The sequence below is a fragment of the Moschus berezovskii genome, chromosome X (assembly GCF_049115385.1).
Source record: "Moschus berezovskii isolate FMDL1 chromosome X, NW_MosBer_1.0, whole genome shotgun sequence".
In the NCBI taxonomy this organism is placed as follows: domain Eukaryota; kingdom Metazoa; phylum Chordata; class Mammalia; order Artiodactyla; family Moschidae; genus Moschus; species Moschus berezovskii.
In genome coordinates, this window is record NC_142488.1 from 103,115,699 (window position 1) to 103,259,877 (window position 144,179).

The 144,179-nt window shown below is 41.8% G+C and overlaps 1 protein-coding gene across 9 annotated transcripts; it reads right to left on the reverse strand.

The window, feature by feature from the left end:
• Nucleotides 1-35,017: 35,017 nt before the first annotated feature.
• On the reverse strand, nucleotides 35,018-101,675 carry AMOT (angiomotin). Of its 9 annotated transcripts, XM_055438029.2 has the most exons (15): nucleotides 100,801-101,675; nucleotides 100,141-100,208; nucleotides 92,625-92,700; nucleotides 85,318-85,466; nucleotides 82,770-83,703; nucleotides 74,985-75,483; nucleotides 70,135-70,279; nucleotides 69,136-69,228; nucleotides 66,208-66,353; nucleotides 51,911-52,060; nucleotides 50,980-51,170; nucleotides 42,354-42,476; nucleotides 41,207-41,439; nucleotides 39,372-40,082; nucleotides 35,018-38,774 (listed from the first exon to the last, which is right to left on the reverse strand). In XM_055438029.2, the coding sequence occupies exons 5-15, from the start codon at nucleotides 83,639-83,641 to the stop codon at nucleotides 38,677-38,679; spliced, it is 3,261 nt and encodes a 1,086-aa protein (XP_055294004.1). In that variant the 5' UTR covers nucleotides 83,642-83,703; nucleotides 85,318-85,466; nucleotides 92,625-92,700; nucleotides 100,141-100,208; nucleotides 100,801-101,675; the 3' UTR covers nucleotides 35,018-38,676. The 9 variants fall into 9 exon arrangements, with proteins under 9 accessions (XP_055294004.1, XP_055294007.1, XP_055294003.1 ...); XM_055438032.2 differs by lacking the exon at nucleotides 100,141-100,208 and having other exon boundaries at nucleotides 100,919-101,675; XM_055438028.2 differs by lacking the exon at nucleotides 100,141-100,208.
• Between the last annotated feature and the right edge of the window lie 42,504 nt (nucleotides 101,676-144,179).

The window sequence follows — 144,179 nt, forward strand, 5'->3', positions numbered from 1 at the left end:
GTTAATTTATGTGCTACCTGCTTCGAAGAGTCGTCACACTTAAATAAAATAAAATACAAATAAAAAAACAATGAGTTCACATTGGCCAAACAAATAATTAAGAATGTAAGACATTGAGGCTTGAAGTTACTTTCTTCAAGATGAAGAACTAAGCACTTATGAAATGAAAAAAAAAAAATAGAGGTTAGCTGGCTTTGATCAGATGAACTTCAGATGCCCTTCTAGTTTATAGATGAGTGTTCCTGAAGATGGGAAAAAACTTTAAGACTCAAAAACGTTAAATGCCAACAGTAAGATGACAGACTTGGAGGCAGCCAGGAATTTAGGGACTGAAAATCATGTGTCCTACTGCAAGACCTGTAGGACTGTATCAGTTCCTCAGATGTAACCTCATATTTCAAGTACTTGTGAAGTCACAAGTACTTGAAAATGTGAGATTTGAAAATAGCCTGAAGCAAAGCTAGGAATGAAAGCTCACCACAGAGTTGTGAATTTTGAGGGAGGCCAGGATTTCTAACCAGCTAGCTCCTGTGGTTCAAAGTCTGGGAGCTGTTGCAGCTTCCATTTCTCCAAAATCCCCCACCCAGTCCTGGCTCTGAGGAGATTTCCAATCCCCCTGTGAGCACTATTTCATCGAAACCAAGTATTGACATTTCCTCTCAACTTTGTGCAACACTCGAAATTCCTTCCAGATAAACAACAGGATAGTAGCCAACAAGGAGCCCCAAAAGAGGTGAGATAAGACCGTGAGATTTGACTGATAAAGTTGAGTTTCTGAAGGCTACTCATACCCCACAGTGACCAGGCAGCAGCTGGAAGACTTCTGTCTTCCAGCTTCACTGCCACCATCCTAGGGTCTTCCAGGGCTCTTCTGGTGCCCACAACCTTGGAACACCACTCTCCCTTTCCCTACCTCCTGTCCCCTTCCTCATGGTGTGTCATGAAGGTCCCAGACTCTCAGGCTGGGCTTTCTGAGGGCAACTAAAAGTACTCTGGAGCAGGCAGCAAGGAGAGGATCAGTACACACATTTCACATACAAGTCTTGCTCGTTCTCCACAGAGAGGGGCCACCCACAAAACCTGTGTTCTCTTTAAGAGTCTGGACATGTTCTGGCTAAATCACATTTACTCTTCTAAATGACCTTCTTGCCCCCCATAGCCTTCCCTAGGGTTTCAGCTTCCAGTTTGGAAGGGGAGAATATGATGGTGAAGAATTCAGGCTCTGGAGCCATGCTGTCTAGCCTCATATCCAGCTCTACTACTGCTTGCTAACTGAACAGTGTGGCCTGATGCCAATTACCCAATGTTTCTGGGCCTCGTTCCTTCTCAGTAGAAAGTATAGTAGAGTTACTATGGAGATAGTAACTATCGCCCTGAACTCTTGGTGTTAAAAGAATTCAATGAGTTAACACAAGTAAAGCACTTAGAACATTGCCTGGCTCATAGTTGCTGCTGCTGCTAAGTCACTTCAGTCGTGTCCGACTCTGTGTGACCCCATAGACGGAAGCCCACCAGGCTCCTCTGTCCCTGGGATTCTCCAGGAAAGAACACTGGAGTGGGTTGCCATTTCCTTCTCCAATGTGTGAAAGTGAAAGTGAAGTCGCTCAGTCGTGCCCGACCCTTAGCGACCCCATGGACTGCAGCCTACCAGGCTCCTCCATCCATGGGATTTTCTAGGCAATAGTACTGGAGTGGCTTGCCATTGCCTTCTCCGGGCTCATAGTTAGCACTCATCAAAATGTTAGCTATTATTCTCTACCTATTCTGGGAGGCAAAGAATCCTCTTGTGTATCCATAGCACAAATAGATACCATACCTGCTGCTTTCAAGGCCAATATATGCATCATATAGAGCAGGGGTCCCCAACAACCCCCGTTCCCACCCAGGCCACACAGCAGGAAGTGAGCAGCAAGAGAACAAATGAAGCTTCAACTATATTTACAGCTATTCTCCCTCACTTGCATTACCACCTGAGCTTGGCCTCCTGTCAGGATCAGTGGCAGCATTAGATTCTCATAGGAGTGTGAACCCGACCATGAACTGCACATGCGAGGGATCTAGGTTGAGTGCTCCTAATGAGAATCATCCCGAAATCATCCTCACTCCCCAATCCATGGAAAAGTGTCTTCCACAAAACCAGTCCCAAAACCAGTGTCAAAAATGTTGGCAACCACTGATATAGTGCAATGTGTGATGGCCTTAACTTGGGTCTGTGCATTGCCCCTCCACATTAATAACCCTAGATGGGACTTACTGAGCACTTACTAGATTTCAGGCCCTGCCCTAGACACTTCACATAACATTATCTGGATGCTGTTGTTGTGCTCACCTACCCCATCCAAGCACAGACAGGTGAAATAACTATGTAATATAAAATATAAGTGAGATTTGTGCAAAGGGTGATTGTCACAGGCCGGGGCAACAAAGGAATGCTCTATGGAGGAGACAGAACTCTGATTTTGGATCACAGATCCCGAGATCATTCAAATAAGCAAAGGGGACGAAGAGGGGGAAATCCAAGTAGAGGAGATCAATGAAATGGAAGGTGGACATGACCATGGCGTGTATAAAGGGAAAAGACTGTTCGGACTGGTCCAGAAGCCAGTGATGGACAAAGACAGGAACTCAGGCTGAGAGCATTAGCCTTCACACCTCACAGATTGAGTACCTGAGCCTTGGTCCTGGAACAGCCACCAGAATCCAGAAGCAGCAATCTTTTGCTTTTCTTCCCTCATCTATACACTTCAGATGATCAGGCTTTCTAAGTCATCCCTCTGGGCTTCCCCTGCCATGGGATCCATGGCCACATGAGTGTTCAAGGCCAAAATCTCTCCTTCTCGGCAGCTCCACTGAGATTTAGCAAGATGTGTAGGCCAGGTTAGGAGATTCAGCCTTGGGAAGTCAGAGCTAAAGTGGATCTATTCCCTACCTTAGGATCCCAAAGCAATTCAAATCTATGCCAGAACATTACCCTACCCCTATCCCTGTCATTTAAATTTTTTGTTTCACTGCTGACCATGGTAGGGAGAACCTTTAAGAAAAAAAATAGTTGTTTTTATTACAAAACCTTGTGAATCAGTCATGTCAGACTGTTGGTAGAATCAGGAGACAGGAAGGAGAGTTGGATTTCTAAGGAAGGAGATACAGCCAGAACAACTTTTTCCAGTCCAGGAAGGGTTAATGGCAGCACAGTGTTTTATATTGCAAGCAAAATGCCAATGAAAAGAGAAGCTTCTCCCCTCCCTCCCTCTCTTCCTTTCTTTCTTCCTTCCCTTCCTTCACCTTTAAAACAGAGGACATTGCAAACTGGAAGAAAAGAGAGTGTCCACCTTATTATCGGTCCCCAACCCTGCCCTCCCCCACCCCCAACACTTGACAGTTAGAGGCCCATTTTCTTGGAGTGTTGGATCTCATCTTGATGAGGACAGGCAGTGTGTGAGAATTCTATCTTCTCCCTTGAGCCTGAAATGCATGCCCAGATGTTGCTATGGTAACTTGCTGATACTCAGGCTCCCATCTACACAAGCATGATGCTTCTCTAGTGACCACCAGTTCCCTAGCTTTTATTTTGGTTTCACCTTCTCTGGATATAAATAACATGTTGGAGTCTTAGCAGATAACAGGCTAGTCTAGGAAACATATGTACCACCAGCAAACACAAAGGGAAGAAAAGTAAGCTAAAATTGGTCTGTAAGGTGGAAGACCTTATGTGAAACTCTGCATTAGTGGTCTGTGTAACTTAGCAAGATGTTTCAGCTTTCAAGACCCCCTCATTGTCCCTTCCTAGTATACAAGGTGGGGGAGTGGGCTAGCTGATATCCAAAGGCTTTTCTCTCCCCCCAAATGATTCTGTGCATATCTTTTAATACGCACAGAAAGGTCAGTGGTAACTGTTTCTAGAACATCAGCTAGCATCCTGAGAATTTTAAAAAGAGGCTATTTAATGAAAGGTCTGTGAAAGGAGTGGGAGAAGGGAAGTAAGTGGTGGGTTGGGGACAACTGAGAGTAGGAGACAGATTATAACTTTTTACTCTCCAGTTTGGTGGAAGAACACTCAGAGTCAAATATAAGTGGGAAATGGAGCCAGCCCTTCACTCCTCTGTCCTTTTTACCTTCTGGGTAGGTAGTATCTATCACTTAACTCAATCTCCCAGATTTCTAGATTGCACGAACTCAGTCTCATAAACTTTCTAGATCTCACAAACTTTCTTGCCTTTATGTAGTTCACTTTCCCCATCTGAATTCCCTACCATCTCTGCCAACCAAGTTCTGTGTGTGTGTTAGTCACTCAGTCGTATCCGACTTTTTGCAAACCCATGGACTGTAGCCTGCCAGGCGCCTCCGTCCATGGGGATTCCCCAGATTACTGGAGTGGGTAACCAATCCCTTCTCCAGGGCATCTTCCCAACTAAGGAACTGAACCCAGGTCTCCCACATTTTAGGGAGATTCTTTACCATCTGGGCCACCAGGGAAGCCCAACCAAATCCTACATAAACACAAAGTCTTAAGCTCCTGAGATGTCACCTCTTAATTCTTATCATAGACTGCTCCTTCATTTTAGCGACCCTTTTATAATTTTAAATACACTCTCTTTTAAAATTTCATTACTTTCATATTGATTTTAAATATGGAGAGATGCAAAGAAGAAAACAGGAATGAGCTGTAATCTGTGTTAAATTTTTTTAACGGCAACCCACTCCAGTGTTCTTGCCTGGAGAATCCCAGGGGCAGCGGAGCCTGGTGGGCTGCCATCTATGGGGTAACATAGAGTCAGACACGACTGAAGAGACTTAGCAGCAGCAGCAGTACCCATATAAAGGTCAGAAAATTCAAACTATGGAAAGGTTTTACCAAATGAAAAGCAAAATTCTCTCCCAAGCTGCCCTGGTCTCTTTCCCCAAGATCACTATAAAATATTCCAATGACATCCTCCATAAAAAAAGGAAAGAAACATATACCAACATTTGTTGTTGCTCAAATGCTGTCATGTCTGACTCTTTGCAACCCCATGAACTGCAGTATACTAGGCTTCCCATACAGCATACATATGTATATCTATATTACAGAGCATAATCCTTTATCCTAAACCCTGGAGGCCAGAAATATGTTGGAATTCAAAAATTTTAAGATTTTTTCACATAGTAAAATAGTACTTGTGACATTTAGCACATCACTCCCACAGTAGGGTTGTGGAGATCAAAGACCTAGATTAGACAGGTTCAATATTAAACACATTAAAGCTTGTCACACTATTTTGAGATAAATGAAGATCACAAACAGCCACATGTCAGTTAGTATCAGGTTCTATCCCAAACGAATTTGTGCGAAGTTTTGGGGTATGGTAGGGAATGTTCTGGAATGCAAAAGTAGGAAGTCAAGAAACACCTGGAGTAACTGGCAAATTTGGCCTTGGAGCACGGAATGAAGCAGGGCAAAGGCTAATAGAGTTTTGTCAAGAAAATGCACTGGTCATAGCAAACACCCTCTTCCAACAACACAAGAGAAGACTGTACACATGGACATCACCAGATGGTCAACACCGAAATCAGATTGATTATATTCTTTGCAACCAAAGATGGAGAAGCTGTATACAGTTAGCAAAAACAAGATCAGGAGCTGACTGTGGCTCAGATCATGAACTCCTTATTGCGAAATTCAGACTTAAATTGAAGAAAGTAGGGAAAACCACTAGACCATTCAGATATGACCTCAATCAAATCCCTTATGATTATACAGTGGAAGTGAGAAATAGATTTAAGGGACTAGATCTGATTGATAGAGTGCCTGATGAACTCTGGACGGAGGTTCGTGACATTGTACAGGAGACAGGGACCAAGACCATCCCCATGGAAAAGAAATGCAGAAGAGCGAAATGGCTGTCTGAGGAGGCCTTACAAATAGCTGTGAAAAGAAGAGAGGCGAAAAGCAAAGGAGAAAAGGAAAGATATAAGCATCTGAATGCAGAGTTCCAAAGAATAGCAAGGAGAGATAAGAAAGTCTTCCTTAGTGATCAATGCAAAGAAATAGAGGAAAACAACAGAATAGGAAAAACAAGAGACCTCTTCAAGAAAATTAGAGATTCCAAGGGAACATTTCATGCAAAGATGGGCTCGATAAAGGACAGAAATGGTATGGACCTAACAGAAGCAGAAGATATTAAGAAGAGGTGGCAGGAATACACAGAAGAACTGTACAAAAAAGATCTTCACGACCAAGATAGTCACGATAACGTGATCACTGACCTAGAGCCAGACATCTTGGAATGTGAAGTCAAGTGGGCCTTAGAAAGCATCACTACTAGCAAAGCTAGTGGAGGTGATGGAATTCCAGTTGAGCTATTTCAAGTCTTGAAAGATGATGCTGTGAAAGTGCTGCACTCAATATGCCAGCAGATTTGGAAAACTCAGCGCTGGCCACAGGACTGGAAGAGGTCAGTCTTCATTCCAATCCCAAAGAAAGGCAATGCCAAAGAATGCTCCAACTACTGCACAATTGCACTCATTTCACAAGCTAGTAAAGTCATGCTCAAAATTCTCCAAGGCAGGCTTCAGCAGTATGTAAACCGTGAACTCCCAGATGTTCAAGCAGGTTTTAGAAAAGGCAGAGGCACCAGAGATCAAATTGCCAACATCCGCTGGATCATGGAGAAATCAAGAGAGTTCCAGAAAAACATCTATTTCTGCTTCATTGACTATGCCAAATCCTTTGACTGTGTGGATCACAACAAACTGTGGAACATTCTGAAAGAGATGGGAATACCAGACCACCTGACCTGCCTCTTGAGAAACCTGTATGCAGGTCAGGAAGCAACAGTCAGAACTGTACACGGAACAACAAACTGGTTCCAAATAGGAAAAGGAGTACGTCAAGGCTGTATATTGTTACCCTGCTTATTTAACTTATATGCAGAGTACGTTATGAGGAACACTGGGCTGGAAGAAGCACAAGCTGGAATCAAGATTGCTGGGAGAAATATCAATAACCTCAGATATGCAGATGACACCACCCATATGGCAGAAAGTGAAGAGGAACTCAAAAGCCTCTTGATGAAAGTGAAAGAGGAGAGTGAAAAGGTTGGCTTGAAGCTCAACATTCAGAAAACAAAGATCATGGCATCTGGTCCCATCACTTCATGGGAAATAGATGGGGTAACAGTGGAAACAGTGCCAGACTTTATATTTTTGGGCTCCAAAATCACTGCAGATGCTGATTGCAGCCATGAAATTAGAAGACGCTTACTCCTTGGAAGGAAAGTTAGGACCAAGCTAGATAATATATTAAAAAGCAGCGACATTACTTTGCCAACCAAGGTCCATCTTGTCAAGGCTATGGTTTTTCCCGTGGTCATGTATGGATGTGAGAGTTGGACTGTGAAGAAAGCTGATCGCCGAAGAATTGATGCTTTTGAACTGTGGTGATGGAGAAGACTCTTGAGAGTCCCTTGGACTGCGAGGAGATCCAACCAGTCCATTCTAAAGGAGATCAATACTGCGTGTTCATTGGAAGGATTTATGCTAAAGCTGAAAGTCCTATACTTTGGCCACCTCATGCGACGAGTTGACTCACTTGAAAAGAGTCTGATGCTAGGAGGGATTGGGGGTAGGAGGAGACGGGCACGGCAGAGAATGATATGGCTGGATGGCATCACCAACTCAATGGACATGAGTGTGAGTGAACTCCGGGAGTTGGTGATGGACAGGGAGGCCTGGCGTGCTGTGGTTCATGGGGGTCGCAAAGAGTCGGACACGACTGAGCGACTGAACTGAACTGAACTGAATCCTATTCACGAGTGCTCCACCCTCATGACTTTATCACTCCCCAAGGGCTTCACTTCCTAATACCATCACGTGGGGTGGGGTAGGATTTCAACATATGAACTTTAAAATATATATATTTATTTATTTGACTGTATCAGGTATTAGTTGTGGCACTCAGGTTTTTGTTTTGTTTTGTTTTTTTCGTGTTTTTTTTTGTTTTAATTTTATTTATTTATTTATTTTTTTGCATTACAATAGTTTAATATGAACAATCAGAACTAATTAACAGTATAACAATATTTTACAACTGAAATAATTAAAATAAACTATAAAATTACTACATAAAACAGGTCTGATCTAGCTTATTTACTTTCTATAATCTCTTCAGTGCTGCAAAACCATTTATTTCTTTTTTTTTTCATGTTTTAATAAACACTTCGTCTTTTTGTATTGCTTTTTTTTTCATCACAATAACAGAAATATAACATCATATATCACTGTAAAACACATTTCCACATAAATGCTGATAAGCACAAAATATTTTTCATCATTTACATTTTAACTGTAATAATATATGGCAGAATTAAAGCTGCATCCATCATGTGTCTAACTCACCTTGCTGTAATGAATTTTTAAATGTAATGGTTTCTGTCGCAAAGTAAAATCGTACATAATGTCTAGTGACACAGTACGCTGGTGGATGGGTGGATTTGGAAAATGGAAATGCAACTTCATTTTTAATTAGATTTATAAACTTCACCACCTCTACCTCCAGCCAGCTTCCCAACCCTCCCTCCCACCACCATTATTTATTTATTTATTTTTTTTTTTAAAATGAGGCTTTTAATTAATGTTTGACAGAGCTGATTCAGGTTGAATAGACTAAATTTCTTTAAACAAACTTACTTATACTCCAGAGTCCTTTAAAAACTTAATAGCATTTATACATTGAAGGTATTTGATTTTCTTGTAACTAGCACTTCAAATGCAACAAGCATTTGAAGCAACAAGCATTTGACCCAACAAGTAAAACTTTCTACAGTTCATAACTTTTATAAATAAAATAAATTAAATGTACAGTGAATAAGTTCTCTGAAATATTTCAATATTTCTGCAGGTTCAGTAACATCGTAAAATACATTTCAACTAAAATTCACAAATCTAAAAACCTGTTAGGCATTTTTAGGCGTTTTAAGTTGGAAATGAAGACCAATGTTACATCGTAATATGCCAATTACAAATAGTACTTCAAATAGCAAATACTACAGTTTGTCCCAAACTTTAAAAACTATTCATGAACTCAACACTGAACTATTGATGGCTATGAGAATTGTTTCCTAGCCTTTTTGAAAATTGCAACCCATTTACGTTTAAGGTAATTATTGATAACTACGATCCCGTAGCCATTTTCTTTATTACTTTGGGTTCAAGTTTATACACTCTTTCTGTGTTTCCTGTCTAGAGAAGATCCTTTAGCATTTGTTGGAGAGCTGGTTTGGTGATGCTGAATTCCCTCAGCTTTTGCTTGTCTATAAAGCTTTTGATTTCTCCTTCATATTTGAATGAGATCCTTGCTGGGTATAATAATCTGGGCTGTAGGGTATTTTCTTTCATCACTTTAAGTATGTCTTGCCACTCCCTTCTGGCCTGAAGAGTTTCTGTTGAAAGATCAGCTGTTATCCTTATGGGAATCCCCTTATGTGTCATTTGCTGCTTTTCCCTTGCTGCTTTTAATATTTGTTCTTTGTGTTTGATCTTTGTTAATTTGATTAATATGTGTCTTGGAGTATTTCGCCTTGGGTTTATCCTGTTGGGGACTCTCTGGGTTTCTTGGACTTGGGTGATTATTTCTTTCCCCATTTTAGGGAAGTTTTCAACTATTATCTCCTCAAGTATTCTCTCATGGTCTTTCTTTTTGTCTTCTTCTTCTGGGACTCCTATGATTCGAATGTTGGAGCGTTTAACATTGTCCCAGAGGTCTCTAATATTGTCCTCATTTCTTTTAATTCGTTTTTCTTTTTTCCTCTCTGTTTCATTTATTTCTACAATTTTATCTTCTAGTTCGCTAATCCTGTCTTCTGCCTCTGTTATTCTATTGTTTGTTCCCTCCAGAGTGTTTCTGATCTCATCTATTGCATTATTCATTGTATATTGACTCTTTTTTATTTCTTCTAAGTCCTTATTAAATCTTTCTTCCATCTTCTCAATCCTTTTCTCCAGGTTATTTATCTGTAACTCCATTTTGCTTTCAAGATTTTGAATCATTTTCACCATCAAAATTTGAAATTCTTTATCAGGTAGATTCCCTATATCTTCTTCTTTTGTTTGTGTTGGTGGGCAATTATCTTGTTCCTTTACTTGCTGGGTATTTCTCTGCCTCTTCATCTTGCTTATATTGCTTTGCTTGGGGTGGCCTTTCCCTCTTCTTGCAGTTTGTGGAGTTCTCTTTATTATGTAGTTTCTTCGCTGTGTGTGGGGTTGGACGGGTGACTTGTCCGGGTTCCCTGGTTAGGGAGGCATGTGTCAGTGTTCTGGTGGGTGGAGCTTGATTTCTTCTCTTTCCTTTAGAAGACAATGGCTGCTTTTCTGGGAGCCTGATGTCCTCTGCCAATATTCAGAAGTTGTTTTGTGGACTTTACTCCGCATTCAAATGTTCTTTTGATGAATTTGTGGGGAAGAAAGTGGTCTCGCCGTCTTATCCCTCCGCCATCTTGTTCCTTCCTCCCCAGAACACTGGATTCTTATATTCCACTTGATCGTGGAGTACCTCTTCCCAGCTGCTCCAGCAAGGCGCAGCCGCTGTACCTTACCTTGGACGAGGGGTATCTCCTCAAGGCCGCCCCTCCTGCTTTGAATGTGGATCAGCTCCTCTCGGCCCTCCGGTGCCCAAGCAGCCACCGCCTCCTGGACGTGGTACAGCTCCTCTCGGCCACCGCCCTAACCCTGGGTGCGGGGCAGCTCCTCTCAGCCACGATTCTGCACGTGGTCGGTTGCGCCGGGAGCCGGGCGTCTCTCGCGTCTGCGCCGCCGGGAGCCGGGCGTCTCTCGCGTCTGCGCCGCCGGGAGCCGGGCGTCTCTCGCGTCTCACTCAGGTTCTTTAGTTGTGGCATCTGGGATCTAGTTCCTTGAACAGGGATGGAACCTGGGGTCCTCACATTAGGTGCACCGAGTTTTAGCTGCTGGACCACTAGGGAAGTCCCAACATATGAATTTTGTAGGGATGCACATGTTTACTCTACATTGGGAAGGACTCATTTTCATCTCCACATGGAAGTATAGGGACATTTCTTCGTACTTGCTCGTACTTTCCTTCACTTGATATCCTAGAGAATTCTCTCAAGATCCCCAGGATGCTTTGCTAGCCATATAGTATGCTCTGTCATATAACTATTTTATAAGCTCCAGCCCAGGTTGAATCATGCCTTCCTGAGAAAGCCTTTTCCTCCCCATCCCTGGCTCCACACATACCTACTCTTCAGACTCATTCTAGTTTAAATTAGTCAGGTTGACTACTTAATCATTTTAACAGCTTTTTCATTCTTTGTATATTTTTCATAAGGGTTGGCTGGCATCTCTCTCTCTCTCTCTCTCTCTCTCAGATGCTTGTCCATTTGAAGTCCCCTAAGACCTAGGGAAGGGCTTCCCAGGTGGCATGAGTGATGAAGAACCTGCCTGCAATGCAGGAGACAAGAGATGCAAGTTCAATCCCTAGGTTGTGAAGATCCCCTGAGGGAGTGTATGGCAACCCACTCCAGTATTTTTGCCTGGAGAATCCCATGGACAGAGGGGCCTGGTGGGCTACAGTCCATGGAGTCGCAAAAAAGTTGGATGTGACTGAAGCGACTTAGCACAAACACACAAGCCCTGGAGAAAAGTCATGCCATTGATCAGGAGGAGGAAAGCCAACCATGTTAACAAGAGAATATGCCCAATTTGAGTCATTGTCTGCCACCAGCTTTCTTCTTCCTGAGTGGTTTCAGATGGATATCTCTTTCTGGGTTCTTTATGCTTGCCTTACTTTGGGGACTTCATAGAGTGGAGGCTATTTATAAAGCCAGGTCCAAGTAATATCCCACCTATATCCATCCAAAATTATGTCCCCAAGCCAGTCTTGTCTTTCTTATGGCCATAACCATATTTTCCCAGCTGATTTGCATGATTACATGTTCTGACTGGTGGAAGGGGACCTCTGATCCACATGCTACCTATCATGTTAAACATTGATTCCTTAGGGCTGGCAGACTACAGCAGTTAAGTCTAATCTGCTAAAGCAGCCTGTTTTTGTGTGGCCTGTAAACTATGAATTTTTAAAAATATTTCCTAATGTTTTAAAAATAACAATAATATTTCATAACCATAAAAATTATATGACATTCCAATTTTAGAGTCCATATATAAAATTTTATTGGAACAAAACCATACCCATTAGTTTACATGAATGCTTTTGCACTATGGTGGCAGAGTTGGGTAATTGATACAGGGACTGCATGTCTTGCAAAGCCTAAAATATTTACTATCTGTCCCTGTAGAGAAACATTTGCCACCCCTTGCTGTAGTGCATTCCCATCTATTAATTGCTAGTGTTATCCCCAAATTCTATACCTGGCAAGTGCCAGGCTATTGAGATAAAAGAATAAACTTGCCTGGACATCAAGCAATAGAGAAGGTTGAGAGCACACTGTCTATGTCAAGGTGACAACCAGGCTTGCAATCATTTATTTTGCAGACTAAGCTTTGCCAAAGTTTTTAAGTTTTCAAGAGAAGACAGAAAATCCAGATTTTTATGTGAACTCTCCTGGTTTATGTTGGCAAACACTGTTTAGGTCAAATCTATCCTATCTGCCAGCTACCAGCTTACAATGACTCCTTCTAGAACTTCTAACATGCAAGTTCAGGTTGTAAAAGTCAGAGCCCCACATTCCACCATCCTTGCAAACCAAGGATGCAGGCAAAGGACAAGTGAGCTCATGGTGATAGCCTGCTCCACTGCACACGCTGCAGGACTCGAGGGTGAGGACTAGAAATGAAAATAAGGAGAGAAGTCCAGCACGTCTTCTACTGCCTTATTTATGTGACCTGTGGTGGCGTTAAACATCGGCGACCATTCTCTTCTTGGAACTCCCCACACTTCCTCCTCCACTGCTAGCCTATTTTACTGTTTCTTTCTCTGGCTCCTCTTCTCTCATCCATTTTCTCTCTCTCATTAAACTGGGGTCCTCTCTCTCCTATCTCCACTCTTTTAGGCATCTGGGTCATAGAATCTGCCCTTGACTCTGTTGTTCTTGTAGCATCCTTCTGCTGCTAAGTCACTTCAGTCGTGTCCGACTCTGTGTGACCCCATAGATGGAAGCCCACCAGGCTCCCCTGTCCCTGGGATTCTCCAGGCAAGAACACTGGAGTGGGTTGCCATTTCCTTCTCCAGGGATAGGTTCTAGAAGGGGTTGAATTTTTTTCTTTCTTCTTTTTTTGCATTTGTGTGCATGCTCAGTCATGTCCAACTATTTGCAACCTCATGGATGGTAGCCCACCAGGCTCCTCTGTCCATGGGATTCTTCAGGCAAGAACACTGGAGTGGGTTGTCATTTCCTCCTCCAGGGGGTCTTCTTGACCCAGGGATTGAAGCTGCATCTCTTATGTCTCCTATATTTGCAGGCAGATTCTTGACCACTAAGCCACCTGGGGATCCCAGAAGGAGTTGGAAGCCCTAGTTAAACCTCTGACCTAAGCTATGTCATTCAACCCAACTTTCCTAGAGAACCAAGCAGTGAATTTTAAGCCTTTTTATTAAAGTGATGTTTTGTTTCCCATTTGGCTACTGTTCTTGCAGATCTTTCCCTGGGAAATCTAATGAGGATAAAGTCTAATTGGCAACAAAGGAATTTCAACATTTGCAGGTACTATAGACATATGCCATTTAAATATGAACAACATTTCACCCCAATTCCTAACAGAAACCTTCTCTCTTCATTCCTTTCTTTCTCTTAGTCTGTTCTATCCCAGGTTCCATGATGAACCTTTTATCTTATGCCCACCCTGGGCATGCTGCTGTGACCTCAGAGTCTTTCTTGCTCCTTTTCCGTTCACACTCTGTGCACTCTTCCTACACAATCTCAACCACTCCTGTGGCCTTAAATACAGCATCCAGGCTGATGAATCAAAACATCTTTATCTTTAGTCTAGATTTTTCTCCTGAGCTTTAGACTCATATATTCATCATCACTTTAGCAAGGATACCCCAAAGGTACCTCAAATCAACATGTCCCAAGTTAGATCTATTATCTCTACTCCTTCCCTTCAAACCTCCTTCTCTTTCTATAGAGAAGAAGGTAGAAGAATAGGGGTGCCTTACTGCATTGCACCGCTGTTCCCTAAGACACTCAGACCAAAAACCTGGGACTTATCTCAGATTCCTCCCTCTATACCTCTCCCACATGTTCAATCACTCCCTCATGCCTGTGAACGTCACCTCCTAATTATCTCTGAAACCCACCCCTCTTCTTCATTCATATTTCTAGTATTTGCCCTAGTTCTGGCACTTATTACTCATCAACAAAGAAAAAAAAATTAACTATGGGAACAATCTGCTTCAAGTCTAACCCTTTCAATCCATCCACCAGGCTGCTGCCACAGCTGTTTTTCTAAATTGCACAGCAGGTCCTGTCCCTTTCCTGCTTTAAAACCTCTAACTCTGTAGAAAGTCAAGTCTAAATCCCTGTGTATGGCATGTAAGACTCCCTATAAGTGACTTCTGCTTTGGACCTGTGTGTGTGCTCAGTTGTGTCTGACTCTTTGCAACCTCATGTCCACCAGGCTCTTCTGTCCATGGGATTTCCCAGGCAAGAGTAGTGGATTGGGTTGCCTTTTCCTACTCCAGGGAATCTTCCCGACCCAGGGATCGAACCAGCATCTCCTGCAACTACTGCATTGGAGGCGGATTCTTTACCACTGAGCCACCTGTGAAGCCCTCTGCTTTGGACACTATTCTTCAAATATGCCCTGCCCTGGAACTTCCCTGGTTTTCCAGTGGTTAAGAATCCACATGCCAGAGCAGGGAATATGAGTTCAATCTCTGGTCTGGAGGATTCCACATGCTGCAGAGCAACTAATCCCCTGTGCCACAACTACTGAGCCCATGCACTGCAACTACTGAAACTCACATGCCTAGAGCCCATGCTCCACAACAAGAGAAGCCACCCCAATGAGAAGCCCATGCACCACAACTAGAGAGTAGTCCCCACTTGCCACAACTGGAGAAAGCCCGTGCACAGCGACAAAGACTCAGTGTGGTTGTAACTAGCTAAATAAATAAAAAGTTAAAAAACATTATGTCCTGCCTTAGTTGTTTTGAGCACCTTTCATTCCTCAATTCCAAATGCATCATGCTATTTGGTTGGCCAAAAAGTTCATTCAAGTTTTTCTGTGAGATGTTATGGAAAAGCCTGAACAAACTTACAGAAAAGCTCAGATGAACTTTTTTGGCCAACCCGATATTTCTGACCTTCATGCCTTTGCTTAGAACGCCCTACTCCATACTCCCCACCTCAACAAATCCTACAGCACAGCTTGTCAGAGCTTTGAAGGTGACAGGCTAGTTAACATCTGATAGACATACATACTGAGATGGCTGGTGGTGACTTCTTGTCAAAAAATATTTGTGCTTGCCATGTGACAGGCATTCTTCAAAGGATTTTCTTGTATTAGCACAGATAATCTTCATGAAGGCTCTATGAGATAGGTACTACTGTCATCATCATTTTCTAAATGAGTCTAAATCAACAGTTACAATGGGTCATAGGTGGTAGAGATACAAACCCAGGTCTTCTGGCTCCAGAGTGTGTACTCTTAACCACAGCTCTCTTGTTATCATTGCCTTAATTATGTCACAGCTTTTGGGAAGGCTGCGTGGGCTCTTCAGTCAGAGTTTGTTGAAGCTCTGCCACTTACTAGGTATTTGACCTTGAACAAGTGAATTAACCTCTCTGATTCTCAGCTTCCTGTTTGTAAAATAAGAATAATTCTTGTAAAGATTAAATGAGGTAAGTAATAGGTGCTAGTGTACAGTGGTACAGAACTTGATCCATGTTCTGTTCTGTTCTGTTCCGTCGCTCAGTCGTGTCCGACTCTGTGACCCCGTGGACTGTAGCCTACCAGGCTTCTCCGTCCATGGGATTCTCCAGGCAAGAATACTGGAGTGGATTACCGTTTCCTTCTCCAGGGGATCTTCCCGACCCAGGGATCAAACCCGGGTCTCCCGCATTGGAGGCAGACGCTTTTAACCTCTGAGCCACCAGGGAAGCCCTGATCCATATTAAGTCTTTAATAAATATTACCATTGTTGATTGTTCTAGTCAATAAAAACAATGACTCCAGTGGTGGAGAGTTCAGATAGCAAAGGGAAGGCTATATAGAAAAGTAAAGAAAAGACCTTTGAATTCTAGCTCTCCCTCTTGAGAACTGAGTGATCTTAGGCAAGTTACAAAGTCTTTCTGTCTCAGTTTTTTCATCTATTAGATACAGTAATAATAGTCTATTTCTTAAGATTATTTTGAGTATGAAATGAGTTAATAGATGTAAAACTTTTAGAAAATTGCCTCCATGACTGTTGGGTTATGACAACAAATATGTTTCCTTGAGGCCCTTGTCTCTTCTTCCCATGTATATGGACCACCAAATATGCAACTTTGTTTTGGTAACATCTGTGCCAGACGGCTACTGCTTTTTTTTTTTTTAATCATTCAGTTCAGTTCAGTTGCTCAGTCGTGTCCGACTCTGCGACTCCATGAATCACAGCACGCCAGGCCTCCTTGTCCATCAGCAACTCCCAGAGTTCACTCAAACTCATGTCCATCGAGTAGGTGATGCTATCCAGCCATCTCATTCTCTGTCATCCCCTTCTCCTGCTCCCAATCCCTCCCAGCATCAGAGTCTTTTCCAGTGAGTCATTAGTGTCCTTAAAGGAAGTGGCTTAACTTCTTCAATATATCCCCAAAGCCAGTATAGTTTCTGGAGCATGGTCTGATGAATGAATGAATGGGTCTGAATCAAAACATGAATAAATAAACAGAAGAATGAAAAATAGGAAAAAAAAGAAAAATAGGGTTGAAGTTCTGGGGCTGATATAATATCATCAGGTATGACCAATTTTTCTGACCAAACAGTAGAATGGAAAATTCCTTCCTGCCCAGTCTGGGGACTTATTAAATATTTAATAAATGGCACTTAAATAGCAATATGCAAATGGCATATTCCATTTCATTTAACTCAGTGTACTGCTTCATAGTCCTTCATCTGAACACAAACACGACATATCATTCATTTCGCTTTACTCAGCCAGCATCAGCATGAAATAGCTGCCTTTTTTCAAATCATGGGAGCCGGAGGGTCTGCAACTGATCTAGCTGAAGAAAGCTGAATTGCCTTTTGTGGTTATGTCCACCTCTTAATTTTGAAGGCCCTCTAAGGCAAGGATTTTCTATCCTGACTGTGTATCAGGGTAACTTCAGAATTGATTATATATGTAGCTGCCCATGTACCCTAAAAGAAATATTTAATCATGTCCTCTGGGAACAGATGTCCAGGGCCTTGCACTTTTAAAAATTCGTACAAATTAAGTAGTGCTTTAAAGACAGTCGAGTTTGGCCAGTAGATGTCACTGAATCCTTCCTAGGCTCTATCACTCACCTGTCTTGTTGTCTTAACCTTTACAAACTTACTTGGAAAACTGTCTATAGCAAGTAGCTCAGACCGTACCCCAAAAGCATCCATAGCTGAGGTCACATGGACCGTAAGAGAGAACAAGGGGTCTGTCATATACAGCATCTGGAAACCAAATGTTTTCCTGGTCAGCTTGGTGAAGCAAGCCTGGTGAAGCCTGCACAGGAAGCAGTCTCCAAGCCTGTGGTTTTTCATTCCATCTTGATGCACTGATGGCTAAAGTGATATAGTCTGAAGGAGCCACTGTTTCTTTGCATGCCTGGGAAAAAATAGATCCCTGAAACAGCACAGAATCAGAAGCAGCAACTTCATTTTCTTTTCAAATGGAAGAAAAAAAAAACATGTAATTTCTAAACCCACTTCAATTTTTAATTTTTCTAGTTCTGAAGAAACTGGGTGGAAGTGGTGAAGTGCAGCAAAAGAAGGTTCAGAAACAACCCCATCTGCTACAGAAGGCCTCTACAGAACTTGACCACTAAAAAAAGGAACAGACCGTGGCTGGCTTCAACAACTCAGCCTCTCGTGGTTCAGTCGAGCCAGTCGTACCACAGAAGGATCCAGGGATTTGCTCAGAAATGTGGCTTTAGTTTAAAACACAAACGACCCCCTGCTGGAAAACAGTTGTAGAGCTCCTTGTCTGGGAAGGCAGGCACCACTCATTCACACACCGTGCACTGCTGCTCCCTAAGTTTCAGGGCCTTGGATCAGGGTGGGATTTCCTCTTGATTTGTAGTCCTTTCCTTCACAGCCACCATGTGTTCATCTGCATGTGCCTGTAGTGTGCTGGCAAGTGTCTTAGTCTGCATGGGCTGCCATAACAAACACCATAGACTGCATGGCCTCAGCAACAGACGTTTATTTTCCCACAGTTCTCGAGGCTGGGAAGTTCAAGATTAAGGTTCAGCAGGGTTTAGCTTTTGGTGAGAGCTCTCTTCCTGGCCTGCAGACAGCCCTCTTCTCACTGGGTGCTCACATGGCCTTTTCCTCAGTGCTCGCCCATGGGTAAAAAACATTTCTGCCTCTCTTCCTCTTTTTATAAAGCCACACACTTTATGAGACTACAATCCCATTCTTATGACCTTATTCAACTAGAATTACTTTCTAAAAGCCCTATCACCAAATATTGGGAGTTAGAGTTTTAACATAGAAATTTGGGGGTGGAATGGGGGACACGATTTAGTCCATAGCAAGAAGGCAGTGTAAGAAAACTGAAAACAGATACTTCGACCTCCTGCAAGCAGCTTCTGGAAAGGTCTGCCAGGAAAGAAAAGCACATATCAGATGAGGGAAAGAGCCCATACTCAACTGCCACTGAGTCAGTCTGCATTCCCCAAATTCCACCCTCCACCCCTAACACCACCCTGTTGCCATCTCTAATAGCCAGCTGTATACACTCTGTGAGGGAGTATCTGCTTTAACTCAGTTTTCAACAGGTATACCATTTATACCTCTGAGGCTCAATTTTCTTCCCTCTAAGCAGCAGTCCCCAACCTTTTATGGCACCAGGGACTGGTTTCATGGAAGACAATTTTTCCATGGACCAGAAGAGGGTTTCAGAGTGATTCAAGTGTATTACATTTATTGTGCAGTTTATTTCTCTTATTATTATATAGCTCCACCTCAGACCATCAGGCATTAGATCCCAGAGGTTGGGGACCCCTGCTCTAAGAAGAAATTGGATGAACTTGGTACCACTTATCAGCATGATGAGAAAAATGAATATTGATTAGGTATCACAAGCACAGAGACATGAAATGTTTGCAAAATTATAATCATAATTGCATTCGGACTAAGCACATTCTAGTACATTACCTCATTGGACCAAAGTAAGTCAGGAGTTGTTATTCCTATTTGACAGATGAGGAAACAAATACAAATGAGCTATGACAGTGCCAAGATCACAAACCAAGTTACTGTTGAAATCAATACTGTAGGCTAAAAGAATGTAAGCAGTCATTGATAAATTAACAGGGCCACACTAGCCCCTTGGGCATGAGAAGTTATATAGACAACACCACACAATTTAGCACTCAGTTTCTTTCCTGTTGTTTCATATTTCATTTATCTGGTCTTCTTGAATTATTAATTTCACAAAATCAGAGACCTAGGTTTGTATATTATTGAATTGCCTGTAAGGCTTTGCCTAGGACTAGACCAAGAGGGTGAACTCACTGAAAATACTTAAATGTTGGTATAGCACTTTACAGTTTGCCAAGGGCTCTTGCATAGATTATTTTATTTCATCTCATGACAATTACCAGAATATCATTTTAGGAAAGGTCATTTTGTCTTTTCATTCTCATGATGCTTATTTTAATGCTTTTGTTTTGGGAAATATTCACTGAGAACTTATCATTATTTTATCATGAATAACTAACACTAATTGAATACCTACTATGTAACAGGCATTGAACCAGGCACTGAGACTAAAATGCTGAGAATACAAAAAGTAAATCGTGTGTGTCCCCACCCTGAAGGAGTCTTGTGAATAAATAAATGATGGAGTTTATAACAATGTAGAGATAATCTCAGGTGAAAAGCAAAGGGTCTCAGCCACACATATACATGTATCCATTCTCCCCCAAAGCAACTTATCTCATTCTGTTTTCTAGATAGTTCTGATAGAGAGCTTTTCTTCACCTTGTATATTCTTTGCTTCCACTCCTTGCTCTTAGATGTAGTACTGGGTCGACATAATATAAAATTTCTTTTCACTTGACATCCCTTCAAATATTTGAAGGCAACTGTTATCATCAGTCACTCTCTCCTAAGCTTCCCTGTATCTGACTCTGCCTACCCTGGCTCCCCCAGAGCTGGGCCCACAATTTACCCCAAAGGACTCAGCCCTTTCCTTGTGTCCAGAGCAAGGGAGGCTTGAGGTCAGAAGCACTCAGGTGGCCAACCTGAGCCTCCTCCATTCCAAATTCCAATCCTTGAGGCTCTGCATTAGGGCACACGCATTTTGTTAGTTTTTGAACCACAGACTCTTCCCCACCTGTACCCTTGTTTGTAAAGCAAGAGATGAACCTGCAACTCCAGCATGTTAATTAGAGGAGAGGAGGAACTAAGGAGGAGAGGAAAGGTTGCAGATAAAATAGGGGATTTCATGGGTGGAACAAAGTGCTCAAGGAGATAAGGGTGAAGTCCAGAACAAAGGTGGAGACGATGTGTGCATGCGTGCTCAGTGGTGTCCGACTCTGCAACCCCATGGACTATAGCCCTCCAGGCTCCTCTGTCCATGGGATTCTCCAGGCAAGAATACTGGAGTGAGTTGCCATTTCCTTCTCCAGGGGATCTTCCTGACCCAGGGATTGAACCCAGGTCTCCTGCATTGCCAGGCAGGTTCTTTACCACTAGCTTCACCTGGGAAGTCCAAGGAGATGATGGGATAGATCTTAATCTGGAAGAAGTATGCCATATCCTCAAAGACTTAAGGAAACTAGTGAGTTGAATGGAGCTTTTGGTAAACTTGCTGTTGGAGAGGGCTGGAAGTTGAAATTGCTCCTGAGGCTGATTTTGAGCTGGTTGAAGCCAACATGAGGGCTTCCCAGGTGCCTCAATGGTAAAGAATATCTGCAATGCAGGAGATGAGGGTTCCATCCCTAGGTCAGAAAGATCCCCTGGAGAAGGAAATGGCAACCCACTCCAGTATATTTGCCGGGACAATCTCATGGACAGGGTAGCCTGGCGGGCTACAGTCCATGTGGTCTCAAAGAGTCAGACACAATTTAGCGACTACGCACACATGCACACACACAGCGCCAACATGACGATACTCCTTGTTGAAGCGCTTTTTGAATGAGAAAGAGTAGTGCTCTACCTATTGTTATATATTTTCTTCTAGTTTTGCCAAGATATAATTGACATATAACACTGTATAAGTTTAAGGTGTACACCATGATGATTTGACTTATACACATCATGAAATGATTACTACAATAGGTTTAGTGAACATCCATTGTTTCGTATAGATACAACATTATCTTTATCATGTTGCAGGACACATCCCTATACCTATTACTATGTATTTTTAATAATACCCTTAGGTTCCCAGTTGAAAGCTCAGATTTCACACTGAAGTAGGAATTAAGTCTGTGAGGGAGGGAGGCAGTTAATTGTAGGCTGTGGGAGAAGAGAGCCATGGGCAGAATAATTCCTGAGGTGAATAGGTAACTGGCTGAGGGCAAAAATAGAAGTTCTCAGCTGGAATTCGAGCCTCTAGGTATATAGTAGCATCAATTTTCTTATCTCTCTTCAGCAGTCACAACAGCTCAGATACATGAATGGAAAATGCAGCTGTATTCATTCATTTATCAAAAAACATTTAGTAAGAACCTACTTTATGTCAGGTACTATTCTAGGCTCTGAAGATATAATAATGAACAAAAATAGGATCACTTACAGTATCAATATGTCTGTGTATGTCAGTATTTTCCCTTTCACTTGCTAGAAATTATGCAAGAACAATGAGGAGAATGGAAAAATGCCCTCCAAACTCCACTATCTACTAAGACAGATATAATCACCAGATTCCAAATTGCAGCTGCTAAAAGTATTTGAGATAGGGGCCAAATGGAAAGAAGGCATGGGAAATGAAGAAGCATTGAGAGTGTATAAAGAACACATAGATCTTAGGAAGCTTAAGAAAAAATATACTTCCTGAAGTTGACTGGTACATTCTGAAGTATAAAAGCTAATTCCCTGGTTTGCAGCAACAGACCCAAAAAGTGGGATGAGTAGAGCAGGGGCAGATACCCACGTAGACTAGGTTTGATTCAGAGAAGCCAACAAAATGGGACTGGACAAAGAACCTCACAGAGGAGCTATATTTGCTGTAAGACAGTGGTCCCCAACTTTTTCAGCACCAGGGACCAGTTTCCTGGAAGACAATTTCCACACACCAGGGAGGGGGCAGGGAGCGATTGTTTCAGGATGATTCAAGCGCGTTACATTTGTTGTGTACTTTATTTCTATTATTATGATTATACTGTGGTATATAATGAAATAATTATACAACTCACCATAATACAGTCCCAGTGGCACTAGTGGTAAAGAACCCGTCTGCCAATGCAGGAAATGTAAGAGATTTGGACTCCATCTCTGGGTTGGGAAGATCCCCTAGAGGAGGGCATGGCAACCCACTCCAGTATTTCTTGCCTGGATAATCCCATGAACAGAGGAGCTTGGTGGGCTACGGCCCATGGGGTCACAAAGAGTCTGACATAACTTAGTGACTGAACATGCACACACATGCATAAGAGGAGCCTGGTGGGCTACTGTCCATGGGGTCACAAAGAGTTGGATGTGACTGAAACAGCCTGGTACCATAATGCAGAATCTGTGGGAGCCCTGAGCTTGTTTCCTGCAAACAGACAGTCCCATCTAGGGATGACAGAGGGCAATGGGGAGTGGCTGTAAACACAGATGAAGCTTTGCTCACTTGCCCACTGTTCACCTCTTGCTGTGCAGCCTAGTTCCTAACAGGTCATGGATCAGTACCAGTCCATCGCCAGGAACCTGCTGTAAGATACCTATCTGTTTACCTGCAAGGGATAGAGCTCTGGGAGAGTGAAATGTGGAGGGCTACCCTGGCCCATTTTCCAACACTGCAATCTCCTGCAAATAACTGAGACTGAATAATCCAAATCATTCAAGGATGTCTAATAAAAAAGGAATTGACACAGTATTGATAAAAGTATGCTACCTTTTAAAAGGTAGAAATGTGCAACAAAGACAAAATGCCATAAACAGTTTTATCACTTAGTAGATAAACATTTTTGCCAAAATTTCCTCCAACTACTTAAAAAATAATGAGGTAACCAACTCTTTGAATGAAGAATACAAAGCAGAGATGAATAAATTCCAGAAGAGATAGTGATATAACAAGAAAGTGAAACTAGCAGAACTCAGGAGACGTGATCAGATTATGGATATATTTTGAAGATGGAACTGATGGGATTCATTGATGAGTTAGATGGGGAATATGAATTGCGTGAGCCCATTCCAATGACCTCAGAGAGTTTCTAGCAATGGGTTCATATCGTAGTGTGTTTCTATATTTGCAGGAGACAAATAGGAAACAAATATATAATAGGAGAGCTTAACCTATTAGTTAACTTTGGTTAAAGACTGCTATGATCATTAACTTTATGTGCCAACTTGGCTAATGTGGTCAGTTGTTTGGTCAAACACCAATCTAGAAGTTGCTGTGAAGATATTTTTAGATGTGATTAACATTGAAATAAGTAGACTTTGTTTCAAACAGATTACCCTTCATAATATGGGTAGTTCTTATCAATCAGTTGAAGGCCTTAAGAGCAAAGACTGAGGTTTTGCAGAGTAAAAGCAGTTCTGTCCGAATATTTCAAAATTGATAACTTCTCAGTATCTATCTTTCTCTCTCTGTCTCCTTCCCTCCCTCTCCTCCCTCTCTTATATTTTGCTTTTCTGGAGAACCCAGGATAGTATAACTGCTAGCTTGATTCCACTCTCATTTCCCTCCCTTACACTTTCTCTCATGTTTGATATCCAGCAAAGGGAAGTTCTGTGGCAGATATACTTAGTTTGTGTTCAGTGACATATTTATGTGGTTTGCAGTCAGTCCTGTGTACAGATAAATCATTGCTAAAACATTCTGGTAAAGGAATGACTTCCAGAAATTCCTCCACTATTCATTCTGCTGAGCTATCCAGCATGGTAATACAAAGGGGCAAAGCCAGAGGTCTTATCACTGTATGAAAGTGTCTTATGATACTTGGCACTGAAAGTGTGTGGGTACTGAAGTAATGTTTGCAATGTATGGATTCACAAGCTAATCTGAGGAAATTTTCTTCAGTCCCCTGATGTGCAAAATGGTAAGCAGGGCATTCAGTTCTCACTAATGCCTGAGAACAGAGGCATTAATGTTCTGTTAAAAATGTACTCAGTAATACAGTGTATACAAGTATGCACACTACTTTTATTTATTCTATGATGGGATTTGCATAAAACCCAGTTATCAGAATTCTTATGTGTATAGCACACAAACCTGAATCAGTTCTACAAGCATCAGTTCTGCTTCAAGTGTGTGAAGTTGTGTGCTTTAGCATTCCAACTATCAATCATAATGCTACATATTGATCAACCATGCTAGTGGAAAAAGTAAATTATCTTCCTATTCTCTAGATAAGAAATGTTATTACAAAACCACTGTCATATGAAGAAGCCAACAAAAATATGAAGCCAAGCGTGTAGGGGAAAAAATATTATAGATGTGTCAGACAGTTAATTCATAAAAATAATATACTGTATTGTTTTTCTTTTCTATTGTTATGTATATGGTATTTGTCAGCTTGTAAAACTTAGTAGTTGTGATTTCTCATTCTAAATAATTATATTAATATCTGCTGGTACATTTATAATTTAAAAATTCTTTTTCATAAAGAGAGCCTTTCTCTTTCTGACTTACTTCACTCTGTATAATAGGCTCTCGGTTCATCCACCTCATTAGAACTGACTCAAATGAGCTCCCTTTTATAGCTGAGTAACGTTCCATTGTGCATATGTAGCACAACTTCCTTATCCATTCATCTGCCAATGAAGAATAGCATTGACACATATACATTACCATATATAAAATAGATAGCCGGTGGGAGTTTGATGTATGATGCTGGTGTGCACCCAAAGCTGGTGCTCTGTGACAACCTGCAGGGATGGAGTGGGGAGAGAAATGGGAGGGGGGTTCAGGATGGAGGAACACATGTACGCCTATGGCCGATTCATACTGATGTATGGCAAAAACCATCACAGTATTGTAATTAGCCTCTAATTAAAAAAAAAAAACATAAAGAGGGTCTTCCAAATTGTCTTAAGTTTCAAAATGCATATGATGTGGATTTGCCTCTGGGCGTCAAAGAAAAGAGTTCTAAAAGATACATTCTTTTTTTTTAAACTTCTTTTTATATATAAATTTATTTATTTATTAACTGTGCTGCCCATGGACTTTCTCTAGTTGTGGTGTGGGGGGTTCTTGTTGCAAAGGCTTCTCTTATTGCAGAGCACAGGCTCTAAAGTGCACAGGGCTCAGCAGTTGTGGCACACAGGCATAGTTTCTTTGCAGCATGTGGAATCTTCCCTAACCAGGGATTGAACCCATGTTTCCTGCTTTGGCAGGCAGACTCTCAAAGACCACCAGGAAAGTCCTAAAAGATACATTACTTTTTGTTTTTTGGATCTTTTAGCTTTGGTTGTTGGGAAGAATACATATGTTACGTATTTGTCACACAACTAGTTTTTAACACCAAGCCCTGGTGGCTCAGCGGTAAAGAACTTGCCTGCCAGGCAGGAGACACAAGTTTTATCCCTGGGTCAGGAAGATCCCCTGGAGACGAAAATGGCAACACACTCCAATATTCTTGCCTGGAGAATCCCATGGACAGAGGAGCCTAGAGGTCTACAGTCCATGTGGTCACAAAGAGTCAGACACAACTTAGCAACTAAACAACAACAAGTTACAAGAAATTTATTTCCCTTTCCTCTTTTCCTAGCTCTAGTTTGTCCCATGGGTGTATCATGGTGGCTTAGCTAATACCACCCTTCTCTTGGCCGTCTTCTGTGACATGACATGTGCCTTGATTACTTCCTCTTTTACTCTCCCTTGTTTGTGTGACTTAGCCCCCACAACTGGATAAATGAAAATTACCTAGATGCATAGCTTGAAAATAATGTAAACAATCCTACCTTCCCTCTGTTTTGATCTCAGGTTTTTCTGGGAAATTTATTTTTGTGGAGATGTCTTCTTTGGAAAATGATATGTGTAGTAAGAGAATGAAGTAGGTATAGGCAAAATGTGGGAATGAAATGTCAAGAGTAGGCAGAACGAGGCGGGGATTATTGAAGTTTGATGAATAGATTCTTGGGCCTGTAGTATATTTTCAATATATTTAGAATTTAAAGTCTTTTATCTATGCCACATAGCCAATTTTGGATCCATGTGAAAGAATTTATGACCTGGAAGGTAGTATTTAGTCTCAAGGAATCAAGGAATAGAAGAATCAAAAGGGACATCAGAGATCAAAATTCAGTGACTTCATATTATAGAAGTCATTGAGGCTAAAAGAGCTGACCAAGATCATAAATATGGTGGTGGTGGACTCAGGGGCCATAAACCATGTAAACTAATAACAAAATAAGCAACATGTCTCGTTTGATCAGAGCAATGACTCCAACCACTTAAGAGTTTTATCTGGGGAGAATGGGCAGCTATTTCACCATAGGTGCTAAACGTGAATGAAGAAAGTAAAATGCCTTTAAAAAGAACAAAATAATGCTATTATCAGCAGCATGGATGGACCTAGAGATTGCCATGCTGAGTGAAGTCAGAGAAGAAGAAAAATCCTATGACATCCCTTACATGCAGAAAATAAGAAATGATACAAATGAACTAACTTACAAAACAGAAACAGACTCACAGAGTTAAGGAAGGAACTTATGGTTGTCGGGGGAAGGATGAGGGGAAGGAATATCTAGGGAGTTTGGGATGGACACGTGTACACTCTGCTATATTTGAAATGGATAACCAACAAGGACCTACTGTATAGCACAGGAACTCTGCTCAATGTAATGTGGCTGCTTGGATAGGAGGGGAGTTTGAGGGAGAATGGATACATGTATATGTATGGCTGAGTCTATTTGCTGTTCACCTGAAAATATCACAACATTGTGAACTGGCTATACTCCAATATAAAATAAAAAGTTTAAGAAAAGAAAATGACTGCCTACTGAAATAGGGGTGTGTGTGATAGCTCATGTTCAAATTGGACTTATTTAACTGTGTGCAGTTGAGAGTCTATTATGTAGCAGAGGAACTGAAGAGGGGAAGGGAAGTAAGATAAATGCCAGGAAATCCTCAGCCAATGTTTCTCAAAGTATGTAGTCTCAGAACAAACTACATCAAAGTCTCCTGGGAAGCTTGTTAAATTGCAAATTCCTGGGTCTTATCCTAAAACTACAAGAGAAGTTCTCTGGGGCAAAGCCAGGGAGAGTGTATTGAATAAATGCCTGCCTGAGCTGATTCTGATACAGATGGTTTGGATAGGACTTCAAGAGGTATTCTTCTAGATTAATAGATTAATATCAAAGTAAATAATGATGTGATAGCAGTAGTGTCCTATAAGAAAAAGAAAACACTCAGAATAAGGCATGATAATGATTCTACTGGAATAAATGTCCAAGATATCTGAGTTTTAGTTTCACATCCATCAACAATAAAATTTGGGGTTAGTTGTTTAATTATCACCATCTCATTTTATTCACTTTGCAAAGGGAAGTTTTTGAAAGATTTTTAGCAGGGGAATGACGTGACATAAGTTATATTTGTTGCTGAATAAATATAAATATTCATGCTAAATAGATATAATAACGGGGTAAAACAAGAATGAGCATGACAGATCAGTTAACATTATCAAGCAAGTATACTCCAACAAAAATTAATAAAAAAATAAAATGAAGAGATATTTGCACTCTATAAAAATAACAGCAGATTGTATTAAGAAATTTAAATAATTCCCTAAAATAAGCATGAAAAGTAAACTTTTTAAAAACACACACAAAAATTATGCTATTGAACCTTTCGACCATGAAATTTTTTGTATCTTGTTTTGTGTTCTTTGATATATTCCAGTATCTCCTGGTTTATAGTCAATGGGGACTTTAGTAGAATTTGTATCATGCTGTTGTGTGAAAATTGTATAAATCTTAATTATATTGAATTAATTAATAGTGCTTTTTGGGTTTACTATATCCTACTTTTCTGTCCATTCATTCTATTAATTTTTGAGAGTTTGATATTGAAACCCCAACTAAAAATCTTACTTTACGTTAAAAAAATAATCATAATATGTAGAGGAACTATATGTAACTTTGTTCTGTATTTTCCAAGTCCCCTGTAAATGTGTTATCATACTTTCATAATTTAAAAAATATATAAATTATGCTATTGAAATAGCATGATAATGAAGGATTATGATAGCTTGAAATAGGTTGTGGACAATAGAGTTGGAGCATAGTGAATGAGGTTTGTTATTTGTGAGGATCAGTGATGAACTGGATATCAGCTCTGAGGGAGGGGGCTTCCCACATGGCACTAGTGGTAAAGAACCCACCTGCCAATATAGGAGACTTAAAAGAAGTGGGTTCGATCCCTGGGTCAGGAAGACCCCTTGGAGGAGGGCATGGCAACCCACTCCAGGATTCTTGCCTGGAGAATCTCATGTACAGAGGAGCCTGGAGGGCTACGGTCCATGGGGTCGCAGAGTCGGACATGACTGAAGTGACTTAGCACTATGAAGGAGAGAGAGGTTCAAGGATGACTCGTGAGTTCCAGGCTTGTGATGAATGATCAATATTTTAAGGGGCTATGAATGATTTGAGGGTTCAGGTGATTGAGCATGAGGTTCAGATAGGTCAAATTAGGTCAAGGCTAAAAGCCTAGGAGGAAATGGGGACATCAAAAGACTTTATGGTCTCTTGGAAGTCAAAGGGCAGATAGAGTGGGAGTAGGGGAGCTGGAAGGATGGGAGACTGTGGCCAGCGAGTGGGCTCTTGGTGTATGTGATTTCCACAGTGGAGGAGTTCTGCAGGATGCCAAGGTCTGGGTTAGTGGTAGGCACAGCGGACTAGAGTGGAATGGATGTGGGGGTCTGTGGAGCTGGAAAGGACAACTGTGATCCAGGGACCAAAGTCATCATCACACTTAGGATAGTGACCAAATTGGTAGAGGAGAGAAAACAGGAATAGCTGGATGACAAGGACTTTAAAGGAGCTGGAGATTTTTATATGAGTGAAGGAGGAATAATAGCTTAGAACCTGCACTGGGGCACCTTTAAAGAAAATATCTTCCCTGTGCACTTGAAACTCTCACAACATTGTTAATCAGCTATACCCCAATATAAAATAAAAAGTTTAAAATGTATAAAAAAAAAACCCTCCCCTGTTCGATATGTGAATTGTGGGAGAATGAACCCCTCTACTTTTGAGACTTTTAAGTGTCAGTTTGAAGCAGAAGTTATGGGAGCAAACAGACAAGGTTTGTAAAGCAAAGAACAAATGTGGTATCATTTTGTTTGTTTGGTGGGTTATACACTTTGGTTCCAGGAGTAGCACTTTAAATTTTTCATTATTAAAAATTTCATCTTACATTCTGAAAGAGATGGGAATACCAGACCACCTGAACTGCCTCTTGAGAAACCTTTGTGCAGGTCAGGAAGCAACAGTTAGAACTGGACATTGAACAACAGACTGGTTCCAAATAGGAAAAGGAGGATGTCAAGGTTGTATATTGTCACCCTGTTTATTTAACTTATATGCAGAGTACATCATGAGGAACGCTGGGCTGGAAGAAGCACAAGCTGGAATCAAGATTGCTGGGAGAAATATCAATAATCTCAGATATGCAGATGACACCACCCTTATGGCAGAAAGTGAAGAGGAACTCAAAAGCCTCTTGATGAAAGTGAAAGAGGAGAGTGAAAAGTTTGGCTTGAAGCTCAACATTCAGAAAACGAAGATCATGGCATCTGGTCCCATCACTTCATGGGAAATAGATGGGGAAACAGTGGAAACAATGTCAGACTTTATTTTTTGGGGCTCCAAAATCACTGCAGATGCTGATTGCAGCCATGAAAAAGATGCTTACTCCTTGGAAGGAAAGTTATGACCAACGTAGAGAGCATGTTAAAAAGCAGAGACATTACCTTCCCAACCAAGGTCCATCTGGTCAAGGCTATGGTTTTTCCAGTGGTCATGTATGGATGTGAGAGTTGGACTGTGAAGAAAACTGATCGCCAAAGAATTGATGCTTTTGAACTTTGGTGCTGGAGAAGACTCTTGAGAGTCCCTTGGACTGCGAGGAGATCCAACCAGTCCATTCTAAAGGAGATCAATCCTGGGTGTTCATTGGAAGGACTGATGCTGAAGCTGAAACTCCTATACTTTGGCCACCTCATGCGATGAGTTGAGTCACTGGAAAAGAGTCTGATGCTGGGAGGGATTGGGGGTGGGAGGAGACGGGGATGGCAGAGAATGAGATGGCTGGATGGCATCACCGACTCAATGGACATGAGTTTGAGTGAACTCCGGGAGTTAGTGATGGACAGGGAGGCCTGGCGTGCTGTGATTCATGGGGTCGCAAAGAGTCGGACACGACTGAGCAACTGAACTGAACTGAACTGATGCATATGAAAATATTTTTGGATGAAATGCTATGATGTCTGGGATTTGCTTCAAATTAATATAGGGTGGATGGGTGGGAGTTAAAAATGAAGCAAAATTTGCCACATGTTGATAATTGCTTAAACCCAGTAATGGTGATGTGGAAGTGCCTTCCACTATTCTATTTTTGTGTGAGTTTGAATTTTTCTTTGATGAAAGTTAAATAAGCTGCCTCATCTTTATAGATTCAGCCTATCCTTTTGCCTTATATTTTCCTTATAGTCTCATTTTGTGAAGCTTTTATCCCCTCTCTACGAGACCCACAGGGACAAGTATTCATCTGCATTTTACTGATAAATTATTGCATTTAACTTCTCTGATCCTGTTAAGGGATTTATCCAAAGGTAAACATCTGTTTCACGGTTCACATATTGCTGAAGCCTGGCTTGGAGAATTTTGAGCATGACTTTACTAGCGTGTGAGATGAGTGCAATTGTGCAGTAGTTTGACCATTCTTTGGCATTGCCTTTCTTTGGGATTGGAATGAAGACTGACCTTTTCCAGTCCTGTGGCCACTGCTGAGTTTTCCAAATTTGCTGGCATATTGAGTGCAGCACTTTCACAGCATCATCTTTCTAGATTTGAAATAGCTCAACTGGAATTCTATCACCTCCACTAGCTTTGTTCGCAGTGATGCTTTTTAAGGCCCATTTGACTTCACATTCCAATGTCTGGCTCTAGGTCAGTGATCACGTTCCTGGGTGTACATTGGAAGGACTGATGTTAAAGCTGAAACTCCAATACTTTGGCCACCTCATGCGACGAGCTGGCTCACTGGAAAAGAGTCTGATGTTGGGAAGGATTGGGGGCAGAAGCAGAAGGGGACGACAGAGAATGAGATGGCTGGATGGCATCACCGACTTGATGGACATGAGTTTGAGTGAACTCCAGGATTTGGTGATGGATAGGGAGGCCTGGCATGCTGTGATTCGTGGGGTCGCAGAGTCGGACATGACTGAGCGACTGAACTGAACTGAAACATCTGTTTAGCAGCAGAATTAGGACTAGAACTCCATGTTCTTTTGACTTCTGAACTATTATGTTCTACCACCTAATTAAGTGAGTTTTAAAATTTCCATTAAGAGATTGTTAAAATTCAGAGGAGTTCTCTAGGGACTTGGATCTTGGAAACATAAGTCTTCACTTGGTTGCAGGTCTGACAAAGGGAGATTTCCTTTGTACATGCTATTTCTTTTGCACTTAATGTTTGTTCCCACCCTCTAGCTCACCAGATTAACACCTGCACATCCTTCAAAGCTCAATTTACTTCTTCCCCCACACATATACTCTTTGTTCCATTTCAACAATCATTCCCTCCTTTGCACCAATTTTGTATCTTGTTCAGTTTTTGTATTTCATGTATCACAATGAATTGTAAATGTGTGTGTGTGTGTGGTTTTCTCTAATAAATTAGAATCATGGACTGTGTTTTATGAAACTTTGCGGCCTTGTACATAATGGCAACATCTAACTCATCTCACACGCTAGTAAAGTAATGCTCAAAATTCTCCAAGCCAGGCTTCAGGAATACGTAAACCATGAACTTCTAGATCTTCAATCTGGTTTTAGAAAAGGCAGAGGAACCAGAGATCAAATTGCCAACATCTGCTGGATCATCGAAAAAGCAAGAGTTCCAGAAAAACACCTACTTTTGCTTTATTGACTATGCCAAAGCCTTTGACTGTGTGGATCGCAATAAACTGGAAAGTTCTGAAAGAGATGGGGATACCAGACCACCTGACCTGCCTCTTGAGAAATTTGTATGCAGGTCAGGAAGCAACAGTTAGAATGGGACATGGAACAACAGACTGGTTCCAAATAGGAAAAGGAGTACGTCAATGCTGTATATTGTCACCCTGCTTATTTAACTTATATGCAGAGTACATCATGAGAAATGCTGGGCTGGAGGAAGCACAAGCTGGAATCAAGATTGCCAGGAGAAATATCAATAACCTCAGATATGCAGATGACACCACCCTTATGGCAGAAAGTGAAGAACTAAAGAGCCTCTTGATGAAAGTGAAAGAGGAGAGTAAAAAAGTTGGCTTAAAGCTCAACATTCAGAAAACTAAGATCATGGAATCTGGTCCCATCACTTCATGGCAAATAGATGGGGAAACAATGTAAACAGTGAGAAACTTTATTTTGGGGGGTTCAAAATCACTGCAGATGGTGACTGCAGCCATGAAATTAAAAGACGCTTACTCCTTGGAAGAAAAGTTATGACCAACCTAGACAGCATATTCAAAAGCAGAGACATTACTTTGTCAACAAAGGTCCGTCTAGTCAAGGCTATGGTTCTTCCAGTGGTCATGTATGGATTTGAGAGTTGGATTATAAAGAAAGCTGAGCACCAAAGAATTGATGCTTTTGAACTGTGGTGTTGGAGAAGACTCTTGAGAGTCCCTTGAACTGCAAGGAGATTCATCCAGTCAATCCTGAAGATCGGTCCTGAGTGTTCATTGGAAGGACTGATGTTGAAGCTAAAATTCCAATACTTTGGCCACCTGATGCAAAGAGCTGACACATTTGAAAAGATCCCGATGCTGGGAATGATTGAAGGCAGGAGGAGAAGGGGACGACAGAGGATGAGATGGCTGGATGGCATCACTGACTCAATGGACATGAGTTTGGGTGGACTCCGGGAGTTGGTGATGGACAGGGAGGCCTGGCGTGCTGCGGTTCATGGGGTCGCAAAGAGTTGGACACAACTGAGTGACTGAACTGAGCTGAATATGTAGTTATTCAGCAACTGCCACATGCCCAAAACCAATGGTAGAGGCAATAGGCAAATGAACAATACATAGGAGCCAAAATAAATACCCTGGGCTTGGCCAGTTTGTGCATCTGAGGGGTGAGTACTTGGATGTGGTATGAAATGGTGCTGCTATGGGGAGCATTTTTCTCTTTAGAAACCAAGTGCTTTTATTCAGGGATCTTCATTTAAATACCAGAGTGATTGCCAATCCATGTAGAAACTGTCCCAAGATCCAGTCACTTACACTTTATTTTTCTCCAATAAAAGCCGACCTGTAGGATCAGATGGAGGTGGTGAAGGTGAGAAGCAGGAGGTGTTTTCTTCCTGCAGTGTGTAACTCATACAGATAGAGCAGATTGTTTGGAGGAAGCCCACAGGATGGAAGGTGCAGTACCACACAGATAAAAAGACTGTTTATAATACTTGATAATAAAGCTGCTTCATAGCACAGGGAACTCAGCTAGGTGCTCTGTGATGACCTAGATAAGTGGGATGCGAGGGTTAGGAGGGAGGCTCAAGAGGGAGGGGATATATGTATACTTGTAGCTGCTTCACATTTTTGTACAGCAGAAACACAACATTGTAAAGCAATTATATTCCAATTAAAAAAATACTTATATGTGTACATGCTTCTACAATGTGATCTTAGTCACTTTTGAAGGAACTTCTGCTTTTTCTGTCCACAAATGACTGCTCATTAAGAACTAGACATAATATATTTCTGAAAGGAATGCTTCACAAAGCTTTGTAAGGTGTGGTTAACTTTAATACTATCTTCTTTGTCCTGAAAAAGAGTGGGTTTTCACACATACAGTTTTTAAAGCACTCATCATAAATATAGAGGGAATTCAGCCCAATTTAATAAAAAAATAAAATTTAGAATGGAATGAATTCTATACCTTCTCCCTATCCATTCTGCACCACTCAATATGCCCAGTGTCACTGTGAAAGCTGCCATTTCAAAGCCTGTGGGGATCTTATCCTCCCAGGTCAGGCTGGGACTTGACGGTAAACAGGAGGCACAGAGAGGGCAGTGTAAAGGCAGCTTTAACATTTTCAGTGAAAAGAGCCAACTTGTTTGTGGGTTTGATTTGCTTTTAATAACAAGCTCCCTCAACCAAAACTGATGAATTGGCTTAAGAACAAGGGTACAAAAGGAACATCAAGGGGCCTTCCAAAATGCTAACCCAAGGATGAATTCTCTGCTTTGGGTGGTCATCATTTTATCCCTTGGAACCAGAAGATAAAAAGATGCAAAGCTTTTAATATATGTTGTCTGAATATATAAAGGAACTGGTTAGACCATGTGGCCCATGGTGATGTTGTCTTAATACTTTATAATCACATTCCATACTTTAAACAAATGTGAAGTCTGCCACATGTTGCCCTTCAAAGGCAATTTCACTGGACACTGAATTGAAAGTAATCACTGATACAGCATAAATAAAGCCTCTTCTGGGTAAACACCAAAGCATTTTCCACACAGTATTGTATTTTAAAATAGCTAACTTTATTATCAGTGAAAAGATAGGCACAAAGTGGATTCAAACCTGCTTAACTTTATTGGAACTAGCTCAGTTGATTACAGAACAGGGTCTCCATCATTATGGGGCCACATACATTTTAAATCAAAGGTGATTCCTGTCCAGCCATCTGCCAACCTCAGCTATCCATTCTACAAACACATGCCATCAATCACAAGGGAGGCCAGAAGGAGGTTTGATGGCTCCACGTAACCCATCGTTGCTACCAGAGAAAAATAAACAAACTCCCAACACTTGTCTAACTGATGATGGATGGTACTTGGAAGATATATTTCCAAGGATCATGGCAGGCTGAAATTGGTGGCAATTAGCCCATAGCTGATGCCTTCCTTTGAAAACATGTTCAACAAGACTGCACACATTTTAAGTAACACATTCCAAATGTGAATGAGCAATTGAGATAATGAGATTGCATGGCTAACAGACAAGAGAATATCATTTATAAAAGTTAGTGCATATATATACACTTGAAGCTGCCGAATTATGAGTGGTTAGGCTCTTAATAAAAAAAGTAGCCTGCACAATCAGTTTTTTCGTTTCCCAACTGGTGTCCCCACCCACTCTGTAACAAGAAAAAGAATGCACAATTGAGCTTTCGGTGTTTCCCATGGCAGATGACATCAGATATTTTAGGTTCCCACTATCCTGTCGTCCTGAAGCTCAAAAGCAGCATTGAGAATAAATCCTTCATTAAAATAATAATCAGATACATGGTCTTAAAAGACAGCTCAAGCTAGTTTTATTTCATAAAAAATTGTTAATAGGAATTTTATATCAAGTGATGTTTATTCTAATGAAGTTTTTCTGTACCTGGGACATTGGTATACAACTGACTCAGAAGGTCCCCAGAGACCACCAGGCAGTACAAGTTAAGACAACAAGGTCACCCTCTTGTCCTGAGGTGCCAGTAAAATGCATAGATAAGTGGGAGTCCAGAAGAATCCCCCAAATGTTATTACTTCCACACAATCATGAAAAGGTGGCTAACTTGAGATTTCTCCCATAAACCTGAATTTTTAAAATGACACCTATTAGAGATTTTCTGAAAAGGCTGGATATATCCTCCCAGTAAGCAGAAAACACTGACATGGACTTCTTCCATCTCTTAGATGTTCCGTATTACTTTAGCAAATTACCTGGGATAAAAAATTGAGCCAAAAGGGACTCCCTCTGGTGTGAGGGGGCAGAGAAGTTGTGAAAAGTTCAAAATAGTAGTTGGCCAAGAACTTCCTCTTTTCCTCAAAATATAGGAGTCTAAAGAGATGGCTGCCACACAGTGTGGAATGTATGACATTTGTCACCTTACAAATGTGATTAAAACGATGGCTCCCAGAGCTAGCAAAAACCTGGCAATGTGTCATAATCATGAAAGGAGTAGATGAAATATTGGTTTCTTCTTTTTCTTTTCTATTTATCTGAATAGAAAGTAGCAGTACTGAGGTTTGCTACTTATTGCTTCTATTATGTGAGGGTTTCCCCCCATGACTAAAGGGTAGTATGAGTGAGTATTAACACAACTGCACTTTTAATTTCTATTTGGGATTCAGTTGATGACTGAGGACTTTTGTAGGATGATCACTTCATTTTTTGAAAATTTCAGTCAAGACTGGCTGAAAAGTCACATTACCTTCCCTCCTGTCTTTCCCTCACCACAGACAAAATAATTCCTTTCAGGAACAATACAAAAATATTGTTAAATATGCCATTCCTACATTTGCAGAGGAACCCTGTAAAATGATCTGATACCCAAACCCATAGCAAGAGAAGAAGTGAGGTTGATTTCTTAGTGGGATGTTTCACGTGACTCTGTTGAAATAAGGATCAGGAAAGCAAAAACCTTGCAAAAGGCACTGCAGGAGAAGCAAGGAATTCAAAACACTGGACAAATTACTCAAGCCAGGGACATTGTCCAAAACGCATGTGCCCTGGACTATGTTGGTGTCTCTTCTTACACTGGAGCATTTTGTATAGAAAAAATGTTTCCCAAAATAAGCATGGTAACTGGCAGAGTGGAAAGCTGTAGTGTGTGGTCTTGAAAAAGTCACTTAACCTCTCCAGGTCTCAGATTCCTCATTACTAAAATGAGGGGGTAGGGCTATATAGCTAAAGTTCCTTCCAGCCACTATGCCTCACAATGTAATATATCAGGCCTACTCTTCTATTAATCTGGTTTCTAGCTAACACATCCCCAAACCCCTATCCACCCACCCTTATCTAACACCTCCCTTCCTTCCCTCAACCCCCACCCGATACCCCTGAAAACTGATCTTAATGACATTGTCTGTGAATCTGTCACCTTAATGAAGGGCAGAGAGGTGACACAGAGCAGAGACCTGTGGCAACAGACAGCCCTTCTGTGTCCCTAGAGGCAGCCCAAAGGCAAAGCTTGGGGCTATGGCCTCATTGGTCCCTGCCCACATGTGTGTTTCCTGCTGCTCTCCAAAGGTGTTCCAAGATGGAGTCACTGGCAGTGAGAAGAGGTAGCTGAGAATAGTGCTGCAGCCCCCCTCTCCCCTGACTGCAGCATAGTACTTTGGGTTTCTGATGCTATTCATCGGAGGTGATAGCCAAATTTGTCTTTTAAGACGTATGTGAAGAATGTGAAGAATGTTGGGAAAACAACACAAGTTATTTCAATGCACTCACCAGAATTTCAAAGCCTTCAACCCGTCAACAAAAATGCTTTCTCATTTTGCCAATGATTAGCAATTTGAGACTGGTAACACAGTCAGTGAATTTGTGCTGGAGAAGAGATAAACACTAAGCAGCTTGGTCTTAGGAAAAGGCAAGCAAGCTGTGTTCCTGGCTCCACACAGACTACACAAGTCTGCATACAGCACCTCATGCAACTGTCCATCCAGTTAGATGGTCTAACTCCCTAAGAGAGAAGTTGTACATCACTCAGCTAATTTACTCTCCTAGCATCTGAAAACAATATATTAATTATCCAAATGCATAAATTACTCCAGAGTATATATATGAATGTATGAACCTCCATGAGGGGAACCAAAAGAACCCACTTCCAAAGCACCACTGAAATAAAGATAAACACAATCTCCTGGCCCAGGGTAGCTGGGAAATTGGGAGGGGGAAATTAACTCCAGCACCCTTCCGCACCCCAATACTCCCTACCTTTTCTCCAGTTTACACAGCTTCTAAAATTATTCCCTTTCATGAACCCAAAGCCAGAGCTCTCTCTGGATGCTGCCTAGGTGATAACCATACAAAACAGCACACACCTCAATCCTCTCTGGCTTCCCACTTCTGAACTACACATTACACACTGTCTTCCAAACATACTGTGCTCTTCTATAAAAGAATGATCTGGAATATGGAAATGCGAAACAAATTTCAGCACGTTGAGAACATTGATGTATATCCAGCTATTAACAGTCCTAGTAGTTGTATAAGTTCAAACAATAAACTTTAGAGCACATTCGAATGGATCTGGCTTTAGAGGTACTCCCTAAGTGTACCAGAACAGACTGGAGTTCGCATGGTATTACCTAAGTACTATGTTGATTCAATAAAAAGTTCCTTTAAAAAAATCCCCTCCCCCAACCCTTGTCCTCACCCTCAAAATAAGAACAAAACAAAAGGGAAGAATGATTAAAAGCATTCTTGCTGATACACTGCAGCTCTTGATTCAACCATTTAGATGAGATATTCCACCATCTCTGTATCAGGCTCTTGTCCCAGGATCTGAACGGGAGTTTTTCTTTCCAGAGTGTTGGAGTGGAAAACAGAGCCATCTAAATGGAAATAAAAGTTTAGAAAACACTTAGGGACAAGGTGAAAATTCACATTTTATCCTCATTTAAAAAATTATTTTATTTATTTTTAATTGAAGCGTAATTGCTTCATAATATTGTGTTGGTTTTGACCATCCATCAACATGCATCAGCCATATGTATACATCCTCATTTCTTTAAAAACAAAAAAAAAGGTTTTGGCCACACTGTGTAGCATGTGGGATCTTAGTTCCTCTACCAGGGATCGAACTCACACCCCCTGCGTTGGCAGCTCAGAAACACTCAAAATTTGAGAATAGCTTTAGAGGCCATATTTAAGCCTGTGGCAAAGTAAGATTGGCCCACTACCCTCTGCATCTTGCTCACCTGAGCATTTACTGTTACTCCAAGAATGACCTTGCATCATCCCTTGCCTCATCCCCATTCCTGTCCTAGAGAAGTCCTTGACAGACTTTCTGCCCTCATCTCTTCTGATGAATCCGCTTTAGCACTTGAAAAGTCTGGCCCACATGACCAACTGTGCCTACACATCAGGCCAACCCACCAATCCATAATTGAGGGCAAAACCCCGAGCTACCTGACCCAGAGAATCCTTACCTGGCTTATCCAGGTTGCAGCTCAGGCTTGGTGTAGACAAACGACGTGGTCCAGAACTGGCGGCTGGACTTGCAGGAGCCTCAGACTGAGCCAAAGCTGGAGCTGGAGTTGGAGCTGGAGGAGCAGCTGCAGCCGGAGCTGGAGTTGGTGCCTGAGTCTGAGCCGGAGCAGAAGCCTGAGCCGCTGCCGGAGCTGGAACCGGAGTCGGAGCTGGAGCTGGAACCGGAGCCGGAGCAGCTGGAGCAACCTGAATGGCGGTGGTGGCGGCGGCGGCAGCAGCAGCAGCAGCCGGAGCAACAACAGTAGCAGTGACAGCAGAGGCAGTAGCTGGAATTGGAGCTGCGGCGGCAGCTGGAGAAACGGCAGCAGCCAGAGTAGCAGCAGCAGTTGCTGGAGACGGGGCAGTGGCGGCAGCAGTGGCTGGAGCAGTGGCAGCAGCGACAGCCACTGGAGCAGCAGCTACCATGGTGGTGGTGTTGGTGGCAGCGGCGGCAGTGATGGTGGCAGCGGCGGCGGCAGCAGCAACTGGAGCAGGAACAGAGATGGGAGCTACAGCGTTGGTTTTGTTGGGTTCTACTCCCCGTTCTGTTTGGGTGCTGCAGTCCCTGCTGCCTGTCTTGGAGTGAGCCGAGAGCAGGGGAGTCGAGGGCGGCACAGGCGAAGGGGTGGAAGGAACTGACTCCACACGGTAGTCTCCACCCAGGAGGATACCTACAAAGGAAAGAAGGAGAGAACTTAGAAAACTACAGGCTATTCCAATAGACACCTGATGACCTCTTCTTCCTTGCAGGAGGTTCAGGAGGAAATAGAACAGTTCCAGATTCTTTCCTTGTGCCTCCAGGGAACCCAGGAATTAGTTTGTCCGGCACCTCCCACCAGGGCTGGCTCGAAGTTTCTTTCAGACTGGGCAGATCCCTTCTGGTTCTCATTCTCTAACCCCCAGCACAACATATTAAACCTTTAAGTGTCCTGGGTATCTGTTTTGATTTATTTTTCCAATGGTGATTTATTTCCAACAAGCTGTCAGAGTGCTTCTGCTTGGTTCCACTTGTAAGCAACACTAGCCATTAGCAGACAGCTGAAAAGGACTGAGGCAAAGATTCTGTGGTCACAGATGAGTGTGATAGTAATCGTGTGATCTAAGGTTCTCATCCTGACCATGGTCCCCCAAATACCTACTCTAACGAAAGGACACTGCAAGTGTCAGAGGACCAAGAGAGGTATTAGAAGCAACAAAAAGAGCTAAAATAAAAAAATATAAAGAGCTTGTTTCCTCAGGCTCTAAAAAATGTGCCTCATGGTATCCACAAAAGTTCTGGGGTTTTGATTAGAGGGGAAGGAATGGATAGGAATGGAATGAAAAAGTACATTCTGTTCTCAGAACATTCTGGTAACAAAAACCTGCCACCCAGCTCCACTTAGGTTAACTAGAACTCTGCGTCCTCCCATTATATGGGAGGAAAGAACACAGAAAAAGCTGGAATTTTGAAACGTTGAATGACACGAAAGCCACACGGGCTTTGGACAAAGCCAAAAGGTTCCACATGGCAAAAGCCAAAGTTGAGAATTTTTAAGAGAAAACTGACGTTATCTTCCTTCCCAAAGAGAACCTGGGATTCTTATCAGCCTGTGGCTTCAACCAGTGTTCTCTCAGTGAGACTTCACACTGTCCGCTACATATGCCATCAGCCTCTCAAGATGACAAAACTGAACCTAGTGTATCTTCCTCTCTAAAATCAGGACCATCACTCCTTCTCATTGCCATGTGGGCATGTATCCAAGTCAGGGTTCTCTCTAAACATGTCACTTTAATCTGCTGTGTTTATTGTCATTACCTAGGCTCCCCTTCCAGCTCTTGTCATCCCGCTTCTCTTCTATGATGGGGGTGCCAGTCAGGGTTGAAGAATGGGAGAGCAAGCCTGATCCAGCATTGGAAATGGACATCAGAGACTTTGCTGGCCGCATGGATGACAGCTGCTCTGTCTTACTCGGCTCCTTCCGGGAACGCTGCTGGAGTACTTTGATCATGGCATCCTTCTCAATAATCTGGGCATGGAGGGTCTTAATCCTAAGAGCCAAAGACAAAAAACGTATAAAACATTGTTGCCACCTCTAGGTTCTGATCTCACTAGCTGCATCGACTTGAGCTTCTGCTTTCTTCTTCTAAAAAATCTTTTTGGCTGGCCATGCTGCCATGGTATGGGGATCTTAGTTCCCCAACTAGGGATTGAATCTGTGGCCCCTGCAGTGGAAGCGCAGTTCTAACCACTGGACCACCAGGGAGGTTCCCCATTATCTCTTCAACTAAGGGGTTGTCTACTTATTTCTGAGTTGTAAGACAAGAGTCAGTGTCTTGCAACAATTTTTAACACACACCCAAATGGGCACAGCAGAACATTCAGGAGTTATTGCTTAAACCTTAGGAAGCCAAAGAAAAAGTATCTGTGAAAATAAAGGCTGTATGTGAGAGAATAAACTGATGCAGGGGGTACCACAGATAAGAATCTGAGTCAATGGAAATGATGAGTCAGTCGATGAGAACTTCTAAGAATGGGCTACAACTTGGGCTAATAAGTAAGTGACCATGAGCTTATGAGAGACATCAGATACCCTATCTCTCAGTTTGAGTGGATGCTCTTTTGCCAAGCACTTTACTGCACCACAGAGTTGAGGTGCAATCCTAGAAATAATACCCCAGAGTGCAAATACTAACAATTCAGTTCTGGCAGAGGGCCTATGGAAAGCAATTACCAAGGATAATGAGGAAAGCAATATTACTTGGAATTCCAGAGTTAGAATAATCAAGGTAAAGGTCATTCCATCTCAAATCCTAAATAACAGGTCGGGAGTGGGGAAGGGGTGGAGGAGGTTGCCTTATCAGGTGTCCCTGCAGTGAATGAAGATGCTTGCTCTTCCCTACTGACCTATCTGGTGTCTCTGCACCAACTCTCAGATCCACCAGAGTCCAGATAAGCATTTTACCTGCCCTCCATGTCAAGGCAACGCTTATTAGCCATCAAGATTTCTTCTTCCTCCTTCTGGATGCGAGCTTCTAGAGCGGTGTCATAGCTGGTATTAGGAGAGTGGCTGATGACTGTTGTGTCCCTGGGAAGGAAAATGGCAGTGTTGATGATGGGAGGGCAACAAAATTGATGAATCCTATCCCCCTCCTAAGTCAAACATATTGTCAGAAAGTCCTAAACTAAAATCAAACTTATCAGGAATGGAGGCTTTCTGGGTGACTTACTGGTTGGATTCTATAAGAGGTGCACAGGCTTGCCTTCAGAACTACATAGACACCCTCCCCAAATCTCTGGCAGAAAGTCCCTTCAAGTTTTTAGATCATGGCCAGGCAACAGGAAGACATTTATTTTTTAACTTTATAGTATTTATATTACATATGAGAAATGCCCACTTTATTCTCATGACAGTCACGGAGGGAAAAAAACTAGACTTTGAAGGAAGTCAGAGAATGTACCAAATTGCTGTTCCTATATTCAACAGCAGTAACTCTACCTGAGTGTTTGCTAAAAACGAACTTGAGACATGTCAACAGACCAGTTCAGGTAGGGCATGGGAACTGTATGAGAAGCAGAGCCTTTGAGTCAGTGCCACTTGATTCCTATCGAAGCTATATCTGAAAGATTCTAGTGCCAAATGAGTGAGTCCCCCTCAACTGACTAGTCTCCTGCCAGAGTCCCAACTGCCTGAGGGACCATCATGTTCCATCTGAAAGTGTCTCAGGCCATTAACTCAAAGAGTAACTAACAAGGAGAAAAGTATGTGTGTGTATGTGAGAGAGGTAAGTGGTGGGGGAGAGACATGGAGAGGAAGGGAAAGGATGTAACCCATAGACAAGGCTGATATTTAAACAGCGCAAGTCAAAGACACATGGGAAACTTATATCCTCCTGATAAGTGATATCATGCATCTTTCTTTAGTTCATTTAGAACTAGTGGTAGAGAAGAGAAGGAAAACTGGATCTTACTTGAGTAACTTGGAGGGAAAGAAAAAGGGATTAGGAAGAATGTTGATGTAATAACATTGGTTTTAAAGAAAACCAGACAACGGGCTGAGAAAACAATGACTGGCACAGTTATGTCCTGTGAGCTTAGAGACTGTGACCAGTGCAGATGGCAGTGAAGGGGCAGGGGAATGAAGAGGCAGAAAATTGGTATTAAAGTTGGGATACTTTGGAGAGCTTCTGCAAAATTACAGTTCCCCCAAATGCTTGCCCCTTATACGTGAGGTGGAAACAATGTACCTGAATTGTGAAGTAATTGGAGAATAAGAAGGGAAAGGACCACAGTGGCTTTCATCATTTGCTAAATTCAAAATATTTTAGCCTCTCAGAATTCTACATGTGCCCTAGTGCAGTTCACTTGCTTGTAATCCTACTGGCAATGGCCCCTGTGTCCCAAAGTATGCAGGAGAAAGCAGCATTGTGTAGTGTTGAGAGCACAGACCCTGACTGTAGACCCCGTCAGGGTCAAGTTCCACTTTCCCAAGTCCTTTGCCACTAACAAACTCTAAGAGCTCAGAATTGGTTAACTGCTCTAAGCCTCAGTCTCCTTGTATGCAAAACTGAGATAGTAATTATACCTATAGCTCATGGGATGGGGGAAGGGAGGGATAAAATGAAAGTATGCATGTAAGACATGCAGTGCCAGGCACAGGAAAATCCCTCAACAAAACTATCCATTATTAAGAGAGAAAAGTATAGGTAGAAAGAGAATTGCCTACAAGAGAGTATGAGTTGAACAAATTCCAGCTCTAGGTATGACCCTGGAGGAGTTCCCCGCAGTGCAGAGTTCCCATGTGATGGCCTGGCTCTGACACTGGGGACTTGCGTTTGCGATCTGTCACTGGGGGAGCCAGTGCTGGCTTCCTGCCACTTTCATTGCATAAAAGACCATTTTGGGGACACATAGCCCTGCCAGCTAATTGATATGGACACTGTGAACTCCTCAGGAATGGAGCCTGAAAATGTGGGACACTTAGTGAATTCCTACAGAGCTGCCAGGATGGCCTTCAACATCAATCTTCCTTCTAGACCAGGGCTATCAGGCCAATGGCTTAAGCCAAAGCAAGCAGGCACAGTGCTGGAGGAAGCAACTTGACCTGCTAACTTCCAATACTCTGACCGTACCCAGTAGAGAGATACTGGACTTGAAATGACAACCTACAGACCCCAAACCCAGATACCTGAATTTACTATCCTGCATCTCAAATTCTTAAGTAAACTGTTTCTGGCAACTATCCTTCCAATCATCTTCTCTCTCCTTCCTCTGTCTGACAAAGTTATCCCTGTCACATTATGTACATTGCTTTCTAGAAAGTCACCCATGACCTCCTAATTAAAACATCTAGCGGCCTTTTAAACTTCAAGGCCATCTTTTCCTATCGGTAGCAGCCTTTTGTTTATTTAACATGGGAACTCAACCATGAGTGGAGCACTGTGTTTGAAGTTCCTGGGAGGCTGGAGAGTGAATGGACATGGATAAGACTAGTCCCTGAGTGCACGGAACTTGCAAGGGGAGGGGGGGGGAAAGTAAAGAATTAACTACTACAGAAATGAGTTTGGACTTTATTCCAATAGGCACCGAAGATTATTAGAGCTTTTCAAAGGGAATGAAATAATCCAGGCTGTGTTTTAGGAAGATAGCTTTATCTCTGCTGAAATGTGATGGAGAGATGAAAGGAACCATAACACTTGAATCAGGCAGGCCAGTCAGAAAGGTTATAATCCCAGCAACAGATTTTGAAAATGGGACCCAGTGAAGTGGCACAGGAAATGGAAACAGGCTACAGGAGGCAGAATTGCTAGAACTTGGAGACTATTTAAATGTGGGTGTTAGGGAGACGGAAGAATGAATAAGGACTTCGTTGTTTCTAATTCAAATGACTAGAAAAGATGGCATACTGCTCTATTTCTGTGATAGGAAACCAAGAAGAATTTTTCTCTTTCTCTTTTTTGGAAAACGCTATGAGTTTTGATTTCAGTTACAGTGGAGTTAAAAGTATCTTATTGAATAGCCATGACAATATACAACAAGTTGTTGAAAATTCTAACTTTAATCTTAGAGATGTCTGAGTTACTATTTGAAGCTAGAGTAGAGAGCAAGATAACTAAGACAGAAGGCAGAATGAGAGGAAAAACCGAGAAAGGAACTGGAGAAAGGTCTCCACAATGCAAGATTAGATAGACGTGCATAACGAGTATGACCAGCTTCTACCCTCTGCTATCCATTTTTTTACTTCCCTCTTTCCCAGATGTACTTGGTCCCCAAAAAAAGTGAAACATTGCACATTTGGAGAACAGTAACAACCTGATTTAGTAAGTGCAAAGAAATAAGTTACATGGTTGGTCAGGTGTGTTATCTTTTTATCTTTTTGCTGCTCTTCAGAAATAGATCCGGAGAAGGCAATGGAAAGCCACTCCAGTACTCTTGCCTAGAAAATCCCATGGATGGAGGAGCCTGGTAGGCTGCAGTCCGTGGGGTCGCTGGGGGTCGGACACGACTGAGCGAGTTCACTTCCACTTTTCACTTTCACACATTGGAGAAGGAAATGGCAGCCCACTCCAGTGTTCTTGCCTGGAGAATCCCAGGGACGGGGGAGCCTGGTGGGCTTCCGTCTATGGGGTCGCACAGAGTCGGACACGACTGAAGTGACTTAGCAGCAGCAGCAGAAATAGATCACAATTTGTGAGCTGAAACTAAAAATCTGCATTGTCAAATAGATTCTTCATAGATGAACTCCTACTTGCTACTAACTTCCCTCATCTACATTAGGCATCTAGAGAGGACTCTTTAGGAACACAATAATATGAAGTTATAATATAGGCTATGTTATTGAGTTTATTTATAATAGTCTAAGAAACTAAATAAACCTCAAATAGCAACTCTCGAAAGGGGATAATCCCTATTTCACCACCTTTGAAATCATCCTATATGGGGCACAGCAGAGTACAGCAGTTAAGATGTCAAAAATGCAGATTGAAGTCCTGGTTCTTCTGCTTCTTAATAGCTATATGATCTTGGGGGAAGTATTTCATCTGTCTGTGCTTCAGTTTCCTTGTCTATAGAATGAAAACTAGTACTTCGCTCAAAGAATTATCATTAAGATAAGCAATAATTGTAAAGCACTTAGAAGAATATCTTATAGTAAACACTTTATTTTTTGGGCTCCAAAATCACTGCAGATGCTGATTGCAGCCATGAAATTAAAAGACGCTTACTCCTTGGAAGGAAAGTTATGACCAGCCTGCTGCTGCTGCTGCTGTGTCACTTCAGTCGTGTCCGACTCTGTGTGACCCCATAGACAGAAGCCCACCAGGGTCCCCTGTCCCTGGGATTCTCCAGGCAAGAACACTGGAGTGGGTTGCCATTTCCTTCTCCAATGTGTGAAAGTGAAAAGTGAAAGTGAAGTCGCTCAGTCGTGTCCGACCCTTAGCGACCCCACGGACTGCAGCCTACCAGGCTCCTCCATCCATGGGATTTTCTAGGCAAGAGCACTGGAATGGCTTGCCATTGCCTTCTCCGATGACCAGCCTAGATAGCATATTAAAAAGCAGAGACATTACTTTGCCAACCAAGGTCCGTCTAGTCAAGGCTATGGTTTTTCCCGTGGTCATGTATGGATGTGAGAGTTGGACTGTGAAGAAAGCTGATCGCCGAAGAATTGATGCTTTTGAACTGTGGTGCTGGAGAAGACTCTTGAGAGTCCCTTGGACTGCGAGGAGATCCAACCAGTCCATTCTGCTGCTACTGCTGCTAAGTCACTTCAGTCGTGACCAACTCTGCGTGACCCCATAGACAGAAGCCCACCAGGCTCCCCCATCCCTGGGATTCTCTCATTCTAGACGAGATCAATCCTGGGTGTTCATTGGAAGGACTTACGCTAAAGCTGAAACTGCAATACTTTGGCCACCTCATACAACGAGTTGACTCACTGGAAAAGACTCTGATGCTGGGAGCGATTGGGGGTAGGAGAAGACGGGAACTATGGAGAATGAGGTGGCTGGATGGCATCACCGACTCGATGGACATGAGTTTGAGTGAACTCCGTGAGTTGGTGATGGACAGGGAGGCCTTTCGTGTTGTGGTTCATGGGGTCGCTAAGCGTCGGACACGTCTGAGCGACTGAACTGAACTAAACTGAATAGTAAACACTACATGTGATTTCTTGCATTGACAGCTTTCCCTTTGACAAGAGATGTTTCATAGAATCAAAGTGCCAGAATGGGTATAAACAGAAAACCTAATGTCTTCTCACCTGGGAAAAGACAGATATCTATTTTTGTATTAAAAACCTGTATTTTATTATTCACAGTGGCCAAACACTGGAAACAATCTCAAAACCCATCATCAAATGAATGCATAAAGTGTGGTACATCCATGTGCTGGAACACTACTCAGCAATAAAAAAGGAACAGACTATTAATATACACGTTAACTTAGAAGAAGCACAGAGTAATCATGCTGAGCGAAAAACATTAAAAAAAAAGAGTACATACTATATGGCCTTTTTTAAAATACGACATTCAGGATTTTCTGCAAACATTGGTCAACCCAATGTTGGGCAATGTTGCAAGTCTGCCCAACAGAAAAGGCAAACTTACAATGACAAAGAACAGATGTTGTCTGGGGTCAGGCATGGGAGGAAGGGATAGAGTTAAAGGGGCATAAGGACACTTTAGAATATGTCCTCTATTTTGATGGTGGATACATATACAATAATATCTTACAATATTGTATATCATTACCAACATTACCAGACACTTAAAATGAGTAGTTTTTAAATATGTAGCTAATACTTCAATTGAAAAAATATTCTGCAACTACCATTGACACCACCAAAGCAACATTTCCTAATTGTGAAACCTGTTATTTACCTATGAGCTATTATTTTAGGAATATATTAAGTTTGGGATATTAGCAGAATACACAGAAGAAACCAAGAAGGCCATTACAATGTGACACTAGACTTAAGGATTTAAATTGTAGAGTGAGAAATCATTTCTGTCCTTCTTTCATTTCTTTTCTCCTTCTTTCATTTTTTGTCCTTTCTTTCCTTTATTACTCAAAAGTATGTTGAGCACTTTCCATCTGCAGCCAATAGCCTAGGCACTTAAAAATTATTCTGAAAGAAAATAAGACATAAAGGTTTTACTACAGAAAGGGGCAAAGAGCAGAACCTTGGTCAATACATTAAGGATTGGGAGGAGGGAAAGTGAAATCATTGGAGAGAAAATAAATGGCAAGAGAAGTTGGAAGGGAAGGCAGAAAAGCACACAGGTTCTGAAATAAAGTTTTCTGAATGCCAGTTTCCAAATCTGAAATCTCCTAAAGAAAGAAAGAAAGGAAAATGAGACCCATCTTCATGGCAGAGCATAAGATGCAAATATTTGGAAAATAGTATAATCTTAGCAACAGAAGGGTCTGGAGGAATCACCTAGTCCAATTCTCTCATTTTACAGGAATTCAAATACAATCTCTCAATCTCTCCTGTGGGTTGTATTAATAGGCATGCAAAAGGTACACAGTCCAGATATGGAATGTTTGTCCAGGGAACTATTACAAAGTGTTCCTACTAGGTGGGAACTGGCTGCTTTTTATCATTTAATGATAAGCATGCACATTTTACTGAAAATAGTGATTACATGGAAACTTTCTACCTGGTGATTTAAAGGAATTCAATTTAAATTAAATCTCTTTTATGGGAGCCAGCAGACTCTGGAAAGAAATCCATCTGAAAGGGGATTCTCCCCATATTCTAAACTTTCCAGGGAGGCAGGAAAGGGGTAGTTTCTTTATATAAGGCCCCCAAATGACAACCTCCTACCTTTCCTGAATTTTGACCTGGAATATATTCTGAAGTCAGTTTCAATAGCAAACTTCCCAGCACCAACATTTTCTCACACAGCACACCTTCATGAGCTTTAGCTTTCTTAGTTTCTGCCCAAAGATGACAAAAATGCCCAAATCTCCCTTTCATTGTTAGGGTTTCCTGAACAACCTGTGAACAAATAGTGGGCACAGGTGTTTTCTTGGGAACCAGCAGCTAAAATTATACTTCATTCTGCTTCTAAGCTGCCTATAAACTTCTCGACCATCTTCCAGCATAGCTGGGGCTTCTATGCAATCTATTACTACACTGGCATGTACTGAGCATACTGTTCTCAGAAGAAGAAAGAAAAAAGACAGGTAAGCTTAAGCCCATGAAGACCTCAAAATCAAGACACAGGCAATTTGTTTAGGGTTTATAGGGGGTATGTGAAAACAGACAGATCACATTAGAGAAATGTAAGCTGTCTTCCTGAAGCATTGGGAATAGATTTACAAACTACCAGTCCAGCTTTTAAGCATTGACCTCCCTCTGATTTGGCAAGAGAAGGACTCAAAAATAAATGTATCCACCGCTCCCTCTACACATATTCCAGCCCAAGTCTGGCAACCACTGCCAGACTCTGCTGGCTTACCGCATTTAGGAGAATGCTAAAACAACACCAGGATTTTTAATAGCTTTCTGTGTAGAGACCTATCTGGGTTCAATATGCTATAGCCTGCCTTAGCTACCCAACTCCAGACCATGGCTCTGTCCGTATCTCCAACATGCACCATCTCCTGATTCAAATTTAGTTTTTGTTTCTTTCCCAATGGATGATTACAAACAGCAGCAAGACAGACAAACTGGATAAGAGCACAGTGTCCTCCAAAGACCAATAATAAACGTTTATAACAAGAAGAGGGGAAACACATAAAAGGCAAGAAAAAAGAAAAAGCCTCCTGCCACTTTCTCTCCCTTACAAAATGGAATGTGATTGCTTACATGCAATGAACTCAGGGACACTGAGAATGCAGGCTTCAAATATAGACCTTCTCAAAGGGCACAGACAGATTCAGGTTCAGTACAACCTTCGGCATACCTTGGAGGAGCCAGAGCTATCAAATGGCAGTAGTCACTCCTGAGTGACATTTAGTTTTGGAGTGGCATTTCTCTGGAGAAGCTTTCATTCCAGTCCTGGGGCTAAACAAAGAAACCTACACATGTGGCTCAAAAAACCTGAGGCCCTGGGGAAAGAGATGTACACAACTTGATCCCATCTGCAATTGTTTGGACTCCTGAGGAAAGCTGAACTATGAGTCTAGAAAGTTCATCAGTAACTTGAATTTTCAAATCCCATACCCTCAGCTCCTACAGTCATTCAGTCTCTGCATGTGCTGTGTGGTGCTAGTCGCCCAGTTGTGTCTGACTCTTTGTGACCCTATGAACTGTAGCCCACTAGACTCCTTTGTCCATGGGGATTCTCCAGGCAAGAATACTGGAGTGGGTTGCCATGCCCTTCTCCAGGGGATCTTCCCAACCCAGGAATCAACCCAGGGACTCCTGCATTGTAGGTGGATTCTTTACCAGCTGAGCTACCAGGGAAGGCCCAGTCTCTGTATAACCAGATTAAAAAAAAATTAAAAGCCACACACTTAAGCAGAAACCGAGAAAAAGAAACACAACATGATGGGGGGAAAAAAACTATCGCTCGGTCACTTTTCTGTTCTCCCTACCACCCCTGCCCTTCATGCCGAGTTTTTACCAGCCAACAACTTACCTCTGAGCGGCTACAGTGGCCGCAGCATCCAGAGCAAAATGTCTCATCACATTCTCCTCCAAGTACTTCTGCTCCCACTTAGTCATGTCAGCTTCCAGGGCCAGGATCCTCTCTTCCTTCTCACGAAGGATTTCCATCAGTGCAGCGGCATTGTATTCTGAAACGTTGGTGGGCTGAGAGCTGCCCTGGCGCTGTTGGGGGAGATGCCAAGACCTCTGACATTAGTGAGTGGGCCGAGTCCCATTTGAAGAGCCCTTATTTTTGGACAGGATTACTGCCCAAGCCACTGCAGTTTGGACTCCAATTCAGAAGCTAGGGAAATTCCTAGGACTTTCTACCTTAGGCTTGAGTATGTGACTCTGGACCACAAATTGGTCCATATCAAATTGTCATGCTGCTCAGAAAGTGGATCATAGAAACAGAAATTAAAAATCTTGGATTTCATCTCTACCTTTTCCCTAAACTTGTGTGATCTTAAGTGAATCATGACACCTTTCCTGGGTCTTGATTTTCTCTCATTTGAAATTGAGGAGATGGGGGGACTTTCTCTGGCAGTCCAGTGGTTAAGACTCCACGCTTTCCACTACAGGAGGTATGGGTTCAATCCTTGGTCAGGGAACTAAGTTCTAAGATGCCAACCATGGGGCCAAAAAAAAAAAAAAGTGAGAAGATGTATGGCTAAATGACTCTAAAGACCATTTCCAATCTTAAAATGTCCCAAAGTCTGTTTGTTATAGCATCTTTACCTCTTATAAGGCATTAAGGATTGTGCTGCGCTAGGAAGCTAAGGAAGCCAACTATGTCTTTACAATTGGGAGCCGTTCTGGAGTAAGACCAGGTGGGGCAAGAATGTATTTTTGGTTCTCATGTCAGACACTATCTGACAAATGGGCGATCAGGAGCCATCTCACTTTTTGGAAATTGTCCGTACCTGCTGGATTCGGAGGGATTCCAGTTCTCTTTCCAGTCGTGTCCGGAGACGGTGCTCCAGCTGCTCTCGCTTTTCACATGCTGCCTGGAGCTGCACAAGAGCCTGCTGCATCTTTTCCACCTTATCGACATACACTTGCTTCTTCTTTAGCTGAAAATCCAGATTGGGAGAATTGCAAGATGGAAGGAAAGAGAACAACAGGGTCAGTTACACAGAACCCCCCCAAATCCAGCCTTGTGTTTACATCTCTTCCTGTCCAGCTCCAGGAAAGAATGAATAGCAAGAAGATCCTTCATGAGTAGCAGGCTGCTTTGTGTTGACCATACATAGAATGGCTCAGCAGATAGGAATTAGGAGCTCCTTTTTCATCTCTCCCTCTATCTATGTTTCCCCCAAGTCTATTTCTATCAAGAGAGTCTTTGCTAGCAAGCTCCTAAGATTCCCATCTATAGATGTCCTCACCTCTTCCCTTCTTTAAACTGTAATATTCTGGGGGAGGAATATCTTATTTTGGTCATTATACTGGGGGGAATGCTAAAGAATGAAAGGGGGCTCCCCAGGGAGAAGAGTTTAATTTGGAATGGAAAGGAAGCCCCTTTATATAGCAGTCTCCCCTTCAAGTAAGAGAAAAAGGGTGGTCAACAAGGAGGCCAGAATTGTCTTTCTGAACTCTACAGTCCTAGTAATTACTCGGTGTCATCACTACCGTGCGCCTGGAACATTTCTGCCCCTCAGAAGTGAAGGTGCCATGCAGTGGTTCAAAAGTCTTTAGTTTCTTCATCGACCAGCACTGTCCTACCAGTTTTATATTAAAAGAACACAGGTCATTTGCGATTTCTGCCTCACTCATGAGCCTGAGTTGATAACTTTGGACTGTAATCTCTTAACTTTCACTCTGGGACCTTTAAAGATATCTAAAGATGCCAAATAATGAATCAAATCTAAGACTAAATGAGATCACATATAATTCTTCCTCTTCGCAAGTCTATGAACCATAACCAAAAACAAAAGCTGAAGCAGACTGGGACTAAGTGTTTGAGTTCTTTGTACCCTTGTAACTTCCAAGGCAAATTCCATCATGGCAAATCCCTGATTCCATTGGAAGGAAGGAATGAAGAGAATTCCAGAGCTTTTAAAAGAAGGCATATAGACCCTGGGGGCTCAGTGGTAAAGAATCTGCCTGCCAATGCAAGAGATGTGGGTTTGATCCCTGAGTCAGGGAGATCCCCTGGAGAAGGGAAATGGCTACCTACTCCAGTATTCTTGCCTGGGAAATCCCATGGACAGAGGAGCCTGGTGGGTTACAGTCCGTGGGGTTGCATAAGAGTCAGAAACAACTTAGTGACCACACTACCAACAACAACAACAACAACATATAGACTCTCAACATCTAAGACAGGGGAAAGTACAACCTTCCCAAATTGTTAGGAATGAGCAGATGATGCTCCTTAATACTTAAAATGCTTGTGGGAGTGCCTCTCTTGCTAATAAAATCAACTCATGGACTCTTTCTATAGCAGAAATTCTTCCCAGCTGGTCACATCTGTTATTATTTTCCTGAAATCTCACTACAAAGATTTAAATGTGAAGATATTATTGATAACATGGTCCAAAGGAAATTCAACAATTCAGCTCAACTCTAACTTTCCAACGAATTCCCAAGCCCTTGAGATACCTAGGTAGACAGTTGCAATGTAAGAGGTTACCCACTTTACCAGCATTGCCCCCATCCATTTAGCTGGAGCCAAGTCAGCAGAACCAACCTGACTCCCTCATTGCAGAAACCAGGCAACAGATTCAAGGCAATGTCCAAATCACTGCTCTCTAGAATGTCCAGTTAGACAACGACAGTACATGCCAATTGGGAACCTCTCCTTGTCTTATACCTGCTCTCTTTCCAAATTAGAATCGCTGAACTTTCTCTAGGTAGAAGAAAACTTCTATTTTCCTACCAGACTTGTGTTATGCTTTGCCTAGGTGACTGGGAAAACCTAAGAAATTTGCACTATACTTCTTGACATTTCCTTTTTAAGTCTAAATGCTTTTATCCATTAGACCTTTGCCTAGGAAATAAAAGAAACAAAAACTGTCATTCTCTTTCTCTTAATAAGCTTAAACCTTGATTTCCTGGGATATGTGACTATTTGTAATAACATGGACTAGGGCAATTGAGACCTTTAGGCCATGGACGCCTCTGCCTTCTTATTTGCTAAGCTTTGAATAATTGGAGAGCAGAAAATATCCTCTATCCTTCACCTTTTGGGTTCCATAGTCCTGATGAGCTATTTAAAGCTGAATGCATTTATTTGTGAATCACTCTGAAAACCCTAGGGGAGCTGTGCAATGTTAATGCAGAGAATGTTAACTATAATTACTGAGGCTTACAGCAGTTATACTTAAAGGCAATTAAGGTTAGATAGCATGCAGTTCTTGCCTTGATGGTAAAGTACTGCAATGTAAGCTCAGAGAACTGAAAAATAAGCAGTCCAGGGCTAGGTGTCTTTTTCCATGCCCTGTCTTTCTTCAGAAAGGTACCCTCAATGTCTTAGCTAAGGAATCCCCAGCAGTAGAAGTCACTGAGCCAACCATCTGGAAGGGAAAAGCAATAAAGGCCTAGAGTTTTCTGAGTTGGCTGAAGACAGTTATACAAGTCATACAACTTCCACAAGCAGGCTAAGAAAAATCCCATTATGCTTTGCCACTGAGATGGTTTTCCACAAGGTAACAGGACCTCTGTTGTAGGCATAACTCTTCTACTTTCTTTAAAGAAGAAACAGTGCAGCTCAAACATAAATACCAAGAAAGTGAAAGTGTCAGTTGCTCAGTCATGTCCAACTCTTTGTAACCCTATGGACTGTAGCCCGCCAGGCTCCTCTGTCAATGGAATTCTCCAGGCAAGAATACTGGAGTGGGTTGCCATTCCCTTCTCCAGGGGATCTACCCGACCCAGGGATTGAACCCATGTCTCCCATATTTCAGGCAGATTCTTTACCATCTGAGCCATCAGGAAAGCCCTATAAACACCAAGATCACCTAGTAAATGCTTAACCCCTAGATACTTTAGGATACAAAAGGACAACTGTTACATACTACCACTGGATACTACCAGTGTAAGACCCTATAAAGATGCACTCAATGAAGTCAGCAATCTTCAATGTTACATATTCTATGTTTTCTAGTCTCATCTATACACAGAAAATAACACAGGTCTATTAGGCTTATTAACTCCTCTATTATCCTAGACTTTATATGCTTCATTTTTACCTTCATCATGGTAAATCCCCTTTTATTTTCTGCCTCTCTTCTGTAAACCTATCTCATATGCTAAGCTCCCCAAATGTTAGCTCAGTAATTAGGACATCCTGAGTCCCCAACTTCATATTTCAATGCCATCAGAAATATCAGTGGTTCCTTCCAAGTGAAGAGAGAGGCCATACAGGAAAGTGCTTAAGGTCATGGGCTCTGGCCTCAGGCTACCCAAGTCCAAATCTTGGCTCTCCCGCTTACTAATGGTATGAAATCTGAAGAAAGCTACTTAATGTCCCTGAACTTCCATTTACTCATTCATCAGTAGCATAGAGATGATGATAATTTGATATACCTCTAGAAGGAACAAATGAGATAAAAATGAAGTGCTTAGTAGAGTGTCTGGTACAAAAAGTACTCAGAGTTGTTTTTCTGTTTTAAAGAAAAAGTTAATGCCAAGTCACACATGCTCTAGTCCTCTCAACTTGGAACATTCACTCCAGATAGCCTTGACATGATTCTCATTATCTCAATAACTCTAATTATCACATCAATTAAGGCATTAAAAACATAGCCACTTTGCTCCAGGAAGGCATATAACAAGGAGGCCTGAAACCCCTTGTGCAACAGAACTTCACGTATCTTTAGAGGGTAAGGCCTATCATTGGAGATATAATTAGAAGCTGAAAGGACACCATATTCTCTCAAAATGATACAATTTGGAGGGCACCTCTGCTTTATGAGAAATATTTTTGTTGTTGCTTAGTCCCTAAGTCGTGTCTAACTCTTTGTGACCCTATGGACTATAGCCCACCAGGCTCCTCTGTCCATGGGATTCTCCAGACAAGAATACTGGAATGGGTTGCCATTTCCTTCTCCAGGGGATCTTCCCAGCCCAGGGATTGAACCTGAGTTTCCTGCATTGGCAGGCGGATTCTTTACCACTGTGCCACTAGGAAAGTCTGCAGGACTGGTCTCCTTTAAGATGGACTGGTTGGATCTTCTTGCAGTCCAAGGGACTCTCAAGAGTCTTCTCCAACACCACAGTTCAAAAGCATCAATTATTTGGCGCTCAACTTTCTTTATAGTCCAACTCTCACATCCATACATGACTACTGGAATAACCATAGCCTTGACTAGACAGACTTTTTTTTTGGCAAAGTAATGTCTCTGCTTTTTAATATGCTGTGTAGCTTGGTCATAACTTTCCTTGCAAGGAGTATGCGTCTTTTAATTTCATGGCTGCAGTCACCATCTGCAGTGATTTTGGAGCCCAAAAAAATAAAGTCAGCTACTGTTTCCACTGTTTCCCCATCTATTTGCCATGAAGTGATGGGACCTGATGCCATGATCTTCGTTTTCCGAATGTTGAGCTTCAAGCCAACTTTTTCACTCTCCACTTTCACTTTCATCAAGAGGCTCTTTAGTTCTTCACTTTCTGTCATAAGGTGGTGTCATCTGCCTATCTGAGGTTATTGATATTTCTCCAGAGGTTTTGGGGGCCAGCAAACCGAAATGGTCAGCAGTGGGCCAAATTCAGCCATGCTCACTCATTTACATATTGGTTAGGGCTGTTTTTCTGCTGTAATGGCACAGTTGAGCAGTTGTAGCTGCACAAGAAACTATATGGTCCACAAAACTGAAAATATGTACTCTCTTGTCCTTTACAGATAAGGTGCCTGCCCCCAGAGTGATTTTCAAACTGTTCCAGAGTCCTAGCATTCTAAGGATTGCTTCAGAAGCCACCTGCAATTGGTGAGTTGTAGCAAGTGGCTCCTCTTTTATTTTTGGCTGTGCTGGGTTTTTGTTGCTATGCATGGGCTTTCTCTAGTTGTGTCAAGGAGGGGGTGCTACTTGCTAGTTGTGTTGCATGGGCTTTTCATTGTGGCAGCTTCTCTTGTGGAGTACAGTCTCTAGGCATGTAGACTTCAGTAGTTGTAGCATAAGGGCTCAGTAGTTGCAATGTTCGGACTCTACAGTGAAAAGCCTTTAGTCATTGCAGGGCATGGGCTCAGTTGTTGCAGCTCACAGGCTCTAGAGCATGGGTTTCCATAGTTGTGGAGCATGGGCTCAGTTGTTCAGTGGCATGTGGGATCTTCCTGGACCAGGGGTCCAACCCATGTCCCCTGCATAGGCAGGTGGATTCTAAACCACTGGACCACCAGGGAAGTCCCCTCTTTTATGTGTTCTATAATGACAGTTCTATATAAAACTTCATTGCAGAAGAGAGACTGTTACATCTTTGAAGATATATATAATATCCAGTTGACCCTTGAACAGCACAGGGGTTGGGGTGCTGACCCTCCCTGCAGTCAAAAATCTTTGTATAGCTTTATAGTCAGCTTTCCATATATGTGGTTCCCCTATACCCAAAATTCTATATCCATGGATTCAATCAACTGGAGGATTGTATACGACTACAGTATTTACTACTGAAAAAGTCTTCATATAAATGGATCTGCTGCTGCTGCTGTTGCTTTTAAGTCACTTCAGTCATGTCCGACTCTGTGTGACCCCATAGATGGAAGCCCACCAGGCTCCCCCATCCCTGGGATTCTCCAGGCAAGAACACTGGAGTGGGTTGCCATTTCCTTCTCCAGTGTGTGAAAGTGAAAAGTGAAAGTGAAGTCACTCAGTCGTGTCCGACTCTTAGCGACCCCACGGACTGCAGCCTACCAGGCTCAACCATCCATGGGATTTTCTAGGCAAGAGTACTGGAGTGGCTTGCCATTGCCTTCTCCGATAAATGGATCTACACAGTTCAAATCAGCACTGTTCAAATGTCCACTGTATATATATATTCTTGTGCTTTGTTTGCCCTAAAGAATGGGCTTCTCATCTCATGCCACTTCATCATCTATTCACACTTGACACTTTAACATGGTTAAATATAATAACTTCAAATTCCTGAGGAGCCCCTGGTATTTCAGCACTCACTGCCTTTGGATATGGAATTCTCTCCCTTAGGAACACCTTGCCCACTAGGTTTTAACAAGTTAAAAAAAAGCAACACTAGGATCGATGAATGATCTCTCAAACTCTTTCAACTCACAAACCTTTTATGAATCTAAGCTTCCCTTTTTCACCTTCATTACTGACTGGCAACTAAGAGGACTAGACAAAATGGTATCCTAGAATTCTGTATAGGCATATTCTTGGAGTAAAAACAAAATAAAGGTCCTGCCTTGGTATATGTATATATATATACATGTAAGAGACAGAACATATAAGGTGTGTACGCTCCATTGGATCCTAGATGATTTATTTTCCTATGACTTCAGTGTTCAAGGAAATGAAAGTTCATGTGAAAAGTTTCTAAAGCCAAGGAAGTGGCTCAGGTCTAGAGATGAGTACCCATAGACCCCCAGAAGAAGCCAGGTAAATCCATCATTTAAACCATAAACCAGATTCCCTCTGGATATTCAGTGAATGGGGGAACTCATTGCATTCAATCAAGTTTTCTTACCCAACGCCAATTTTTAAAAACCTGTCAAAGTCCCCCCTTCCCTTTCTTTCTCTAATCCTATGATCTCCTCATGTGGTCCCTTAAATCATTCTTATTTTCTGCCTTGATCTTTTAGACCCACCTTCTCTTCCAATTTGTGACCTCCTGCTGTACCTCAAAGGTCCAATCTATGGTAGTTTACTCTTTTACCTCTATATTAATGATTCTTAACTGGGGGTGATTTTGTCCCCAGGGAACATCAAGTGTGGACACATTTTTGATTGTTAGATCTGGAGGTAGGTTGCTATTGGCAACTTGTGAGTGGAATCAGGGATACTGCTCAACACCCCACAGTGCACAGGATAGCCTCCTCCATCACAATCACCAAAGAATGATCTGGCCCCAAATGTCAATAATGCTGAAGTTGAGAAAACTTGTTCTCCACTTTAGCACTACTGGAGATTTCCTTCATCTCTCTCTTAGGTTCTAATTATAGTTCATTTTTCACTGTACTGTTGGTGACCAGTTAATATTAAATAACTGTCAAATACAGGAACAAAAACGAGCATAGCATAGCTTAGCTATAACGCTAAGATATAAAAACAATAAACACATTCATAAATGTATTTACTTTGCTTGGAAAGTCAAGATAAGGGCTTCAAATCATTTCTATTAAGAGTTAAGTTTTTAGAGGGGAATCATAAAATTGGGGGGAAGAATTGCAGGAAGGCAACCTATTGAAGAATAGGGCAAATACTGTTGAGCTCAATCAATCATGTTTTTTCATCGCACTTCTATAATAATTTGAACCCATTCCCAAGCATTTGGCAGATCTCTTAACCCCCTTCTGACTCAGGAAAATCTGATCCCTGCAAATGAATACCACGTGATGGCATCTCTTCCCTCCTTCCAACAACTGCAGATGTCTTTCAAATTTATTTTTTCAAGGATGGCTAATTACAAAATTACTTCTAGGGCCCAAAAAGCTGCCCATTTGTCTCAGTCATTTGTAAGAAAGTGATTTCATCATCAACCTTCTCCATTTATTCACTGGTAGACAAGGCATAATATGGGATATTTTGGAGTTAAGAGATCTGGGTTTTCTTCCAGATGTATTACCAACTATATAATCTGTCTGCACTTTAATTTCCTAATCTATTGAAACTTTCAAGGTTCACAGGGGGATATATTAAGTATTTTGAAATACTTTCAAAAGGTTAAAAAATACATGGGGGTGAACAGGCAGAATACAGGATTTTTAAGGCAGTGAAAATATTCTATATGATACCATAATGATGGATATGTGTAATTACATATGTTTACCAAACCCACAGAATATACACTACCAAGAGTGAACCCTAATGTAAACTATGGACTTTGGGTGATTATGATGTGTCAATGTAGGTTCATCAGTTGTGATAAATGTACCACTCTGGTGGGGAATGTTGATAATGGGGGAGGGGGGCGTGCGGGCTGTGTATGTGTGTGACCAGTGAGTATATGATGAAATCTCTGTACCTGTCCTTCAATTTTGCTGTGAACATAAAACTGCCCTAAAAAAGTAAAGTCTTAATAAATAATAAAAAAATATATAATATGGATAGGTAGGGGGGTGGACTATGATGAGCTAGATGAACACCAACATATGCACACACCCAATGACTAAAGAACATTCAGACTAATATACAGCACTAAGTCCAGTATCACAGAGGTCATCCTTCATTATGTCTGATTTTCATCTTCCCTTCTATCTCCCAGAACGCCAAACACTCACAGTATCACAAATGTCACAACTGAAATGTACTATCTTTGCTCCTCTCCTTCATACAACTAAGTTATATGTTGCATGTTGCTCCATGAGCCTCCAGTGATTTCCATTTGATCTGATTTAGTCTTACCCAGGAGCACATGGCTCCAAGCAAGAGTTCCCTCTGAAGCAATTTGGTAACATTACCCTAGTATTAGCAAGTTGCTTGTGTCCATTGCCAAGAAGCTGTGGTCCACTGGTAGATATTAAAAGAACTGCAGAGTAAAAAATAAAACCACATCTAGAAACTTGCTACCAAGGGAATGGAGTTTATTCTGTTAAGGAGACTAAAGAGAAAAACACAAGGCTTTTAGTTTGGGAATTTCAAATGCCAAAATCAGGAGAAAAACAGAATATCAAACTCCGAGAAGTAACTCGACCTATGTTGGGAGCGGGGACATAATTTCGCATATTGAGTGGAGCTACACCTACTTTAAAGGAAACATGCTGCCCATAAATATGGAAAAAAGTCCTCTTTAAATGAAATACCCTTCAAATGAGTCAACAATTCATCAGCAGAGCACTCAAGATTTCTTGCTACACACATATTTTATCTGAATTCCTATCTATACTCTCAATGCACACATAATTCGTACCCTCAGATTTATAATCCATTATAACCACTGTATCAATTTTACCTATCACAGCAAAATCCTATTGTTTGAGGATTATTTTGGATGAGACATTTAAATGTCTATCCCTAGCCTAGGACATCTTCCTCTAATATTGGGAAAGAAGGAGACTATTAAGATGCCCTGTGGATATGTGCGATAATGAAAATTATGTCTCTCTAAAGCCAAAGACAAGTCAAATAAGTGTCAGGGGATCGAGAAATGAGAAAATATGAGCCATGAAGAATGGTGGTGGAAATGAAATGAAACAATATGGATTTAGTTTTGGAGAACTGAGAGGAGTGGCAAAAGGACTCTGGAAAACGCACCACTGCTAAGGGTTTTCACTGCAGTGTCTAAATATCTGTACCAGACACTGTAGCTGAGAAAAGGTTAACACTTGGGACCTTCTTGCCCCTGAATCCCTGTGGCTGTCAATCTAGCCTAAAGCTAAAGAACAAGGCTTACTGGCTCTTTCTTCCAGCCCTCCCACATTCCACTCTATCCCTTCCTGTGCATTATGCTCAGTAAGCAGCCCACCCGCAGCATCTTCCCTCTTTGATCTTGCCAGGGCCTTTTTCCCACCATCCCTGAAACAATTACCCAAGCAGTGGCTCCGCTCTGGATCATCATAAGACAGCAGCCGGTCAGAAGCCTGGGCTGCCTTGAGCCTTGTGAGTGGATATGCCAGGCATCTGTCGAAACTCTTCAGTGAGGTCAAGTTAGTGGGGGGCAGAGGGAAGTCTCTTTGAATGCAAGAATACCATGGATGCTGTAGGACACAGAGTTCTTTTGACTTGGAGCTTAATGAGGCTCCACTTCAATAGGACCTATGTGTCCTGAAAGATAAGGGCAGGAATGGAAAGACCCTATTTACCTCAGCCAGCTGCATGCTGTGTAAGCAAGCAGGATTATAGTCAATCAACAAAAAACAGGTCTGCTCTTTAGAATGATATCCCCTTCCTAGCAAGATACCATATCCCTCGATGTCAGCAGAGCAGGGTTCATGAGAAAATCTGTGCTGAACTTGGAAGAGGAAGGAGGTTGTGATTGCAGAAGAAAGTTCTCTGTAAGGCCAAGGCACCCTTTCTGTATAGAGCTTAGAGCACAGTGAATGCTGAGAGTCATGGGCAAGAAACTTAATAGGATTAGAAAGATGGAATGGATTTCAGGGAAAATACCTAAATGAGGATGCTGTAAAAGAGAAAGATGTAAATAGATGCAAGGGTCTTCAGACCATCAAAGTAGTCATCATTGTTCCCTAACCATCTTTATTTTTATTTGTTGTTGTTGAGGTGATAAGTCATGTCCGATTCTTTGCGACCCCGCCAGGCTCCTCTCTCCATGAGGTTCTCCAGGCAAGAATACTGAAGTGGGTTGCCATTTCCTTCTCCAGGGGATCTTCCTGGATCATGGATCAAACCCATGTCTCCTGCACTGGCAAGCGGGTTCTTTACCACTGAGCCACCTGTCAGTGGGCTCACAGGGCTTCCTGTCACTTCACTTATCTACACTTCAATTTTCACATCTGTAAAGCAGGTGATATCATTGAGATATAATTGATTTGTAACATTACATGCATTTCAGGTGTACAACATTATGATTCAATATATAATATGTGTCAACCTGACCATCTTGATGATGGTAAACTTGAGTGACCTTGCACTTAGTAGGCTAAGAAAATATTCCCTAGGGGAAAAAAAAAGCTTAATTTGGGAAAATTTCCCTAATTCTCATTTACAAAGTGGACTAGAGAGGGTTTCTCTGGAAGAACGTCCAAGGAAAATTCATGGTACCATTTGTAAGCCATGACTAAATTATCTGTTTCTATGAGCCATAGACAGGCATCTGCCATATCCCTCTGCTTTCCAACATGACCTGACTTCAGTCACCTCTAACAGATAGATATATATTTTCTGTTTGGGAATACTCTTCTTCATTTAGAAATGTCCACCATTTTTGTGAAGAAATCACAATGAAGAATCCTTACTAGATTAGTTCCAAGGCTACTTACATCTTAAATACCTCCTAATGTCACCTTGCTTATTTAACTTATATGCAGAGTACATCATGAGGAACGCTGGGCTGGAAGAAGCACAAGCTGGAATCAAGATTGCTGGGAAAAATATCAATCATCTCAGATATGCAGATGACACTACCCTTATGGCAGACATAAGGGTAGAGGAACTCAAAAGCCTCTTGATGAAAGTGAAAGAGGAGAGTGAAAAGGTTGGCTTGAAGCTCAACATTCAGAAAACAAAGATCATGGCATCTGGTCCCATCACTTCATGGGAAATAGATGGAAAAACAGTGGAAACAGTGTCAGACTTTATTTTTTTGGGCTCCAAAATCACTGCAGATGCTGATTGCAGCCATGAAATTAAAAGACGCTTACTCCTTGGAAGGAAAGTTATGACCAACCTAGATAGCATATTAAAAAGCAGAGACATTACTTTGCCAACCAAGGTCCGTCTAGTCAAGGCTATGGTTTTTCCCGTGGTCATGTATGGATGTGAGAGTTGGACTGTGAAGAAAGCTGATCGCCGAAGAATTGATGCTTTTGAGCTGTGGTGTTGGAAAAGACTCTTGAGAGTCCCTTGTACCGCAAGGAGATCCAACCAGTCCATTCTAAGGGAGATCAATCCTGGGTGTTCATTGGAAGGACTGATGCTAAAGGTGAAACTGCAATACTTTGGCCATCTCATGCGACGAGTTGACTCACTGGAAAAGACTCTGATGCTGGGAAAGGTTGGGAGCAGGAGGCGAAGGGGAAGACCGAGAATTAGATGGCTGGATGGCATCACCGACTCTGTGGACATGAGTTTGAGTGAACGCCGGGAGTTGGTGATGGATAGGGAGGCCTGGTGTGCTGTGATTCATGGGGTCGCGGAGAGTCGGACACGACTGAGCGACTGAACTGAACTGAACTGAACTGAATGTTCTACTTAAAATTTTTACCCCAGGAAAAATGAGACCTCGTGCGGGCTGAGTCACAGCAAAAACAAGCAAAACTTCAGTTATCAATTCCTGTCTTTGAAGATAAGGAAAGGAATGTTTCCCTTTGAATACAGCAGAGGAGATACGTCAAACATCACCCAGGAGCAAACTTAGCCCTTATGGGCTACTTAAATGAAAAGGTAAACAGGAATCCATGGATTTTTCCCCCTGAGGTGTGGTTTTAAGCCCTGACATGTGCTAGAGGTGATCCAGCCTGAGATTCTGGAAGACATTACATGGCCTCTACCTCTGCAATTCCACCAGGTGCAATGTTCCCAGGTTACGCTTGCTGTCACATGTCCTTCCTCCTTTAGCCACAGCAACTCAGAATTTCCCAATAACTAGACTCTGTGTGAGACAACCAATTGGATGAGGACAAAAAAAATAACTATAATTGATGAGCTCATGTGAGATATCTCTGACTACTAGATGCCATCATTCAATTCTAGCCCAATATTCAGAGCTTCTTCTTTAAATTGTAAATCTACATATTTTGGAGTGGGGCCCTGGAAAATGACAAAAAAAAAATCTCTGGAACAAATGCCCAGAAAAGCCTCATAAGTCTGAAGCCAGAAATATATTTCAGGCAACTGTTTCAGTGAGGGCGGCCCAGTGGGAACTACAGATGAACATCGCCTCCATACATGTATGTTATTTCCATGATTAACAGCCAGTTACCATTGAGTCCTCAGACACTGCAAACCAAGATGGCTGCAGAGTCTTTATCCCCAGTTTATCTCCAACTGGATGGGCATCCTTCCTGGAGAGGCAGTGGGCTGTATATATACCCTAATCTCAAAGCAGTCTGGACAAGCTTCCCATAGTCTGTTGAGAAAGAGTGGCCGGCCCAATGAGTAAAGCAATTATTTTTTTAAATTAAAAGATGCAGAGATTTACTAAATCTGAACTAGCGCCCACATTTTCTTTTTGGGAGTGTAACCAAGGGATGATTCAGATGGGGAGACAGGCAGCAGGGTCTAGGGAATGAAGAGTCATGAGATCCCAGTTTTATTCCTGGCTCTGTCAAGAGTTGCCATGTGACTACCAGCAAGCTACTTCTCAGTGGGTCTCTCAGTTTTCCCTTTTCTAAAAGAACACAGTCTTAACCCTGTCCTGTAATTTACTCTGTGATCTCTTTGCAAAAATGGAATGGAAGGGAATATATGAGGTGTGGTGAAGGGCTAGCTAGAGGGAGTGCTAAGCTCCTAAGACCTGGACACCAGGCATGTACAAGTATCCTTCATTTTCAATAAAGAAACTTGGCAGTATTTCTGACCTAGACAACTGATGAAGCAGAACATTAGCCTGACTTGATGCAACCTGAAGTGTAATGATTAAACAATTCAGGTTAAAGAACATCATAGGTTAGATGGCACCATCTATTAGAAAAGTATGAGCCCACAATGCAGCTCCAACAAGCATGTTAACACCCACAAAATAATTCAAAGGGTATTTATAAGTCAGAAGATCTTTAAGAACTAGAACATTCTTACTGAGAGAGAAGAAGCAGGCAATGAATGAAAGTAGGAGAGGCACCTCACCTATAAAAGCCAGAATGGGTAAAGCTTTGTAACTGAACACCTTCTTTTTTAATCTCAGGTTTGTAAAGATTCCAACTTCTTATAACGGAGGCTATTTTTTTCCTACTAATTCCAATTTCAGAATAGACAATCAGTGAGATATATATATATACACACACACACACACACACATATTTGTATATGTATTTTGTGTATATATACACACACACACACATATATATACAAAATACAAATATGTAAACATATATATACACACATATAGATATATATGTATATCTATCTATCTATCCTATAGATACAGATATATACACAAAATCTGTCATTAGCTTAATTTAAGGCAAGGTTAGCTATTAATACATAGTCAGAATTTGGAGAGGGAGGGTAGTTAGCTTATTATATAAATGAGCAAATGAAAATCACTCCTTGACCTTGTTAACTTTCAATTCTGGGGCAAAAGGAAGGAACTTGAAAAAATCCAAGTTCAGTCACATCAGTACAGTTATAACTAGAAATAGCAGATGGCACCTTCCTGTCAGGGGATGATGCAGCTGCCAGTTTGCCAAAATGGGACCCCACCCCCAACCCAGTGCCATCAGTTTCTAGCTCTTCTACCCTCAGGCTCACACATCACCTGAAGAAACTACACATACCTCTTCTTCCAGCTTTACCACCTTGGCCTGGGCATTGCTCAGGGCCTGGTCTCGGATTTCGATGTGTCGCCTTTGGTCCTCATTGGTAGAACGGGCAGTGGCCAGCTCCGCTTCCAGTTTCTCCTTCTCACGCTGGCTCTCCTTATCTATCAGGACATGAAACATCAATACTGCCATTCCAGAGCTGACTCAAAACATTACCTGAGCAAAACTGATAGTCATACCCATTCCTGGACATTTTGGTGTTCTAACACTAAAGCGACAAGAAGCAGGACGCCAAGATCTCGACTCTTACCACTGGTTCTACCACTAAATTGCTGTGTCAATTTAGAAGTCACTTAACAATGGTGGTTTGTGCAGAAGCAATGAGAAAAGAGGTGTCAAAAGTATTGTGAAAAATATTATACAAAGGTGAACAGAAAAACAAATACAGACACACACATGTCAGAAGAACAGGTAGGCTTGTCTCCTCCATTTTATTTCTTCAAACAGTCTTGTATTGGCCAATGAGCCATTGAGCCTCCACAAATTTTCCCCATCATTTCCTCAATAGACAGTCTATTAAATCAATAAAAAAATCGATATTAAATCGATCAGAAAAAAATGGTATTTCATAAAAATGCATAAAACTGGCAATGTCACCCTTTATTCACTAACATAATTTTCAAACTGAGGTCAATCTGAGACCACACTGTAGGTACAGATGACCATGATACACGTAGTTATGCCTCATGCCTTTCTAGGTCTTTCCGCTTTTAACTCTGACAGACCTCACACAGAAACTCAAATGAGCAGTTTTGATTCTCAATGGCAGAAGAATGCCCTTCCTCTCAAGACATGGATACTTAAGTCTTTAGGAGAGACTTTATTTGGCTACAACCACAAGGCATGGCACGTGGACTCTTAGTTCCCTGACCAGAGATCAAACCTGCGTCCCCTGCCTTGTAAGCTTAGAGTCTTAACCACTGGACCACCAGGAAAGTCCCTGTAGGAGAGACTTTAATAGGGCAGCCTACCTTCCTTCCCATCTTGACTTTACATACCTATTCAGATGTACCTTGGGAAGAAATAAATATTTGTTGAATACTTATTGCATACCAAGTATTATACTAACTTAATCCTCAGAACAACCATACATGGCAGGTGTTGTATTATTCTCTTCTCCATTGTGCATATGGGAAAACAGAGTCTCTGAGAGCTTGAGTAACCTGTACCATGTCCCACACCCTTAAGGCCAGGTTGTTCTGAGCTCTTTGTACTGTACCAGACTGCCTTCTCCTAGGATTAGGTTGGTCTGGCCTGTCTAGGGGGCCTTTTCAAGAGTGTTTTCTTGGCTCCTGCCACACTTCCAACCATGTAGCACCCTGTGGATGCCCAAAGGCAAAAGAAATCACAGAGCCACACAAGTCACGCCCTCTTCCCTACCTGCTAGGTTCCTTCTAGAACCGTTTGACAGTCTTGGACCCTGCTGCTAATACAGTTTGATCTACTAAATGACCACATTTGAGAAACCAGCAGCAGAACTCTCAGGATACCATCTCCACACAGGGAAGAATGTGAAGTTGCAGATCCAGGGCCAAGAACCCATACATTCTCTGGTTTGTTTTAAACTGGGAGGCCACCACCATCTCTACCAGCAAAGTAGCTTCCAAGGGACACCACAAAAGCAACTTCACAACTTAAACTAAGCACTGATGACACCAGAAAAGTGACATTCCTTCCTCTAAGGCAAACTGACAAAAGAACAGGAAGCTCAGGGAAATGAGGAAGGGAAAAATAAAAAGCCCCAGTTCTGAAACCAAAGCACAAGAGAGCAACCGAGGAAGGGAGGGGGATATTGTAAGTGAAGATCAAACAAACTTGTAAAAGCTGACTGGAAGCCTCATGAAATGACTTGAAAGGGTCATGTGGAGGCCCAGGAAAGATGCGGCCCAACGGATCCCCATGAAGCACTTCTCCAGCTGAGAACCACACTGGTGGAGGCTGAGGGGAGTAGCCACCAAGCCTTGGGCATCTGCAGAAGTCAGAGGAGATCATCTATTTCCCCTGGACTTGTCTCTCCCTATGGACTCAATCCACTCTGTAGTTTTTACTGCTGCTTTTACTGTGGCAGTTGGAAAGAATGAAGCATTGTCTAACTGGGTGGAGTCCATTAGGGACCCGATAAAGAAAAAGATTAATTCATTGTGCCGGTCCTAGGAGTATTTCCAGACAAAGGAAACACTATTTGGAGGAAGACATAGCTCTGCCCTCCCGCACAACCTCTAACTCCACACTAGAGTCACTAGCTGAGGCCTTAGCCATGGTCTCCCTCTAGTTCCCCTTACAATCCTCCAATATGGAATCATATGATATAAAAAGGGTGTTGACGGGAGCCCCAGGTACAGGTTAGGTATTCTAAGCACTAGTCTCAGTCCTATGTGGTAATCTCATCTCTTCCAGAACCAGCAGATGCAGCCTTCAATGATAAGTCCCTTCAATATTAAGGGACCCCAAGTTTACCAAGGTCCTTTTCAGCTGCTGCTGCTGCTGCTAAGTCACTTCAGTCGTGTCCGACTCTGTGTGACCCCATAGACGGAAGCCCACCAGGCTTCCCCATCCCTGGGATTCTCCAGGCAAGAACACTGGAGTGGGTTGCCATTTCCTTTTCAGCTAGCTATGACAAAAAGCCGGAATTCCAAAGGGCTTCTCTGTTTTAATACAGAAGGAGTTATGTTGATGTGTCTCGATGTTGTGACAAGCAGCCTTCGTGGCCAGAAGGAAAAGAACACAATCTCCCAACTTGATGCTTGAACAGGAAAAAGAATCCTTAGATGACATTCACTCTTCCCTGGCTGTTTTAGGAGGCTATATAGAACTGCATAACCTTTTCATACACCTCACTCCCACTCGTACATGAATACCTGCTGCTGAAGCTTTCAGACTTACTTTTTGCAAAGAGCTGAGAGATGGTTTTTCTGGTATCTTCTGACCCCTCATATTCCTTCTCTGCAAGCTGCTTGTTGGCCGTCTCCAGACGCTCTGTGGAATTTGGAGACAATCAACAGGGCCCTGAGGACAAACTTCCAAGCACAAGCTATTTGCCCTCTAAATACTGATCTTGAGCAAAACAAGCCTGTCTCTTCTTATTACACAAGCAAGGGGTGACACAGACAAAGGTTTGCAAACGTGGATCCCAAAACAACACTAGACCATGACAGGAAAGTAGAAGGCAAGTACTTTAATACTTTTACTCCTCACTGACAAAACCTAAGTCCAAATTTCTAGATTCCATCCAAGGAATCTGTCCCTGAATATATGATATTTTTCATTCCCTTGGAATAAAGAGCACCAGAGTTATTATAAAATGTTTAAATTTAAATCTTTATAAAAATCTTTAAAGTCGGAAAGGAACACAAGTAGCATAGACTATGGGGGCAGGCCAACTGGGTCCAGGAGACCTGAGAGAAATACCGTCTGATTTACACATCAGTTCATCCCACTTTGACTAAGAAAGCTTAGGACCAGACATGACTGTAGTCACAAAAACCTAGCCTGTCTATGCTCTGCAATTTGCTGACCATTCCAGTGCGCTGAACAAGACCTAGAAGCCTCACCATGTGTTCCTTAGCTTAGCCCTTCCCTTCACCACCCTTTTTTAAAATTGGAGTATAGCTGATTTACAATGTTGTGTTAATTTCTGCTATACAGCAAAGTGATTCTGAGATATATCTATATATATACACATTCTTTTTTATATTCTTTTCACTGAAGTTTATCAAAGGTAATTTTTTTTATTGACTGCTAGAGGTACTGGTGGGCTCTGACCTCCCTTTCTATCGTAGGATATTGAATACTTTGTGCTATACAGTAGGACCTTGTTGTTTACAGTATGACCTTGTTGTTCCCTTCAACGTCTTGATTGATGCCTTTCAGTGATTCTCTCACCTCTCAGATCCCTATTGAAGTCATGCATTCTCCGAATCTCGCCCTCAAGCTTGTTTCTCATAGCTTTCTCCAGGGCCTCTCTTTTGGAAGATGACTTGACAAGGTTCTCATATGCCTCTGAGACTCGCTGGATTTCTGTCTCCACCTGAACAACAACAAAAATGAAAGACAGTTATGATGGTAGGAAGTGGATGGGCGAAGAAGATCTAAAAACATATATCCAAATCCTTAATGACAACTTCTCCCAGGGATTTATGGATGGCCAGGAAAAAAGCACAACACAGTCAGATAAGAAAATTTTCCTGGAAAAATTTCTAAGTTCAACCTCAAGCTCAGTAATTAACTCACCAGTCCCCAAGATTTCCTTAGGTTAAAAACAAATATGTTTATCTGTCTTCAGAGAAGGTTGGAGGAGAGGATAAATTTCATAAGTATAGTTACAAATGACTTTCATTTCCTTTCTTAATTTAGAAAATAATAATAATGTATATAGTTACTGCAAAGCATTCAAAGGGTTTTTATACATTTATTTCGATCCGGGCTGATACTGGCCTATACAAGAGTACCTCTTCCCCATTTTAGGAAAGCGAAGACTGAGATGGCCTTTTACTAGAAGGCAGAGGCAGAGATGAAACCTAAAAACCCTAAGCCTAAGCCTCATTAGTTAGCTCAGTTCAATTTAACAAACATTTACCAGGGGCCAAATATTACAAGAACTCTTTAAAACACTGTGGGGTGTGTAAATATGAATAAGGACATTAAAATTGCCCTCAAGAAGCTTTCAATCTAATCAAGTAAGAGAATACCGGGAAAGATATGTTATTAAGAAAAGGTGGAGTAGTGTTATAAATTGTACGGGAGAAAAGAGGTTGTTTCTGTTTGGGGGTGAAGGGAGAGGAGAAGAATTTCAGGGAGGTGGTGGCATTTACAGTCAGATCCTGAAAGCTGGGTTAAATTTCAATGAGCAGAGGTGAGGGGAAGGGTATTCTATTCTAAGTGAGCAAATGCATTCCCAGAATGACCAGTAGTCTCATTTGGCTGGACACTGTGGGGTACACAGGGAGAAGCTGGTAAGATCTGGCTGCAAAGATTGGAGTCAGATCATAAAAGGGTTTTAATGCCAGGCATTTGGACTTTATCCTGTAGTCAGTGGGACACCGTAACAGATTTTTTAACAGAAATTTATGATTAGAGTTGTGTTTTATGACACTCCAGCAAATCTTGTAAAAGGTAAACACACACACATATACAATGTATACATACACACAGAACCTCAAAGAGAAAGGATCCTGCCCTGAATCAGCCCGAATTGGGAAGGAAATAAGAAATCTGACTCCAGAGTCTCTTTGGAACCAGTAGAGCTTCACTGTACATATCACAACCACAGAGATATTTGCATATGATTTGTATAAGACAAGAAAACTCCATTACCTATTAAGTAATTTTCAAGTTAAATCTGACTCCTGCAACCATTCTGCATTCCTTCTCAGCTTTCCACTATCCTCCTTAACAAAGCTCAGGCTACTTTAGGGGGAGAAATATCAGCAACCCTCCCCCCCCCGCCCCATGGGAGACTCAGGGTAAGGTGGGGTTACCAAACAACTCTGATTGCACCTGCCCCAGCTCCAGCATGATGCCTGAGGCGGGACTGCCTGCAAACAAATGAAGCTTACACCACAGAAAAGAGCAGACTTGAGAGTGTTTTTTTCCTTGCAGATGGTACCAAGATAGCAGCACAGAAGGTGAAAACTGGTGAATGGCATTTAGAGACAAGATCTGCAAGGCCTGAGCCCAATAAAGCCTTTGCATGAAATTCAAGTGTTTGGTAGAGAAAATAAACATTTCTATTTGAAAGAGCAGGCTTGGTGCTGGTCTGCTCTGGGCTGTCTTCAGAGTACAAGGTTTTCTAGTGCCCCACAGAATGCCACACCTGGAAGGCAGTCCCCTTTGTTTATGTTTCTATGGAAGTATATTTGACAAACAATATTGTAGAAGTTATAGGTGTTCAGTTCAGTTACAGTATAGCAATTCCCTATTTTTAAAGGTTATACTCCATTTATAGTTATATAAAATATGGGTATATTCCTCATGAAGTGAAAGTCGCTCAGTTGTGTCTGATTCTTTGCGACCCCCTGGACTATACAGTCCATGGAATTCTCCAGGCCAGAATACTGGAGTGGGTAGCCATTCCCTCCTCCAGGGAATCTTCCCAACCCAGGGATCGAACCCAGATCTCCCACATTGCAGGCGGATTATTACCTATCTGAGCCATCAGGGAAGCCCAAGAATACCAGAGTCGGTAGCCTAACCCTTCTCCAGTGGATCTTCCCAACCCAGGAATTGAACGGGGTCTCCTGCATTGCAGGTGGATTCTTTACCAGCCGAGCTACCAGGGAAGCTGGTGTTGTGTAATATATCCTTGTAGCTTATTTTATACCTAATAGTTTGTGCCTCTTACTCCCCTTCCCTATGTTGCTCCTCCCTCTTTCCCTCTCCCCACTGGTTATCACTAGTTTGTTCTCTATATCTCTGAGTCTGCTTCCTTTTTGTTCTATTCACTAGTTTGATGTATTTTTTAGATTCCTCATATAAGCGATATCATACAGTATTTTTTTTACTTATTTCACTTATCATAATACCCTCCAGGTCATCCATGTTGTTGCAAATGGCAGAATTTCATTCTCTTTATGCCTGAGCAGTATTCCATTGTGTGTGTGTGTATACACACCACATCTTCTTTATTCATTCATCCATTGACGGACACTTAGGCTGCTTCCATATCTTCGCTATCATACACAATGCTGCTATGAACACTGGGGTGCATGCATCTTCTTGAATTAGTGGTTTTTGTTTTTGTTTTTTTCAGATATACACCCAGGAGTGGAACTGCTGAGTCATATGATAGTTCTATTTTTAGTTTTTTGGGAACCTCCATACTGTTTTCCATAGGGGCTACATCAGTTTACCTTCCTACTGGCAGTGTATAAGGGTTCCTTTCATTCCGCATCCTCATGGAATGCAGTCCCTTTACTCAAGTTATTCAGAGTACTATTTCAAGACATTGTACCAATCCTTTCCCTACACTGTTTGTAGATACTGCCCCCACCAACAGGGCAAGTTGTACATCTGTCAACAGGAAAAGAAGTCACAGAAGGGCATATTCATCAGTTTGGTCTGTGGTGGGAGGTGAGGGGAGAGACAGGATGGTGGTGGGTTTCCAGGTTGATTCTATCTATTTATTCCCCTCATGAGCCTCAGGCCTTCTTATTTTTTCCAGCACCAGCTGACATCTACCTTATTCCCCTCATTTGTCCTCTTCTAACCCACCTGTGCCTCTAACCCACTGCAGCATGGGGTCAGCTTTCACTTCTCCCAGCACTCAAGCTGTCACAATTGCACTTGATTGAGGCATCTTTCCCCATATTGGAGAACAAAACAACAACCCAGACTCTGTTCTGCTCAACTTCCCTGCCACCCATCTTCCCCCTCAAAAAAAAAATAATCATTCACTATCCTCTAGAAAAGAGAATCTGTAGAATATCTGGGTTCACCCTTCATTTACTACATCAAAGATGGAGCCAGGGCCACCACGAATAGAGAGTTTAGAGAGCAGTGTCAACTGTTAAACCTAATCAGCCAAACTGGACCAATCTGTTTATAGTGTATGAGTACCAATGTGACGGGACAGGGGCAGGTATGAGAGAAGAGGGAAAATTCTAAATTGGGGGCAAAGCCAGGAAGAAACATTTCTCACTCAACAACCCACATCCATCCAGACTTGGGAACATTAGGTGCAGTAAAGGCAATTCTTTGTTCTGTAAAAATACTTAGCTGATAATAAGCCCTCCTCTCCTTTAGGACTCAGATCTGATGTTTACATAGTGTTAGCTTCATTCAGGTCCCTGAAATTTCCACTGCTGGGTGTCTCCTGAGGACAGAGTTACTGAACAATACCAGACAACCTCCCTTCCCTCCTCCACCTTCATCCTCACATCCCTGAGCAGTCTGCATTGTCTGCGAGATCAAACCAAAGGAGCTCCACAATGACAGAAGTTGCAAAGAGGCTGCCAAAGGCAGAACCCTATTCACCACCAGCCACAGGAAGCCAAGAGCTAAGGTTCCTAGCTTAGGGCACTCAAGACCTAAAGTCCCAGCTGCAAGAGATACAGGAGGGGCCCAGGGAAGAATGTGAACTTGGGACATACACTCCTTTTGCTACTTCCTTAGCCTCGGGCTGTCACCTGTCACCCATCTGTGGTGTGCTAAACCCCTCCTGCCCCCCCCCCACACACCAGAGGAGAGCAGATGTTTCATTTGAGCTGAAGGGAAGGACCAAAGCAAGAAGCGTGGAAAGGAAAGGGCATTGAAAAAGAGTTACAGTGAGAACTACCACTTGGAAAAGTACTCTAGGCCCTTTCCAGAACAAGGCAGGGCAGGATCTAACTTCAATAATGAGATTTTTCTGGGAACTATGGATTTATAGTTAAGATTCAAATTCAGTATTTTGTATTTGGGAAAACATAATCAAAAGGAAAAGTCTTTATGCTGGCAGGTACTTCTCCTACACAGGCCTCTTCAGTGTTCTTGACCTTCTGAAACAGTTTCCCTGCCTTTCGTAATTCTCAAACACTCAGTTAAGCTTTCTTGGGGGCTATGATTTCTGTAAAATGTTACTTCTAGAAAGAGAGGCAGAAGGTTTTTCTAAAGTTTGCTCCATCTAACCTTCAGATATAAGAATCCTGAAGACCCACCCATAAGTCATACAGGTACCCACAAGTGGACACTTTTATATCAATATTAAACAAATAAGATTTCAAAAAGACTCAAATAGCCCCATATGGAGGTCTCACCTTCTGCAGTCTTGCCACCTTCTCATAGCATCCTTCCAACTCCTGCCGCAAGCTCCGGTTCTCATCTGAGAGAATCTCAACCATCTGCTGGGCTCTGGAGACAATGGCAAAAGGGTCGGCTGGCATTGGCTGATATGAAGCAGACGACTGCTGAGCTCGTGGCATAGCGGAATAGCCTTCTCCTGGCTGCTGCTGCTGCTGGTGATGGTGGTGATGGTGTGGCTGCGGCTGCTGTGGCTGCTGTTGACTCAGTCCAGGCTGGGGGAGACGGTAATGATCCCCCTGGTGAGCCTGGTTGGGAAGGAAATGCTGCTGTGGCCTAGACAGGTGAGCCGAGTGGTCTCCTTGGTTGGGGACCAAGGGATGTTGGGCAGGAGACAATCTAGTGGATGGTGAAGACTGCAGCAAGGGCAAGGAACCCCCAGATGTGAGGGAAGAAGTAGGGCTGTGAGGCTGAGAGTTCCGGGCTGACAAAGGCAATGAGATGTCCTGTGTTGGCCTGGAAAACATGGAGGGTGTACTCAGGTTAAGCTCCCACTTGAAGGCACAAGAAAGGGAGATGTGGAGGCTCCCGGGCTCCCCAGAACAGGTGCAAAATGAAGAGTAGGCAGGGTTGGACTACAAGGTCTCTGCCAAGACCTCTCCAGTCCCTTCCACACCTGGCCTCCTCTGAATACCTGACCCACAGAGGTATGATCCTATGGAGGACAGATCAGATATCTCAAAGGTTACTTTGTGAAAATCAAAGTAATGCATCCTTATACACTTGTTTCTCAAGTCTAAGCATTTCAAATGTGTCTTTGACAACGTAATTGTCACCTCATGATTTTAAACTAAGCTTTTTCTGGCATACTGTATGTGGTCCTGTACACAGAAAGAGTCACAGAAAGTTCTTTCCACTTGCCCAGAAGGAAAGAGCAAACCATCATCAAATCCGCCCCTCATCTTGTTATCTGCAACTCTCTTGGATAATTCATATAGTCAGAAAAAACTACCTAAGGATATACAGGTACTTACTACAGTAGAGACACCAAATAATTATTGTTGATGACAGTTGTTAATAACTGAATGATGCTTTTTAGCAGCAATAATTCCAAGAGTTGGAAGGGATTACAAGTAACACTATCATATAATTTGTGATGTACTGAATCACAAAATGTAAGGACTGGAAAGACCTTAAATAAATTATTTAGTCCAACTCTGTCAGTGGACAGAGGGGGAAACTGAGGTCCAGAAAGGAGAAGTATTCTGCCAAATATTACAGAGTGAGTTAGAAGCAGTGCCAGGGTAGAACCTAAGTGCCATTTTCAGGTTCTTTCCACTAATATTAAATATAATACACTGATTTGCAGTGATGTTCAGATTCCCAACCTATTACTTATAGAAAGTTCCAGAAAGAGAACTTTGGCACATGGTTTAATGTAACTTTCCCATTTTGGTACCTAATACTGAACTATGAGCCATTAATGGAAACAGTGTATGCAAATGGATCATTTCCACCATTGCCACAACCAGGAAGAATATCTGTCAGTATACACCGAACACACAAAAAAATTGTTCACCTCCCTGTCCCTGCCCAGTTAACCTAATATACTCCCACATCCAGTGGATGCCTGTCCTACAGTTGGTATTTCTCAATCCAGGGAAGACAGATGGCTAATAGCACAGGATTTGGATCCCAACAGAGTTTGGAGACCTTTCCTACTGCTTACTAGCTGTGTAACCTTGCTTAAGTTACTTCATCTGCATGAGCCTATTTTGTTCCCGAGGTCACAAATGAATTACTAAAATACTGGGCTCTTCTCAGTGTTGAGCTCCATAGAAATTACAAACAGTCTCATATCTACCTCCCAATGAGAATGGTTGACCCTGTTAGTGATTTTACTTATGGGATATCCACTTAATCTTTGCACTAAATTGCATAAAATTTGTGGTGAAACTGGGACAAATCACCAGGAGCAATTAACTTTTAACTGGCATTCCTGATGCTAAAGCACATTCCCTCCCACACATACTCCAGTTATCATTACTGTTCATTTATCTATCACTACAAGAGATCCTCACTATGATGGATTTTTACAGCTACAAAACAATTCCAAACACTTGCTCACACATACCCAATAACCCAGATGTTCACCAGAGCCCTCAAACCTATTCAAGTTGAAGGCTGTCGCTCAGCCCCATCAGTGCTTCTGGTGTACCCACATTCTTCCAATTTCACATATCTGTCACTATAAACAATTGCTGAATACTGAAGTGGGCAAACTACTTGTGGACAGAAGAATTTACATGGTTTTCATGATGACAACTGGAAAGTTGCTACCCTTCATAACCCTTATGTTTGAGAGTTCAAAACACTCAAGCAATCAGAAGTATGGGAGCTGTTTATAAACTTATGTGGGGGGAGTTTGTCTCCATTTTTTTTTTTTTTTGGTCTCAGCATCATGTTTATTTCGTGACTCAAGTCCTCCGTTTTGTTTCTAGTGTCACATCCAATTATCTGCATGTATCGTGTTTCACATATACATACACCTTTTCATACTGTGGATCTTTAGTTTCCTCAGAGGTTAAATGGACTATGTACTCTCCTTCCACTTCGAAGAAATGAAGTGAAGTCGCTCAGTCGTGTCTGACTCTTTGCGACCCCATGGACTATGGCCTATGAGGTTCCTCCGTCCATGGAATTTTCCAGGCAAGAGTACTGGAGAGGGTTGCCATTGCCTTCTCCAGGGGATCTTCCCTACCCAGGGATCGAACCCGAGTCTCCCACATTGTGGGCAGACGCTTTATCCTCTAAGTCACCAGGGAGTACCTCCACTTTGAGTAAGAGCTATTATAAACTGGGTTGGCCAAAAAGTTCATTTGATTTTTTCAAAACATCTTACAGAAAGGCCTGAATGAACTTTTTGGCCAACCCTATATCTATATATATCTATATCTATCTATATATATATAGGAGTTAAAATATGGCATCCTGGGACCTGTTAGGGCTTATGTCTCAGGCAGAAAAGAGGGGCTGAAATTTCATGTTCTCTAATCGAATCCTCAAATTTTAAGGGGAAAATGACCATATTAACGTTCATCCTCATTGCCAGGATGTGTAAACCCAAGGCCTGGGAAGTGTTCTCTTTTAAAGACTGAATGCCCAGCTGTGAACTGGGCTTCCTTCCCCCCAGCTCCACTGGGTCCTATCAGCAACCTAGACCTCTCTCTCAAACAGACCAGCCACTGACCTCTCTCCCACCTGTAGACCAAAAGGCCTCCCCATGCCCTGGACAGAACGTGGCCTCCCAGGGGCCTCGTGGAAGGGGTGACCACAAGGTGCCTGGAAGGAGGCTCCAGAGTTGGATAAGCTCAGGATGACAGTGGCCATGGCCATGACTGTGAGCTCTGCCTAGAGATAAATGGAGAAGAGGCAGCTGCCCTTCACATTCCCCAGGATGGAAAAGGAAGCAGATTTCCGTGCATCGTGATGTTGGGAAAATCGAGGCAGTCTGACCCTGGCAGGATTGCAAACACAAAGCAAGGCTTGGGCAGTTGTAAAAGAAGAGAAAGCCCTACAGCCAACGAACTCCATCTGGATCTCAGCATCTGCCCACCATGAAAAAGCAGGACAGTATTAATGCTTGTGTGAATTTCCCCCTGAGAGAAGGGGACTGAGGAACGACGGGTGTGGGAGAGAGCTGGGGGAATGTCAGAGGAAGCAAACCTACACTCAAGATAGAGTAATTGTAATAATGGTAAAAAGGGTGTCAGCTGGGTGAGTGACACTCTCCCCAGCTCCTTCCACTGACATATTAACCAGGAACAATAAGGCGCATGCAGACAACAGAATCACATGATCACATGGAAGCCCTGACCTGCCTCCCTGCCCCTTCCCTCCCTTTGTCCTTCTCCTTCCTAAGACAACCTGGGCCTCCGGTTCTCTGTGGAAAAGGAGACCTGACAGACACGCGGCACAGAGGCCAGGGACCAAAATCAGCATCTCCCCAAAGCCGGGGAAGATCCCCACCCAGAGATAGCTTGTGAGGACACAAATGGAAATCAATAGAGCTGACACTGCAACTTCTACCCCGCCCCCTCGCTGACCGGAGCCCCCACTCTTCCCAGACACATGTCACCCCAACCCTCCACCCCAACCCCCAATGCACACAAGACAGTCCTGGCCTACACGTATGCAAGCTCCCCCATACACCCTCTCACCAGATCAGGTGCCAACAGCCTGGAACCCAATTTATTCTCCCCACAGAAACTGCCTTTCCCAGGCTCTGTGATGGTCACTCTCTGAAGCCTGGAGAGGGCTGCAAATTCCTGATTGTTTCTCTTGCACAACCAACTCTGCTCTGAGCTACAGAGTTAGGTCACCCTTAGATTCCACTAAACAAGGATTTCAAGAAACCTCAGATCTGGGCACGATGTCAACAACTGAAAGGAGGTGGCTGCTTTACAAACAGAAAGGATTTGATTTTTAAAAGCAGTTGATAAATGCATAAACCCCGGCTGCAGAAAAGGCTCAGCACTTAGACAAAGATTCAACAAACTTTAATTCTTCAGATGGCTTGGCCTTGTTTCCCATCTGGAGTTCAGGGCATTCAGAATATTTATTTTTTAAGTGGGGAGGAGGGCATAGGGAAAATGAAGTAATAAAAAGGACATTGTGTTCATCTTAACAGTAAATCTCTAGCATTTCTCATCACCTCTGAAGAAGAAAATGGCAACCCACTCTAGTACTCTTGCCTGGAAAATCCCATGGATGGAGGAGCCTGGTGGGCTACAGTCCATGGGGTCACAAAGAGTCGGACACAACTGAGCATCTTCACTTCACTTCTGAAGGTCAACAAAGGTTTTTTTGGATAACAATTTGCTCGAAGAGCTTGCTCTGAATCTTGATCTGTAATTTATGGATTAAGAACTAAGTATTTTGTCTTCTAATTGTTTGGTACTAGCAGCAGTTCGGAGAAGGCAATGGCAAGCCACTCCAGTACTCTTGTCTAGAAAATCCCATGGACGGAGGAGCCTGGTAGGCTGCAGTCCGTGGGGTCGCTAAGGGTCGGACACGACTGAGCGACTTCACTTTCACTTTTCACTTTCACACATTGGAGAAGGAAATGGCAACCCACTCCAGTGTTCTTGCCTGGAGAATCCCAGGGACGGGGGAGCCTGGTGGGCTTCTGTCTATGCAGTCACACAGAGTCGGACACGACTGAAGTGACTTAGCAGCAGCAGCAGCAGTTACTTGGAAAGGTACTCACAAACTGTTTAGCTAGTTGGTTTAAAGAAAATAAAGGAGGAGAAACGTTCCTCCACCTAAAATGGTACACTTATAGAAAGCCATTCAAAGTCCTCCCCTTGGCAGGCATTTATCAACATGTGCCACACCCTCACCCCAGGCTCTGCAAAAATTTTATTGCCAGTTTGTTTGCTGCAGACCCAAAACTCACAAAGAGCATCTTCTGATTAGGATTGTTTCAGGCTTGACTTTTCATTGAGCATGGGCTTTCCAGGTAGCTCAGTGGTAAGGCATCTTCCTGCAATGCAGGAGGTGCAGGTTCGATCTCTGGGTAAGGGAGATCCTCTGGAGAATGGAATGGCAACCCCCCAGTATTCTTGCCTGGAGAATTCCGTGGACAGAGGAGCCTGGCGGGCTACAGTCCATGGGATTGCAAAGAGTCGGACACAACTGAGCATGCAGGCACATTCATCGAGCATATCAAGCACCCTATTTCTCTCCCAGAGAGGGGGAAAAAAAAAAAAAACCGCACCATTTCTCTCCCATAAAGAGAAAAAAAAAAAACAAAACTATTCCCGCAAACCTGTGTGTTAAAATACTGCTCAAGAGAAAATAATCAGCGTGGGCTCTACTGCTTTGGGGAACAGAGCAAGAGATTCATAGATAACATAGGAGGGAGGAGAAAATACAAATCTCTTCCGGTTAAACATATGCAACTAAGTTTCTCTGGTGGTTTAATCAGTATGGAAAGAAAAAAATAAAACCCTCTTTGGGCTCCTTAGTATTTATTTAGGCAGATCAAAGGGCTTTTCCATCTAGCTTCAAACACTGCGGGAGTCATTTCAGATCGCAAACAATACTCCTGAATGAGTTCTGAAAATAGCTTTCCTGGGAAGGCGGGCCATGTGCTGAGCGGGGCTTGGATTCTGCTCCACACCCCAGCCAACATGTTCCCCTCCCACAAGGCAATACACACACATCTCATCCACATACAGGAGGGAGTCCCCCCAGACTCTTCCATGCTGATAAGAAGAGAAAAACAAAACCCCCCAGTTTCACTGACATGTTGCTGGCTTGCATGGGTCTCCACTAAGTTAAGCAGTCCAATGGACCAACCCCTCCCCGGGTCTTTCACTGGGCAGTTGGGAATCGGATTCTTGCTCATTTAAACCGGAAGGGCCCTGTCCCTTACCCCATTTCCTGTTCCAAGTCACTTATCAGAAGTTAGGCTCCTGCCCTTTGAAAGCTGTACAGCAGAGGTTGAAAAGGGTTAGGAAATCAACCTGAGTTAAGGAAAAAAAAAAGTCCTAAACTAGCAAAGTTAGGGGTGGAGCCCAAAGTGAATTGCCTCTGGCTAAAAAACAGGACCTGAAGGTGAAAAAAGTAAAATACCAGGAAATGCCAGGTGCATTCTCTTACCTTCACCCTACTCCACCCCTTGACTGCCTTCTTTCTCTCCTGAGTCACCCACTATACTTCAAGCCAAGAGACTCTTTCCCAAATGAGTAAGAGGGGACAAGAGACAAAAAGACATCAAAGAGATCACAGGCCTCGTCTGGGGGCTGCCTATGGAAAGAAGCCACCCATAATTACCCATGGTAATCAGGCAGGAATACCACATATAACTCATCATTTTTGTCCAACACTGAAACCTTTCCTCTGTCCTATACGCTGAAATACTCCTGACTGGAGACATGGCCCCAATAGGAACAATGAACAGAATCAAGGAATCATAAGGTCTAGTTGATACAGCAATAAGTCAACAGGCCCCTGAATAATTCATAACTATATTTAGAAATTAATGAATATTCAAAACAGTCCTCTTGAACTAATGGCAAGTTATACAGAAGCCATGGGAATATGTTTTTCTTCTGCATTTTAGCATTTGACCAAAACTTCTATACAATATGAGGTGAATTAAACTTGGATGTTTAAAAACGTCACCCACAACTACTAAACTCACTACAGAAGAAAGATTAAGCAGCCCAGACTTCGTGAACTGCAAGGAAGTACAAGGCTAGTCACATGCTGAACCTGCACATATAGAGTTCTCCCAACAATAATATCCAGATGTTTGTTGAGTGTCTGAGCGAATCATGGTAATTCTGCAGAAAGATTTGTTTGCAGAAATTAGTGAAAAGAATTTTGTGGAAGAGAATAAATGAAAGTGATAGGATATTCCAGACTCAAGTGCAAGATAATTTGCTTCTCCTCAAAGGAGGGCTTAATAACGCACAAGAGGAACCCTGCCTGACTCTTCCTTCAATCTCCCAGAAGACTGGACAGTGAAATGCTACTGAAATCAATACTTGTGCTCCCGTTCAGCCACTAGGCAGTTGAGGCCTAGTCAAGGGTATGCTAATTACAGGACTAATGATGGCTGAAGAAGGGTACACGTTCAGGTTGGCAGGACATTTACTAAGCCAAGGGCCAGCCATGCATTGCAAAGTTTGTTACACCAAATGCCTGCCCATTACTTCCCTTAAGGTTCCCAACACATAGCAGAAGCTGGTTGGGGATGAAGTCAGGGAATGACAGAAAGGGAACTGTCTTACCTGGCTGCTCCATACTCAGGGGGATGCTGATACCTCATCAGTTGCCCCTCTGTTCTCCCTGGCTGGTTCAGACGATGCTCACTATAGTAGTGCCCTGGCTCTTGGGGCTTGCACACTACAGATTGGGGTGGCATGCCCTTGAAGGGATACTCTGGTGGGGGGCCTCGGTGTTCCATGCCCTTCAGGCTATGCTGGCTGGGAGGTGGCCCTTGGGCCTTGTAGAAATCACTGGAACTTGTGGGATTCTTGTACAGGTCATTGGGTTGTGGTGGGGAGAGGGGAGCGCTGGTAACAGGTGGATGGGCCTTAACTCCGCTGGTAGCCAGTGACATCTGCATGAGTCGTTCACTCAGGGAGCGAACGTGTCCTTGCTTAAGATCTCTGAGTCCTTCATCCTGGTGCATCTTTCCAGGATTGAGCCGCTGAACTGATGGGCGTCCCTCAGTCCTCATCTTCTGGTTGGTCACTCCAGTGACATAGAAGGCAGCTCCAACACTGGCATGCTGTTGGCCTCGAAAATACTGGGACTGGACCTTGGCTTCCTCATAGGTCGGGAGTTCTTCATTATTCTGCATCCGAGGAGACAGCTGTTTCTCCATGATGATGTTTTCTGACTGGATTTCCTGCCCCTGAGGCTCCTGTCGGGCAGCATGAGCCACAAGCTGTTGGTGGTGGTCTTGGGGACTCAACACATCATTCTGAGGGCCTGGGTTCCCACTGCCACTGGGGAAAGGAGGGCCGTTCCCTGTGGCTTGCTGGTGTATGGCAAGCAGGTTGCGATTCTCATTGGGATTGCCATAGCGAAGCTGCTCTTGTAGCAGACGCTGCAACACCGTGGTTCCTCCACTTGGCTGTTCATCAGAATTTCTCATCTCTATTGCTGGTGGTGCCTTGTGAAGAGAGAGAGAAATTGGGCACCTGGGCTGCCCTTGACCTGGGAAGGGGAAACAGGAAGCTTAACACCCAGTTGATGGATAAATCAGTCCTCTAAAGGGGGAGAAAATGAGTATTTGGGGGGAGGGATGAGGATTTCTCTGCAGAGATCAAGTAGAGAACTGAATCTAGAATTAATCAGTTAATTGTTGGCCACTTCCGGCTCTAGCATTGACATGAGGAGGAACTTGGAGGCATACGAGCCCTCTGTTTCCTCTTTTACTTTTAGCCTGAGTTAAGTATTCACTCTTAACTCCTAAAAGGACTGGGGAAACCTGAAGTAAGTGGGGTTGTCAGAGAGTGCAATTTTCCTAGGCCCTTATCAATTTCATCTCTCTGTATTCTATAGCAATGAAAAATTCAACTCTTAAGGTTGTGGCAGGAAATTACCCCATAGGCAGGATCTGTAAAACAGTTCAGCATGTGGAAGGAGCTACAAAATGTCAAATGATAACTAAGATAAATAAACAGTGATGAGAGAGCTTGGTTGTACCAGATAGAAATGATCTCTGCTTGATGCAAATCTTTTTCTCTGATCTCATAAAACTCTGAAACATATCTTTTTTTAAAAACAATCCTTTTTGTATTGTCCATTTTGGATGCTCCTTGGCTTAATAAGAGAAGAGCTTGGGATAATTGTTATTGACAAAGTTTCTCTTTCAGCCATCCAGGAATAGTCATTGAGCATTTGTTGTTGTTGTTGGGAAGGAGGAGTTTAAAGGGGAAGCCCTCTTTCATTTGAAGTGTGCCTCTGACAGTAGTACAGTATCCACAGATTCATTAGAAGCTCATTAAATCTTTGGATAGAATCTGTCTATCATGTTAAGTCCTGCAATTTGATAAGCTTCAGTAGTGAAAACTTTCACCCCAAGGATCTTAAGTAGTGTTGGAGAACGGACATGATGTCACACCAAGTCACAATTAGGTCAACCTAACCAGCCTCAGGTTCCTACAGGAGAACTTTGGACTCCTGGCTTCCAGGTCCTGATTTCTACGATATGAAATAGTTTCCAGTGTCTCTGGAAACATGATCCCCTTTGCCTTCAGTCTTACAGGGACTGACCCAGAAGATGTGTGTGGTAGCTGGAGAAAGGTCGTCCCTGTTCCTTTTCTACTTTTCTGATTACTGCTACCTGGTTTCTAATTGTTCTATTGAGCAGTTTGACTTCACAGTTAAAGTTAAACTTCCAGAGGCCCGCTTTAAATCCCATTCATCAGATTCTTGGGGGAAGCATATACCAAGGGGCTGAGCAACCTGCCCTTAAGTCCCTTTTCCCTGCCTGCCAATGACCCTCAGGGACTCCTGTATTTCAACTGTCAGACTGAGATTTTCTATTTGGCTGACAAGTATAACATAAATCTCTCTTGGTGCCTTAAACTGGAAAGATGATTACCAAATTATTTCTCCTCTGTTAAAAGAAAAATAGAAATGGGAGTGTGTATGGTTAAAACAACACCACTCAGAAACCCCTCCTGCAAGGCAGGGAGATCCAGACAGTGAGCTGCCCCAGACTCTAAAGAGCACACCACCCCCTCCCACCCCACACCCACCCCACCCCCCCAACACACAGCCTCACACACACACACCGACACCCACACACACGGATGTCCATACCTATTTCTGCTTTCTTTTAGGCTTAAAGCCTTGCTCAGGATAGGGAATTCTTGCTTATGAGCAGCTCCAGAAACCGCAACAGTAGATTCCCTCTGCCCTAACACTCAGGTTCAGGGTAAGCGTCGCCAAGAGTCCAACCACTGGTCACTCTGAAATGGTCAGGAGGGGGAGGGGGAGAAACAAAAATGTCGTTTCTATTTTGCCACCAATGGCCAACAGTTAACCAAACCAGTTCTTCCAAGGGGATGACTTCTCTTCCCGTTTGTGTGTGTGTGTGTGTGTTTTCTTTCTGCCTTTTACGTGAGTGGCAGAGTCCATTTCCACAAGGACAAAAGGCAATCTCACTGTGGTGGCTGTATTCAGGAGGTCAGCCAGTCTCCTGGAGATAAAAATGTGCAAGATGGCTCTGTCATAGCCTCATAGCCCTCAGGAGCTGCTGCTCCCATTCTGAGTTGGAATGGTAGTTTAGTCACTAAGTTGTGTCTGACTCTTGCGACACCATGGAATGTAGCCTACCAGGCTTCTCTGTCCATAGGATTTTCCAGGCAAGAATACTGGAGTGGGTTGCCATTTCCTTCTCCAGGGGATCTTCCCAACCCAGGGATCGAACCCAGGGCTCCTGCATTGCAGGCAGATTCTTTACCGGCTGAGCTACCATGGAGTTGGAATGGTAGGTGATGACAAAACATGTAACTCTCACCTTGAGAGTACGACCTTTAAACTGCTATCAATAGCAGGGGATGTGAGTGGGGCTCACTGGCCCACATCCCAGAAGGGAAAGCAGTCATCAGAAGGTAGATTTTAGTCAAAAAAGAACACTCAGTGAAGCTCCTGATTAAAGGCTACAGCCTCAGAGGGCCAGAAGAAAATCCCAACTTCTTGTCAACCAAGCCATTAAGTATTTGTTGCATCCTGGCTATTCCAGATATTTGCCAGCCTCACGCTAGACACCATGAGGGACAGAAAGGACACACAATATATAGTTCCTGCCCTCACAAAGCTTACAATCTGATCAACAGTCCATCCATTCTTACTGTAGTAGCAAAAGTGATGGCCCTTCTCCACACACAGCAGCAACTCTTCTCTGAGAAGATGGCTCCACTTGCTTTCTCAGTGCTTCCACTGCCCCAGTATCTCCATGCAAGGAAACTACTAGACTCACATTATAGAGAATAGATGCAAATGCCCACCAGATATGGATTTGAGATAATCCTCACTTCGAATGACTCCTTTGACCCTCAGCAAAAAGCCCTGAAGGTCCAACCAAAATGGTTATGAAACTGAGGGGTTGAGGTGAGAGGCACATGATCTACATTCCTATTTTCTGCCCTGGACTAGCCATGACTCACTCATATCACTTAAAGGAAAGCCTCTAATCTGCACCAGGGACGCCATTTGAGGAGCAAAGCAATGCAAAGGAAGCACACCCACGTCACCGTGCTTTGGGAGCGTGTTCAAAACATCCAAGTTGAAAAAAAAAAATCTACAAAACCGCACAGTGATTAATTTAACATTATTTCCTTGCAATGTTGCCAAAAATAAAGTGAACAGATATAGAGTGAACAAACACGGATATTTGTATTTCCTTCTTGTCTCGGTCCAATATATAATGACAATCAAAAAGCAAAATCATCTCCAGTATGAAAGGTAATTGTTTTATGGTGTCTCCCCTAATTTCGAAAGCAGAGGAACAACTTCTAATTGGAATCAAAGTTGGGCTGTTAACAGAGCTATGGTAAATAACTGCTGTGTTTCTATTGCCCAATTTTGAACAAAACAGTTGTCTTTTTTTTTTCAAACGAAACACACAGAAAACAGGCTTTTAAACTTGAGCCCCTGGTGAGAAACCACCACGACTCTTTTCCAGGACTATTTAGATTCTTCATGCTGATTTTGACTGGCTTGCTCCTGACACCCAGTTCCTCACCAAGAAAACTTATCCAACATCTTGCTCTCTTCCTTCAATTTTGTCCCCTCTGCTCCATATCCTTTTCAAAACCCAAATCACTTTGTGTCAACCAGACAGACTGTCCCTTCCCAGCACCCCACCCCCTGGTCTTTTTGTTTCTGTTTAAAAGAGGAAAAGAAATCAGTCTAAGAAAAAAAACTTTGCTGATTCCTTTCCAGTTTACCGATTTTTTTTCCCCTACAAAACTTATGTTCATCTACATGTTCAGAGTCACATAAGAAGGAAAACACTACTCCATTTTTTTATTAGAGAAAAGATAGGAAGATTCCTTGTCTCATGCGCAAGAACTAAAATAGTATGAACTCTGCAACCTTTCATCTGCCCACAGCTTTAATCATACCACTGCCAGGGGTCTGACATCATCTTCAATCAATAAAATAACCTTGTTTCTCCTGTACAAACAGACTGTCACGGAGGATATTTGATAGGCGAAGAAAGGATTTCCGTGGTTCTGTCTTTAAAAATGCAATTTGAATCTATATATTCAACTCTTTTGTAATAACAACAGGGCAGCAAGGCCAAGCTAAGTTCTCACTGCATTTACAGTCATCGGCCACTCCCAGTGTACCTGAGAGGGTGAGCCAAAATGAAACACGTCTGTGACAACTAAGGTGTTTCCCAAGCTAAGTCCCAGAAAATCAGCCTTACAACGTGGCCCGGACACACCAAATTCCCACCCTTCACATAAATTTTGAAATCTGCCTATAAGATCTTCTTTCTATCCCTTCTACCTCCTCCTCCAATTCTGCCCTCACCCCTCACTCTACCAACCAGGATGAAGAATCTGAGTCTAGGGAACCTGTTTCTCTGCTAAATCTTGGTCAACTTGTTTCATACCATTTTACTTCCAGCTAAATGGAAGGAAGCCAGTTCAAAGTTTTCCCTATATCTGTGTGCATGTATTTGTGCATAACACACACACACAGACACACAACCTCCCAAAGATGCCAAACAGGCCACTGATTTCTTTCATGCCCTCTCACGTTGGTCCATATTGTGGCCTGAAGTGTTCTAGAGAACACCTTTCCCAAGAGTCTTGAAATGCAAGCTACTAACTTGCTTCCTCTGGGAGGTAAGAAACAATGGTCCCTTTGCAGGTTATCCCTAAAACTTTCAGTGGGTAATGGGCAGGCAGTATAAATATCATGATTAAGAGCCTGGGTCCAGAATCACACTGCCCAAATCCAAATCCTGGATCTATGGTTTACTAACTGACCTCACCCATGTCTCTCAATCTCCCCAAGTCTCAATTTCATCATCTGCAAAATAGGGCTAACGGTGCTCATACCTCATATGGTTGTTATAAAGATTAAGGGAAGTAGTCTATGTTCAGTGCTAAGCTCAGAGCCCAGTACACAGTAAAGGCTCAATAAAAGTTAGCTACTACTATCACTATTTCAAAGTGGTCTTTTTCTCAAAGTGTACAATTATTTTATGAAGAAAGTTATTTTTAAAAAAAAAACCTTTTATTTGCAACTCAAATCTTCTATGCCCACGTCCTTAAATAAGTGAAGGCCAGAATTAGAAAGATTCCTGGGAGACCATCTGGTAGTCTAACCCTCTCTTTCTAAAGATGAAGATGTCAGAGCTTAAAAGTGATCAGAGCCAGGGCCAGAATGCAGGTTTTATTATTCCAAGGGTAACAGCACTTCCACTACAATATATGGGCTTCCCAGGTGGCATTAGTGGTAAAGAACCTGCCTGCCAATGCAGGAGACATAAGAGGGGTTTGATTCCTGGGTCAGGAACATGCCCTGGAGTAGGAAATGGCAACCCACTCCACGATTCTTGCTTGGAGAATCCCATGGACAGAGGTGCCTGGCAGGCTACAGTCCATAGGGTCGCAAAGAGTTGGACATGACTGAAGCGACTTAGCATGCACATTCGCACTACAATATATTATGTAGTATATTAGCTTGTACACTGAAGATGCTTAATAAATATTCATTAAGTTGAATTGACTCTGGTTTTAAGAGATTATAAATCTGGCTTAATGCTACCATCAATTTTCCAGTTCCACTGGAAGTAAAATGTTAATGGGAGGAGGGAAAATTCAAAGACATAAGAGGGATATGTTAGCCAGAGGTATGGCAGAAGGACCCTGCAAAATCTCTCCTCTTTAGGCCATGATATTCAGGTATGTTGGAGAGTAATAGGAACCTCCATTGATCAATATTTCCAGGCCTCTGTTCCAGGTCTTGTCAATATCGTACCAACTTGGCACTTACTGTGGTTTAAGTCTAGCACTAGTTTAAGAACAGGTTATGAGTTGGCCCCACTTCTTTGCGCCTATCTCTACTTCTATCTAGATTGGAGAATTATTTTAAGAATCACAGTAGGTCCTTGGCATTTCCAAATCTTAGGATCAGTGTCAGTTATCTGTATCTCAAATGGTAACTCAAGGCATGGTCAATTTGGTAGCAGTTTTACTCTTCTGGATTCTAAAACAATCAACTTGAACAAGGTAATAGTCAACAAAGGTGATTAACCCTAAAGAGTACATGAGCAGTGAAACACTAACAAGGAGAGTTCTGATGCCACCACCTTCCACATACACCCATTCCAAGGGAGGAATAGATCACACCATCACATCCCATTTCTTCTTGCCTCAGAAAAAGTATAAGCAGTCCATGGAATCAGATTGAACATAAACTGAGAAAAGTTTAAGAATATAACTGAAACTTGCCAGCTTTACCAATCTCCTGTTTTCAGTGGCATACTACGCATTTTTATTTTACTAGTAATATAAGCACAATATGCAAATACTGATAACAAAGAGAAAAAATATCCTCATAATCCCAGCACCTCAGCCCAAGCATTGTTAGCATTATAAAATATTATCAGTAGTTTTTTTTCTATGTGTTTTTGTATTTTTCACAAAGCAATGAAATATTAACACACACATTGTTTTGGTTCCTCCATTCCACTTAATCATAAGCACTTTCTCTATGTTGTGGCATAGACTTCTTAACAAACAATGCAATGTCCATTAAGTGAGTGCATCAAGATTCTCTAATTCAGTCTCCAATTTAAGAGATTTAAATTGCTTTTTCATGTTCTGCTGATTTAAATAATGCGACAAAATCATCTTTGTGATTTAGCCTTTTTTCAATATTTTGGATTGTTCCCTAATAATAGAGTCCCAGAAGTGAAATTAATGGGTCAAGGAACATGAATGTTTTCAGACAACTCACTAAAAAATAAATAAAACTAACAAAACACCAAAGCCCCATGAAATCTCTCCTTCATTTAATGAAAAGTTCTTCTGCTCCCATTTTTCCACCAGGGTAGAGCAGGACTCCTGGGAGGGAAAGAAGCCAGTGTAGTATCCTAGTGGCTTGCGAAATGGCAGAGTGGAATGTGGGTTCCCCTGTGAATCCAGCTTGCATGCACTTGCCCCAAATTGCCACTCAGCCAAGAAGCTAATTAGTAAAAGCATCAGGTGGGTGAGAACAGGTTCATGGCCTGTAATGGCTTATATCATGTTTCATTTTTGCCCTTGGAAAGATCTGACAGTCAGCTCAAAAACATTCAGTTCCAGTCACCCAACATGGTACATTCTGAGAAATAAATCTGTTAATTTTCAGAACCAATCTTCAATATAGCTATTTTGCTATATAGAGATAAGCATACATGATCAATGAGCCTGTGTGTGTACCTCTATTTTCAACCACAGTTAAGGCGGCACATTTAAGGTCAGTCTTGTTTAGTATTATATGACTAAGTGGCACCTGTCTTACATAGTCAATGTGTTATAGATGGAGGTTTATTTGCAGATCCAACTATAAAAGTCATCCAGTCTTAAGGCAGAGGAGGCAACAGGGCAGAGATGCCCCTGGCTTAGCAAAAGCAGACACAATAAGCATTTCTTTCTGGGCTGCTCAGTCAGAGCTTTCAGAAGACAGCAGTTTCTCTCTCCATCTTCTCCTTGAAGAATTTTCCCAATCCATCTCCATCTTCCCCTTGACCCCCAACTCTGCTCAATGTGGAAAATTAATTCTCTCTTCTCAGTCTCTCCGCTGGACTTTGGACACATCTCTATTACAATACTTATCGCACCATATTTTCCACAAACATTTATTGAGCACTTACTATAGCCAGCTTCCCTCTTGGCTCAGCTGATAAGGAATCCACCTGCAATGCGGGAGACCTGGGTTCGATTCCTGGGTTGGGAAGATCCCTTGGAGAAGGGAAGGGTTACCCACTCCAGTATTATGGTCTGGGGAATTCCATGGACTGTATAGTCCATGGAATCGCAAAGAGTCGGACACGACTGAGCAACTTTCACTTTCTTTCACTTTACTATAGCCAGGCACTGAATAGGCCCTAGAATGGATTTAAAAAAAAAAGAAAGTAATACAGAGTCTAGTCCTCAAGGAGTTCCCAGTCAAGCAGAGGGGGCACAATTCAATGGGAAACCAGAGGTATGAGCAGATAGCTCAGGTAATGCAGAGGATGCTGCAAAAAAAAAAAAAGCAACCTCTGGGCCACCTGAGCAAAACTTCCTACAGGGAAAAATCCCATGAGCTGAGTAGGAGACGTGGAATCTGATAACCAATGTTGGGAAAGTTGAAAAGGGAGGAGTCAAAGATAGGTTGATATATATCTTCCAGAGTCATTAGCATATGGTAAAAGCTAAGGTCAGAGTGGGCTGGGTCATATAGAATAGGAGCAGAACAGAACAAGGATGAAGCTAAGGATAGACTCCTCAAAAAAGTGATCATTAAAGAGTCAGGTGATTTGCAAATGTGGGAGTGAGAGAGAAATTCCCTTATGTACTGAATGGCTTTTCCCCCATATACCTTTAATCAAGACCTTGTAGCACACTGCTCCAGGGTCAAAAGTCCCCACTTGCAATGCAGAAAGAAGAAAGTTCATCCTTTTTCTTTTATGTTTCTAAGTATCCAGGTTGAAGTGAAATGAAAATGTTACTCTCAGTCATGTCTGACTTTTTGCAACCCCATGGACTGTATCCCACCAGGCTCCTCTGTTCATGGAATTCTTCAGGCAAGAAGACTAGAGTAGGTAGCCATTCCCTTCTCCAAGGACCTTCCCAACCCAGGGATGGAACTCGGGTCTGCATTGCAGACAGATTCTTCATCGCCTGAGCCATCAGGGAAGCCCCAATAGAAATCATTATAACAGGCTGAGCCAGAAATGGAAATTGTCATCTTAGAGGGCATGGGATGAGTGCATGATTTCCTCTCTATACTTCCCAACACCTAAAACATTAGGTGCTTAATAACTGCCTATTGAGTAAATAACTTTCCAAAGAGTCTGCTAGAGGCAACAGAGAATAAAAGGAATGAAAGACACAGAATAGCAATAATACTCTTACCTTAAGTTTCTCAGCCTTTCTTCTAAGGAGACAGAAGCTTTCACTTCTGTTATCTTATTTGTCCTTCTCCGCAGCTCTGTGAGGAAATAAAGCCTGATGTAATTAATTCGATTTTATTAACAGGAGAAGCTTAAGTCCAGGACAGATAGTTTTTGATAATTAATTTGACCAAGGTTTCACTCTGACTTACTCGTGAGGCCAGGATCAGAACCCAGGTTTTGTGACTTCCTGCCCTGTGCTGTGTGACTAGACACAAACTTCTACAGAACTGACTCTCTGATTATTAAGACAACAGTTCCCAGGAGAAATTCATCAGGAAAGCAAATTCCTCTGGGACTTCAACAGCCTCTTGAGCAAGCCAGTGCACTGCACCTATAAGAAAATATCTAAGACGTTTCCCCACACCAACACTGCAATGGCTCAATGTAATCATTCACAGTGGTGCTCTGCTAACAGAATCAGGAGCTCTCCGTTTTGTTGAACCCTTTTTGAAGGGAGCTCCATTTGCCTTCAGTCTGGTTTTTCTGTCTGAGTGGGGCTCAGGTGCTGACTACAGGTGTGGCATCCAGCAGGTGCATGGACAGAAGCCAGCATTTCTGATCTTCATACCAAAGGGCCTGAGTCACTCCCCAAAGGCAGCTGCTTCTCCTCCCTCTGACTTCCAAGCCCCAGGAACCTGTCTTCACTGAGTTGCTACTGAAAAACAAAATATAGACCCTGATTTCTCAGGGAGGGCTAGGGTGGAATCAATTAAACTACAAATCAGATAACCCAGCCAATGTCCCCACTTACTCTCCAAAACTGGTGCAGGCACAGGTCACAGGCATATAGCATCAGGGAATATATTTACAGAATGACTGTCCCCTACTAGTTACGAGAGAAAGGAGGACCACAGCAGACCCATATTACATATTTATTTAACTACAGGACACTTATTCTATTGTAAATGGCCTTCAACCCTCAGAAGCAAGGATTCATTTCCTTAAATAAGATGGAGTACAGTAGAAAGAACATGCTAGAAATTCTGTACTCCCATTCCCATCATAACCGCTCTCCTTCAGGCTGCCATGGGAGAACCACTTAGCATACTCACAAAAAGTACCAGGTCAGAAAAGTCATCACAGTGTCCTAATGGAAGATGAGCTGAGAGCCTGAGGCAGACAAAATGTTCTAGGGAGTAAGGGGGGCAGTCATCAAATTTTTCTTAGCTCCAAATATATTTTTTCCTAAGAAATGAATTTGCCTCTACCACACACACACACACAGAGCAAAGAGAAACTAATTGTAGGAGAAAAGAATGCAAATGTTACCTTAATAAAATGGCTTATTGTCATTTATCGTATTTCTCCAATTCATATGGGAAACTCAAATTAATAAGCTTTGGTTTACAGCCCATGATCCATAAAGTAAAACTGGCTACTGAATAAAAATGTGATCAGTGTATATAAACAGAGTGAAAGAAAAATCTGAACTGAAAATCTAAATGTAATAAAGAGGAAATTAGATTTCTTCAAAATAGGCAATCTAAATAAATTTCCCCATCTGTGATTTTTATCTTACTTTGATATCATATGGAAAAGAATGTCATTAATTCAATGCAAATCCATGCCCCTTGAAAACAACAGAAATGAGTAAGTGATGTACTAATTAGCTTCCTAATGGGGAAGGTTTTAATTGAACCATTCTATAACAACCTTCATCAAAGTTTCCAGGGCAACTTCATAAAAGGATGTCAAACCTGGCCCATATTTTTATCCCCTTAAAAATAATTCTCAATGCACAGAAACACAGAAAGCTTTTTTCTCTTCAATGCTGTTAACACTCAGGCCACTACATTTTCTGATGTCAGCAATCTCCTTCCCACAAATATTCCAAGTATGCACCACCGTCATTCTCCTTTCAATTATGTGGTTTCTCTGCTCCTTTACTGATTGAGTCCAGGCCTCTCGGATAATGAGAAGCATGTGCAGGGAAAATATGCTCTTAAAAAACACATACATCAGTTTCATCTGCATTATGAAGGGGAGGGGGCGCGATCATTTGTCCATATCAAAAGGATCAAAATTTGAAGCATGCTACAGGATATATAAAGGGAAAAAATAAAGATCGGCATCAATGCCTAAAGTTGGGAGGCAGTTATTGTGATCTGAAGCAACATCAATAAGGATAAAGAGGACTCCCCCAATCCACCCTTTCTAGCTTGGCCACATTTATATTTAATGTTATCTTAATGTTGCTTTGGGGGGTATTTAAGTTCTGACATACACATGGAAATGAGCCACGAATTGTACAGCAAGCATAAATATTCCATCATTAATAAAAACCAGCTGTGTATAAAACACTACAATGGCTGGGTTTCAGTTACTGGCTATCATCAGTATGTGTCACAAGCAAATATTACTCAAAACTTTCTCCTTTAACACACACACACACACATCCATACACACACAGAAATACATGCAGAAATTTTCTTTACTCTTTTTAATTTTTTGTAAGAACTTTGAAGAACTCAATGATCTCCATGGCACACTCCAACTAATGTCTCTTTTTGAAGCTATTTTTCACCACCCCAGAAGATGCTGGACCCCTCTGATTAGAACCTCAACTTATCATATAAATGACAATGTTGTAATATTTTTATAAAAGTCAAGAGAACCAATAACACAAATGTTGGGACAATCAATTATAGTCAGTATGGCAATTGAGGCACCAAAGGGCTCTGGATGTTATAAAAGAGAAAAAGCTCATTAAAAGTGAACACCTGTTCAGGACCCTATAATAAGCCTGCTCGGCCATCATGCAGACACCTTTCATCCAATGACCTCAAAGCATGTGCCCAATATGAAGCATGCCTAAACACCTCTGTGAAATATTAATACCCTTGCTTCCCAGAAGGGTAACTGAAGCTCAGAGCAGCTAATTCATTTACCCTTGGTCACATGGCAAGTCAAAGGGTTGGGCAGAGAAACACAGAGCCTGGCTTCAAGTCACACAGTCTAATGATATTTCATGAGTTGGGGCAATAGTGAAAGTGACTTAACAAATGTCAAGGGCAGCCTACAGAGTTTTCTTTTTTAAGCAAATTTTCAAAAATCACCTTAGGAGATGTTAGCAGACATATCCATTTGCATTTTCCCCATGAACACATATCATTAAAAAAGTTCCTATATTTGACTCGGTACTTTCTGAGTACTAAAAACCCATACTTCACTTTCCTATGCTCGTTAAATGAAATTTAATCTAATCTATGAAGAGCCTACTGAAGGAAAATTAAAGGAGCGTGTAACTGAACTGTCACTGTATGCTAAAGCCTCAAACGAAGAACCTCTTATGTGTGGGTCATCCTGCTTACTACCTATGTCTTGTATTTAATTATCTAAAGCCCTTAACTTCCTTACTATTATTTATTCTAGTTTAATACTATTTTCAAAGCTATTAAAAAATTCGTGTTCTCTTGCTTTTCCTTTCTTGTTTGGGAGATTTCATAGTGTACCCATATTTGTACTTTCCTGAAGGGATATCATGATACAGTGATTTAAGAATCATTGCTAATGATTTAGACAAAGTAAACAGTGAACCCTAGTTTTCCTTTTGCTTGAGAAGGGTAATAGGAGGTTGAGGGACTATACTTAAAAGCCTTCCTAGATACATGAACACCCTAAATTACAGAAATGGTTTGAGTGAGTGAGTGAGTGAAGTAGCTCAGTCGTGTTCGACTCTTTGTGACCCCGTGGACTGTAGCCTACCAGGCTCCTCTGTCCATGGGATTCTCCAGGCAAGAATACTGGAGTGGGTTACCATTTCTTTCTCCAGAAATGGATTGCTGCTAAGTCACTTCAGTCGTGTCCGACTCTGTGTGACCCCATAGACGGAAGCCCACTAGGCTCCCCCATCCCTGGGATTCTCCAGGCAAGAACACTGGAGTGGGTTGCCATTTCCTTCTCCAATGTGTGAAAGTGAAGTCGCTCAGTCGTGTCTGACCCTTAGCGACCCCACGGACTGCAGCTGACCAGGCTCCTCCATCCATGGGATTTTCTAGGCAATAGTACTGGAGTGGCTTGCCATTGCCTTCTCCGCCAGAAATGGATTAGGGATTACTTATTAAATCTGTTAGTTTCTCCTGGCATTGGAGGAACAAACATATGTGATTCCTCACATATACTCAGATTCTGACTTCATTCCTCCGCATGGGTTTACAAAGCTAAGTCTTAGGTAGGCTCTTTTTCAAAATTTAAAAGCAACAGTGTACATTTCTAGGACTCTCACTCTGTAAAATTCATATTAGTACAGAAACAAGGACTTGAAAGGAACTAAAAAAAATGAAAGCAGGTGATCTGTTAGGATGATGGGATTCTTGATGAAGTTTTGGGCAGGGTCTTAGCTTTTTAATTTGATATGTTGCTAAAATACAAAACACGAGTCATTTATATCACTATATTGATTATTGATATATCCTTAGAGGGTTTTTCTTAATATATCCAGGTGACTACATGATTGTATTTCTAACAACTGCTGTATCTCATTTAGTAGGAATCATTCACATTCACCTCAGAAATCGAGGCCTAAGTGGAGAACCCTAAACTTCTGATAACTGGTTCTCAAAATCACCCTGTCTGATCCCCCACAATTTACAGAGGAGGAAACTTGCTAAGGGTGGCAAACTTAGAGTTGGGCTCAGAACCAAGTCCCACTCACCAACAGGCTCACAAGGAAAACTTATTGTGCATTTTTTTTAAATTTAAAATGGCATCGGTTGCTATTATTTTTGTCAGCCTTCCTAGATACATGAACAGACTACCAGAAAATAAATTTCCAAATCCTTGGGTTATTCAAATACAACTGGAATTTAAATCTTCTACCTATACGGTATAGAGGCCCATTTAGACTTCTCAAAATCCACGAAGTCTGATATTGTTTCAGAAAGTCATACTTGCTTTCTTCTATGAGTGGATGTATGCTAAGGCTAAACGTGGCCAGCATTATTACAAGCCAGAATGATTTAGACAATTAACTCCATGCTATGTTAACAAAAAGATTTCCAAGACCAAATAATGGCCTAGCTTATTCAAGCAATAATCATTGCAACAAAATTCTAAAAGCTTTCTTTATGCAATAAATATGTTTCTGAGCAGTCTCAGTTAGAGTGAATTTTTACATATCAAGTCATAGTTCAAAGGCACTAACTAGGAAAGCTAGTTCTTTCAAAGAAAACTGTAGTGGATTCTTTTATAAAACAAATGACCTCCTATTTTCCTTCTTTTTCCTTTTTTCTTTCCTAGTTCAGATTTTGTGTATGGAAGGGGAGAGGGCCCTCCTTTCTCTGTTTTAAAAGGGGTCAGAAGCCCACCATGGAGAAGAGTAATGCCATATGGGCAGCTTCTTTAATGCCCCCCTTAGTTCCTGGGACCAAATTCTAACCTTTGACTTAGGGGTGGGACCCTAGATTTTGGACCAAAGTCCACAAAAGGAAGCAAAGAACGAAGAAGTAAGCAAGACTAAAGACAACACATCATAGTAAACCAGCAACAAAAATTCCTGGGGACAGGAAATCAATGGAGCACAATTCTAAACAAATTGGTTTAGTCCCAAGCTAATTAACTTGTCAAGCAGATCTCCAAACCCCCTGAATCCATGGGGGAAAGAGGTGATGTAATAGGAGATTTGGGAACATTTACCCATTTACCATCCTAAAAGGCTCAGCTACGACCACACACACCTCTCTCCACTCCTTTCAGTGGGTTTAAGCTGGGCTTAATGGGTGCAAACGACAATTTCTTCCAGACAGCCCCTAAGAATAAACTGTTCTCATGCATTCCAAATGCTCAGTCTCCATGGAAGAGGCTACCTGGTCACAAACATTTCTCAAGAGGGACTATATCGTCAACACCTCCTCATTGGTAACACCTACACCCCAACAAAACAAAACAATTTCTAGCCATCCTGAGAACTTTGGGGCACTTTGGTGGGGAGAAAGGAAAAGAAACCTTAAGAGTGGAGTAGGAGAGTGTGAGAAACAACTCTTGTCTCCAAAATGGAAAAAAGGCCTCAAAAAAGCTGGATCAAAGGAAGAAAAGGGGGATGGGGGAGAAGGGCTGCTTAATTACAAAGACACCCTTTTAAAGAAGGCACAGGCCCTGGGAGAGGGCTCTTAGTAGACGCACAGAAGCAGATGTACTCACTTAGAATTCTGGCACTCAGTGGAACCTCAAGGTCATAGCATCCATCCCTCTGCTTTCTGAATAGACTGTTCCTAAGGCATTCTAGAAAGAGACTAGACTGATTCGGTCTTTACAAAACTTCATAAAAAGCAGCTCCACAAAACGCCTTGATAATACATTAGTCTGATAAATCCTACTTCTTAAATCAGAAATGAGATTTCAATTTCCAAATCCAAAACAGTATTGAATGTGAATTTTAAAATTCCCTTCTAAAATCTTTTACATAGGTAAACAGATCTGCAACTTTCAAGTAAAAGTTACTTTACATATAAGCATGGTTAGAGATTTACTTCATATCTAGACTATGAAGTAAGAAAAAGTGCTTTCAATTTTACGGAGCCACAGACTTTTCCAAAGAAAGAAGTATCTTAAAATGAAGTATGATGTAGTGCCAGAAAGTGTCTGTAAACGACACTGGATAAACCCATACAGAATAGCTGGAACCTGAGTTATCATCTGTAAATAGATGCAACTACTCTACAACCACCTGGCTATTAAAATGTCCCAGGCCAGTTATAAAATGTAGTTTCATCAGGCCAACTTTTCCTTCCCAGTTGATCTGAAATATGATAGCCTTTAAAATTGTCACCCTGTAGCATTCCTTCTCTCCTTCCTGCTCTCTTTTCCCCCATTAAAATCAACGAATGAAATCAGGTAAAAATATAAGCAAATAATTTGTTCCCCAATAAGCAATGTGTTGCAGACATCTTGGTAATTGGTCTTTGAACACCACCATTCTTATAAGTTTGCCATGCTTGCTAGATTGGAGGTTAGGTGGGAGACGGGTGAAGATTTATCTAGCATCCAAAATGGTGTCTCAAACTATTCTTAGCTACTAAATGAGGGTGCTGAAAAGTCTAACTCAGAAAGCTTCACAAAAGCTGTCCTGAGAAAGGACTTTTCACAAAGCCTAGTTCAAGGAGACTTAAATACCCTTAGCTCCACATTATGGAAGATTATGGTGACTAATTATCTTCCTCTCTGAATGGGAGAAGAGGGTTATATTTTTTAAAGCTTTAATCTGCCTCCCAAATCTCACTCTTCATGGGGGTGGGGGAGGACAGGGAGGAGGAAGGAAAACTAAATCAGATACTCCAAGGTGTCAGAAAATCCCTTCTAAAATACATGTTAGAGATTGGAAATGCCATTTCTGACAAACTGTCCTTTCCTCTCTCATTTAATCATATTTAGTCCTTTGCTGCAAATTACTATTATTACTAGCAGCAATTAACCAGGGATTGCTCAGTCTACAAAGACTGTCACTTTGTCTCTCACTTTTCTTCTCTTCATTGGCTTACCCTGATAAAGCCGTCCTGCTGCTGAAGCATCTGCGTACAGCGACCCAGCCTTGGGACCCTCAAGACACCTGCATGATCAGGCAAAACTAGTTACTAACATCCAAAACGCAAATAAGGGGCAACCCTTTCCTCATGACCACACACACACCTACATCTAAAAGAACCTATACCTTAAAGAGTATAGCACTGTAGATTACTCCTCCAGGCTAAGATTTCAAGAATTCACAGCCCTGGGGAAGAGGAGTGTGAGCTCCCACCCCAACCCCAAGCATTTAGGAAAAATGCATCTAACAATCTGAGATAAACCCAGACATTCCAGATGATCTAAACGTAGACTTCAAGTTCTCTCTGCTCTTTAGTTCCTTTTGTGCTTCATTACCTAGAGACCTACAAGGACCCCAGGAGGCAAGAAAGTAAAAGTGCCATCAAGTAGTGGTACCCATTCGCATCTCCTTAGGACGGGGAAAGCAGCGCACACTCTTTAACCCATTTAACTTACTGCACATCCCGGAAAACTTGTGGCCAGCTGCAAAGAAGGTAGAACACAGGCATCCCCACGCAAATCTAGATCGACTCATTCACGCCGAGGTTATGATCAAGTTCATGCCACCATGGATTCCTGCCCCAATTCCCCGCGAAAAGTAACCACGCGTCTCCTACCTCTGAAGGCAACGAAGACAAGGTGACGACTCTGCTCGCGCAAGTGGCTTCGGTCCCGGGCCAGAGGCCAGGGGTAGGCAGGAGGGAAGCCCCAGCTCCCGACTGCTCCCCTCCTCACCGCTCCGTCCGGACTCTCCTTGGTGGCAGTGGACAGGCAGGATACCGGGCCGGAGGGTGGAGCAGCGGATGGTCGGAGGCGAGACGGACTGGAGGTGGGGGTGGAGGGGGCGGTGAGAACTAGGAGAAGATGAGGCGAAAGGGAGCGGAGATGGAGGAATCAATCAGGGGGTCTACCAGCTTAGGCAGCCAGAAAGCTCCTCGGAAGGAAGGGGCGTGACTGCGCTGAAGGCAGCTCTTGGGCAAAGGATTGGAGATAGGGGAGCGGGACGAGCAGGAGGCTTTTCTTCTTGCGGTGAGCGGCTAGGACCGCCCAGGAGCCGGGGGCGGGGGTGGATTAGGCAGCGGGGCGGAGAAGGGGGCGGGGAAAGAAGGGGGAGCCGGCCTGGCCCCCAGGAGGGGGCGGAAGAGAGGCCGGGCTGGGGGCGGGGACGCTCAAACAATTGAACGCCGGGGTCCCATCGCTCCGAAGAGAGCGGGGACGCTCACTCGGGTAGCCCACGAACGTGGCACGATTCGGTTATAGTAGCCCCGAGTCTACGCAAGGACTGGCTGGGAGGAAGGAAAGGCTTGTGCAAAGACTCCAAAAATAGTGTGCGGCAGCAGCGGAGCGGAGTCGCGTGGGAGAGCCAGTGCCGCTCCCCGCCCCATAGCGGGAGGAAGAAAAACAAATAACAGAAATTCTGAAAAGCAGCTTCTCGAGAGGCCTGCTTAAAATAATTCAGGAAGGGGTAGCGATCCTTCGTTTTCCTTCCCCTCTTGCTTCCTATGATCAGGAGGCCCCCACCCAGGTCACAACTCCGCGAGACACCCTCCTTTCTTCCTCCACTCTCCCCAGCCACCCCTTTCCTCCCCCGCGCCACCCTCCGTCCCCGCCCCCTCCCGGCGGCAGGCCGCGCGGGCGACAGGGGTGGTGTGGGCGGGTCTCTGCCGAGTCTCCGCCTCTTGGGCGGGCTAAGAGGTCCGGTCTGGGCGGGGCCGGCCTAGAGGAGTAAATCCCGCCCACCAGTCTTTGACGGCTACCGGTTGGCGAATCCTGGCCCAAGGTTCTCTTATGATTGGTTACTTGCGTCGTCGCTCGGATTCTTTGGTCCCACCCGCCCTCAAAATTAATAAAACTAAACAAGAGGCTATTGTCTTGCTCTCGGTTCTCTCGCAGCTAATGCCGAGAAAAGAAAGATGAGACGCTTGGTTTTTCCGTCTCCTAAGAGAGTACGACAGTGTGTCGGCTAGATCTGGTACACCTTCCCGGCCCTCCGGGAATAGGTAACTTTTCTTCCGCCTTAATTCATTAGGCCCAGAGGGGGGAAAAAAGTATGAGAAGTGTCAATGTGGTGTTCACATTTCCCGGCTGCGAAAAAATTGGTATTGCTTGAAAAACACAGCCTGGTTGAGAACAGCCTCCTGGGACATTGAAAATCAACCATTTTAAGCCGGGAAACGAAAGCACAAAGAAATAGCAGGAAAGATGGAATTCGGAACTAAAGGAAGAACTCCTTCAGACTCAAGTACTCATTAGCTAGTTGTGCGACGACTTTGGTTAAGTTCCTTAATTTCTCTGAGCCTGTATTTTCCTATCTGTAAATAAAGGCTATGAGATTTGTCCTGTTAACCTAATGGCACTGGTATATGAAAAATAAAACGAATTGTCTGTGAAAACTCTATAAATCATAAGACACTCCACACGTGTATATGTTCCTACTTGTTTCTGTCACACGTGGAGATTCTCCACATGTGTTTGGGAATCAAATATTCAGCTCATATGTTTTAAGCATTTATAGCCAAGATGTGTAGGTTTTGTGACTTTATTTTTTTTATTCTTTTAAATTAATTTTTAATGGAGGGAAAATTGCTTTACAATGTTTTGTTGGTTTCTGCCATACAACAATGCAGATCAGCCATAAGTATACATATATCACCTCCCTGTAGCTTTATTTTTTTGAAAGTCAGCTCTTTTCCTGCAGTTTTCAGGGTGGATATGAAAGTGGCTCCCTGCAGTTAGCATAATAAATTACTACTTAATCTAACCAGGGTAGGTGAGATTTCTTTTTTAAACAGCTCTGCAGTGGCGCCACGACCTAAAGTCTATTGTGATGCTAGTACTAAAAGAGGAAATCATACTGTGTATCTCTGAAGAGAACTTAAGAAAACAAGTGTGAGGGAACATTTACCATGGAAACCACCATTCTCTGCTTATCCATATTTCCTAGAAAATACTACAAGGAGGAAGTTAGTCTAAATGTAAGGCCTTGACAATGCAGAGCTATTACAAAGAACTCATGCCAATGAGAAAATGACACCCAATTCAAGCCTGCCTAATGGGAACCTTCTGAGGTGCCGTGGACGAACATGCAAGAGAAAGTGTGCTCCAAGGAAATACCATCTCACCATGAACAGGGTCCCAGGCTGTAATGTGCAGAGGGTTCTGCTAGAGCTGCTGAAAGATTCAGAAGCAAGCACAGGGGCAACAATGGTTTCTTGGTATGATTCAGTTTATGTGTGTGGTGAAGTTATTTAGGTGATTTTTTCCTGGGAAAGGTGAGATTTTGAGTGTTCAGGACGTGGAGACACCTGGTTTGTGAAGCAAAGGAAGATTATTCCAGTCTTGTTTGGAGGGGTGGACAACAGAGCTGGATAGGGTGGGTATATGCTGCAGATGACTACTGATCATAATGGTAGTGGGATACTTGCTAAAATTAACAATGCTATTAAAGCAGGAAAAGTAAAATATGCACATGGTAAAATGAAAACAATGCTGAAAGCAGGACCATAAAGGGTTCTTCTCTAGCTCTGTTCTCATTAGTCCCTTTCTCTCTGTACCTAGATATAATCTTCGAAATATGTTATTTGTACACACACACATTTTGCATTTCTTTACTCAGTAATGTCTCTTAAATATCCTTCCATATCAGGGTAACTTCCTTTACCTCATTCTTTTTTTATGACTGTTCAGTGTTCCATTGCATAAATGTGCCAAAATTCTTTTACTCATGCCCCTCTTGAGAGGTGGTTTAGGCCATTATGGAAAATACTGGAAAACAAACCCTGGTAGCAAAGGCCTGGTGACTGTTTGCAGAATGCCTGACCCCAGGGTTGAAGTTGTCCTTCAAAGACTTTTCCAAACCTGCCTTCCTCACAGCTACTGGGGCCGTCATACAGTGGAAACTCCTCAAACACTTAATTCCTTTAACACTCCCCCTCTCAAATCCTACCTTGGGCATTACTGATCTCCTCCGATTTTGAATTTTGATGGGGTAGAATAGAGCACAGCTCTGAATCTCATGGTGGATCAGGCCCTGTGTGAGTCACTTTCTTAGCCTGTGGCTAATAACAGGTTTTTCACTACCTTGTCTTCACCCAAGTCTTCTAAGCGTCTTAGGTGTTCCTTCTGTCCTGCCATGCAAGACTTCCTTCGGTTTTTACCCTGAAAATCCTTCAGTTTGTTTAAACTGAGTTTCAGTGTAAAGCTATGCTTTGCCTGCTCTACTTAAAAGGAAGGGGGGAGGGGGGCAAACATCAACAAACATTGATGGAGCCGCTATTATGGACAAGACTAAAAAAACAAAGAGGGATGAGACTTGGCTCCTGCCTTCAAGGGTATATACAGAAAAAGACAACTAACAAGCATATGCTAAGTGCTAAATGAGAGGGATTGACAGTAAAATCTGTAGAAGTTGAGAGCAGGGAGCGAAAGCTAGTTCCAGAGAGCGAGTTTATACAGCCAAGTTTGCCACACACATTTAACTAATCCCTGGAGCATCCCTGTGTCTTCATATCCTGACTATATAGAGAAGCCTCTGGGGGATACCACAATAATTAACCACTAACTATAGAACACCTGTGTAAAGACACGGGCTTGCCTGAGTACATGAACAATCTCCACGTATTGATAATAGATGTAGTGAACATTTTAAGCTTAGAAGTCAAGAATCTCCATCCCAAACTACCTGTCCTATTTGACACTTTTTTTCTGTCAATAAAATGCAACTCTTACTTTAAAATGCAATAAAAATCAGGAGTTTCCTGGTGGTCTAGTGATTAGGACTTGACGTGGCCTGGGTTCAATCCCTGGTCACGGAACTAAGATCCTGCAAGCCATGGGGTGCAGCGCCCCTCCCCCAAACACAGTAAAAATCAATGTCAATGTACTCCTTTGGCCACCTGATGTGAAGAGACAACTCATTAGAAAAGACCCTGATGCTGGGAAAGATTGAAGGCAAAAGGAGAAGAGGGCGGCAGAGGATGAGATGGTTAGATAGCATCACTGACTCAATGGACATGAGTTTTGAGCAAACTCTGGGGGATAGTGAAGGACAGGGAAGGCTGGCATTCTGCAGTCCAAGGGGTCACAAAGAGTGAGACATGACTTGGCAACTGAGCAACAGCCACATGTGCAAGAAAAAAGCAATTAAAAAATCAAGGTCTCCCTTTAAAATATTATGCTAAGCCAAAGAAGCCAGATACAAAATGACCAATACTGTGTGATTCTGCTCATCTGAGGTACCTAGAATAGGCACTGTTCACAGACAAAGAAAATAGCAGAGTGGCTATCAGGGACTGAGGGGAGGGAGAAATGGAGAGTTATTGCTTAATGAGCACAGTTTCTCTTTGAAATGATAAAAAAAATTCTGGAACAAGATAGTGGTGATGATTGTACAACATTTTGGATGTATTTAATGCTACTTACTTAAAAAATAGTTAACACGGTAAATTTTATGTTGTAGATATTTTACCAAGATAAAAACAAGATACAAACCCTCAGGCTCAGTGTCAGGAGACAAAGCCAATGATGAAGGCTGCCAAGAAGAAGGCAGGACCCTCTAAAGGGGGCAGCTAGGTCATCACCAGGGGAAAAGCAGGCCCAATTTGGCCAGGACTTCTGATTTTTCAAGAGAAAGCATCAGTCAAAGGTTTCAGTGTAAAGCCTCCTGGTTTTTAATTTTGGCAACTACCAAATATTTTAATTAAAAAAAAAATCTTCCCTTTGCACACAATATTTTCCCCAATGTATGAGAAAAGTAGGAAGGAGAATGTGGTTTATAGTGTATTCCTCAATCCCTGGCTAGGTTCTTCTAGAAGGAAAGACCACAAAACTATAGTGCCTTGTATTGAATGACATTTTCCCCATCCATCAAGTCAACTGGGAGTGTGAAATGAGCACATCTTCCTCTAATTGCCTGGTGAACAACTCAATCATTTAAATATACTTAGAAACAAAAGTAGAGGCAAGCACATACACCAGGGAAAATAAATCCTAAGGATTTATGGCTCCACATGACTCTCACTCTTGCCCCAACTCCAGGAAAAAAAAAAAAAAACACTTTTCAGATATATTTGACAAACACTGAGAAGCAACCTTCCCCAGGACACCTCTTAAAGTCAGTCTTTCATTTATTCCCAAGGATACTATCCCTTGCACATACAGAAGCCAGCTGAATAGATAATAGCTGCTTTATCTGAACAGGAAAGGATCAAAGGAATACATATGCAGCACAAGCATTGAGCTAAATTCTCTTCCTTTTAGGTTCCCCTCCTTCCCCCATCCACTCTTCCCAAGCATATAAACACACACAAACACACACACACAGAGTCCAGACACAGGAAGTTTGAAGCCTGATCTATGCATGGAAAACAGCAATGTGGGAATTCAGGAAACAACACAAGAACTGTGCTCCAAGGCCAAGACCTGCTCCAGCATTTGGGAGCCAAGTTACTCCTGGGGTACTTGTGGGCCTCAGCGTTTTGGAAGTCAAACGACTGTAGAAAAATAAAGCTGACTGCAAGTCTATTCCCCAAGCACCTCCTAGGGTCCTGTTTAAGTAACCTGGGTTCACCTCTTTATGATTTATGCAGGGCTTCACTTCAGCTTAACTAAATATCGTATCTCCCTCAGCAGCTTGAGTTTCTGGAAAGGCCCAGACTGTCCATACTTCTCAGTAGGGTTTGTTTGCAAAGTCCTGTGTTAGATGGTGCAAGAGGGAGGTAGGGAGACCGAGAGGCACACATCAAAGTCTGCACTTCTGAAAGGTGGTGGGATGAGAGGAAGAAGACGATTTAGTCAATGATAAAGAACAAATTGCTGAAAGCAAGTCAGAGAAAAATCACATTCCCGAGCCAGTGAGCTGTTGAACTGTACGAAGTTAGCAGGATTTAAAGGAAGTTCATCCTCTGACATTACACTTTACAAATAAACTCTTGATTGATTCAGAGCTTTCTCTGTTTCTGTAGTTGCTAGAATTTCTGAGAGTTGTTATCCCAGTTGGAGAAGAAGGCTGTGACTGGAATAGAGATTTATCTTTGTTGGCACGCTGCCCCACCTTAGGAACTACAGGAAGAGGGCAGGTCAATGCCATTCCAGTGTGATTTAAGGCACGGTCACCTTGCAGCCCCCAATTAGCCTTCTCTTCACGTTCGCCATGGTCCTGTGAGATTCACACAGGAAGGACCCTTGTTAAAGTGCAAATATGTAACCTGTGAAGGGTTAAACATTAAGCCATCTCTGGTGTACTGTGATGGAAAGGGTGTAGACTTTTGGAGTCACTCAAGCCCGGATTTTGGTCCCAGCTCAAATACTTACCAATGAGGTAATTATTTAACCATGCTGGGCCACAGCTCCCTCATCTGTAAAGTCAGGGGGATGGTAATAATTTCTCCACCGTGAGGGGGTTGCTGTTAGTATTCCATGAAATAACTCATTGAGAGGCCTTGTCACCATGCCTGGCTTTTAGTAGTCACTTAACACTGTTTCTTTCTTTATGCCCCTCTGTTCAATGTTCTTAGGGAATTCCAGGGGTTAGGACAATGGGTTTGCTTAGGGGCCTGCTGGGATTAAGACTCTAGTTATCACTCTTCTGTCCTAACCCTGCTCAGCCAGGCAGTGTGGTACTAAGCATATGGGCTTCAGCACCAAGGACCGAGTATCAGAGTCTTTGTTCTGTCACTCAATAGCTATGTGACTTTGGGCCCATTTGGAGCCTGTTTTCCTCATTTGTAGAAAGAGAAATTGTTGTTCAGTTGTTAAGTCATGTCCGACTCCTTGCGACATCATGAACTGTAGCACGTCAGGCTTCCCTGTCCTTCACTAATAAATAACTAATAATAATAATAATATAACCTATTTCATTGGTAGAGGGGGAGGATGATGAGGATGAAATGACAGCCATATGCAGATATTACTAACAGCTGAGATGGTTATTTGCAATATTTTATGCCATGGGCTGATTAGAGTTACTTTTATACCAAGCAGTTCTAATCTAAACTAGTGAATGGTTTTAGCAAGAGTGTTGAAAATCCTTAAGCAATGACAGTGATGTTTTCCTGGCTTCTGGGTTTTGGCTAAGGAATTTGGGGTGCTTTTGGAGTAGTTGCAGACATCTCAGTTCCAGGCAATTGGAACTTCTCCCCACCCCCACACCCCACAAAGATTTTCACAGGATATGAGCAGAAGAGGAAGAATTCCTAGGAGGTGTTTCACGAGATCCTGAGATAATAGAATATTATCGTTGTGGAGTGTGAACTGAGAACACTAAGGCCTCCAGCTCTTTGAATCCCCCATGTCCCTGCCTTAGGTTTCTTGCCCATACTACTCTTTCTGCCAAGGACACAAACACACACCTCCCTTTGCTCCATTCTTCACCTCGTGGACTCAATCTTATTTCTCAGGCCTCAACTTAAATGTCTCTTCTTCATGGAAAAATTCCCTAAACAGTAATCTCTACCCTAGTCTCCTGTTTTTCTTTAAACATTCATGAGAATTGCATATTCTATGTGATAAACTGTATCACAAGTGGTTTTAGTAAACAAATAATATTTAAATTATTTCATAGGTAAATTATTTAATTTTGTCTTCCAATCTAGAAAATCATTGGTTCAGGAAGAAGCTTCAGGCTTATCAGATAGCTTTGTGTACAGCCTGGCACTCTTTTGCTTTCTTCCTTAGGAATACCCATGGACTGACCTGAGTTAGTCATTGTTTTAGAGTGCTTCCTGTGCTAGGCAGGTGCATTGAACTAGATGATCTTTAGGGTTCCTTGCAACTCTTGACTGCTGACGGTTGTCAGATGCTGACAAATGTGCCTAATGCTAGCATGGGAAGCTATGTCAGAAGTGTCATCCATATCCTCGGGCCTCCCAGTTTCTTGATCTTGGTGTATAACGGGGAGTTCTGAAGTATGGCAAGGAAATGTGGGTGTGAATTGTTTAAGCACAAGGTGGTTTATTTATTTGGTGGCTGGTAAATGAGTGCTATGAGATCAGAGGGAAGACAGTACAGGCATGAGAGATAGGAAGTAGATTCATTAGAGTGTGACTGACTGGCTGAAAGCTTTTGATGGCAAGAAAATGGTTCCCGATGGGTTTATGAATGGTGTCGCTTCCTGTATTCCCATGAGAACTGTAAACCAGGAAGAGTTTCACCCAAAGGTAGGCTAGTATAGTGGAAGAAACAAAGCAGTTTTTCATTCAGACCCAACTAGGTTAAGATCTCCACATTCAAGTAGTTATGTGGCCTTGGAAAAATCACTAAACCTCACAAGTCTGAATTATAATTTGTTGGTTGGACAGATATGTATTAAGTATCGACTATGTGTTCAGCACTGTTCTAACCACTTGGGATGATTTGGTGAAAAAAACAGGCAACATCCTTGCCCTTATGGAGCTTACATTTTGGAGGGATATGGGAATGGTAAGTAGATATTTAAAGATCTGTGAAGATTCATGATGTTGTCCGCATAGTCCTGAAACATGATAGTATCAGTAAATAATAATAGTAAATAGTAGTTATTATATTATTGTTATTATATTTTTAGCAAAGCAATCAACATCTGTGAAGGCAGGTAGTTTCTATACAAATTCAAATGTCTGTACAAAGTGTTGTTAAAAAGAAAGAAGAAAACTCAGGTGAAGTCAGGTAATTTCTACATAAGAGATTATAGATGGCTTGAACAAAATACTTAAGATCCATGCAACTTGTAGTAAAAAGAGACTTGTATGAGTTTATGTTAAGTGGCAATATTTTCTTCCTATTTGTGTTTCCTATATGAGTTTGAGCAAATTCTGGGAGATGGTGAAGGACAGGGAAGCCTGGCATGCTGCAGTCCATGGGGTTGCAAAGAGTTAGACACGACTTAGCTACACCGAGGGTGGCCCTAAGCCACAGGTTTAACCTCCATTTGGATAAACTTTCCTCATTCATTATCTCCAGGAGATCAAAGAGCATAAATCTGGGATGATGACATTCCCCTCCAACCACTCTGGTCATGCTCCTCCTCAGGTGACATTAACCAACCGAACTTTTTAACAGAGGTCCGATGTCCCATCCCTCTCATCCCGTAGCCCCCTTTCTAGAAGCATAGTGTCAGAGGGGTAAAAGAAGGGAACGCTGTTCATAGTTTTTCATGGTTCATGGTTTCTAGCTTGAAAAGAAGAAATTACATGTTTTGCCTCATTACAGAACAACAGAACTGCAACTTATGTTTACAATATATGTAGTTCATCTTACAGGGTGTCATGTTTCATGTACTATCCCATTTTGGGGCAGGCATCCAGTCAGGGTATACTGTGGGCGAGCAGCACCTCCTCCCTAGATCCCTCCCTCTTTCTCTAGGCTCCAGGTCTCTTCCTAGTTCCTCTCTTTATTAGATTACTTTTCACACTGTCTTGTAGCTACTTATACTCTGGATGCCCAGCTAGACTTTAGGTTCACCCGTGGTCACGGACAGTCTCTTATTCAGTGCTATATCCCCAAAACCTAGCACATGCTGTATCTGGCCCATAGTGGATACCTACAAAATATTTGTTGGGTGAAGGAAATATATTTCATAATAATTCGCCATCTTACTTTGTGTTTAAAACCAAAATCAAAACTATTTTTCTCAGCACCTGTGACAACTGAGCAGGCAAAGTCATTGCTCCAGTGTACCCCTCTGCCCCAGGTAAAAAACCCCGAAGTCATTCCAACCCCATCTTGGTGGCTTTCCCAGGATGCTCTCAATACTTTCAAAATTCATCTCCCCATTTCCTTGGAATAAAGATTCTGGATTCCTGACTATTTTAATGCAAAAGTCTTTTTGATTCCTAACCTTCTGAAAGCCTGAACTTTTCCCCACAGCTTTACCATCCTCACTTCTCATTTTTCATTTCTGTTTTCCCCTCTCCAGCTCCGCAGTGGCTCACCTCTCCCCATGGAGGTACTTCTTTGCCAGCCATTTCCCACCGTGGTGTTTTGTCACTAAGAACACCAGCAGTGTGTAAAAGTAGCATTAGGTATGAACTCTTGAGAGATTTGAGTGTGTAACTGCTGTTTACAAGCTGTGAGAACTTGGGCAAGTAGCTCAACCCTTTTGAGCTTCAATATCCTCATCTATAAAAATTGGGAGAATAATCTCTGTCATGTTTTAGGACCACACTGGCTTGTTGTGAGCTTCAGATCAAACAAGGGTGGTGAAAACACCTTGGAGGCTGAAATATATGGTTATTTTCAGGACACCTGTGGTTAGTGTGGTTACCACCCACACTAACCCACACTAACCCTTTCTCCTCCCAATTAGGCACCAAGCATTTATTTAGTCTTAAATGCTCTGGCCCCAGGCTACATTTGGGTGGGGGAAGCATTGTTCTTCCTATCTTCTTGACAAGTTGATCTCAGCTTAAGACTTGTTGCCCTCAGGTCTTTTCAGTCAACATCTAGAGGGGAGCCCCTCCCTTGGTTTCTCAAAAGCTGTTTGTCAGGTGTTCTTTAGAGACTCGGTACTTTCTACCTTCAGGCCCGCTTTGTACTCCCTAGTGAAAAGTGGTTCCAGTAGGGGAAGGGGGAGGGAAAATTTCTAACCTCCCCGTCTCCTGCACCTGAACTCCCAGGGTCCCCAGACTCCAATTTTTCAGGCCTAATTTCTTTACATTCATCAGGGTCTACACTACAAGGTATTTTAGACTGATTCCAGGCAGGTAAATTACATTTTGCAGAGATTTTACTCATTCCCAAAGTGCAGTCCCAGCTGCTTGGTAATTACAAAGCCCAGGACTTCCCCTGCCTTTGTGGTCAAAAAAACACTATGAGCGTTTGCCTCTCCTTGACCCCAGCTTCCAGACTGCCTTTGGGTCTGCTCTGAAAGCTCCTGGGAGAGTTCCCCAGCTTTAATTTGGCCAGATGCTCAGTGTCCTGCTCAAATCACACTCACAAATTTTTTCCACTTTGAGTAGCTTTTGCAAAGACTGTTAGATTCACTCAAATCTGGCTCTCTCCTCCAGCTAATTCTTGAGGCTGGGAGTGTTGTCCTGTTTTCAGGCTGAGAATCACTGGTTATTTAGCCTGGAGTTTAGTATTTTCTTCCTTGAGAATCCTCTTCATCATTAAGTGTTTCTCAAGTTGAAATGGACTTGAAATTTACACACACACCCCACCTTCCAGAGCAAGGGCAAACAAACTGCTACTAACAATTCTTTTAAAAGGTCTTTAAAGAGTTGCCAACCAAGGTCCCTCTAGTAAAGGCTATGGTTTTTCCCTTGGTCATGTATGGATGTGAGAGTTGGACTGTGAAGAAAGCTGATCGCTGAAGAACTGATGCTTTTGAACTATGGTGCTGGAGAAGACTCTTGAGAGTCCCTTGGACTGCAAGGAGATCCAACCAGTCCATTCTAAAGGAGATCAATCCTGGGTGTTCATTGGAAGGACTGATGCTAAAGCTGAAACTCCAATACTTTGGCCACCTCATGCGAAGAGTTGACTCACTAGAAAAGACTCTGATGCTGGGAGGGATTGGGGGTAGGAGGAGATGGGGACGACAGAGAATGAGATGGCTGGGTGGCATCACCGACTCGATGGACATGAGTTTGAGTGAATTCCTGGATTTGGTGATGGACAGGGAGGCCTGGCGTGCTGTGATTCATGGGGTCGCAAAGAGTCGGACACGACTGAGCGACTGAACTGAACTGAACTGACTGAAAGAGTTGTTAAAAGAAACAAAGAAGAATGTACAATCAAGACTAGAGCTCTGTAGGTTGCAGAGCCTAAAATGTTTACTAGCTGACTCTTTACAAAAAAGCTTGCTGACTGGTAGAGTTTTCCTCAATATCCAAAAACAGAGTTTGAAGTGGTTTTGACACCATCACCCTGTCTTCCAAGGCTACAGGAAATTTCTGACTTATTTTTTGCCACATTTTACCATCTCATCTCTGTCTGTCATTCAGTTTCTAGTCTGGTCCTGCAAAGTTTAAAAGGTTTCTCCTCTACCTCCTGAACTCACTTTTCATTTTTTTCCCGAGAAATAATTGAACTTCCTTTGGTGAGACTAGCTCCCTCTTCCTTCCCCTCCTACCTCTATTTAATATCCCTTTGGCTTTGGTGGACATTTTGGAAAGTGAGAGCTCCTTGCTCATTTTCACAGTGTCTCAGAAAAATGTCCAAGGTAATTTGAAGACAGAGCAGATGTTAAATATGGGGAGATTTCTGCGGGGGACTAAACCATGGAGACACTTAAAATCCCCCTGCAAATGGAGACTAACTCTGTTTCACCCACAAGGTGATTTATTTCCATTGCTCTTAGGAAGAAGACAGGCTCAGTTTACTAAGGCTCAGCTTACGCAGCAGAAGGGCTAATCTCTGTTAAACTGTATTTTCTGCCAAATTTAATCTTCCTCTCATTGGTTTTCCTTGTGCACTACCTTCCTAGTTACTGAGGGTGGGTCACACCTAAAGAATTTTGCCAGACTCAAACAAAGAACATTAGTAGTTAATCCAAACACAAATTCTTACTGAATAACTACTAGATACCTAGCATGTAGTTGGTGCCATGTGGGGTACAAAGAAGTTTAAACTTGGACTGAGCCTCTGCAATCTCCAGTGTAGCTATAAAGACAAAATGCTAAATAAGTCTATAAGGAGTTCTCTGATATAATCCAGATGAGGATGAATAGCCTCAATTTAAAGTAATCTCTCCTGATTGTCCTATAACACATATATATTTATCAAATTCTCATTTTATCCTGAATATATGGTTACTGTAACCATGATTGTGATATAATATGGAAGAGAAGGGTGAAAGCTGTATGAACTTTGATTGGCAAAGAAAGTACTTAGTATGTGTTCAATAAAGATTCCTTGAATGACTGTAGGTAAAGAAGTTAGTACCCGGCATTTCAAGCTCATGGAACAACTCTTCAACTCTTGCATTAGCAAGAGTTAACAATCTGAAACTCTGGTTTGTTTTCAGTACATGTGAGTGATAGTTTGGTAGAGGCTAAGAAAACTTCAAATATGTAAGATTGGACTAGATTTTTTAGGAACTTGAATGACAACTGGGCCTTGCTCTTTCGGAGGTTTAGGAGACTGATGAAAGTGGTGTTTTATGAAGAGTAACTTGGTGGTGGTACAGAATGGTTTAGAAGGTCTATAAACTGGGGTCAGGAAGACTTTACAAAGCAATAAGAACGAAAAAGCCCCAAATCAGAAGCATACAACCTCTTGTTTATTCTGTCAAATTCTCTTTGATGCATAAATGCTATTTAGTGAAGGACCAAGATCAACAGATACCATGTTTGATTTTCTTGGGTCATTTTCCACTCCTTGCAGAGTACATTAACTACTATGCTAATCACATTTCACAACTAAAGTCCACAAACCTGTCCTTCTATCCTGGGTCAAGAGCAGCTAGGTTGAGTTGGGGGCTGGGGGGCACACAAGGCTGACCAGTGGCAAAGATATTTCAAAGATACCTGGAAGTTTCTCCCACCTTAACAATGTCTTTTCCACCTGTTATGACGAGTCTGAAGCCAAAGACTTCATGATCTCACAGAACAACAATTGGACATGTTGAGTGATTCCAAAATCAATATACCTGTCATATTTCTTATAAGATCCAGGTATCAAGCTGCATGCTGTAATTCACAGGCATCTCAAAGTTAACATGTGTAAAGCCAAACATATCATCTGCCTCTATCCTAACCCATAATTCTCATTTGCTTCTTCCTATATTACCATCTCCACGAATACACCACCATCTACCTTATTGTCTAATTACCCAAGCCAGAACCACCAAATACCTCAAAAATCTCTCTCTCTCCAGAAGTTCTTACCTCCTTGAGAAGCCCTCCCTCAATTTTCTTAGTGTAGGTTAGATGTTCCTGTGCAGCCTCTGCAGTACTATGGTTTTACTTTGAATATAAAATAATGACACTTGACTCTATTGTAGTAGTCTGTCTTTGCCACCAGAAAATGAGTTTCTTGAAGGAAAATGTCCATGTATTTTTTTTCTATCAGTAATGTCTTTGAATAGTACACCCTTCAAAGTATTTTTTACTGGAATGGATGAACGAATGAATTTGAATGTATTCATGGTGATATGTAAAGGTTCAATGCCTGATCCCTCTGGAGAACAGGTTTAAGAGGCACAGAGCAAGGAAATCATGATGATTGAAAATATAAGAGGAATGTTGATATATGGAGTATTAGGGGATACTGTGAGCAGAGGAAAAAAAATCATACTGAATGTTCCATAGAAACTGCCCATCATTGGAGAGGACAAGCATTGGCAATCTAGGAATTTCTGTGACAACAGAGAAAGAGTCAGCCTAGTTAGCAGAGCCAGCTGACTTCCTGTGAGGTAAGAGGTCACCAGGATCCTGGAAGTAAACAGGAGACTACTATTGAAGGAGGCAGAAATAGACAGTGCTTATAGAAGGAAGAAGACGTTCTGATTTTTAGTTACAAGAAAGCATCTGAATGAATGCATCACCACCTACATCCCCCTTTCCCCCAACCCCTGAGTGACTCTCTAAAATGAGAGTTCCTTAGACCTGTGTAAGATAATCCAGGAAAGATATTCAAGGGATGTGGGACTGTACTTGAGGTACTAACTCCATAACATGCTTTGAAGTAAATAGATTTTAAATTCTTAGAGGGCATGGGCATGCTCATTTCTGTGTCATCCCATAAGGCTCAAGACAGAGTCTTCAATCTAAGGAGGTATTCTTTCAAATTATGTTTAATGAGACAGTGGGGTATAGAAGAAAGAGCATTGGACTAGGAGTCAGACAGATATTGGGAAGTATTAACTTTTATTACACATTCTTGCTGTCTGACCATGAAAGTCACTTCAATCCTCTGTCCCTCAGTTTTTCTTTAAAATTGAGATGTTGTTATCTACTGACAACTCACTCCAGTATTCTTGCCTGGGAAATCCCATGGATAGAGGAGCCTGATGGGCTACAGTCCATGGGGTCACAAAAGAGTTGGACATGACTTTGTGACTAAACAACAACAACAAAATATCTACCTCATAAGGTTGTTGTGAAGAAGACAATGAGCTGGGTGAAAGAAAATGCCTGGTCTGATCAGGGAAAGAACACGTGTTTGATACATGTCAGCTGGAACTGAACACATGAATATGAGAGGTTACAGACCTCCTACCCCAAAGGATTCATCCACCACATGTCAGTCCATCATTAGAGCTATATTCTTTTTGGTTCTAAGTGCTCTTTGATCTCCAAGACAGACCAGTTTAAACATAAAATATTTCTCTGAAGGGGTCATACTTCAACCTTACACCTTGTTATCAGTTAGTACTTTTATAGGAAAAATTACCACAGCCAGACAAAGCATGAAATGTGATAAGGACACAAGTAAGGGCAACTTCCTGGTAAGCAGAAGGGAGAGGGTGGAACATGACAAAAAATGGGGGGCTTTCCTGGTAGCTTAGTGGTAAAGAACACACCTGCCAATGCAGAAGACCTGGATTTGACCCCTGGTTCGGAAAGATTCCATATGCCGTGGAGCAACCAAGCCTGTGAGCCTCAGCTACTGAGCCTGCACTCCAGAGCCCTCAAGCTAAGACTACTGAACCTGCATGCCACAACTAGTGAAGTCTGAACAACAAGAGAAGCCACCACAATGAGAAGCCCATGCATCACAGCTAAAGAGAAGCCCCTGCTCATCACAACTAGAGAAAAGCCTGCACAGCAATGAAGAATAAATAAATAAATATTTGTTTAATGAGGGTCTTTGAATATGGGCCTGAAATAAACACAAACACTGCCGACTTCAATTTGACAAAGCCTTGCCATGGTGGCGGCAGGGTCTGGCCTGGGCTCTGTTACTGAGGGTGACATCTAATTGGCCTTAGATTTTCACCCTTCCCTCCACCACACTATAAACCATGGGGTGAAGGTTTAGAGTTTGACATGAACTGAACTGTGTATTTTATTAAATTTGGGGAATGAAACAGTGCCACAGTGTGGTCCTTGCATAGTGTTTCATAAAATATGTGAGGAACTCATTTTCGAGTAGGAGATATATCATTGGGAATATGGATTCATTGGGAAAGATATGGGCAGGAAACCAAATGTAAAGCTGTCCTGGAACCTTCCCTTTTCCCCTTCCCCACTCTCCTTCCATGGCCACCTCAGAGGGACAGAGAGCTATGTGAATGCGTCATTAGATAAATGGAATAGTCAGAAATGCCAGGAGAAATCTAATCTTTACAGCACCTACATAACGCTCTGTATATGAGCAAATAAGACCAAAAATATGTTTGCCAGGTCACAGGGTAGGGAAAGGCATCTGTGGGGCCCTGGAAATGTCCTAATCCATCACAGAAAACAAGTTTGCCTTAAAGCAAGAATGTTGTTTAGCCACTAAGTCATGTCAGACTCTTTTGTGACCTCATGGACTGTAGCCCGCCAGGCTCATGGAATTCTCCAGGGAAGAATACTGGAGGGGGTTGCCATGCCCTCCTCCAGGGGATCGTCTAGATGCAGGGATGGAACCCGCATCTCCTGCATTGGCAGGCGGATTCTTTGTCAATGAGCCACCAGGGAAGCCCATATTCTGTATCCCATATCATGACCTTTGGGTTTCTGTAATCAGCCCTCCCTCCTCCTACTTGAATATTTAGCTTTGGGGCCTGCCTGAGTCCCTGGTTCCTGATCAGTAAATGAGAAAATAGGATAAGAGCTGGGTTTCTCAATTCAAGGTTCACAGACTAACTGAAATCTACAACATTGTGAGTGAAGATGTATGTTTCTATTAGTTTCCTGTGGCTAATGTAACAAATTTCCACAAACTTGGTGACTTAAAAACAACATAAGTTTATTCTTTCGCAGTTCTGGAGGTCAGAAATCCAAAATATCTGTGTCTGGAAAGCCACACGTGTGTGCATGCGTACGTGTGTGTGTGCATGCTCAGTCATGTCTGACTCTTTGCAACCCTAGAGACTGTAGCCCTCCAGGCTTCTCTGTCCATGGGATTTTCCAGGCAAGAACACTGGAGTGGGTTGCCATGCCCTCCACCAGGGGATCTTCCCCACCTAGGTATTGAACCAGCATCTCTTATGCTCCTGCATTGCTTCCTCCAAAGGCTCTGGGTGAGATTCCGTGACTTGCCTCTCAGTTTCTGCTGACTTCCAGCATTCCCTGACTTTTGGCCACATTTCTGCCTCCATCTTCACATCACTTCCCATCTTCTGTCTCTTGTGTGGGTTTCTGTTTTTTAAAAATTATTTTATTTATTCATTTTTGTCTGTTCTGGGTCTTTACTGCTGCACGAGGGCTTTCTCTAGTTTCGAGCTTCTCATTGCTATGGCTTCTCTTGTTGAGGAGCTCAGGCTCTTGAGTGCATGGGCTTGGGTAGTTGTGGCTCGTGATTGCCCTGTGGCATATAGGATCTTCCCGGACCAGATATCAAACCCGTGTCCCCTTCATTGACAGGCAAATTTTTAACTGCTGGACCACCAGGGCAGTCCCCTCTGTGCCTTTCTTATACGAACACTTGTTGGGTTTAGGGCTCACCTGTTTAATCCAGGACAATGTCTTCATCTCAAAATCCTTAATTGTATCTACAAAGACACTTTTTCAAAATAAGGTCACATTCACAGGTTCTAGAGATTAGAACATGAGCATATCTTTTAGGGAGCTGCCATCAACCCACTAAAGTGTTGTTGTTTCTTGGGACAGTTCCAAAGAGTTTACCAGATTCTTCCTCTCTCTCTCTCTTTTTTTAGCTTACCAGATTCTCAAATATCTGTGATATAGAGAAAGCTTAAGAACCAATGATGCTTAAAGCTTTTTGAAGTCCCACATTCTGTGGTTCTGTAACTGGTGAGGTAAATGTTACTTGGCCTTAGTAAAATACCTTGCTTGTAAGAAGTACTCAGTAAAACTTTGTACATTTGATTTGACATTGGAATTTTAGAAATATATCTAACATAATTGAGCCCTTACCATGTACTCAGTGCTATTCTAAGTGGAGCATCCAACATCATAAAAGATAAAGAACAGCTGTGGAAATATCCCAGGTTAAATGAGGCTGAAAAAACATTACTTCTAGTTTAAATACCCCATCTTAGACTAGGTCCTGCATTTGGGATTGGGACAGTATGCTAGAGAGGACATCATTGGGCCACTTGACAAAACTAGAAAACAGATGGCAGATTGGATAAAACGTTGTATCAATGTTAATATCACTGAAGTTGTTACCTGTACTGTGGTGTGTAAGAGAATATTCTTATACCTAGGAAACATACACCAAAACATTTGGGGGCAGAGGGTCATGATGCATGCAACTTTCTCTCAAACGATTCAGGAATGTCCTTAGATTAAAGAGATAAGTAGATGGGGTAAAATGTTAACAAAAAGTGCATCTGGATAAGGGTATGTGGATGTTCTTTGTGCCTTTTCTCTTTCTCTCTCTCTTTTTTTTTTTTTTTGGCTGTGCTGCACGGTTTGCAGGATCTTAGTTTCCTAGCCAAGAATCAGACCTTGGTCATGGCAGGGAAAGTGCTGAGTCCTAACCACTGGACCGCCAGGGAATTCTCTGTGCTATTATCTGGCAACTTTTCTAAGCTTGAAATTATCTCCAAATACATTTTGTTAATGTATAGAACATTTACAGGGGAACTGGATGGCACCCCTTTGTTAAAATATTTGCATTTTATGATAAATAAGCAAGTAACATATTTCCTGGTGGCTCAAACAGTAAAGAATCTGCCTGTAATGGAGGAGGTGCAAGTTCGATCCCTTGGTCAGGAAGATCTCCTAGAGAAGGGAGTGGAACTCACTACAGTATTCTTGCCTGGAGAATCCCATGGACAAAGGAGCCTGATGGGCTACAGTCCATGGGGTCACAAACAGTCAGACATGACTGATTAACTGCTGCTGCTGCTAAGTCACTTCAGTCGTGTCCGACTCTGTGTGACCCCATAGACAGAAGCCCACCAGGCTCCCCTGTCCCTGGGATTCTCCAGGCAAGAACACTGGAGTGGGTTGCCATTTCCTTCTCCAATGTGTGAAAGTGGAAAGTGAAAAGTGAAAGTGAAGTCGCTCAGTCGTGTCCGACCCTTAGTGACCCCATGGACTGCAGTCTACCAGGCTCCTCCATCCATGGGATTTTCTAGGCGAGAGTACTGGAGTGGCTTGCCATTGCCTTCTCTGGACTGATCAACTAACATTATTCAAAGATGCTAACATTTATTGAGTGCCTACTATGTACTGCAAAGAGTTGCAAAAATTATTTAATGATTCTCCCAAACACTATGCTATTTATTTCTAATCCTATTTTACTGATGAAGAAATTAATATCAATAGAGGCCTGGTGATTTGCTTAAAGTTCAGGACAATTGTGTGACAGAGCTGGGATGTGAATTCGGCTTCTCTGACCCCAGGACTAAGTCTTTTTACACTATGCTACAGCTACCTCCAGTTACATATGGCCCATTTCTTTCTGAACATAGACATCTTTAACTGTTATCAGCCTGACTTTCAGATCCAGTGGTCAGAAGGTCAGTGGGAGGGTTTTCTCCCTTCTCTGGCTGCTAGTGATTATAGCCTTGAGCCCCGGGAGCCAAAATGGGAGGATCAGTCTAAAGGAACAATGTTTCTGTCCTGGTTTGATAAATGGAATTAGCATTCCCACACGAACAGGAAATGTTGAATTGTTAATAGCCTCCCTTGGGTTTATATATATATATATATATATACACATTATATATATATAATATCTACATGCCTTAGCTATACCCAGGAGGTATTCAAGACAAGTACTCCCACCTGAAAGTAATGCTGTCCTGTTTTCTGTCAGTCTGTGTACTGACAAGAGTAGAGATTAAACACACTGCTTAATTTTCAATATTACACACAGCACAAACATACAAAGTTAGTTACAGGTTGATTGAAATATCCTTGATGATGTAAGTAAGTAAGTGTTAGTTGCTCAGTCGTGCCCGACTCTCTGTGACCCCATGGACTGCAGCCCACCAGGCTCCTCTGTCCATGAGATTTTCCAGGCAAGGATACTTGATGATGGGAGAGATGTAAACCAATCAACATATTTATTGAATGCCTACAATATTTATAGCACTGAACTCAGTACAGTGGGGATGTATGGTAGACATAGACTAGGTCCCCAGGGCTTAAACTAAATAGGAAAATGAGACATGGAAACAGAAAATATTACTACAATACAAGCCAATGCTTGGGTTATGACTACATAGGCCAAAAGTTCTACAGGTGCCCCAAAGGTAAATAATCACTGTGGTCTGAATTCCTTAGGGGATGCTTCTTAGATGAACTGGACTTTGAAGAATGAGAAAGATTTGGATAGACAGAAGAAAGGCATTCCAGCATATAGTCATGAGGGTGAGAGGGCCTAGGTTTCATGAGATAGAACTGAATCAGATTTTAAGGAGCCTTGAAGTTGCTCAATGGAGGTTTATTAAAGGTTTTGAACCAGAAAGTTACATAATGAGAGCAGTGCTTGTAGAAGTCCTGGCAGTAGTGAGTAGAATAGAATAAGCATTGGTTAGCAGTGTTGAATGCCTCCATCTTAACCCCAAGATTCTGTGGGGTTTTTTTAAGTTTTTTTTTTTTAAACTTTCTATTTTGTATAGGGGTATAGCCAGTTAACAAACAATGTTGTGATAGTTTCAGGTGAACAGAGAATGGACTCAACCATTAATATACGTGGATCCATTCTCCCCAAACCCTCCTTCTCCCATCCAGGCTGCCACATAACATTGAGCAGGGTTCCATGTGCTATATAGTACGTCCTTGTTGCTAACCCCAAGATTGTGATTTAATGGTCTGGGATGTAGCCTAGGCCTTAGGATTTTAAAAAGATCTCCAGGTATTCCTAATAGGCAACAAAGTTTGAGAGCACAGTAATGGAGGAAGGAGAGATATGGGCATGGACATCAGTTAGAAGGCTATTATGTGAAAGTCACTCAGTCGTGTCCTACTCTTTGTGACCCCATGGACTATACAGTCCATGGAATTCTCCAGGCCAGAATACTAGAGTGGGTAGCTGTTCCCTTCTTCAGGGGATCTTCCCAACCCAGGGATCAAACCCTGGTCTCTCACATTGCAGATGGATTCTTTACCAGCTGAGCCACCAGAGAAGCCCAAAATGTAAGCTTAAGACCATGAGTTCTGGGACTGCTGGAATCCTTGAAAAAGAGACTAGAGAGGGAGGTTTGGATATGGCTGACATTTCAAAGGAAGAACTTACTGAGCTTTGGGATAGACTGAAGACAGAATTAGAGAGAAGATTTAAAGATGCCAGCATGATTTCTGGGCTCAATGTCTTCTTCCTGGTAACCATCCCATTACTCTTTGTTGAAATAAACTGAACTTAATAGAAGAATTTGGAGAGTTGTGCTCCCTTATCAGAAATCAGGGAGGAAAAAGTCAGTTTGGGAGGATGGAGGGGATTTTGTTCCTTAGCCAAGTATGAGATGGCAATGAGTCATCAGTCACTTTTGAGAAGTGGGCATAGGATTCTGAGGCAAAATCAGAGCTGGAGACCACCACTTAGAAGCCAGAATCATAACTGATCGTTGAAATCCTGAGAGATGATATCACCTAGGGAAAAGAATCGAATAAGGAGAGAAACAGTTTGGTTATTAAAGATTAGGGAAGGCAGAATCAAGTTTTTATTATTGCTTTTACCAGTTAGAAGGTCCTGTGCATGTAAGTAAGTGGAGAAGAGCAAGTTAAAACATCTCACTGGAATAGAGAGAAGAGATACCCAGCATTCTATAGCTATCCTGAGAAGTAGAAGTCAAGGTCCCTGTCTTCAGGTAGATTATAATCGAGTTGTGCAGACAAGCCATAGTGCTGGTTGTATAGTCAGTAGAGCTGCCTTACCAAATGTGATTGAAATGATCACAGGAAAGGCAGGAAAACAGAGTTTGAACAATGATTGGCTGTACATCTTTTTCTGGGGGGAGAGGCATGTTTGCTTTACAATGATGTGTTGGTTTCTGTTGTACAACGAAGTGAATCAGCTGTATGTATACATATATGCCCTCTCTCTTTGACCTTCCTCCCACCCTACCCCCATTCCACCCATCTAACTCATCACAGAGCACCGAGCTGAGCTCCCTGTGCTATACAGGATTCCCACTAGCTACCTACTTTACAAACGTAGTGTATATATGTCAATCCCAGTCTCCCCATTCGTCCTACCCTCCCCTTCCCTCCTCATGCCCACACGTCCATTCTCTACATCTGCATCTCTGTTCCTGCCCAACAAATGATATCATCTATATCATTTGTCTAGATTCCACATATATGCATTAATGTCCGATATTTGTTTTTCTCTTTCTGACTTACTTCACTCTGTGTGACAGACTCTAGGTCCACCCACATCTCCATAAATGACCCAGTTTTGTTCCTTTTTATGGCTAATATTTCACTGTATGTATGTACCACATCTTCTTTATCCATTCATCTGACGATGGACATTTCGGCAGGTTGCTTCCATGTGGTGGCTATTGTAACTAGTGCTGCAGTGTACACTGGGGTGCGTATGTCTGTTTGAATTATGGTTTTCTCGGGGCATATGCCCAGTAGTGGGATTTTTGAGATTGGCAGGAAGAATGAAAAGATGAATTCATAAAAGTAAAGGTAAACAGGAGAAGTTTACCTCTTAAAAAGCAGGATCCGAGGCCCATTATCTACTCTGTCACCTTACCTGAACACTTCAGCCCATTGCCTACATCTTCTATCATCCATAGGCCCCACCCTTAATATATCGCTTCCTCTCAATCCCACTGTGTCCTGAATCAGTAGACAACCAGAGCAGTCTGCTTAATGTGCCTTAGCTTAAGATGTCCCTGGGGGAAATACTTAAAATACTGTATGGGCAACTTTAGTCCATTTCAGAACGACCTGAATTTTTCCTTAAGGTTCATTCGTTAAGTATTTAGTGCATGAATGTGTTCTACGTGTTCAGGATGGTGTATCAAGACAAGATGTGGGAGGGTGGCCGAGACAATTCCTCTGCTTCACAGTGTTGCCGTGGGGCAGGCTTGACTGTGCCTCTCAGAATAATTTCAAGTTGCCTACAGTGTAGGCACGACCTGAGAAGCTCCCCAGGTTACTGAATCAGCTCATTATTTGTTTAGTGCCCTACCATTTGTTTGACATTATGTAGACACAAGGCTCTATTGAATGAGGAAAGTGTGTTCACTGGTAGGGTCATAACTGGGGCCTTGGAATTGCAATCCAAACAACCTGTCACACATTTCAGTCACACATAACAGCAATATAATTCTGTTGCTTTGGAAAGACTTAAAAGCTAGTTTTACAATAAGAAGACAAGTTCTTGAAAACAGGGAGGGGCGGGCTTGAAGTGTGATTGACAGACTGTCATTAATATTTGACAGATATCCATGATTGTTTTTTCTAACAGGAAAATGGTGATTTAAAAACAGTTTTAGATTCCTGCTGCTTCTTTTTTTTTTTTTTTTAAGAAGAAAGCCTCTTTCTTCAACTTTTCTGTGTAGTGTCAGTAAATGAACTGTTTCCTCTCAAATCATGCATATTACCTTGCAGCCTTCAACTGCTTGGTAATATATCACAAACATTTGGATGTGGGCAGGGGAATGGAGAGAAATAACCATTTAGGTCATATGGGCTTTCAAAAGCATCTGTTTATGCACAGAGGGTCCCTATAGAAGACTGTTTTATTTCAGAGGATATTTTACCCGGATGACAAACTGTAAGTCAGTGAGTCATGTTCATGGGCTGACATTTTGCTGTAACAGTGCTTGAGAGAGGGTACGTTACTTTTACAGGCTTGCTTGTGTCCTGAAGCAAAGTTTCAGGCATTGTGTATGACACACACAGGTTATATGGATGGAGGAAATTTATGAGACTGGGTTAAAATGGAAACTTGCATTTTTCAACTTTATTTCAGTTACTTTGTTATAGAATATAATACGAGTTGCGGTAATGGGTCATTTGAGAACTACAGTACAGGATTGGTATAATATAATACCTATAATGTTACAGTTAAATATAGCCATGATCACTCTCCTCTCCCTGATTAAAACTCTTCATTTTCATACATCTCTAGATTCCCATTGATACACTCACTGTACTTCCAAAAAGAATTCAGGAAGTCCCCAAGTTAAGTTCCAAAAGTTTGTTTTATTAAACTCGGAAACAATTTTCCCATATAAATAATGCTATAAATTATGGGCATATTCCCAAACCAATCTACCCAAGGCTATTTAACCTGTAATGTGCTTGCAGTAAAGTAGTATGTGTATCACATGTCAATGAAAAAAAGTCCAGTTCCAACATGAGAAGACCAGAACATATTTCCCATTTCTTCAGTGATTCTCCCTCTAGTTCTGCCCCCATCCCAATTCTGAATCCCTTATCAGTCAGAGCAGTTGCCTCCAAGATTGATATGATTTCCTTAGGGGCAGGAAAGAAGGAATCAGCAGGCAATGAGGCTCGATACCCCTTTTCTTCTCTATCATCAGGTATTGGATTGCTTACTGCCCTGACAACACAGTCTCTAAGAATTTTTTCTTTTAGGACTTTTATTGATAGTAGTGGTGGCAACAGGGATACAAATGAGCAAATCTGTGCTTTTCTTTCTCTACATTCATTCACTCACTCAACAATGCATTAATCAGTTCCTAAGTAGCATTCCAGTTCAGTCTAAACCCTGAGGATACAAACATGAATGAGCCCTTGAGCCCCCACCCCAGTCTAAGGAGGAATACAGAGACACAAACAAACTATTGCCATGCAGCGTGTTACCTGCAGCGACAGAGGACTAGACTAGGTAAAGTGGTGGGACAAAAGGGGCAGTGTTCTGCTTGGTTTGAGGGCAGGGAAGTTGTCAAAGAAGACTCCACAGGGAGTCTGAGGCTAGTCTTGAAGGATGAGGTGTTGGTCAGGGAGATAAGAGACTCTGAGAAGGCATTTTAGGAAGAGACAAGTCATGAAATACCCCATGTTTGAAAAAGTAAGAGCAACTTGGTATGATTTGGCCAGAGATACAACATAGGGCAGTGTTTGGAGATGGGACTAGACAAGAGCTTTAGGTGAAGAGCCTTGCATGTCAGGCTGAAAACTGCATTTTATCCTATAGTGGTTAATGGGGGGTGTTGTGATCAGATGCACCATTCAGTTAACAATGTGAAAAACAGATTGAATGGGAGATAAAGGGAGGTAGAGGCTTTTTGAGAAGGACAAGAAGAAGGGAGAGAAAATGTTTAGTTATTTTTTATTTTTTGAATTTTTGGCTGCTCCTTGGGGCTTGCAGGATGTTAGTTCCCCAACCAGGGATCAAACCCAATCCCCCTGTATTGGAAACATGGAGTCTTCATCACTAGACCAACAGGGAAGTCCATCATTTACTTATTTTTAATCTTTCAAATTTCAATTAAAATTTTTTTGAACTGTGGTAAAATACATCTAATACAAAATCTACCCTCTTAACCATTTTTAAGTGTACAATTCAGTGACATTAGGTACAATTACATGGTGGTGCAACTGTCAACACCATTGATTTCTAAAAATTTTTACCTTCCCAAACTGAAACTCCTTACCCATTAAATAACAACTCCTCATTCACCTTCTTTCCCTATCCCCTGACAATCACCATTCTGCTTTCTGTCCATGAATTGGACTACTCTAGGGACCTCACCTAAGTGGAATCGTAGAATATTGGTCTTTTGGTAACTGGCTTATTTAGTTATTTTCATTTTTAAGTAAGGGAGATGCTTTTCTGTGGTTTTTAAAAAATTCCAAATAATATCAAAATCTGCAAAATGCAAAGGAAAAGGACGAAATGGCTTGTAGCTTTTGTTAAGGAGATTTTCAATGCTCATTTGGGAACTAACATTTGCTAAATGTATGCCATATGACACTGTGTTAAATGCTTTACATGTGTAATGTAAGTTGCCCCCAAAACATATTTGATTTCATTTACTCATCATACTTTATCATTTCGGCATCTTCAGTCCCTAGGGAGAGGGGTCTGACAAGAACTAGGAAAGCAGTTAGGGTGATTGCCACATGGACTAGCATGTAGAGAAGAGAAGAGCTTCTATGCTGGTGTGAGCACTGGAATACACTCTGGGAATCCCAGCCTTCAACACTGAATATGGCAGAGCAAGGCAGGGGGAGAATTGTTTGCCCAGGTGGGCCTGGAGTTCACAGGATCCATCTCAGACACACTAATTCTTGAGTTTTAAAGACTTAACAGGTCAGACATGATCCATGGTAAGGTTGATGGTTTTTCATTTGTTTTGATTTGTTTGGGCCACGGTGAGGCAATGTGGAACTTCCAGGGATGGAAGCTGAGCCCCGCCCACTGTAGAAGCACAGAGTCTTTACTACTGGACCACCAGTGAAATCCGGGATTGATGTTCTTATTCAAGCTTTCTCTGGGTTGAATTAAGAACTTTTAGGTTGGCTGCCAGAAACTTCTGACAGTGTCTTGGTCCTCCAGTATAGACATCAATTAATATATGTCATACCTGTTACTTACACTAGCCTAAACTAACATTCTTAACTGTAATTCATGGAAACATACTGGTTTTCTCTGGGGTGTTAATATGTAGTTATAAAAAACAAGCAAACAAAAAACCCTAGTCAAATACACTTGGAAAACAGTTCACTAGATGCTTCGTCTAAAGATTCATAGGACATTTCAGCTTATTAAGACCTCTGGGAAGTCCTGTAATAAATAATAAACCTGTTAAACTTTTAAACCATCATTTCCCAAACATTTTGACCACCATACTCTGTTTTCTTTTCTCTTTAGCAACATGAACATATATGTGGGTGTGACCCTAGTATTCTATGGAACCCAAAAGCACAGTAATTAGGCAGCATCTTGGCCAGAATATATTAATCATCCAGGAATTGACAAAGGCTGCCCTGAGGCAGCACTCAGATATACAGGATTCTGAACTATGCTCAATAAGCAAAAGGTCAAGGAGATGTCCTCAACTTCAAGTGTGATTAGACTATCTCCAAAATGCTGGAGTGATGGCTTCTTCTAAAAGGTTTAACTAAATTTCAAATCCATAAGTTCTTTTTTTAAAAAATTAATTTATTTATTTTAATTGGAGGCTAATTACAATATTGTAGTGGTTTTTGCCATACATTGACATGAATCAGCCATGGGTGTACATGTGTCTTCCTGTCCTGAACCCTCTTCCCATCACCCTCCCCATCCCATCCCTCAGGGTTGTCCCAGTGTACTGGCTTTGAGTGCCCTGTTTCATGCATCGAACTTGGACTGGTGATCTATTTCACATATGGTAATATACATGTTTCAATGCTATTCTCTCAAATCATCCTACCCTCGCCTTCTCCCACAGAGTCCAAAAGTCTGTTCTTTACATCTGTATCTCTTTTGCTGTCTCACATATAGGGTCATCGTTACCATCTTTCTAAATTCCATAATATATGTGTTAATATACTGTATAGGTGTTTTTCTTTCTGACTTACTTCGCTCTGTATAATAGGCTCCAGTTTCATCCACCTCATTAGAACTGATTCAAATGCATTCTTTTTAATTGATGAGTAATATTCCATTGTGTATATGTACCACAGCTTTCTTATCCATTCATCTGCTGATGGACATCTAGGTTGCTTCCATGTCCTGGCTATTGTAAACAGTGCTGCGATGAACATTGGGGTACACGTGTCTCTTTAATTCTGGTTTCCTCAGTATGTATGCTGAACAGTGGGGTTGCTGGGTCGTATGGCAGTTCTATTTCAAGTTTTTCAAGGAATCTCCACACTGTTCTCCATAGTGGCTATACTAGTTTGCATTCCCACCAACAGTGTAAGAGGGTTCCCTTTTCTCCACACCCTCTCCAGCATTTATTGCTTGTAGACTTTTGGATAGCAGCCATTCTGACTGGTGTGAAATGGTATCTCACTGTGGTTTTGATTTGCATTTCTCTGATAAGGAGGGATGATGAACATCTTTTCATGTGTTAGTTAGCTATCTGTATGTCTTCTTGGAGAAATGTCTGTTTAGTTCTTTGGACCATTTTTTGATTGGGTTGTTTATTTTTCTGGTATTGAGCTGCAGGAGCTGCTTGTATATTTTGGAGATTAATTCTTTGTCAGTTGCTTCATTTGCGATTATTTTCTCCCATTCTGAAGGCTGTCTTTTCACCTTGCTTATAGTTTCCTTCATTGTGCAAAAGATTTTAAGTTTAGTTAGGTCGCATTTGTTTATTTGGCTTTTATTTCCATTACTCTGGTAGGTGGGTCATAGAGGATCCTGCTATGATTTATGTCAGAGAGTGTTTTGCTTATGTTTTCCTCTAGGAGTTTTATAGTTTCTGATCTTATATTTAGATCTTTAATCCATTTTGAGTTTATTTTTGTGGATGGTGTTAGAAAGTGTTCTAGTTTCATTCTTTAAGAAGTGATTGACCAGTTTTCCCAGCACCACTTGTTAAAGAGATTGTCTTTTCTCCACTGTGTATTCTTGCCTCCTTTGCAAAGATAAGGTGTCCATAGGTCCGTGGATTTGTCTCTGGGCTTTCTATTTTGTTCCATTGATCTATATTCCTGTCTTTGTGCTAGTACCATACTGTCTTGATGACTGTATGTAGTATAGTCTGAAATCAGGCAGGTCGATTCCTACAGTTCCATTCTTCTTTCTCAAAAGTGCTTTGGCTATTTGAGGTTTTTTTGTACCATACTATCTTGATGACTGTATGTAGTATAGTCTGAAATCAGGCAGGTTGATTCCTACAGTTCCATTCTTCTTTCTCAAAAGTGCTTTGGCTATTTGAGGGTTTTTTTGTATTTCCATACAAATTGTGAAATTATTTGTTCTAGTTCTGTGAAAAATGCCGTTGGTACCTTGATAGGGCGGAGAAGGCAATGGCAACCCACTCCAGTACTCTTGCCTGGAAAATCCCATGGGTGGAAGAGCCTGGTAGGCTGCAGTCCATGGGGTTGCTAAGAGTCGGACACGAATGAGTGACTTCACTTTCACTTGTCACTTTCATGCATTGGAGAAGGAAATGGCAACCCACTCTAGTGTTCTTGCCTGGAGAATCCCAGGGACGGGGGAGCCTGGTGGGCTGCCATCGATGGGGTCACACAGACTCAGGCACGACTGAAGCGACTTAGCAGCAGCTTGATAGGGATTGCATTGAATCTATAGATTCCTTTGGGTAGTATACTCATTTTCACTATATTGATTCTTCTGATCCATGAACATGGTATATTTGTCCATCTATTGTGTCATCTTTGATTTTTTCACAGTGTTTTATAGTTTTATATATATAGGTCTTTTGTTTCTTTCAGTTCAGTTCAGCCGCTCAGTCGTGTCCGACTCTTTGCAACCCCATGAATCACAGCACGCCAGACCTCCCTGTACATCACCAACTCTCAGAGTTCACTCAAACTGATGTCCATCGAGTCAGTGATGCCATCCAGCCATCTCATTCTCTGTTGTCCCCTTCTCCTGCCACCAATCCCTCCCAGCATCAGAGTTTTTTCCAGTGAGTCAACTCGTCCCATGAGGTGGCCAAAGTATTGGAGTTTCAACTTTAGCATCAGTCCTTCCAATGAACACCCAGGATTGATCTCCTTTAGAATGGACTGATTGGATCTCCTTGCAGTGTTTGTTTCTTTAGGTAGATTTATTTCTAAGTATTTTAATCTTTTTGTCACAATGGTGAATGGAATTGTTTCCTTAACTTCTATTTCTGTTTTCTCATTGTTAGTGTATAGGAATGCAAGGGATTTCTCTGTGTTAATTTTATATCCTGCAACTTTACTAGATTCATTGAGTAACTCTAGTAATTTTCTGGTGGAGTCTTTAAGGTTTTCTATGTAGAGGATCATGTCATCTGCAAACAGTGACAGTTTTCTTCTTCTTTTCCAATGTGGATTCCTTTTATTTCTTTTTCATCTCTGATTGATGTGGCTAAAACTTCCAAGACTATGTTGAATAGTCATGGTGAGAGTGGGCACCCTTGTCTTATTCCTGACTTTAGGGGAAATGCTTTCAATTTTTCACCATTGAGGATACTGTTTGCTGTGGGTTTATCATATATGACTTTTATTATGTTGAGGTATGTTCCTTCTATGCCTGCTTTCTGGACGGTTTTAGTTATAGTTTTTATCTTTCACTTTGTTAATGTGGTGTGTCACATTGATTGCAAATCCATAAGTTCTTTAAACTGCTTACACAGAGCCAGTTTACCACTTTCTACTTTCCACTCCAGTCCCATAACTATTGCTGAAGCTTCAATAAGCCACAACTGCCTAGGCTACATTTTTTCTTTCTTAGATCTCTGAAAAGCATACAAATTGATATGAATTTTGAAGGAAGATGAGGAGAAAACTACTTTCCAACTGAATACAGTCAATGTGAATACAATTTCACGTCTCTCCATGAAATAGCCCTGAGGTCTCCCAGAGATCTGTGAACATTGTATTTAATCAGGGACTGGAATAGCATGGGATTATCAGTCTACCTTAGCAAAAATGTGATGTACCCCAATGCTCTTGCTTGAGTGACTGGAACACCTCATTCTGGTTAGACTTAAGGGCAGCATCAATTCTATTAAAAAAAAACAAAACAAAACAAACCTCTGGAAATGTCAGTTCAACTTTCTAATGTCAGATTTCTCATACTATAATGAATGAAGACACTAATCACCAAGGTCTATATTATACTCTTCACTTTCTGCCATAAGGGTAGTGTCATCTGCATATCAGATGTTACTGATATTTCTCCCAGCAATCTTGATTTCAGCTTGTGCTTCTTCCAGCCCAGCGTTCCTCATGATGTACTCTGCATATAAGTTAAATAAGCAAGGTGACAATATACAGCCTTGACATACTCCTTTTCCTATTTGGAACCAGTCTGTTGTTCTATGTATAGTTCTGACTGTTGCTTCCTGACCTGCATACAGGTTTCTCAAGAGGCAGGTCAGGTGGTCTGGTATTCCCATCTCTTTCAGAATGTTCCACAGTTTATTGTGATCCACACAGTCAAAGGATTTGGCATAGTCAATGAAGCAGAAATAGATGTTTTTCTGGAACTCTCTTGCTTTCTCCATGATCCAGCGGATGTTGGCAATTTGATCTCTGGTGCCTCTGCCTTTTCTAAAACCTGCTTGAACATCTGGGAGTTCACAGTTCACATATTGCTGAAGCCTGGCTTGGAGGATTTTGAGCATGACTTTACTAGCGTGTGAGATGAGTGCAATTGTGCGGTAGTTTGAGCATTCTTTGGCATTGTCTTTCTTTGGGATTGGAATGAAGACTGACTTTTTCCAGTCCTGTGGCCACTGCTGAGTTTTCCAAATTTGCTGGCATATTGAGTGCAGCACTTTCACAGCATCATCTTTCAAGATTTGAAATAGCTCAATTGGAATTCCATCACCTTCACTAGCTTTGTTCGTAGTGATGCTTTCTAAGGCCCACTTGACTTCACATTCCAAGATGTCTGGCTCTAGGTCAGTGATCACGTTATCGTGACTATCTTGGTCGTGAAGAACTTTTTTGTACAGTTCTTCTGTGTATTCTTGCCACCTCTTCTTAATGTCTTCTGCTTCTGTTAGGTCCATACGATTTCTGTCCTTTATCGAGCCCATCTTTGCATGAAATGTTCCCTTGGAATCTCTAATTTTCATGACACTACCCTTATGGCAGAAAGTGAAGAGGAACTCAAAAGCCTCTTGATGAAAGTGAAAGAGGAGAGTGAAAAGGTTGGCTTGAAGCTCAACATTCAGAAAACAAAGATCATGGCATCTGGTCCCATCACTTCATGGGAAATAGATGGAAAAACAGTGGAGACAGTGTCAGACTTTATTTTTTTGGGCTCCAAAATCACTGCAGATGCTGATTGTAGCCATGAAATTAAAAGACGCTTGCTCCTTGGAAGGAAAATTATGACCAACCTTGATAGTATATTAAAAAGCAGAGACATTACTTTGCCAACAAAGGTCCGTCTAGTCAAGGCAATGGTTTTTCCCGTGGTCATGTATGGATGTGAGAGTTGGACTGTGAAGAAAGCTGATCGCCGAAGAATTGATGTTTCTGAACTGTGGTGTTGGAGAAGACTCTTGAGAGTCCCTTGGACTGCAAGGAGATCCAACCAGTCCATTCTAAAGGAGGTCAGTCCTGGGTGTTCATTGGAAGGACTGATGGTAAAGCTGAAACTGCAATACTTTGGCCACCTCATGCGACGAGTTGACTCACTGGAAAAGACTCTGATGCTGGGAAAGGTTGGGGGCAGGAAGAGAAGGGGACGACCAAGAATGAGATGGCTGGATGGCATCACCGACTCTGTGGACATGAGTTTGAGTGAACTCCGCCAGTTGGTGATGGACAGGGAGGCCTGGTGTGCTGTGATTCATGGGGTCACGGAGAGTCGGACACGACTGAGTGACTGACCTGAACTGAACTGATATTATACTCTAAGCATCAAAAATATACCACAAATTGCCTGTTCTTTTCAGGTTTCATGGTATATCACCAGCATTCCTTGGGAAGTCTGTGGCATAATGGTAAGAACGCAAACCTTGGAGCTGTAGAAACTAGATTTAAATTCAAACTCTGAAAATGAATGCTTCTGATATCTTAGCAAATTATTTTAGATAGAGTAGCAATACCTATCTCAATAGGGTTATTGTCAGATAATATATATGAAAACACCTGGCATAACACCATGTACATAGTAATAATAATAATGATAGAATCATTAACTGAACACTTAATATGGGCTCATGTACTAAGTACTTTATATACATTATATAAATTAATGTATCTAACACCATTTTTTTCATGATCCTTCATAATTCTGGGTGTGAAAATGGATGTATCACAACTTCGGAGCTGTGATGCCATTTATTGTCTTGAAACTGGATTCTTCCAAAAATATACACACATATATTCACCATTAGGCAAATGTCCTACTCCCTTTCTTTCCTTTACTATTAAATCTCCAGTTGCAACCCAAGTTCATTTCCTGGATCTGGAGGGCTCATCTTTGACACATTACTCATGACATCACACTTCTTTTCATTATCACCAGATCTTTGAGAAATGATTCCATTTCTATTCCTGTTATAGCAAAATATACTAGGTATTAAGGTTGCCTTACTATCTTCATTGGACTTCTCATAAGATATATATTTCACAGATTACATCTCTATCAAGAATATTCCATTCTGTACCAGATTCGTTTTCAGCTTTGTATCTTTCAATTCCAACTATGCCCACTGCTGTCTTCATTAGACATGACTACCTGACAAATATTGTAACAGCAGAAATGTTCTTCAGCAAGAAACATTCTAGAATAAACAGTTCCAATTTGTGTCAAATTCCTGAAGAGCATCTGAATAGAGGTCTGAATCTGGACTCAGAAAATTAGATTATAAGTGCTTGGACACAGTAATGGTTATATCTTGGTTTTTCTATCTGGCACTCATACTTCCTTTGAGAAATTGCTCCTCTTGCTCTCCAATCATGTGATTATGTGCTTCTTGTGAGGGAGTTGCTAGGTAGGCTAGTGGCCTATCTCACTGGCCCCAAGGTTGGCTTCTGATCCAGGCCCTTCCAAACAAAGCTCCATTTCTCTCACCACACCAACTGTTTTGAGTTAAGCATGTGACCAAGCTTAGCCAATTTAAGTCTTTCCTTGAGGTTTTCAATTTTGAGCTAGAGAAAAATGGTTTTACTTTTTAGGTCATAAATCTAGAAGAAGAAAGGAAGTTATAAGTCCTTATCATCCTTGTCATGAGTTTAAAAACTTCCCTCATTAGAAGAGAATGTGGCCAACAAATAAAGAGAAGCAAAAGATAGAGATATCCCTGATTTGTCATTTGAGTGTATGGTCCAGATATTCTAGATCTACCTAAGATTTCCCAGTTTTATGAGCCAATAATTTTCTTTTTCTCTTCAAGTGACTTTGATTTGGGGTTATGTCATTTGCAAACATACTTTTGCATAACTTCCATTGTCTATCTGTTTGCCTGGCTCTCTCCACACTTCAGATATATTCTGTGTTCCAGCAACTCCTTCTCCTTTTGTGTAAACAGGATGCCAGACTGTATCTGGCTCTGCCACTGGGTACCAATCCAGCAGTATTAGACTCCACTGGTAACTGAGCAGACATTTTAGAAGTAGCCATCTAGTCAATAAATTGCTTTTTAACATCAGGGTAGTGTGAAGTTGAAGCAAATAGTGTTTATGATGAAACAGTGGGTCATCCTAATAGGGAACATATTACAATAATGAGGAAATTAAGAGATGGGCAATACTCAAAACACAAAGATAAAAAGTTCATGTTGAGAGAAACATGATTTTCAGGGTTTTTTTATGTCCTCTAGTTATCCTAGCTTTAACTATTTACCTACTTTAGTTGTACCTAGTAACCCATAGTTATTCAAATGAGAACTGCAACATTAGAATTGAGTGGAATGTGTATTTCTGATCCTCTGGCTCACTCTAGTTATTCTAATTGTCTGTAGTATATAGCTATTAGTTAGCTTGTTACTCGTTGACTAATTATATAATGCTTCTGTCTCTAGTTTTCGAAAGTTTTCACTCGTTCTAATAAACAAAAAGAATGAAGAGGAACGGATTTTTTTGGCTTCTTGGTTTACTCCAGTTATTGCTACGGAACACTAGTTACATCTAGTTACCAACAGTGATTCTAGAAAGAATGAGAATTTAGAGTTGAGAGAATAAAGTATCATTTTGAGCCTCTTGTATTACTTCCAGTTATTCTAGTTACCTAGTTAGTTAGTTACTGGCTAACTTTCTCCTCTTTTTTTCTAGTTTTAAATACTTCTCACTTATTCTAACAAGAAATAAGAAATTAGATTTGCGAGGGTTTTTCTCCTTAGTTTCTTGGCTTCATCTAATTATCTCTAGTTACCTCTAGCTAACAAGTTACCAAGTTGCCACTGGTTGTATCTACTTATCAGTAGTTGCTCACCAAGCTTGTTTACTTTTCTTAGGACATGAACTATCTTTTCCAGTCTTCTTTTGTATAAGTGGAGCCACCTGACTGGTTCTTCCCTAGGCAATGTGAGCAGAAATGATGTGTTTCTTCTGAGCAGAAGCAGGTAGATAGTGGATGTGTTTTCTCCACACTCTTTCTTTCCTCTCCATGATGATCTTAGAGACCATGTGTTAAAGATTGTGGTAGTGTAAGATTGAAAGAGTGTGGGTCCCTGAATGGTTGGTTCGAATAGAGGCTCATCTGCCTCCTCCTGATCACATTGGATTTTTACTTGAATGAAAAAAAAAAAAAAAACTTTACTGAGTTAAGCCACCAATGTCTTGAGGTTTGTTACAGTATTTAGCCTATCCTGACAAATTCATCCTATTATTGTACTTATCATATACTATTATAAATTTCCTGTTTTATTTCTCTCTCTCCTCCATTAAGACTGTAAGTTCCTTGAGGTCAGGGCTGGTGTCTATTTATTCATTATTATATCCCCAGTATTTAGTGCAGGGTTAATAATTATAATAATGGGTATATTGTAAGAATATAAGAATATAATAAACAAGTGTATATGTACTGACAGCATTCCTCCTTATTGTCTCACTAATAAGAATCACTCTTAGTGAACGAGGAGTTGCTAATTCTTGACTAATAGAGACTCAGTGCTTCTCCCTTAAGTTTTGACTGTAGGAAGGCAGAAATTTGTAATGATTTTGATCTAAATGATGAGTTACAATGATCAACCCGTGACTTACTCTCAGTGGATGTGAACACCCTTATTCTACATAATTGAGTCACATTTTAAGTTGCTTGTAAGCCGTCAACAGAATTTTTCTAAAAAGCTGAATTTCTTTTATGAAGTCCATAGATGTCAGTATAACATAAAACAAATATACTGAAAAGTAGTTCATGGAGTATAAAGTGTGCATAGCAAAGATATTTTGAAATTCATGTATATGGGGTCTATAAAATTGCACTTGTGATTAGTCATTCTGGATAAAAATCCAACCAACCAACCAAATACAATTAGCTGGACTAATATTTGGCAATATGTAGCCAAAAAAATTTAGTTGAGAGACTTTCCCAATTTTACACGTTGAGCAACCATATATAGAAAATGAGCTTAATGTTTTTAAAATGTGTGTTTATAATCCTTAAGCAAATTTAAGTGAAATATGACAGGCATTTTCTAACCTGGTAGAAAAGAGAAACTTGAAGGGTTAGGCGGAAATGTTTTTCGTTAAGTCTTAGAAAAGGTCACTGAAAAGATTTCTGAGAAACTTCTAGAAAATTCAGGCTATGCTACTTCCTGAATCGGTATGTCCAGTTGAAAAGGAAACTGAATCCAAAAGAAATGAAAAAAAACAAAACTGGGGGTTATCTCAGGGTCTACTTCATGCCAAATAACCATTTTGCTTTTATTTTTTAACTATCCTTTTGGCTTTGTTTGATACAACCTGAGTATATGAGGTATTATGGTGTGCCACAGGCACTGATTGATTCTGCTATAATTCAATACACTGGGTCTACTCATTTTTATAGTTCTGCACATATTCTTATAACAGATCTTCTAAGGAAAGTGCAGTGATAGGCAGCAATTGTGCTACTATTAATTTATTATTTTATTTATTAATAAAAGACAATAAAATAAGGTTGCAATTTTCCAAATGAAAATTTTTAGTTATAATTGCATATGTAGCACATTCTTTAACTCACATAGAAGACATTGCCAATTACTTCTGCGAGTCAAAAAGGGACAATTAGGTCCATATTCATATGCTAATAAGTATTGCATTATTTAAACCTGTTTTTCTTTTTAATCTATGAAAATGAGAATTGAGCAGTGGCAATGGAAACATTAAAGTAGTAATTACCTTCTTCCAAGTGCAACTTTTCACATAAACACATTTCAGCTGGCAGGTTTAGTAGTTATTTTTCAAAACTAAAATTTGGTAAATAAACCTCATTGTCTCTTGTAGAAGTAGCCTTTAAAATACAGAATATCAAGTCACCTTAGAAACATCTCTAAGGAAAGTGGTTTGCTACAAATATGGCAAACTTCCCATTTCTTATTTTCGAAAGTCTGCCTTCATAGAATATGCTAGAATCTCCCTTTCTTTTTTTTCTTTTTGGAAAAAAAATTCAGCCGGATGAGGAGCAGGAAGTAGCCTCACATTTTCATTAATTGGCATTTGGTGTGAGACTCCGGAGAGATTGGGGAACGTGACTATTTTAGATGCTGGACATTAATTGCCAAAGTGCTCACAGACTATCTCTGTTTTGACATGAGTCTCTCACACTGAATATTCAACAACAGGCTAATGTTTGACATTTGTTAGGTGGGTTGGTTGATATTTAATAAAACTAAAGCCATAAAGAAAATTACTCCCTGACTTGCTTGAGGGGTAGATTTTACTTTACCAAGTATCAGGAACTAAACAATCATGAAATCCAAACAAAGTCCCACCTTAATCAGGGTATTTTGTGTTGTTTAGGTTACACTGCACATTGATTATTTGGCACATAATGTGGAGTCCCAGCTCATTACTGAGCATTAACTCTCACACCTGCATCATGCCAATTTCACTGAGCCACCTGCCTGTCCGCTGCTTCTGCACAGTGTTTAACATACTGAAAATCCTAGTTGAAATAAAGATGAGCATGCCACACATTGCAGTAAGATTTTCTTCACAATCAAGGCTCATAGGGAGTAGAACTGTGAGTTCTTCACATACCTCCATTCCTCATTTACCTTGCACAAAAGACAACTGATTCTTATGCATACCAACTCACAGTGCAACCTTGGTTGGGTAAGTTGCTTAACCTCTGTGTGCCTGAATTTCTTCCTCTGTCAAATGCTTGTATTAATGAATACCTGTTCCACAGGATTGGTGTGCCCATCAAATGAGATAATGGTCATAAAAAGGCTTTGCAAATTGTACAATGTTGTAAAAGTGCAATGTTTTAATAATAATAATCTATTAAAAAATGGTGGTGGCTTTTGTTTCTGCTGCGGCCTTTTTGCCTTAGAGAAGCTAGACATTTGCCCTCTTGCCCTTTAAAAAATCAGAAATTCTGAAGCAATCTATCTGCCTACTCTGTGTTTATGAGGTTGTTCCAAGGTGAATTGCTGTTTAGCAAATTGCATAAGCTGCAACCACCAGTTCAAACCAGAAATAAGCTGGAAGGTGTGCTCTGTGGCATTTGAAGTCGTGTAAAATTTCTTTCTGTACAGGATAGGATAATGTGGTTAGAGCAGAACTTCATATGTAGGTTCTACTCAATGTGCCACATAAGCAGAATAACCAAAGAAGCAAATCATGTTTTGAATCTAATAAGTAGTGTCAGTGAATGAAAAAGGGTTACTTGTCACCTTTCTTTTCCTCATGAAATAATCCTAGATATTTATCAATTCCATAATGAAAACCACATCACAGAAATCCTGTTAGTCAATGGGATAATGACAAATATAGATTGTGTTATAAACTTTCTCCAGGGGATCTTCCCAACCCGGGGATAGAACCCAGGTCTCCCGCAATCCAGGCGGATTCTTTACTGCTGAACCACAAAGGAAGCCCAAAAAGCACTTAAGACTCTGCAACCCATGAAATCTCAACTTGCAACATATTGTTAGGTCTGCATGAAACTATTCATTTGGAAAGCTGATCTTATTGTTTAGCCAGATGTTATTATTTCCCAGGTTGCCAAGTGAGCCTGCTGCCCTCAGAAACATTTCTCTCCCCTAGTTGACAGAAAGTCTGGATGTTCCCTTTTAGTTGAAGCTTCATTCTAGGATCTTAAGAATTTTATTAATACTCTTCAATCCCTGGGTCGGGAAGATCCCCTGGAGAAGGAAATGGAAACCCACTCCAGTATTCTTGCCTGGGAAATCCCATAGACAGAGGAGCCTGGTGGGCTATAGTCCATGGGGGTCTCAAAGACTTGAACACAACTGAGCGACTGAGTACACACACACACAATATATTTTTCTTATTAATGTATTCCAAGTACTTGTGTCTTATTCAAGATTATAGAAAATGGAACGGTTATTTACAACTGAAAGTAAAAAAGATGATCTCCTGACAGTTTAAGAGAAGAGAAGTGATCCTCTAGTCTAAGGGGCTGTAAACCCTTTCATGAATGAGAGCAAGGTTGGATCATGAAAAAGCATTTGGGGAAAGAGAGCCTGAGGCAATTTAACTCATGGAAGGGGTGAAATTTGGGAAGCCTCCCCTATTTCAGCATCAATATTTTCCCCTTGTAGACATATTCAAAAGAGACATTTTATGGTTGCTGAGACCTTGGAAAGACAGGATTGCACAATTACACACACCTGTTACAATGACACAGTCTTTAGAAGTTTGCTTCTATCAGACATCTGGCCAACTTGAAAGAATTTCAATCAAGACGAGGTTTACGAGGTAACATCGCCTGGACTCTCCTCTCTGAAGCCCTTTTAAAAAATTTTTATTTATTTTAATTGGAGGCTAATTAGGAAAAGTTTGTTCAGTTGATCAGTTGCTTATCAGGCCTATCTTAACTATACCTTAGAAATCAGCATGCGAGTTAAATTGTCGTTAAGCTGTTACTATACTGTCTTAGAAAGTGTACGCTCTGTCTGTTCATTTCTGAAAGGAGACTTTTCTTCATCTTTAGACTCACAGCTGGAGCATGACTAAAACCTAACACCAGCCAGGAAGCCTCCTGCTGTGTGCAGTTTCCTAGCTTTCAGCATAATTATGCAAATCCATCTTTGACATTAGAGAAAGGCCAAGGACAATGTCAGGCAAATGGTTATCCAATTTTCATTTAGTCCCATTTTAGGTATTCACAGAGCTGATGTTCAAGAGCTAAAATATGAACATCTTTAAATGTTTAAGGGAGTTGCAGTTTGGTTCCTGATACTGCTGTGGGGGTGGGTCAATTAAAAGAAGAAAGTCATCTGCACAGAGGCCTCTCCACTTCTAGATCCTCAACAAGCAAAGATGCTTTCAGTTTACTGGTGCTTTTTTTGACACTCCTAGGTGGCGGTTTCCATGACACTGACCACTGTGAACTCTGCTATTCTAGAATTAAGTTGTGTCTGAATGTAAAACAGAAGCACCTGCAGCCCGTGTTTTATCCTGTGTTTTTATTTGTTTGCTTTTAATGTATCTCTACCCAGCACAGTTGCAATGGTCTAGGAAACCATAACCATTGTGTGGCTTTTCAAACAGAATAAAATGTCTACAGAAATTCTTGTTATTGTTTACAGAGACTATAGAAATAGATTTGTGGACATGATGAGCTGAAAACAACCATAATATGACCTCAAATAGCCTCTACATTCTGTGTGTGAATTACCAGAAGCCTGCAGCAAAGGACTTGTCCAAAGTCTCTAAGCAAACCAGAGGTGTAGCTGGGAGGAGAACCCAGATTTTCTGCCATCCAATCTTTATTCATTTCACTACATTACATTGTTTCCAGGGGATGTTTAAGTATTAAACTAAATGTTCATGGAGGCAATAAGGGCATCTTCTAATGCCATGAAATTTGAGAGGTAGTTGTTTACAACCTCTTGGAGAGGACCAAACTCTGAAGCCTTACTTCTACCAATTCAGAATGCTTGTATATTTGCCCGATGATAGTGGTGACCATGAAGAGCAATTGACCCAAATGATGATGTTTGTTGAAAAGCTGGTTACAGAAGACGATCCCCACATTTCAGAGAAGATCACTTGGCTTTGAGAGACTCTGACAACTTTACTAAAGGAGGTTTCTTTGGTTGGGCAAGCTGGACTCCATCATAGTTATCTTAACCTTGGGATCCAGGAGGTCTGAAAAATATACACAGTCCATTAAGAAACGTGTTATGGGTTTCCAGGCCTTTTCATAGAATGACTTGAGAGATTACCAGCGTTTTAAAGGACAAAGAGGGTGAGGCAAGAGGGATGGAAGGGGAAAACAAAACCAGCATGGATGAGAGGATAATAAAACAAAAGAGAAATGTAAGAGGAGGAATTCAAAGAATGGAGGGATGGATTGTATCTTAGTTTCAATAATTGACTTGCAGACCAGTTGAACTGTTACTGCCAGGTAGAAAGAGCAAAGCCAGACTGGCAGATTCCATGAATATTATAAACAGGATACCAAAGACTGGCTGTAGTGTAAAAGTAGAGTTATTGATGAGCCAAACTCTGATACCCATGTCAAGAAATTGTGTCTCCAAGTCTGAACAAAAGCAAACAGGAGCCGGAGTTGGAAGGGACAAATCTGATAAGAACCAATAAAGTGGAGCCTGGCCAATTTGTAGTGTTCTGTGTTGGTGGCAGAGCAAGCCCCAAGTAAGGAAAGCACTGTATGTTTCTGCAAACAGTTTTATTTCTAATGTCTAGCATAGTGCTCGGCATAAAGTAGGAATCTGATAAATGTTTGTTGAAAGAATGAATTATTGAAATAGATTCTCTCTTAAAAACCTATTCTTCTGGATTGGGTGATTTTCATTGGGGTAGAAAGCAAATCCAAAGTATACGTAGAATGTGAAGAGCATGGCAGAAGGGTATGGGGGTAGAGTTTGAGGGTGTAACTTGGGGGCCTGGACAGATGCCTGAAAGACAGACCGAGTAGAGCCTGTTATTTTGCTGAAGGCAAGCTTTGTATTTTATTTTGTATAAAATGAGATGATATCCTTTTGTGGCCATACTTTGAAGTTTGGAGTGTCAATGTAAATATGAATTATTATCATCATTGTGCACCTTCGTTGAGTCAAGATATGTTTGTTCTTTCTGATCCATTCCCTTGGGGCTTTTGTGAGTACAGAATGGGTGTGGGATAAATAAATCTCAACGTATTTCTTCTCATCCCTGTGTGAAAAGGGCTAAAATGAAGACATTTCTTCTTAGGCTCATATGTCACTACTTGTATTGACATAAAAAGGGAGTCTTTAATGCTCTTATGATCAAAGGGTACAAGCAGAGTCACTGAGTTACCATGCCAAAGTACTTATTGGTCATGAAAATTCAAAGCACCCACTTCATAAAAAAGTCTTCCACCCCCTCAATTGTTTGTTTCTCTGTGTTTTCACAGCAAATTGCAAATTAACTTTAAATACTAGCTTATTTTAGGCTCACCAGAGCTACTTAATGAATGTGTAGTAAATAAATGAATGAACAAATGAACTCAGAGGCAATTATATTGTACAAGAAAGGAGATATTTGAATGTCTCACTGGCACACATTAAAGAAAGAAAACAGTATCATAACCTTCCTTTCTCCAGTCAACTTCTTATAACCCCAGCTGCGGGTCATGATGTCCTTGGCATTCAGTAAAATGGATTGTTTGAAAAATGAATCATTTCAGAGCATTAATTAAAAAAGAAATCCGAATTCCTGCTGCTTGGATTACTGGTCCTTAATCGTTTAGCCTGTATTTGAGCTGGTAGTCAGCCTCCCCCTATTACTTTCTATTAACTTTGTGCAAGTCGTTTAATTTCTAACCTCTCAGTTTCCCTCTCTGTAAAATAATGATAACAGTATCTATTCTGTAGGATTATTATGAGGTATTCTGATGTTAAATGTAAAAAGATTTTATAACATTTCTTGGCACACAGAAAATGCTCAATACATGTTTTCTGTTATTGTTTTTCCATTATTATTATTTTAAAGATTTTTGTCAGCAGATAGATGGATGTCTCAAAGAAGAGCTGACGATTTGTCAGGAAAGATGTGGGTCTGTTTTTGGCAGATTGAGTTTAATGTGCTAGTAAAATATTCTGTAGTGCCATTCAGCAATTTGTTAAACAGACAGTGGTGTCTTAGGATAGTAATTTAATAGTTGAGAAGCAGACTAAGGAGAAAGCTGTACGGAGGTAAGAACTGAAGCTAAAAGAGGAAAGAGAATACCTTGGGAGAAAGTGTAGAAAGAGAAAAGGACCTCAGGCCTCAGCTTTGGAGAAAATTCACATTTATGGAGTCAGGGAAGAAGACAGCAAAGCCAATAAAAGCAGAGCTAGAATACCTCCACAAAACTCAGGGGAAAAGAG

Excerpts from the sequence above, each read along its gene's own strand:
- AMOT (XM_055438032.2), bottom strand. The coding sequence starts at position 83,641 with ATGAGAAATTCTGATGAACAGCCAAGTGGAGGAACCACGGTGTTGCAG. Across the intron at positions 70,280-74,984 it reads AGGTGGCAAGACTGCAGAAG|GTGGAGACAGAAATCCAGCG; the intron begins GTGAGACCTCCA and ends GTTGTTGTTCAG. Across the intron at positions 42,477-50,979 it reads GCCACTGTAGCCGCTCAGAG|GGACACAACAGTCATCAGCC; the intron begins GTAAGTTGTTGG and ends TTTCCTTCCCAG.